The sequence below is a fragment of the Coregonus clupeaformis genome, chromosome 11, assembly GCF_020615455.1.
Source record: "Coregonus clupeaformis isolate EN_2021a chromosome 11, ASM2061545v1, whole genome shotgun sequence".
NCBI classification, from domain to species: Eukaryota; Metazoa; Chordata; class Actinopteri; order Salmoniformes; family Salmonidae; genus Coregonus; species Coregonus clupeaformis.
The window spans coordinates 41,660,866-41,805,044 of NC_059202.1; the positions used below are offsets into that span (position 1 = coordinate 41,660,866).

Here is a 144,179-nt window from a genome sequence, read left to right on the forward strand (position 1 = left end):
ACGTGTGGTGCCCTTATTTTGTTACTGAGGTGAGCAAGTGTAACGGACATCATGCTGCTTGCTTAGCGAGTACAGCTTCCTATTGATTCAGCTCACACCGAGGCTGGAACCCAGGACCTCTGCCTTGCATGTGTCCGCCCCCTACACAAGCAGCACCTACAATTCAAACACTGTTGGTGGATAGGGAGGTGTCAGAGGGAGCTCCTCACTCCCCTAAAAAACAACAGTAGCAGCAAAGTATGGTGTGTTATGAGAGAGTCATGTGAATGTACATAGAGGCCAGTGGAGGCTGCTGAGGGGAGAACGGTTCACAACAATGGCTGGAACGGAGTAAATGGAATGGCATCAAACACATGGAAACCATGTGTTTGTTGTATTTGATACCATTCCACCTATTCCGCTCCAGCCATTACCACGAGCCCATCCTCCCCAATTAAGGTGCCACCAAACTCCTGTGATAGAGGTACTGCAGATAGTCCGGATGACTGGGAACTTGCCCCCAGTGATTAACTGTTCCGTCCGCACCACGCATGAACAAGGGAATCTATATTCGGAGAGCCTGTTTCTGTCCTGCCCATGTCTTTGGTGCAGGGCATGGGATGTCCACGCCCTCTTCATCGCAAAACTCCCTGATCTTCTCAAAAACATACGTTTATCTAGTTGTGTCCAGTCCATGTGGTGCTTGTACAGGCAGACCATCTATGGAAGAAAGGACGTCAGCGTTGCGCTGCAGCTGAAACCTGGTCCCGACTGAGTCCGAACGCTCTTTAGCGACAACACCACCAGGCATCGAAGCTGTAAAACAGGAAAATAGACAATAAATAGAGAAGACATTAAAACAATTCAATTCACCTCCCAAGTTTAGATAATTAGAATAACCGAATACAATGCAATGGAAATGATACTCACCTGAAGTGCTGGTACTGCTTGATCTGTGGCAGCGGCCTGAAGTACGGAGTCAGGTGTTGTTGGCAGCCATAGCTTTCCACCAGCACCGTACCATCCTCCAGTCCAACCAGCTGTGGGATGTTGACCCCTGTCATAGTTCTGTCCTTCACAACACCAGCAATCTTTGACAAAGTGTTCACTCTGATCTTTCTGAAACGCTGCTTGATAAGGCCGAAGCACCAGTCGGGGGCAAACTTGGTGTGGCCAGTGATCAGGATGTGGTGGAGGTCCAAACTGTGGTGGCGCTTGTGCATGGTACAGTACTAGCAATACACACATCAATTTAAATACAAAATGCAAGCAGAAAGAAAGAAAAACACGGTCATATAAAACACATTAATCGGTAATAAGGTCCTCAATCAGTATGAACGAGGAAATGTTGCTTACCTGTTTAGAAAAATGTAAGCTGTAATGCAACCTGATGTCTTTGCTTGCTAGTCCAGAGACAACTGAAGGTCTTGACAGGTGGTCTTGCAGTCAGCAACCATCTTCTGGTAGACAGACCGCTCTCTCAGGTGAGTATCAAGCAGAAGATGCTGCTCATGCTTCTTCAGCATGTGCAACCAGAAGAAAAAAAACTCTAGACCACCTTTACTTCACACACAGAGACGCGTACAAAGCTCACCCTCACCCTTCATTTGGCAAATCTGACCATAATTATATCCTCCTGATTCCTGCTTACAAGCAAAAACTCAAGCAGGAAGCACCAGTGACTCGCTCAATACAGAAGTGGTCAGATGACACGGATGCTAAGCTACAGGACTGTTTTGCTAGCACAGACTGGAATATGTTCCAGGATTCTTCCGATGGCATTAAGGAGTATACCACATCAGTCACCGGCTTCATCAATAACTGCATCGACGACGTCATCCCCACAGTGACCGTACGTACATATCCTAACCAGAAGCCATGGATTAAAGGCAACATCCGCACTGAGCTAAAGGCTAGAGCTGCCACTTTCAAAGAGTGGAACATTAATCTGGACACTTATACGAAATCCCGCTATGCCCTCCGACGAACCATCAAACAGGCAAAGCGTCACTACAGGACTAAGATTGAATCGTACTGCACCGGCTCTGACACTTGTCAGATGTGGCAGCGCTTGCAAAATATTACGGATTACAAAGGGAAACCCAGGCGCGAACTGACCAGTGACGCGAGCCTACCAAACGAGCTAAATGTATTTTACGCTCGCTTCGAGGCAAACAATAGAGCACCAGCTGTTCCGGACGACTGTGTGATCACTCTCTCCGTAGCCGATGTGAGTGAGACCTTTAAACAGGTCAACTTTCAAAAGGCTGCAGGGCCAGACGGATTACGAGGATGCATGCTCAGAGCATGCACTGACCAACTGGCAAGAGTCTTCACTGACATTTTCAACCTCTCCCTGGCCAAGTCTGTAATACCTACATGTTTCAAGCAGACCACCATAGTCCCTGTGCCCAGGAATGCCAAGGTAACCTGCCTAAATGACAACCGCCCTGTAGCACTCACGTCTGTAGCCATGAAGTGCTTTGAAAGGCTGGTCATGGCTCACATCAAAACCACCATCCCAGAAACCCTAGACCCACTCCAATTCGCATACCGCCCCAACAGATCCACAGATTACGCAATCTCTATTGCACTCCACACTCCACACTGCCCTTTCCCACCTGGACTAAAGGAACAACTACGTGAGAATGCTGTTCATTGACTACAGCTCAGCGTTCAATGCCATAAGGCCCTCAAAGCTCATCACTAAGCTAAGGACCCTGAGACTAAACACCTCCCTCTGTAACTGGATCCTGAACTTCCCTACGGGCCACCACCAGGAGGTAAGGGTAGGCAACAGCACATCTGCCACGCTGATCCTCAACACAGGGGCCTCTCAGGGGTGCGTACTTAGTCCCCTTCTGTACTCCCTGTTCACCCACGACTGCATGGCCACGCACGACTCCAAAACCATCATTAAGTTTGCCGATGACACAACGATGGTAGGCATGATCACCGACAATGACGAGACAGCATATAGGGAGGAGGTCAGAGGCCTGGCAGTGTGGTGCTAGGACAACCTTTCCCTCATCAAGACAAAGGAGCTGATCGTGGACTACAGGAAAAGGAGGGCCGAGTATGCCACCATTCACATCGATGAGGCTGTAGTGGAGCAGGTCAAGATTTTCAAGTTCCTTGGTGTCCACATCACTAACAAACTATCATGATCCAAACACAGCAAGACAGTTGTGAAGAGGGCACGACAGTGCCTATTTCCCCTCAGGAGACTGAAAAGATTTGGTATGGGTCCTCCAGGTTCTACAGCTGCAACATCGAGAGCATCTTGACTGGTTGCATCACCGCTTGATATGGTAACTGTTCAGCATCTGACCGCAAGGCACTACAGAGGGTAGTGCGTAAGGCCCAATACATCACTGGGGCCAACCTTAATGCCATCCAGGACCTCTATACAAGGTGGTGTCAGAGGAAGGCCCTAAAAATGGTAAAAGACTCCAGCCATCGAAGTCATAGACTGTTCTCTCTGCTACCGCATGGCAAGCGGTACTGGAGCACCAAGTCCAGCTCCAAAAGGCTCCTTATCAGCTTCTACCCCCAAGCCATTAAACTGCTAAACAGTTAATCAAATGGCTACCCGGACTATTTGCATTGACCCCCTTTTTTTTTTACTGCTGCTACTCGCTGTTTTTATCTATGCATAGTCACTTTACCCCTACCTACAAGTACAGTGTATTTCGGAAAGTATTCAGACCCTATTACTTTTTCCACATTTTGTTATGTTACAGCCTTATTCTAAAATGGATTAAAAAAAAAAAAAATTAGCAAACTACACACACTACCCCATAATAATGAAGCAAAAATAGATTTTTATAAATGTTTGCAAATGTATTAATAATAAAGAACTGAAACATCACATTAGTATTCAGACCCTTTACTCAGTACTTTGTTGAAGCATCTTTGGCAGTGATTACAGCCTTGAGTCTTCTTTGGTATGATGCTACAAGCTTGGCACACCTGTATTTGGGGAGTTTCTCCCATTCTTCTCTGCAGATCCTCTCAAGCTCTGTCAGGTTGGATGGGGAGCATCGCTGCACAGCACCTTTCAGGTCTCTACAGAGATGTTCGATCGGGTTCAAGTCCGGGATCTGACTGGGACACATTCAGAGACTTGTTCCGAAGCCACTCCTGCGTTGTCTTGGCTGTGTGCTTAGGGTTGTTGTCCTGTTGGAAGGTGAATCTTCACCCAAGTCTGAGGTCCTGAGCACTCTGGAGCAGGTTTTCCTCAAGGATCTCTCTGAACTTTGAAAAACATCCCCACAGCATGATGCTGCCACCACCATGCTTCACCATAGGGATGGTGCCAGGTTTCCTCCAGACGTGACACTTGGTATTCAGGCCAAAGAGTTCAATCTTGGTTTCTCAGACCAGAGAATCTTGTTTCTCATAATCTGAGAGTCCTTTAAGTGCCTTTTGTCAAACTCCAAGCGGGCTGTCATGTGCCTTTTACTGAAGAGTGGCTTCCGTCTGGCCACTCTACCATAAAGGCCTGATTGGAGGAGTGCTGCAGAGATGGTTGTCCTTCTGGAAGGTGCTCCCATCTCCACAAAGGAACTCTGGAGCTCTGTCAAAGTGACCATCGGGATCTTGGTTACCCCCCTGACCACGGCTCTTGGTGGTTCCAAACTTGGGGACCTTCAATGCTGCAGAAATGTTTTGGTACTCTTCCCCAGATCTGTGCCTCAACACAATCCTGTCTTGGAGCTCTACGGACAATTCCTTCGACCTCATGGCTTGATTTTTGCTCTGACATGCGCTGTCAACTGTGGGACCTTATATAGACAGGTGTGTGCCTTTACAAATCATGTCCAATCAATTGAATTTACTACAGGTGGACTCCAATCAAGTTGTAGAAACAACTCAAGGATGACCAATGGAAACAGGATGCACCTGAGTTCAATTTTGAGTCTCATAGCAAAGGGTCTGAATACTTATGTAAATAATGTATTTCTGTTTTTTATTTGTAATACATTTGCAAAAATGTCTAAAAACCTGTTTTCACTTTGTCATTATGGGGTATTGTGTGTAGATTCATGAGGAAAATGTTTTATTTAATCCATTTTAGAATAAGGTTGTAACGTAACAAAATGTGGAAAAAGTCAAGGGGTCTGATTACTTTCCGAATGCACTGTACACATTACCTCAATTACCTCGACTAACCTGTACCCCCGCACATTGACTTAATACCAGTACCCCCTGCATATAGCCTTGTTATTGTTATTTTATTGTGTTACAAAAAAAAAAATGTGCATTGTTGGTTAAGGACTTGAAGTAGGCATTTCACGGGAAGGTCTACACCTGTTGTATTCGGCAAATGTGACAAACACATTTTGATTTGATTTGATTTTGATTGAACAGCTTCTGCCAGATTGGCAGATCTGAAGACCTGATAGTTGTTCCTCTGTCACTACCAGAGGAAGGGCCCCGTGTAGCTCAGTTGGTAGAGCATGGTGCTTGCAACGCCAGGGTTGCGGGTTCGTTTCCCACGGGGGGCCAGTATGAAAAAAAGTATGAAAATGTATGCACTCACTAACTATAAGAGCGTCTGCTAAATGACTAAAATGTAAAAAATGTATGTCCTGGGCTTAGAGTTTGAGATGTAGGGCAGCAATTTTCTCCACTGATTCCTCATGGAAGACAGCCCGACTGCAAGTACCTCTGGAAAATACACAAATAATGTAAGATCAATAAAATTAGTGTCAATCATGTTGGAGGTAAATTAAATAATCAAAACGTGTTGTTTATGCTTTACATACCAAGTGTTGTCATTGATTCCTTGTAGAGACGCCACACCGCTGATTTTGTCACATGAGATAGCAGCAGCTTTCCACCAAAGTGTTTGTGTCCTGGGTGGCGTCCTGGTAATAGTATTGCATTATCCTCTGCATAGTTGATGATGAAGTTCACAACGTGCTGCAAGTCCTCATGCTTCAGGTGTAACCTGTGCTTGCTTGGGCCGGCTCTCTTTTTGATGGGAGGCATTAGACCTTTCTGCTTGTATGACTGGTGGAGGAGAGTCAGGCTTGTTCTATTGATGCTGAAAGACAAATTCCAGATACAAATATTTTAGTATTATTAGATGAGGCTTACCCAGAAACACTATTCTAAATTGATGGGTCTCTATTGTCTAGACCTGTTCACATGTTCATGAAATACAATAGTTGGCCGTAATCACCCCCAGACACACCTGGCTAAGTGTAGTTGTTTGTTTAGACATGTAAGTTAGTTAGCTAGCTAGCTAAACAATGAACCATAATCTCAACCCATACAGTACTAGCAATACAAACCAATTGTCATAGCTAGCCACCATGCATGAAATGTTGTATGAATCTGCAGGTAGCTAAAGCTAACCAACTAGTTTCGATGTTAGCTAGCTAGCTAACATTAGGCTTTAACTAGCAATGCAAATAGTTTTCTGAGATACAAATTATATTACTACTCAGATCATACACGTAACGTTAGCTAGCAAGCCAGCCAGCTAACGTTAGCTAGCTAGCTAACAATATGCTTTAACTTGCAATGAAAACGACTTTCTGACAAAATTAGAAAGTTCCACTGATTTCAAAACTCGGTCAACTTCTTCCATGACAACAACACTGTTGATCGCCATTTCTTCCCCATCACTGTCATCAGAAGACTACAATGTCTGGTTCAATGAAAATGTTTTTACCTAAATCATGGATTCCCTCATCGTCTGATTCATTTTCAGAGTCAGAGAGAGTCTGCATGGCACGAGTGTCCTCCAGAAAGTAGTCCATAACAACTTTTATCCCACTGATCTTTGTTGATAGTGCCTGCTAAATTCAAAGCAACAATGTTGTTGAGAGCAGTTGCAACATTTTGCCACAAAAAAGCCACGGTAGCAAGGATTATATACACATACTGAGCAGCTCATGTTTATAGACAGAAGGAGGCTACATGGCAGACCAATCCGAACTCATCTCTCGGCATGTCCAGCACATTCATTATCTCAGCCAATCATGGCTAGCGGGAAGGTTCCTGTCTTTTTCCATGGCACATTAAAGTTGACGTGTTCCAAAAGGCATTTCTACCAAAAAACGCATTTTGATTTTTTTAAAATGTTGTATTCAAATGCCTCTCCTGTGAAGTAGTGATGTGCGACACGGGTCACATATTATATGGGTCACAGTCACCTCCTCCAATGGAGACCAGGTAGAAAATGGTAGGGGAGTTGACTATGACAGATAGATGTTTCTGTTGTATAAAAGGTTGGCTTGTAAGATAGGCTACCTTCTCTTGTAAAGGTCAAACCTGTTCTGACCTGCTTAGAATCTGTGTATTTATCAATGCCTTGGAGGTTGGTTGGTATGAGTGCTTTGTGCTGTGGTGCTGTGTATGGCTACCATGGAAGGGCAGTCAGTGGAGTTGCTCATAGTACTGAAAAAACTGCTGCTTGTGTGGGTAAGCCACTGGAACTGTCCATGGTGCTGAAATGACTGTTGCCTGTTTGAGGGCGTGAATGGAGCTGTCTCGGGTGCTGAAATGGCTACTGTCTGTATGGGGAAGTGAGTTGAACTTTGCATGGTGCTAAAATGGCTGCTGTTCAGACATACTACAGTAACAGTATGCCCGTGGTCCTCACTGTGCTACAGCTGGGTTCATGCCTTTGATAACATAAATGACAGTTTGCTGTGGTGGCCTCAAGCACTGTACTGAGGATCAAGAGGTTATGGGATACACTGAAAAGTATGGTCTATTTTGCCCTGACAATGGATTGGTGACACATGCTGTGACACATGATTGCTTATCAAGTGAAAATCTTTGCACTTGCATAATGCTAAACCCATGTCAATACTCCACTAACATGTCACTATTAAAAACACCACTGGTAAATTAATAATGGATGTTATGCCATTGTTACCTCTGTTGTTGTTATGTTGTGTTTAGAGCTCAGCATGGGCTCATTCTCCATCATGTTGCCCACTCATCATCACCACTTAATTCATGTAGCTCCTCATGAAAACACATTTGACTACCACTTTTAGTCTGCTTTGTTTCTGCCCTATGTGTCAGTTGACACAATGGGGGATGAGTGAGAGTTCATTCTGCTCAAAATGCTAAGAAAGAAAGAACACATTATATTGATGAAGACGGGGGAAAAAATCCTAGAACTGACTTTATATTTCACTTGACCCTTGCCTCCCAAAGGCTTCTCTCGTGCCAAAGTTGACTGTTTCTCTCTGTCTCCCTCAATGACTATATGTGAATGGACAAAGCCATCGATCTATGTGAAGACACAATAGTGCAACCAAATGAAGTCGGTTAAGATGGCGTCTCATGGAGACATAACATGCGCAATTTGAGTGACGTTGCAGGCTAGAACAGTGCTGCCCCCTCTCATTGAGTAACTCAAGTTGAAGGCTGCCACTGCTGGCTTCCATTAGCAACTAAATATAACTTTTTCTCTGTGAGTTTTTAAATAATCGGTTCAAGGGCATACATCTGGTATATTAGAAGCAATAATTGGTACCATGATTGTCTTCAAAACATTTTCTGATTGACCACGAAGATTGCAATTTTTCCATTCTCTATAATTGGGGATCCTGTTTTCTGATAACAATGCCTGCAGTACAACGGTCAGCCTTCAACTTTCATGGCTTCAATGAGAGGGGGCAGTCATTCTGCTCTGGTCTCCCTCATCTGGTCTCCCTCCTCTGGTCTCCCAGTTTTCATTTCCCATGTAGCTGCGAGAGCTGTTGACTTGATGGTGCAATTAACATTTTACTGCAGTGGGCTAAATCAGGATCACACAGAGTGTTTCTTGGTAGTCTTAAACAAATCTACTTTGAAACATGTGTAGCCTCCTGTAGCGCAGTTGGTAGAGCATGGTGCTTGTAATGCCAGGGTTGTGGGTTCGATTCCCACGGGGGGCCAGTATGAAAAATGTATGCACTCACTAACTTTAAGTCGCTCTGGATAAGAGCGTCTGCTAAATGACTTAAATGTAAAATGAAACAAAAGTATACAACTGTACCACGTCAGATATAGAGTTGAAATGTATTTAATTCTAAGCTTGAATCTGAATATTACACTTTCTATACATCACAGACATCTGAAGTATAACAAAACTGTTTGACATAGAAACACTGGATTTTCTGTGGTTTTTTAAAATAATGTTTATTAATTATGAAAAATATTAATAACATTCCACCCATGAGGCCACTAGGTCATTAGACTGCAGGAAAGGGCTTTGTCCAGTCAGTGTATTGCTCTGGAAAGCTGAGGCATGTTTCTCCACTGAGTGGTTGAACACTCCACTGCCTTACAGCACGCAAGCAAATAGCTTTAAAAAACGCCTTGTCCTCAGAGCCAGGGCCTCTTGCCCATGTGTGAAGTGATGTTGATGACATTAACATGTAGCTGCCCTTACTTCAAAAAAAAAATACATTAAAAAGTGAAAGAAATTCTAACAAATATATATATATTTTTTTGCATACGAAATGTTCACGAGTCAGACACAGGGGTTTCGGACAAGTGTAAAGTTTCACATTCAACATCTTCCCCATTTTTTTTTGGTACATGTTTATTTTTCCACCACATCCGGCTACATCTGGTCTCCCATCCAAGGACCGATCAGGAACAACCCTGCTTAGCTTCAGAGGCAAACCAGTGGAATGCAGGCTGGTATGATGCTGGAATGAATGTGCCAAAACATGCAACTGGAAAAATGGCAGCGAAAGCAAAGGTCAGGTTAACATAACCAAAGATAGGGATCCATTTACAATTCATTTGCTCACATTTAAAAATGATTTCCTTGCAATATTGTTTTTGCCATCAATACTTTGGGGTTCGTGTTTTGCTTTCAATATCATTATTTTTGTTTGCAACACTAAGAATTCTGTTTTCGACTTCAGAAGTTTTGCTTGATATTAATGGCACAAAAGTGACTTACTAACTAGAAGATTGCACAATATAATAACACTATTACTCGATTAAAGGTGTTTAAAGCGACAATCCTTAATTGAAACATTAACAATGTGTCCTCCCTGCCACAGTTTCGCTAAAAAGCTGAGGGATGGGGCTGAAGAAATGCAACCACGCTCAAATCCATAGACTACGCTATGGATGCATGGACTGACCATCCATTATATAAAAATTATAGTTTTAACAATGTTTTTAGGCTATACAGTGTTTGTTTGTTTACATTTACTTTGTTTACAATCATTGGAGTAAATGTGGAGTTTTCTTGCATGTGAAACTGATTTTGATTTTCACGTGATTGAACTTGCAATTCCACATGTGAAAGTGAGATTTCACATATAAAACTGCATATCCGATTCTCTCATGAAATTGTTTTAACATGTGAAACCGCACATTTCACATGTGAGTTGAAAACAAGTTATTCTCCATGTGAAAAGGTGGTGCACCACCCCAACATCAACATATGTGAAAATGGTGCGTTTCTATGTTTAGTAGTAAAAAAGATAGTGGAAGATAAGTGTTTCCAATGACATCCTCAAGCAATTAGTAGACTTTCAGTAGGCAATTAGTAGGCAATGCGTACTCATTACTGGTTAAAATCACACAACACACAGTGATGATTTAATTGGAAACACATCTTCCTCTATTTTTTTTGTACATAACATAGAAATGCACAATTTTCACATATGTTGATGGTGGTGCTGGAGATTATGAATATGAAGTTTAAAAATTTTTACATTTCCCTTTAACACCACCTTTTCACATATGAGGAGAATAACTTATTTTCAACTCACATGTGAAATGTGCGGTTTCACATGTTAAAACATTTTCACGAGAGAATCGGATATGCAGTTTTATATGTGAAATTTTAACTCTAAATGTAATACATGTCAAGATATGGTTTCACATGTGAAATTTAAGATCAACATGTGAAAGCAGCTATTTCACTTGAAAATGCGATTCTCACATGTGAAACTGCAAATTAGACTTTTTATTTTGTAATGGTGGGATGCCTCTGTGGCTAAAGTTGCATTGAGGGGTCCACAGATTACATGCGAGAGGCTGGGTTACGCACAGAGGGGTGGAACAGTATTTTAACACCATGAGACAAGTATATTACAGACATTGAAAATGGTAGCGTGCTCTCAACATGACTCTAAGTCACAAAGGGTGAGGCAATGTTGTAAGGTTGTTACAGTATTATCTGAAAAAGCAAAGGGACTTATTTGCATTATGTGGAATGGCAATGTATAAATTGATCAATGTACAAATAAATAGCATTTAATCCAATTGCAGAGACCAATGAGCAAGTATATTGACCTCCTCTAAGTATTATGGCATAAGCATTTCCAAAATCATGTAAATTCTGAGGAGTCAGATTGTGTGGATTATTTGAGCCATACAGTGCCACCAGGTTCTCAAAAGAGGTACTGCTTTCTTCCCCGGAAAAGGCAGCACTCTTTCTCTGTCTCTCTGTTTCTCAGTCACACACACACACACACACACACACAGTCTTCACACACAGACATGCATAAACGCACACAGCTAACCGTACTGGGCTGCATCTCATGGCTCTCGTGCAATTTTTTCAGAAACCTTAATGTTAGAGATGCAATTATCTCAATCTCATTTAAATCAGATACACTACATTCATGTTCATGGACTAGTCAACATTTTAAAATATCTTTAATCTTTAAGTCTGTGCCTTTCAAGAGGGGGGAAATTGTTTTAAGATGGTCATACCATGGATAATTTTGCTATTTCATTTGGATTTTTAGGGCCCCTGTAGGTATATACTGTATATAAAAAATATGTAAACAAATATTTGATTAAACATTGAATTTGGCCTTACTGCTATTAGCCAATAGAAAATCATTGAATAACATATCCATACATGGCAGAACAGATTATTCATAATCCTTGACCTCTTCCACATTTTCTTGTGTTACAGTCTGAATTCAAAATGGATTAAACAAACAAACAAAATACCACCCATCTACACACAATACCCCATAATTACTCCCTCATCTCTGTACCCCACACATACAATTATCTGTAAGGTCCCTCAGTTGAGCTGTCAGTTTCAAACATAGATTCAACCACAAAGACCAGGGAGGTTTTCCAATGCCTCGCAAAGAAAGGCACCTATTGGTAGATGGGTAAAAATTAAATAGCAGACATTGAATGTCGCTTTGAGCATGGTGAAGTTATTAATTACACTTTGGATGGTGTATCAATACACCCAGTCACTACAAAGATACAGGTGTCCTTCCTAACTCAGTTACAGGAGAGGAAGGAAACCACTCAGGGATTTCACCATGAGGCCAATGGTGACTTTAAAACAGTTACAGAGTTAAATGGCTGTTACAGGAGAAAACTGAGGATGGATCAACAATATTGTATTTACTCCACAATATTAACCTAATTGACAGAGTGAAAAGAAGGAAGCCTGTACAGAATAAAAATATTCCAAAACATGCATCCTGTTTGCAAAAGTTCCAAAAACATGTTTTCACTTTGTCATTATGGGGTACTGTGTGTAGAAGGGTGAGAAAAATAAATCAATTTAATCCATTTTGAATTCAGGCTGTAACAACAAAAAGTGTCAGAAGTCAAGGGATATTAATGAATATATAAGGCTCTATGGGATAAATAGAGATATACTGTATATTTGTCTTTATAATCCCAAATACAGCCTTTTAAATAATGAAAACTGCACTACAAGGTAGTGATTATTTTTGTTTAATCATCCAATCTATGATACACCCTGGTCACTAAAATAAGTGTGTGTGGGATGAATAAATCACGTGAAAATTAATATGCGTCAAATCTGATGATCATACACACATTATCTGTGTACACACATGCGTGAAAACACGCTAGATGTGCATACAGTGGTCCGAACAAGGTGCAACTCTAGAATCAGCTTTGTCCCTCCCTCTACTCTGAAGTGCTGCTACAGACGGCAAACGACATTCGTCTTGAGTCTGGCCTTGCAGATGGCATAAGGAGAGATAACGGTGTTCTTGTGAACAAATGCGTGGGAGTTGTTCTCTTCCCTAGCATCCTTATTTTCCTAGCGGACGATAGAAGTCGCATTGGGAGCCCCTTTCCGACAAAGGGATAGCTGCTTGGCGTAGAGAGGAACCGGTTCGTCGTAGTTAGATAGAGGAACAGGGCAGTTCCACCGGACTATCCATTTGTATTAAATCGCAGGGGCTATCGGAATCTGGGGGATTGTTTTGAATCCTGTCTTTTAAAAGCAATGGACTTGAAATAGTGGGTCTCAATTTGACTCTTTCTTGACTGGGAGTTGCTGTTAGGAGATATGCGTAAGGATGTTTGGAAGCAGCAGTAGTAGGTGAGTATCCCTTTAGGCTAGCCCGCGCCCAATATTGTTGCCATCGGTACCTACCAACCTGATCCATTTAGATAGGAATGGATTGTTCAACATTATTGATGTCTATGGAGGCCAATTAATGAGTGTTACGGACGGTTAAAGGGGAGAGCAGTGCGGGCTCCCGTTTACTTGAGACTGATGCGTTGGTATCAAAATATGTATTGGCCTATCCAAATCGTTACTCATCAGTATACGGTATGTATTTCAAACCATTTAGATGCATAATTGCTTTCGTATTTTTTTTTTTTTTTACACAATGCATTAAAATGTGTGGTCATTGTGAAATATTTCTTATGGACCTGATTATGAAGACTGAATGCAGCTGAATGTTGCAAGTTTCCATGCAAGGATAATACATTGGAATAGACAGTAGGCTATATAAACCAGGCATTTATGTGGGATATTTATGTCCTCTTCCTGTGAATTACCAAATCATTAGTATTTAATTATGTGATTATAATTCAAGTGTAATAACCTCTTCTAGTTTATCTGGTTTAGGCCTACATGTAGATGGGATTAAGCTAATTAAGACTATGACCTATAGACTATAGGAAAAGGGGTACCAGATAGGTACAGTGACTTCAGAAAGTATTCATACCCCTTGACTTATTCCACATTTTGTTGTGTTATATCCTGAATTCAACATTTATTAAATTTTTTATTTTTCACCCATCAATTACAGCTGTGAGTCTTTCTGTGTATGTCTCTAAGAGCTTTCCACACCTGGATTGTGCAACATTTGCCCATTATTATTTTCAGAATTCTTCAAGCTCTGTCAAATTGGTTGTTGATCATAGTTGATCAATGCTAGACAACCATTTTCAGGTCTTGCTATAGATTTTTAAGTAGATTTAAGTCAAAACTGTAACTCGGCCCCACAGGAACATTGACTGTCTTCTTGGTAAGCGACTAAAGTGTAGATTTAGCTTTGTGTTTTATGTCAGCTTTGTGTTGTTTATGTGTATCTTTGTGTTGTCCTGCTGAAAGGTGAATTCATCTCCCAGTGTCTGGTGGAAAGCAGACTGAACCAGGTTTTCCTCTAGGATTTTGCCTGTGATTAGCTCCATTCAGTTTCTTTTTTATCCTTAAAAACTCCCCAGTCCTTAACGATTACTCAGTAATATGTTGAATTGGATTTGCCCCAAACATAACACTTTGTATTCAGGACAAAAAGTGAATTGCTTTGTCAATTTGTTTGCAGTATTTAGTGCCTTGTTGCAAACAGGATGCACGTTTTGGAATGTTTGTATTCTGTTCAGGCTTCCTTCTTTTCACTCTGTCAATTAGGTTAGTATTGTGGAGTAACTACAATGTTGTTGATCGATCCTCAGTTTTCTCCTATCACAGCCATTTAACTCTGTAATTGTTTTAAAGTCACCATTGGCATTATGGTCAAATCCCTAAGCGGTTTCCTTCCTCTCCGGCAATTGAGTTACGAAGGACACCCTGTATCTTTGTAGTGACTGGGTGTATTGATACACCATCCAAAGTGTAATTAATAGCTTCACCATGCTCAAAGGGAGATTCAATGTCTGCTTTTTATTTTTACCCATCTACCAATAGGTGCCCTTCTTTGCGAGGCATTGGAAAACCTCCCTGGTCTTTGTGGTTGAATCTGTGTTTGAAATTCACTGCTCCACTGAGGGACCTTAAATATAATTGTGGGGTACAGAGATGAGCTAGTCATTCAAAAATCATGTTAAACACTATTATTGCACACAGAGTGAGCCCATGCAACTTATTATGTGACTTGTTAAGCAAATCTTTACTCCTGAACTTATTTAGGCTTGCCATATCAAAGGGGTTGAATACTTATTGATTCAAAATATTTCAGCTTTTAATATTTTATCATTTTGTAAACATTTGAAAAACCATAATTCCACTTTGACATTATGGGGTATTGTGTGTATGTCAGTAACAAACAATCTCAATTTAATCCATTTTAAATTTAGACTGTAACACAACAAAATGTGGAAAAAGTCAATGGTTGTGAATACTTTCTGGACAGGTATTTCTCTCTCACGCTCTCACTCTCTCTCTCTTTCTCTCTCTCCCCATTCTCTCTCTCTCTCTCTCTCTCTCTCTCTCTCTCTCTCTCTCTCTCTCTCTCTCTCTCTCTCTCTCTCTCTCTCTCTCTCTCTCTCTCCGTGCTGCCATGATATTTTGTGTGTGTGTGATCTTTCTGTGTGGCATGTGCGTGTTATTAGTGAGGAGGGCGAGGGATGAGTATATTCAATTTCATCAAAGGTTTCTCACCTTTTCCCATGAAAATTGAGGGATACAACTTAGTCACACTGTGATGCAGATGAGCTTTGTGGTCAATCAAGAGTCTTTGAAATGAGGCAGATGGCCCTCACTAGATGAGCAGCATAACAACCACAAATTGTTCTTATGTTGTTGATTTGGCTGAAATAATGTATTGTGCATCCAAAATCAGTCTAAATGCTGGTACCATAATGTTAGTTGTTTGTTATCCAAGCCCATATCTTGCATATCTAGGCCTACTCTGAGCATAATGCTTTATTGTTCCTTTGTTTTACACTCTTAGAAAAAAAGGTGCTATCTAGATCCTAAATGGGTTCTTCAGCTGTCCCCATAGGATAACCATTTGAAGAACCCTTTTTGGTTACAGGTGGAACCCTTTGGGTTCCATGTAGAACCCTTTCCACAGAGAGTTCTACATGGAACCCAAAAGGGTTCTGCTTGGAGCCAAAAAGGGTTCTACCTGGAACCAAAAAGGGTTCTCCTTTGGGGACAACCGATGAACCCTTTTGGAACCCTTTTTTCTAAGAGTGTAGCCAACTTGGATTTCAATGTCTGGTCCCCTTTCCTTTCTTCTTAGCTCAAATATAATCCTACTTATACCAGTTTCCTACTGTCATAACTCTATAGATCATATTAATATCATATCATAAGACTGTGCGATGTTGGTGCCCTTCTGACATTCATAAACTGCTTTATTTTAGTCTCTAAATAGCCCAAAGGAGGAGAGGAAGGGGGAGAGCAGTTTTACTGTAGATGGCATCTCGGATAGTGCAGTAGCATCCCTGCTATATGTGATCATGGATGCTTGAACTCAGGAGATGTTGGAGATTGCTTAACATCTGCAAAGGTGTGGCACTGTGTATTCTCATTGTTGGTTCCATAAGAGCTGTTTGTTGTCTGTCTATCTGGGCATTAAATCAAGGTGGCTGCTACTAACAGCAGCTGATAGTAGGCTGTGTTTTCCGCTTTGTCCAATTGCCCTGCCTTCATTATACAAATGAGAGACATTTTACATTTACATTTTAGTCAATTAGCAGACACTCTTATTCAGAGTGACTTATAATTAGTGCATTCATCTTAAGATAGCTTGGTGAGACAACAACATATCACAATCGCACAATATCAAGTACATTTTCCATCAACAAAGTATTTATCAGCAAAGTCGGGGGGGGATACTATTGAAAGAGGTAGGGTTTCAGACATTTTCAGAACATGGGCAGGGACTCTGCTGTCTTGCCAGGACAAAAAAGAGCTTTGCCTGCATGGGCTGAGTGGGAGCTGCCCTCCTGTAGGGGTTGGAGGGCTAAGTGATCAGAGGTGGTGGAACTGAGTGCTCGGGTTGGGATGTAGGGTTTGCGCATGGAGGGGTGGAGGGGCAGTTCCCTTTGCTGCTCCATCCCAAGTGGAAAAAAAACCATTGGGTAACACTTTACCTTCAGTGTACATAAATTAATATGTAACTAAATAGTAATACATGTATTTATAACATACTAGTTACATGCAATTACTATGTAAATACTATGTAATTATACTGTAATAAGGGTTTAGCGGTATAGGTTATTACACAAGTGGAACAAGGATATGTAATTACAAATCAGCTTGTCTGAGTTTATTCCACATGTAATTACTCATTACTCATGTAACTAACACATTCTGTGATTACACTTTTGCAGTCTCCTGTGTAGCACCATGTTAACAATGCATCCTAATATATAACCTTGTTACATGCAACTACATAAGTCACTACCACCAAAATGAGCTAGGCTAGGACTCCGTCAGCAGTTGTAGCAATGCACACCATATAATTAACTACAGCTTCAGTAATGTTATTTCCATATTATTTGGCTTAAAGGATATACTGAATTAAATGTAAGAGCAATGTATTTACAATGGATATGCATGTAATTATAATGTACCTACCCAGGAGCAAGCAACTTAATGTAAACTGAAACACATAATGGTATAACCTTTGTAAATACTATGTACCTGCCTTTGAAAAGGGACTTCGGGTTCAAAGGTGTAATGTAAGTGACATTTTAGTCATTTAGCAGAAGCTCTTATCCAGAACGACTTACAGTTAGTGAGTGCATAAATTTTTCATACTGGCCCCCCCGTGGGAAACGAACCCACAACCCTGGCGTTGCAAGCGCCATGCTCTACCAACTGAGCTACAGGGGACTACTATGTTATAATGATGTCTGACACACAATACAGTACTTGTAGTTGTGATTAGGGCTGTGGTGGTCACAAAATTTAGTCAGCTGGTGATTGTCAAGCAAATAACTGTCGGTCTCACAGTAATTGACCGTTAATTAAGAAACACATTTAGCATCTCCTGGCTTCCACACATAGCCTACAAGCCACTGATGCAGATCTTTGGAACATCTACATTTTAAAAAGTCTAATAAACCCATGTCATATACACCTTCACAATAAATTCATTATTTATTTTAGACAGGACTAAAGAAGCATGATATGAAGAAAATGTAGCCTGTTTAAGAAGAACAGAATAGCATACTCTGAGTTGTCCTTATGTTAGGTCCTTATGTGGCTATGCCAAATGGCTGTGGGCTACACTAGTTCATTTAGCAGACAAGATTTGCTTAGAATTCCGTGGCATTATTTAAAATGATTTTATAGTATGAAGAATACAATTGAACAAAGCTGAATAAAATATAAATATTTTCTCCAAGCGATTGGAGGGAGTGCGCACATGCGGCTATTCTGTGTTGAGTGGTAAACAAAGAAATAGGTACTCCTATGAGCTTAATTTAGAGTTATTCATTTAACTTTAGTTGTTCTACAAACATTGGGCTATATGTTTAGATTTGTAATACATTGTAAGGCTGCATGATGCAACTCTAATGATGATTTGAAAAAAGTCACTTGAAAGGCATGAGCTCTACTTTGCTTTTTGCGCAGGCTGTACACACTTCATTAGTCTCTCATTCACAATTTGACAAGCACATGATAATGCCTCGAATTTCACAGCGGCATCTCCTTTGTGGCCGTAATGCACCCTAAAATAATCCATGCCTTTTGCGGCCAGTGGCCGTTGTGCCCTTGGCCCGGAGTGCTGTGTTGTGCCTTTGGCCCGAGTGCTGCGTGCTCCGAAGCGCCTCTCACTCATATGTGACTCATTACAGGAGCGCCATTTGAATGTAAACTATTTAAAAAATCTAAATGCGTTTTTGGGCAGAAATGCATTCTGGAACATGTGAACTTTCATGTGCCTTAATAACAAACTTGTATGCCATCTGTAAATACGAGTAAAATGTTTAAATTACGAGCCTAGTTGGTTTACCCATGGAAAAAGACAGCAACCTTCCCGCTAGCCATGATTAGCTGAGATAATGAGTGGGCTGGACATGCCGAGAGATGAGTGTGTATTGTTCTTCCATGTCGCATGCGTCTGTCTATAATTTGAGCTGGTCAGTATGTGTAGGTAATCCTTTCTAACTGCTTTTTTTGTAAGATATCAAGTAGTAGAACTACATAAGTGTTGCTCTCCACTTTCTGGAGGCCAGAGTTCTTTAAATCAGTGGAATTAGAGTATGATAGCTAAGGAGATGGAGAATATTCTGGCGTTTGATTGCAAATATGCAGATGGACTCGAAAAGAGAACACACAGAAGGCTCCGGATTACATCTTCAAACTAAGAGCAACCATGGCATCCGTGACAGAGAGGGAGAAGCGTCCATCCATGTATACGGGTAAGAGAGTCTAGCTAGTTACATTTTCAGATATTACAAGTTTCTAATTTTATCAGAAAGTCGTTTTCATTTCAAGTTAAAGTGTACTGTTAGCTATTTAGCTAACGTTAGCTGGCTGGCTAGCTAGCTAATATTACATGTATGATCTGTGTAGTAATACTATTCGTATCTCAGATCCATTTGCATTGCTAGTTATAGCTTAATGTTAGCTAGCTAGCTAACATTGAACCTGGTTGGTTAGCTACTTGCAGATTCATGCAGGGTAGTAACATTATGAGTTGGGATTATGGTTCATTGTTTAGCTAGCTAGCTAGCTACTTCTCTAAACAAAAGACTCCACTATGTAAGTAACTATTTCAATAGAATGTTTATGATGTCACTGTGACAACTGTCGATAGACTTAGCTGGTAAATTATCTCTGGTGATATACTCGTCTGTGTGCCAAAGAGCAGAATAACTGACTAATTTATGAATGCTCAACACCCATTGCATATGGCCGGTGTCAGTAAACATAAAACAGCCTAACCAGCTCTGCTAGGGTGTTGTAAAATGGTCAGACTGAGCTGTTCTCTCATTTCTGTCTGGACGTACACTACCAGAGTGTGAAAAGCTGTCAAAAAGGCAAAGGGTGGCTATTTGAAGAATCTCAAATATAAAATATATTTTGATTTATTTAACACTTTTTTGGTTACTACATGATTCCATATGTGTTATTTCATAGTGTTGATGTCTTCACTATTATTCTAGAATGTAGAAAATAGTAAAAATAAAGAAAACCCCTTGAATGAGTAGGTGTGTCCAAACCTTTGACTGGTATTGTAGCTAGCAAGCTAGCCAACGTTAGCCAGTTAGCTTCGGTGCTTGATTGCTGTTGTTAGGTCAGAATGCTCAGATCAACCCTACTTTTCGGCCAGAGCGTCCAGTGTGCGCTCCGAGAGTGAAACGCTTTGAATTTACAAACGGCCAATCTGACAACGCTCTGAGTTTACGAATGCCCAGAGCACAGATTATATTGACGAACACACCCGTAGTATAAACCAGCCTTTAGTCTTGAAATCTTTGGTTGTTTAGTACACAGCCTCACATGTGAATCCTTAAAGAGATGGGTGGGGCTTAAGCTTAAAAGGGTGTGAACGATGCTGAATGGGGTGTAGACAAAGAAGAGCTCTCCAGTAGGTACCAAAACATTCAAGGGCCATTTTCTCCAAAGTGAGGTTACAAGTTTATCATCTTTCAAAGCAGAATTACTTTCCCATTGTTTCTCAACTGTAGTGTATGATATACAATTTTCTAGCTCAGAGTCCCTACTTTTATCCAATGTTAAAAAGACAATTACAAATTTTGCTACATAAGACCGAGTCGAGCCGGTCGGTCACATATGGCTCTCCATCACGTTATTGGGTCTTTGTCACAGGCTACAAGTGAAGACAGACACATCGGGGATGCAACTGCGTGAGTCCTTATCCAATTCCGAGGTGCATGTTGAAGATATTGGAAGAACTGTACACATTTACTTTTCGTCACCCAACAAGATGAGTAGGCCTAACGAACAGCAAAAGCGCTAGTCTATGTCAATCTAATAATAATAATAATATGCCATTTAGCAGACGCTTTTATCCAAAGCGACTTACAAGTCATGTGTGCATACATTTTTGTGTATGGGTGGTCCCGGGGATTGAACCCACTACCCTGGCGTTACAAGCGCCGTGCTCTACCAGCTGAGCTATAGAGGACCAATCTACTATCCCCCACAGTACAAAAGTCGAGCTTTTCTATTCTGTGAGAGAAATAAATATTCCAAACATAGTCTGGGACAGTTGTGGGATGCAATAGATCCAAATTAATACAACCACTAGCATCAAATAAACATTTTTTAGGCAATGTGGCTGACGCAACAGATCAGAACATATAGCTTAAAATGTTGATAAACTATTAGGCTATTTCTTCATATTATAAGCGCAGCAATGCGCAAATGGCAGTAGGCTATAAATGTGAATGTTCCATTAGCGGGAAAAAAACATTATCAAAAGCAGTGGTGTAAAGTACTTAAGTAAAAATACTTTAAAGTACTACTTAGGTAGTTTTCTTGGGTATCTGTACTTTACTTTACTATTTATATTTTTGAATACTTTTACTTCCTTAAGAAAATAATGTACTTTTTACTCCATACATTTTCTTTGACACCAAGTACTCGTTACATTTTGAAGGCTTAGAAGGACAGGAAAATAGTCAAATTCACGCACTTATCAACCGAACATCCCTGGTCATCCCTACTGCCTCTGATCTGGCGGACTCACTAAACTCACATGCTTCGTTTGTAAATTATGTCTGAGTGTTGGAGTGTGCCCCTTGTTTTCCGTAAAATTTTAAAAACAAGAAAATGGTGCCATCTGGTTTGCTTAATATAAGGAATTTGAAATGATTTATACTTTTACTTTTAATACTTATGTATATTTTAGCAATTACATTTACTTTTGATGCTTAAGTATATTTAAAACCAAATACTTTTAGACTTTTACTCAAGTAGAATTTTACTGGGTGACTTTTACTTTTACTTGAGTCATTTTCTAATACGGTATCTTTACTTTTACTCAAGTATGACAGTTGGGTACTTTTTCCACCACTGATCAAAAGTGACCGCTAATGTGATTATGCATGTAAAGCTTTTATTATAAAGGTGCATTTTTATGGTGAAGATTATTTTCCCCAAACTTGAAACTCACACGCTGCCTATGTATGCCAGTTAGGCTCTAAACCCCTTGTAAAGCAGATTAATGTGTTTAATTTTAAGAAGTTATTTGGTCACTTTAGTTGTGATACAAACCTTATCAAAACATATAGGCCTATGGGCAAGGCTACATGAGATGTGCGACTATGATTCGAAAAAGTCGCAAAGAAAAGGCAGTTTCTTATGCTGGGCATCATTCATGACTCGTGACCGCCGGTGTGTCAGTAATACGGTCACTGCAACAGCCCTAGTTGTGATCAATGGGAATCCATCTCAATCTAGGAAAAACGTTGTTACAGCACCTTTAAGTGTAATTACTATGCACTTTCAATATTATTATATATTTAGCAGGGTATATCACAATGTTAGTTAATACACTGAACTAAAATATAAACGCAACATGCAACAATTTCAAAGATTTTACTGAGTTACAGAACATTTAATTCTAATTACTATGTACTTTCAATATTATTAAACATTTTGCAGGGTATATCAAAATGTGTTATTACAATGTAATTTTAAAGAAAAATATCAAAGCTACAATGTTTCTACACAGGAACAAGCAACTTAATGTAAAGTGAAATGCATTTTGATTTACTCATGTAATTAATATGTAGTTACTATGTTACAACATGTTTTTGATTGTAGTAGGTGAAGTTTGGTAATACACTTTCTTGAGGGATGGTGCATAGCCTGTTGATCGGACAGTGATATGTTTGGAAGCAATGGAATCCAGAGTCTCCCGTTTCATGTTATATAAAACATATTTACGTGGAGTGATCCAAAAAACACTGATAACAACAAAACATGCTTTTAACCCTGTCGAAAGAATGAAACACATTATTTTACTGTAGTACCGTAGTTCCAAAGACATCGTATTGGTTGATATAAATGAAAAGTTGAGATTCTGTTGTTTTTGGCAAAATAGAGCTTGCAGGGGTTGTGTGCATGTAAAGGGCCAGTATTGACTACTATTAAAATTGACGCTGCAAAGTACCCGGCACCAGGTACTCCCGGCTCCTTCTGGCAAGTGTTTTACAAATGCAACCACACTTAAAATTAGTGATGGTTGGATGTTTATATATTTTTTAAATAAAAATCCCAAAATATTTGGAATTGAATGGCCTTCTTGAAGCACTGTGCAACAAACAACTCATATGTAAGTATTCTATTCACATTGAAAGGAAATGGAAAGGTCTCAGGTATAACTTGGATAGTTCATCACTGTAGGCTCTTTTTTGAAAGATAACATTGACCATACTTATGTGACAAACAATGTCTGAATTTACAGCTTGGAATGGTCTTGACCTAACATTTCCTCTAGGGGGTGCATGCTAAGATTGAAAATCTTACAGCTGATAAACTAATCGGATGTCTTTGAAGAGTCGAGAGTACGCTTCTTTCAGTTTGTTTTACCCAACCAGTACATCCACTCAATAAAATTGAGATTCTTCTTTAAACTTTTTTCGGTCCGATTGCCCCGCTCTTTCAATGTGTTGTTTGTGACATCCTGTGTGAGGATCCACAAAGTTGTTTGTGTGGTTGACTGTCTGGTGATTGTAACCCAGCCTATTCAAAGACCTGACATATAGTACGCTCTCCAGCAGTCACTCAGAATGGTGGAACCTCTTCACACATGCCGTCTGATGATAGCGATTAAGGTTGCCTTTGAACGGTTTTCCACCATTTTAAGAACTGTTGTGTTTGACCTCCAACATCCCAAACACCCAACCATGTCTTCTCCACGTAGGCCCCGTCCTTTCACGATTGTACTGAAAGATAGGAACAAGTACATATCGTTATTTTGTGACAGGGAGTTGGCCAGTGGTTAGTCACGCCTTGAAATGGCAGGGGATCAGTAAATCCATGGGAACTAGCATAATGTCACTTATGACACAAGCTAAGGTCTGATGGGTGAAGTTGTATAATGTTGAAAGACCCGAAACATGATCCTAGGAAACATCACTGATGATGTGTCCAAGAGCACTGAGAGATGTATTTATCAAATAATTCAGTATATGACATGGGCAAGTCTATTTTTTGTATCCATATCAGTATATCTACTGAGGAGTACTTTAAAAAGGCAACTGATTACCATAAGTGAAATATATCAACAAATTATCTCTCAGTTCCCATGCCCAGATAATGAATGTTACTACATCCAAATGGATAATGCTATACCTTTCTCTTGTGCGAGAACTTGGATTAATCTATCACCACCAATCTCCGTAGCGAACTTGACCCAATTTGGAAACTCTTCCTCCTCTTATCCTCCTCAGGGCTTTGTTGCACACCTTCAATAATTATAGGTAAGACAAATGTTAGTGATATGAGAAGACATGAGTGTCCCAGGGAAGCATCAACTTCTATGGGAGGGACACCGAAATCAAATCTCACTTAGGGTCCCAAATCTGTCTCATTCTAATGGAAGTTAAATAACTGAGTTTGTCTGTTGTTGCTATTTGCACTGTAATGCACTGTAAACATTAACATTTTTGATAAAACAGTCAGCCTATATTCAGTCAGCAAAACAGGCTTTTTTAAATTCAAACACATTGTGGAATCAAAGTAATCATTGACAGATTGATTATCAAAATAGTTGTTAGTTGCAGCTCTAAAAACAGTAATCAAACACATTTGTAACAGCTTTTACTTCATTTGCCTGAATAGTGTAGGTGCACAAGAATAATAAATGAGGGCAGCAGCAGTGGTGCAAGCCTCCCCAGTCGCGCCATGCTGCCCTTCCTGGCCTGCCACCACGACAAGTAACCTAAATACCCGTGGGAAACACTGGTCAATATGGGTGGCAAAGCAAGCTAAATGTTGAACATCTTGGTGTGCCCCTTTAAGCTGTCCAGTAAATAATGTATGAAATATCCCAAAAGCCTGATTATTAAAAACACCCTTTTACATACAGTTTGTGAATATATATGTAAACAAAACTGGTGGCTTTTTCAGAGTCAAAATTGCTCATAATTCTGTGTTGATCGACAACTGTAACAATCACAATGCACCTCTCACCTTTCTCAGGCTTTTTGTCATTCTTGTCAGGGTCCTTGAGCTCCTTGCAATGCCATCCTCTATCATATCAACTTGCCTCAAGTGTAGCCCCTGTGCAAATCTGCAATATTGCAACACGGAAATGAAACAAATCAGATCAATAGTATATGACAATAGAAACATACATCTTTTTTTCATAAATTAAACCCACGATAGACCCCAGACTCAACCCACTGAGACTCAGCTTTTGGTAACACAACCTTAACTTGCCCTTAAACCACATTCCCTTCAGCCTGGAGAGACCTGCTCGCCATACCTTGCTCCACTTCTGTACTTATGCTTAATTTTATTGGGGGCTGAAAGAGAATGGACTTTCTGTGGGGGACAGCTATTAACAAACAAAATGGTCAAAATGATGTATTTTCTGACCTTGGCAGCACTACCACTAGCCCAACTATTTAATTATCAATGAAGCATGCCATCCCAGTGTAAAAACAAAACAAAACAAGTATTTTTGGAAGCCCTTTTGGGTAATGCAGCCCCTGATTGTGAACCACTTTTTAAAAATGTAATTATCCAAAACTTTCTTTTTTAGTGTGTCAAATTCATGAACCTACTCATGAAGAAATTACCCAATCCGTAAGTGGAACCCGAGAATGGCAAACATTGAATCCTTCCAGATGGAGCAGAAGGGAGTCTGATGATGCCTCCTCTTGTTTCGACAAATCCTGCAAGGAAACATGCACATTTAACTCAGACACAGCTGTGTGTTTTAGAGACTGACACTAAGTGATAATTGAAATGGAACACAGGCTAAGTAATTCTATTACATTATATTCCATTCTACTATGATTATCAATTAACTTTTTCAGTAGCAGTAGAAATACATCCACATTGTTGGAAATAGGGAACAAAAGCTTTCCAGACAGAGATAAAACATCTTGAGCGGTAGGCTGCAGGCCAAAGGTAGACCACAAGGGTGTGGGTCTCCTAAGCTCTTCACTCGCTCTACACGGGCTCCCATTCCTGTGTGTCCAGAGTTGGAATGCAGCCTGGACACAGAGGAGCGCGAGTCCTTGTAAAGAAAGACTCTAAATCAGATTATAATAGCATTAGCTAGGAGCCTGGCTATAGCTTGGCCATGTATAGCCATTTTCCATGTTTAGCATGGCTATAGCTTCGCCATATGTAGCCGAATAGAAACCCACTCAAGTAGTCTGGGTCTAATTTAGATGTCCTTCATAAGCAAATGTAAAGTCACTAGCCTGTACAGCAGCCTAGTTAGATAGCTAGCTAGCAACCTCAGTTAAGAAGCTAACTAAGGTTAACGTTACTAGCTAGGCTAGTCTACTGTCAGTGTGGTGCTAGCTAAGGTTAGCTTAGCCAAACCATTTGCTGGTAGTTAGCTAGACAAGCGAGCTGCTTTAGCTTGCGAAGGAAATAATTGTTATCAGACCTGTTTGTGTGTATCACAGATCTGTGCATCAGCCAGGCTATAAACTATAAAAAGGGCAGGCCTGTCCACAGCCTAGTGGTTGGGAATCCCTGCTGTAACCAATCATCTGTTGGTTGACATTAGTCTGAATGTTCTATTTGTTTCTCCCTTTAGGACAAGGGGGTCAAACTCCCTCCCTAGGACAAATAAGTCCTGCCTCATCTGTTGATCAGTGTGTTTGCAGTGTTTAATGACATCTTTAAACAATTGTTCTGTAGAATATCCTAAAACGTTGTGATGAATGCCCTTTGTTTAAATTTTTGTGTCTGTATCAAGTCCCTCTGATCATACAACTGAAAATATGAAAATTGAGATGCTCAAGATGGAGGCTTTGGAAGAAGAGCGGGACTTCCTCCGCAAAACTGTTAACCAGTTGTATGGTAAGATCAAATCAATTTTTATTTGCCACATGCGCCGAATACAACAGGTGTCGCCATTACAGTGAAATGCGTACTTACAAGCCCTTAACCAACAATTCAGTTTTAGAAAAAAAAGAGCAAATCATTAAAGAGCAGCAGTAAAATAAAATAACAGTAGGGAGGTTATATACAGGAGGTACCGGTACAGAGTCAATGTGCGGGGGCACCGGTTAGTCGAGGTAATTGAGGTAATATGTATGTGAAAGTGACTATGCATAAATAATAAAGTAGCAGCAGCGTAAAAGACGGGGTTGGGGTGGGGTGGGGGGGCAATGCAAATAGTCCTGGGTAGCCATGATTAGCTGTTCAGGAGTCTTATGGCTTGGGGGTAGAAGCTGTTAAGAAGCCTTTAGGACCTAGACTTGGCGCTATGGTACCGTGTGGTAGCAGAGAAAACAGTCTATGGCTAGGGTGGCTGGAGTCTTTGATAATTTTGAGGGCCTTCCTCTGACACCATCTGGTATGGAGGTCCTGGATGGCAGGAAGCTTGGCCCCAGTGATGTACTGGGCCGTACGCACTAACCTCTGTAGTGCCTTGCGGTTGGAGGCCGAGCAGTTGCCATACCAGGCGGTGATGCAACCAGTCAGGATGCTCTCGATGGTGCAGCTGTAGATATTTTTGAGGATCTGAGGACCCATGCCAAATCTTTTCAGTCTCCTGAGGGGGAATAGGCTTTGTCGTGCCCTCTTCACGACTGGCTTGGTGTGTTTGGACCATGATAGTTTGTTGGTGATGTGGACACCAAGGAACTTGAAGCTCTCAACCTGTTCCACTACAGCTCCGTCAATGAGAATGGGGGCGTGCTCAGTCCTATTTTTTTCCCTGTAGTCCACATTCATCTCCTTTGTCTTGGTCACGTTGAGGGAGAGGTTGTTATCCTGGCACCACACGGCCAGGTCTCTGACTTCCTCCCTATAGGCTGTCTCATCACTGTCGGTGATCAGGACTGCCACTGTTGTGTCGTCGGCAAACTTAATGATGGTGTTGGAGTCATGCCTTGCCATGCAGTCATGGGTGAACAGGGAGTACAGGAGGGGATTGAGCACGCACCCTTACAACCTGGGGGTGGCCCGTCAGGAAGTCCAGGATCCAGTTGCAGAGGGAGGTGTTTAATCCCAGGATCCTTAGCTTAGTGATGAGATTTGAGGGCAGTATGGTGTTGAACGCTGAGCTGTAGTCAATTAATAGCATTCTCACGTAGGTGTTCCTCTTGTCCAGGTGGGAAAGGGCAGTGTGGAGTGCAATAGACATTGCATCATCTGTGGATCTGTTGGGGCGGTATGCAAATTGGAGTGGGTCTAGGGTTTCTGGGATAATGGTGTTGATGTGAGCCATGACCAGCATTTCAAAGCACTTCATGGCTACAGACGTGAGTGCTACAGGTCGGTAGTCATTTAGGCAGATTATCTTAGTGTTCTTGGGCACAGGGACTATGGTGGTCAGCTTGAAACATTTACATTTTACATTTACGTCATTTAGCAGACGCTCTTATCTAGAGCGACTTACAAATTGGTGCATTAACCTCATAGCCAGTGGGATAACCACTTTACAATATGTTTTTTTAAATGTTTTTTCATTTATTTATTTTTTTGGGGGAAGGGGGGTTAGAAGGATTACTTTATTCTATCCCAGGTATTCCTTAAAGAGGTGGGGTTTCAAGTGTCTCCGGAAGGTGGTGAGTGACTCCGCTGTCCTGGCATCGTGAGGGAGCTTGTTCCACCATTTGGGTGCCAGAGCAGCGAACAGTTTTGACTGGGCTGAGCGTGAACTGTGCTTCCACAGAGGTAGGGGGGCCAGCAGGCCAGAGGTGGATGAACGCAATGCCCTCGTTTGGGTGTAGGGACTGATCAGAGCCTGAAGGTACGGAGGTGCCGTTCCCCTCACAGCTCCGTAGGCAAGCACCATGGTCTTGTAGCAGATGCGAGCTTCAACTGGAAGCCAGTGGAGTGTGCGGAGGAGCGGGGTTACGTGAGAGAACTTGGGAAGGTTGAACACCAGACGGGTTGCGGCATTCTGGATGAGTTGTAGGGGTTTAATGGCACAGGCAGGGAGCCCAGCCAACAGCGAGTTGCAGTAATCCAGAAGGGAGATGACAAGTGCCTGGATTAGGACCTGTGCCGCTTCCTGTGTAAGGCAGGGTCGTACTCTCCGAATGTTGTAGAGCATGAACCTACAGGATCGGGTCAGCGCCTTGATGTTAGCGGAGAACGACAGGGTGTTGTCCAGGGTCACACCAAGGCTCTTCGCACTCTGGAAGGAGGACACAACGGAGTTGTCAACCGTGATGGCGAGATCACGGTTGAACAGTCCTTCCCCGGGAGGAAGAGCAGCTCTGTCTTGCCGAGGTTCAGCTTGAGGTGGTGATCCGTCATCCACACTGATATGTCTGCCAGACATGCAGTATTGCGATTCGCCACCTGGTTATCAGAAGGGGGAAATGAGAAGATTAGTTGTGTGTCGTCTGCGTAGCAATGATAGGAGAGGCCATGTGAGGATATGACAGAGCCAAGTGACTTGGTGTATAGCGAGAATAGGAGAGGGCCTAGAACTGAGCCCTGGGGGACACCAGTGGTGAGAGCACGTGGTGCGGAGACAGATTCTCGCCACGCCACTTGGTAGGAGCGACCTGTCAGGTAGGACGCAATCCAAGAGTGAGCCGCGCCGGAGATGCCAAACTCGGAGAGGGTGGAGAGGAGGATCTGATGGTTCACAGTATCAAAGGCAGCAGACAGGTCTAGAAGGACAACAGCAGAGGAGAGAGAGTTAGCTTTAGCAGTGCGGAGAGCCTCCGTGACAAAGAGAAGAGCAGTCTCAGTTGAATGACCAGTCTTGAAACCTGACTGGTTTGGATCAAGAAGGTCATTCTGAGAGAGATAGCAAGAGAGTTGGCTAAAGACGGCACGCTCAAGAGTTTTGGAGAGAAAAGAAAGAAGGGATACTGGTCTGTAGATGTTGACATCGGAGGGATCGAGTGTAAGTTTTTTGAGAAGGGGTGCAACTCTCGCTCTCTTGAAGACGGAAGGGACACAGCCAGCGGTCAAGGATGAGTTGATGAGCGAGGTGAGGTAAGGGAGAAGGTCTCCGGAAATGGTCTGGAGAAGAGAGGAGGGGATAGGGTCAAGCGGGCAGGTTGTTGGGCGGCCGGCCATCACAAATCGCAAGATTTCATCTGAAGAGAGATGGGAGAAAGAAGTCAAAGCATAGGGTAGGGCAGTGTGAGCAGGACCAGCAGTCATTTGACTTAACAAATGAGGATCGGATGTCGTCAACCTTCTATTCAAAATGGTTGACAAAGTCATCCACAGAGACGGAGGAGGGGGGGGGGGGGATTCAGCAGGGAGGAGAAGGTGGCAAAGAGCTTCCTAGGGTTAGAGGCAGATGCTTGGAATTTAGAGTGGTAGAAAGTGGCTTTAGCAGAATAAACAGAGGAAGAAAATGTAGAGAGGAGGGAGTGAAAAGATGCCAGGTCCGCAGGGAGTCTAGTTTTCCTCCATTTCCGCTCGGCTGCCCGGAGCCCTGTCCTTTGAGCTCGCAATGAGTCGTCAAGCCACGGAGCAGGAGGGGAGGACCGAGCCGGCCGGGAGGATAGGGGACATAGAGAGTCAAAGGATGCAGAAAGGGAGGAGAGGAGGGTTAAGGAGGCAGAATCAGGAGTTTGGAGGGAGAAGGATTGAGCAGAGGGAAGAGATGATAGGATAGAAGAGGAGAGAGTAGCGGGAGAGAGAGAGCGAAGGTTGCGACGGCACATTACCATCTGAGTAGGGGCAGAGTGAGTAGTGTTGGAGGAGGGCGAGAGAGAAAACGATACAAAGTAGTTGTCGGAGACTTGGAGGGGAGTTGCAGTGAGATTAGTAGAAGAACAGCATCTAGTAAAGATGAGGTCAAGTGTATTGCCTGCCTTGTGAGTAGGGGGGGACGGTGAGAGGGTGAGGTCAAAAGAGGAGAGGAGTGGAAAGGAGGCAGAGAGAAATGAGTCAAAGGTAGACGTAGTTAGGTTAAAGTCACCCAGAACTGTGAGGGGTGAGCCATCCTCAGGAAAGGAACTTATCAAGGCGTCAAGCTCATTGATGAACTCTCCAAGGGAACCTGGAGGGCGATAAATGATAAGGATGTTAAGCTTGAATGGGCTAGTGACTGTGACAGCATGGAATTCAAATGAGGAGATAGACAGATGGGTCAGGGGAAAAAGACAGAATGTCCACTTGGGAGAGATGAGGATTCCTGTGCCACCACCCCGCTGACCAGATGCTCTCGGGGTATGCGAGAACACATGGTCAGACGAGGAGAGAGCAGTAGGAGTAGCAGTGTTTTCAGTGGTAATCCATGTTTCCGTCAGCGCCAAGAAGTCAAGGGACTGGAGGGTCGCATAGGCTGAGATTAACTCTGCCTTGTTGGCCACAGAACGGCACTTCCAGAGCCTACCGGAGACCTGGAACTCCACGTGGGTCATGCGTGCAGGGACCACCAGGTTAGAGTGGACAGGCTACAGAAAATGGCTACAATAATGCAAAGGAGATCCGAATGACATCTGGAAAAGCGAGAGAGCGGGGCCTCTCTCACTTACGTTTCACTGAAACACCCAAATATAACTCTCCCAACTTCCACCTCAGAAACTATAATTGTTGTAAACTACAGCGGTTCAATGTTTTCTAGGAATAGACTAACTTAGTTTATTCAGCTAGCTAACTTGGTACAGTATTCTTCCGTGAAAACCGTCCAGGGCACTGAATCCTATGATGCCAGACTAGCATGCCAGCCTCCAACAACACGGTTTAGCACCAATACTCGGCCACAACAAACCACCAGTGTGTTAATACGCCAAGCAGATCATTCGTGTCCGTGTCTAACGTTGTGTAAAGTTCTGGGTTAGTGCCGACAGCTTGAGCGAGTCCGTCGTCAACTTATTCAGCCAGTTAGTTAGCTAGAATAGTTAGCATACTAGCTAGCCATTGCTTTCTGCCAACGGAAAAAAAAAACTCCTCCCACGGCACGAACACACAGAGAGAGCCAAGCTAACGTTAACTAGTCACCCATGTCCTGAATTTCCTTGAATGACTCTGGTTACCAGTATGTAAAAACAAAACACAAATGTAGGTTATAACTTACCCCTAGCAGCTACTGTTAGCTAGCCAAGTGCAAAGCTAGCCACTGAATCGTCTCAGCCAGTTCGCGTCTGTTCGCTAGGTCGTTCCAGCTATTGTTTAGTTAGCTATCCAGGTAGCAACAAGCTAGCTACATTTCGAGCACAGTAGCTACTAACTACCTAACGTTAACACTTCAGACAATGAATGGTAGGCAGCTAGCTGGCGTAATTACAGGTACTCTCAAGCATGAAACAACTATCCACAGTTGCTAATATTTACCAGTAGCTACCCGCTAGCTAGTCCAGGTAGTGGGTTAGCTAGCCTCGTGCTTCACCGGGCTCAGACGAATACAATACTTACCTACAATAATTACATACAATAACCTACGATAAATACAATAACCTACGATAACTACCTACAATACCTAACTACAATCTAAATACCCCCAAGCCATAAGACTGCTGAACAATTAATAAAATGGCCACCTGGACATGTTGGTACTCAGTCAGGGACATGTTGAAAATGTCAGTGAAGACACTTGCCAGTTGGTCAGTGTATGCTCGGAGTACACATCCTGGTAATCCGTCTGGCCCTGCAGCCTTGTGAATGTTGACCTGCTTAAAAGTCTTACTCACATCGGCTACAGAGAGCTTGATCACATAGTCATCCGGAACAGCTGATGCTCTCATGCAAGATGATGTCAGTTGTCTGTTTCCATGTCTGTCTGGGTTTTCGCCAACATAATTGCTGTCAAGCCAACCCAATTTGTCATTAAAGAAGAGAAGGTGGCTTATATCACAGACAGTTACTGATAATGACTGTAACCAATCATCTGTAGGACTGTAACCAATCATCCCTTTACTGTAGGACAAGGGGATCAGACTCTCTCCATAGGACCAAGTCCTGCCTCTTCTGTCGTTAAGTTTATTTGCATTGTTTAATGGCATCTTGAAAGTTTTGTTTTAAAGTAAGGGACAGAGAACTTTCACATACAATAACAGTGATAGTACTTAAGATGATGATAATGATGATAGCTACAAGTTCAACTCTAGAGCTGTGTCTCTAAACCTTACTAGCTGTTAAATCATTCCTCTGACCTTGTTTCCTCAGACAGGGTTGAAGAAGTCTTCCCAAGTGTCTTGGTTTTGTTCACGCCAAATTAAGCAAATATGACTCTGTGTATGCGTCATGAACACAGCTAGTCATGAATGTGTAATTTCACATCACATTAGGGGCAGGCCCAGGTACACATGCATTCATGCTGCCTGTGTAGACTACTGCCTGATTGGCTTGGCTGCATTCATGCAGAAAGGAAATTAGGTAATCTTATGGAGGTATTATACTAAGTGTGCTTGCTGAAAGCAAGAACACTAATGTTATTCTGCATACGTATTAATGTGCTTGCTCAAAGCAAGAACACTCTTGTTATTCTGCATACTTAATATTATTATTCCTCTTCCGCCAACTTTCTGTACTCCATATCTGCTTTAAAAACCATTTAAACAAGTATCACCACTTAAACTGTATTCAGTCCAGGGGTACATGCTATTTCCAGCTATGACTTTTCTTCTTGATACTACTTTTACTACAATTTCCTCAATATTCCAAACTGGCTGAGTCTGCTGAGTTCAATCTCTTGTAATTTAAAATTAAAACAGCTCCTGAGTACTTTAACCGTTTGACACGTACCAACAAACGGGTGTGATCATTCTATAGTGGTCCTTGCAGCGTACGATCAAACCTGTGTGATTAGAACGCTTATTTAGGATGTCCAGTTTCGATTGACACAACAGTCAGCGTTTGACCTGGCCAAACAGTTTTTTCACAGAAACATTTTGCACAAACACAGTCCTTACGAAGTTATGTCCTGAATGTGACCAGTATATTTTTGGATGCAATATTTAGACATTCACAGAATTAAGGACAGCATAACACAATCATCCAAACCAGAAAATGTAGGCTACATCAGTCCTAGCGCTGACTGAGGAAAGATTGAGGTAACACAAGCGCATATTTATCTAACTCTCAGCTGACATAAAACACAATATGAATTAGCTAATAGCAATTACCATTTACAATTCATCACATCACGGGTGTGCTCACCATTGATCGAAATAATTGTGCGGGCCACCATGTTGGTTTTTTCGCGTCAACCAAAGATAAGAAGAGGAGACAAGATGAGTTTGGTCTGTTTGGTCTGACAGACATTTACGTGCCACCCAGAATGCATTGGATAATGTCAACAAATAGCTTAGCATTAGCTCATCATAATCAGTACAACCTTCAAAAAAGTATTTTACACACATCATAGCATTTTATTTCAATCTATGCAATAATCTATGAAATAATCAGAATGTATTATCAGTCCCCAGTACTTGAAAACATGTGAATAAAACTGTAAATACATTATGCTCCATACATACATCCTGTATGTTGATAGGAACTCACACGTCTAAAGTTATTATTTGTACGGAAAACAACAATGAAGGCAATGCGAGCGCCAGTCAGAAAATGTGCCAGTTCGTGCAAGACTGTGCAAATGTCTGCATACTTGATCTGCGGAAACTCTGGGGAAGTGCTTGGGCTCTCCTCTAAGAGAGAAGTTAAAGCCTCAAACATAAATTGTCCGCAATAGTGAAATGGGCTACTTCTATGTGAATTAATGAGGAGGCGGAACACACCTCAATTCAAACTGTTGTTAGAAAATACTACTTCTTAGAAAATAATTTGAAATTGATAAGTTGAAACATAGCCTATAGTCATTCAGCAGGCAGCGCGTGTTAACTGTCCTGTTGCGTACAAATCACATTTTGGAACAGTGAGTGCATTCTAACATCACGTGCATAAAACAACTCACGCTGGGGCGACCTTTAGAGATATTTGGAACTCGCATTTGAAAAGGTAAAGGGCTGCTTAACTCCCACGTTGATACCATTTGTTTTCTTTCTTTCTTTATTTCTTTAGCTTTCTCTCTTTCTTTCTTCAACTACCCTAAATACCCCAACTGCCCCAACTACTCTAAAAACCCCAACTATCCCAACTACTAATGAATGCAATGGAAGATATGTTTTTCTAATTTGGAACGATTAACAGAATAGTTGTGGAATCAGATCGTTAAGTATAGGAATCAATGAAATCTTATCAATACCAAACCGTAGCGTGTGTGTGAGTGCCAGTGAGTGGGAAATGGAGGAATTCAATTAAAAGCTTTGATAGCCCTATTGTTTAATTACCTGAACACAAATCATGTGGGGAAAAATGACTTGTTTAACAGGTTTTTCTGGCAGGTCGTCAGCGGGCTGCATGCACCGCACAGTCAGGTTCAGCAATCAATATCTTCATGTGTAACTGGAAAAGGTTTGTTCTGTAATATATGATTAACTCTCACTCTTTATGTTTCAGGGGACAACATTGACAATATGTGTGTGTCGGACAACAGCTCAGATTTTTCAAGCTCAGACAACTCGTCATCCACTGTCAGTGAAAAAGAAAAAAAGAAGAAAAAGAAAAAGAAGGAAAAAAAGAAGGGACAAAAAAAAGGAAACAGATAAATGCAGAGGGACATGACACTGCACAAATTTAGATAATGCATTCATTGAAATCAAAAAACAGTATACACTTTTTAAGTGTTTAAAGGCAAGCTGACACAATCAAGCTGTCATTTGGCATGTATATTAATGGAACGCTAATTTAAAAAAGTTTCAATTTAAAGTTCTCTCTCAATACTACCATAGAGTAGAAATTCAACCATATTTGCCCACACCCACGGAAAATCCCAAGGTCACGTCGGAAAGGCCCGAAGAGTGTACAGGGAACACAAGCGGCCAGCTCCCTGTCTCTCCCAGCAAAATTACTACGTTTTACCTCATACGTCTTTGAATAGCTGTCAGCTATTTAAACAAAATCATATTATAGTCTGTATACATGTCAATACATACTGTTTATGTCAACACATATTCCTGTTAATTTACTAAAATCAGTTTGAAGTGCAGCTAGCTCACTCCTGCACATCTAGCATGAGTTAGCCTTGTTGCTTGGGTTACCCTCCTGTCATAAAATAGTGCATTATGGGTAGAGTTATGAAACAAGGTCCAGATGCAGTAGAAAAATTTACAATCAAAATTGTACCTTTAAAACCCTTAAATAAATGTTTTCTTTTGGGAAATTTCAACTGCTTAAGGGGTTCTGTAAGTGACCTACGTTGTTACTTTTGTGGATATTCTAGCGTGGAACCTTGTCTTTAAGGGCACATTTTAGGCATTATACAAATAGGCACTTTAAGGCTAAAACGCAGCAACCGGATGGTTGGCTGACTGCTCCTCACCCCGCATAGGATAGGATAGTATTAGTTACTAGATAGTAATACTTTTATTAAAAACATTGTAGTTTTATTGGAATAGCAACTATGTAATTACATGTTAATATTGTTTAGAGCCATAGGTTATTATACAAGTGGAACAAGGTATGGGGAGTTAGGACTCAGGGAGGCGTCCTGTAATAACATGAGTCAAACTGTAACTACATTGCAATTACTATTTACCTACATTGTTGATACTAAGAGTGTTATCATGTTATCTAATTAAACATCCTCAATCATTCTGTATATGCTGACGTTGATTTGTTTTTCTAGCTTAAGCTATATTTGAGTTATGGCAGAAAGAAAGATATAAATAGGTATGTTTAGATTAAATGCTATTGTGTTCAGATGTCAGCAAGCACATTAATAAATTGCTTTATGTTTTAATGTTAACAGCCAAAACCCCGGACGACATAGCAAAAAGGTACAAGAAGGTCCTGGCGACCTACAAAAAGAAGGGAAACATGTTTGCCGTTTTCCACAGCGGGGTGTGGATCGCAACACTGTGGCGATGAGTGTCCCTCTGGCAGAGATCATTCTAGTGGCGCCGGAGTTCGTTCGTTCACAGCCAGCATTTGACAGCTCTAAAGAGACGCTCAACCAAGAAGGATCACCAAAAATGGAACAGCAGAGGTGAGCGACGCTATAAAAGAGAAGAGGCGTAATGAACTGCTCCCTATCAGTTATAAGTTCAAATAAACACTGATTATGCACACTAATTCACACACACACACACACACACACACACACACACACACACACACACACACACACACACACACACTAGGTAGAGATAATGTAAGAGTAAATTCCCTCTGTAAAAAAAAATAAAAAGATTTTAAGAAATGTGTTAAGGAACTGCTCCATATCCCCTATAAACCTGATTTTGCACACATTTATGTTTAACTGTTAAGGATACAGCATATTCTGGCTGTAAATTCTAAACAAAAATATACAAAATATTGTTGTAATCTGTTTTCTGAAATTAGGTGAACTGCACAAGAAACCGGGCAAGTCACACTTTTGATTTTGCATGTGTAATAAAGTACACATTAACTTTTACAAGAGCCCTCCTGTCCTCCTTATTTGACCAACCTCTGCTTCTCCATCATCACCATGGGCAGGCTGCTTTCTCTTCTTAGTAAAATACTTTTACAAACTCATCTGAAATGTAGATTATGAAGATTATGTGTAAATAGAGTTTGTTTTGTCATTTACGCAGAACGCAAGCTAGCTTTGCTTTACTCTTTAAAGCTAATAAACTCGCTAATTGAGATACAGTGGGGAAAAAAAGTATTTAGTCAGCCACCAATTGTGCAAGTTCTCCCACTTAAAAAGATGAGAGAGGCCTGTAATTTTTATCATAGGTACACTTCAACTATGACATACAAAATGAGAAAGAAAAATCCAGAAAATCACATTGTAGGATTTTTAATGAATTTATTTGCAAATTATTGTGGAAAATAAGTATTTGGTCACCTACAAACAAGCAAGATTTCTGGCTCTCACAGACCTGTAACTTCTTCTTTAAGAGGCTCCTCTGTCCTCCACTCGTTACCTGTATTAATGGCACCTGTTTGAACTTGTTATCAGTATAAAAGACACCTGTCCACAACCTCAAACAGTCACACTCCAAACTCCACTATGGCCAAGACCAAAGAGCTGTCAAAGGACACCAGAAACAAAATTGTAGACCTGCACCAGGCTGGGAAGACTGAATCTGCAATAGGTAAGCAGCTTGGTTTGAAGAAATCGACTGTGGGAGCAATTATTAGGAAATGGAAGACATACAAGACCACTGATAATCTCCCTCGATCTGGGGCTCCACGCAAGATCTCACCCCGTGGGGTCAAAATGATCACAAGAACGGTGAGCAAAATCCAGACCCACACGGGGGGACCTAGTGAATGACCTGCAGAGAGCTGGGACCAAAGTAACAAAGCCTACCATCAGTAACACACTACGCCGCCAGGGACTCAAATCCTGCAGTGCCAGACGTGTCCCCCTGCTTAAGCCAGTACATGTCCAGGCCAGTCTGAAGTTTGCTAGAGTGCATTTGGATGATCCAGAAGAGGATTGGGAGAATGTCATATGGTCAGATGAAACCAAAACAGAACTTTTTTGGTAAAAACTCAACTCGTTGTGTTTGGAGGACAAAGAATGCTGAGTTGCATCCAAAGAACACCATACGTACTGTGAAGCATGGGGGTGGAAACATCATGCTTTGGGGCTGTTTTTCTGCAAATGGACCAGGACGACTGATCCGTGTAAAGGAAAGAATGAATGGGGCCATGTATCGTGAGATTTTGAGTGAAAACCTCCTTCCATCAGCAAGGGCATTGAAGATGAAACGTGGCTGGGTCTTTCAGCATGACAATGATCCCAAACTCACCGCCCGGGCAACGAAGGAGTGGCTTCGTAAGAAGCATTTCAAGGTCCTGGAGTGACCTAGCCAGTCTCCAGATCTCAACCCCATAGAAAATATTTGGAGGGAGTTGAAAGTCCGTGTTGCCCAGCAACAGCCCCAAAACATCACTGCTCTAGAGGAGATCTGAATGGAGGAATGGGCCAAAATACCAGCAACAGTGTGTGAAAACCTTGTGAAGACTTACAGAAAACGTTTGACCTGTGTCATTGCCAACAAAGGGTGTATAACAAAGTATTGAGAAACTTTTGTTATTGACCAAATACTTATTTTCCACCATAATTTGCAAATAAATTCATAAAAAATCCTACAATGTGATTTTCTGGATTTTTTTTTCTCATTTTGTCTGTCATAGTTGACGTGTACCTATGATGAAAATTACAGGCCTCTCTCATCTTTTTAAGTGGGAGAACTTGGACAACTGGTGGCTGACTAAATACTTTTTTCCCCCACTGTAATTGTGACAGCAAAAGATGAGAACGGTGTTTGTGTTTGCTTGTTTCAAGTTTATAATTTAAATAAGTGCTAGCAAGCTCTACCTAACTGTTTGGCTACTCTTGCTGTCCTTCATTTGAGCGGATCAGCTCTCTCACTCCCCACCCATCCACTGTATCTCTTCTGCACCATGCTAACTGTGAAAGATGAGATACTGCGCTTGCACGCTACACTCGTGAGTGGTTGACAATTGCTCCAGATGTGCAGTGGAGAGAGCTGTCTGTACACTTTCCACAAAAGATAATCACAGAATGAAATAACATTTTAAAATCCGATAGGTGGCACACCAATGGTGGTTTGCCGCTCCTGAATGCATATAGTGGAAACACTGCAAAAAACATCTACATGTCAACCCCTAACTGAAGGATTCCCAAGTACTGTACTGGTTTTCTGCCATCGTTGTAACATAGTAACTACATAGTAATTACTTGAGTAATTCACGTTTCAATTTACATTAAGTTGCTTGTTCCTGTGTAGAAACATTATAGTTACAATATTTATCTTTGTAACGACACTGTAATAACTGAAATTGTGATATAACCTGCCAAATATTTAATAATATTAGAAGTACATAGTAATTAAACTTAAAGGTGCTGTATCAACATTGTTCCCAGATTGAGATGGATTCCCATTGATCAAAACTACAAGTACTGTATTGGGTGCCTGCCATCGTTATAACATAGTAACGACATAGTAATTACATGAGTAATTCATGATGCGTTTCACTTTACATTAAGTTGCTTGTTCCTGTGTAGAAACATTGAAGTTACGATACCTTTCTTTATAACAACATTATAGTAACTGACATTTTGATATATCCTGTGAAATACGTAATTGCTTTGAAATTACATTGTAATTACACTTACAGGTGCTATAACAAGATTTGTTCTACCTTGAAGTGTATTTTCCCAATGATTTTAATGAAAAGGTTTACCCTACTGTGTTTTACTTTACTTGAAGCAGCTTGCTTATGTGCACCTATATTAACATTATACATTATATTATTTTGAACAACATTTCAGTTACATTACACCTTTGAAGCCAGGGAAATAAACCCAAAATCCCTTTTCAAAGGCAGGTACATAGTATTTACAAAGGTTATACTATTATGTGTTTCACTTTACATTAATTTGCTTGCTCCTGGGTAGGTACATTACAGTTGCATGCATATCCATTGTAAATACATTGCTCTTACATTTAATTCAGTACATCCTCTAAGCCAAATAATATGGAAATAAGATAACTGAAGCTGTAGTTAATGATAGGATGTGCATTGTAACAACAGCTGACGGTGTCCAAGTGTGGCTTATTTTGGTGGTAGTGTTTTATGTAGTTGCATGTAACAAGTTTACATATTAGAATGCATTGTTAACATGATGCTACACAGGAGACTGCAAAAGTGTAATTACAGAACTTGTTAGTTACGTTTGAAGCAAGACATATTGTAATTACATATGCATAAATCATAACTAATTACACATGCGGAATAACCTCCGACAAGCAGATTTGTAATTACGTTTCCTTGTTCCACTTGTGTAATAATCCACAGTGCATTCGGAAAGTATTCAGAACCCTGGACTTTTTCCACATGTTGTTACGTTACAGCCTTATTCTACAATGGATTAAATTGTTTTCCCCCCCTCATTAATCTACACACATACCCCATAATGAAAAAGCAAAATCAGGTTTTTTGAAATTTTAGCAAAGTTATCATAAATAAAAAGCTGAAATACCATATTTACATAAGTATTCAGACCCTTCACTCAGTACTTTGTTGAAGCACCTTTGGCAGCGATTACAGCCTCGTGTCTACTTGGGTATCATGCTACAAGCTTGGCACACCTATATTTGGGGAGTTTCTCCCATTCTTCTCTGTAGATCTTCTCAAGCTCTGTCAGGTTGGATGGGGAGTGCCACTGCACAGCTATTTTCAGATCTATCCAGAGATGTTTGATCGGGTTCAAGTCCGGGCTCTGGCTGGGCCACTCAAGGACATTCAGAGACTTGTCCCAAAGCCACTCCTGTGTTGTCTTGGCTGTGTGCTTAGGGTCGTTGTCCTGTTGGAAGGTGAACCTTCGCCCCAGTCTGAGGTCCTGAGCGCTCTGGAGCAGGTTTTCATCTAGGATCTCTCTGTACTTTGCTCCATAAATCTTTCCCTTGATCCTGACTAGTCTCCCAGTCCCTACCGCTGAAAAACATCCCGACAGCATGATGCTGCCGCCACCATGCTTCACCATAGGGATGGTGCTAGGTTTCTTTGAGACGTGACGCTTGGCATTCAGGCCAATGAGTTCAGTCTTGGTTTCATCAGACCAGAGAATCTTGTTTCTCATGGTCTGAGAGTCTTTAGATGCCTTTTGTCAAACTCCAAGTGGGCTGTTATGTGCCTTTTTGTGATGAGGTGATTTTAATGAGTCAGGCGCAGGAGGGTAAATCACAGAATAACAGGATTTATTCCGGAATACAGAGTTACGCAATAAGGCATCAAAACAGTCCACTGCGCAAAACAGGCACACTGAAACCAAGAAGGCACACAGGGAAAATAACCCGGTGATACAAAATACAAGGAGCTCCACCGAGCTTCACTAATCTCACAATATACAATCACACACAAAGACAAGGGGGCAGAGGGAACACTTATACAGGTACTGATGAGGGGATATGAACCAGGTGTGTGTAATAAACAAGACAAAACAAATGGAATGATGAGATGAGGAGCGGCAGTGGCTGGAAGGCCAGTGACGACGAATGCCGAAGCCTGCCCGAACAAGGAGAAGAGGCAGCCTCGGAGGAAGTCATGACACTTTTAATGAGGAGTGGCTTCCGTCTGGCCACTTTACCATAAAGCCCTGATTGGTGGAGTGCTGCGGAGATGGTTGTCCTTCTGGAAGATTCTCCCATCTCCACAGAGGAACTCTGGAGCTCCTTCAGAGTGACCTTCGGGTTCTTGGTCACCTCCCTGACCAAGGCCCTTCTCCCCCGATTGCTCAGTTTGGTCGGGTGGCCAGCTCTAGGAAGAGTCTTGGTGGTTCCAAACTTCTTCCATTTAATAATGATGGAGGCCACTGCGTTCTTGGGGACCTTCAATGCTGCAGACATTTTTTGGTGTCCTTCCCCAGATCTGTGCCTCGACACAATCCTGTCTCGGAGCTCTACGGACAATTCCTTCGAGCTTATGTCTTGGTTTTTGCTCTGACATGCACTGTCAACTGTGGGACCTTATATAGACAGGTGTGTGCCTTTCCAAATCATGTCCAATCAATTTAATTTACCACAGGTTGACTCCAATCAAATTGTAGAAACATCTCAAGGATGATCAATGGTAACAGGATGTACCTGAGCTCAATTTCGAGTATCATAGCAAAGGTTCTGAATACTTATGTAAATAAGGTATTTCTGTTTTTATTTTTAATACATTTACCAAATTATCGGGTATTGTGTGTAGATTGAGGAGGACAAATATTCAGACACAAATATTTACTTAATCCATTTTAGAATAAGGCTGTAAAGTAGAAAAATGAGAAAAAAGTAAAAGTGTCTGAATACTTTCCAAATGCACTGAATACCGCTAAACCCGTATTACAGTGTAATTACATAGTATTTACATGTAACTACTATGTTATAAATATATGTATTACTATTTGGTTACATAATAGGGCGGCTGGTAGCTTAGTGGGTAAGAGCGTTGTGCCAGTAACCGAAAGGTCGCTGGTTCCAATCCCCGAGCCGCCTAGGTGAAAAATCAGTCGATGTGCCCTTGAGCAAGGCACTTAACCCTAATTGCTCCTGTAATTCGCTCTGGATAAGAGCGTCTGCTAAATGACAAAAAAAATGTTTTTAAAAACAAAAACAAAATTGTGTACACTTAAGGTAAAGTGATACCGATTCAAATAATATGCTTCAAATTCAAGATGTCTTTTTCTGGTATATCATCCGTAAGGGTTGGTGTGAGGAGTCGCTTTGGATAAAAGCGTCTGCTAAATGACATATTATTATTATTATTATAAGGTGTGAGCCAGGTGCAGTGCAGGATAGACAGTAGACAGAGATGGTGAAACAAGGATCTTTACTTGTGGTCCCGAAGCCAGGATACAAAATAATGGACTAAACACGATAAAAGAAAGGTGGAGCAAATAAGTCTCCAAAAACAGGCTGACAGCCAAAATACGAAATAGTAACTATGACTGAAATAGTAATGAAACAGGGAGAACACTTCTCGAGTACTTGTACATACTTCTCCGATCAGACACTGATTAGTACTTCTGAGCATAGAGAAACTAACAGAGAAAACGGAGCAAGGGAACCCAGGGAGGTGAGGGCATAAATACACAGGTGAACAGATAGACACAGGTGACAGCAATAGGATGATGGTTAGTCCAGACTGTGAGTGAGGAGGTGTCTAAGGTTGTCGGAGGATGACACCTAGTGGGTCACTTCGGAACTGCAACCCCCTCCTGTAACAATGTGAGTTCCAAATATCTCTAATGGTCGACCCGGCGTTAGTTTTTTTAATGCGCGTGATATCAGAATGCACTCACTGTTCCAAAATGTCATTGTTACGCAACAGGACAGTTAACCCGCACTGCCCTCAAGCCAAGGCACGCTGCCTGCTAATTATCTATAGGCAGCCCCACATTTTTAGCTAAGAAATATACATATATATACACAGTTGAATTCGGAAGTTTACATACACTTAGGTTGGAGTCATTAAAACTCGTTTTTCAACCACTCCACACATTTCTGGTTAACAATCTATAGATTTGGCAAGTCGCAGAAAAAGATGTCATGGCTTTAGAAGCTTCTGATAGGCTAATTGACATAATTTGAGTCAATTGGATGTGTACCTGTGGATGTATTTCAAGGCCTACCTTCAAATTCAGTGCCTCTTTGCTTGACATCATGGGAAAATCAAAAGAAATCAGACCTCAGAAAAATATTGTAGACCTCCACAAGACTGGTTCATCCTTGGGAGCAATTTCCAAACGCCTGAAGGTACCACGTTCATCTGTACAAACAATAATATGCAAGTATAATAACCATGGGACCTCGCAGCTGTCATACCGCTCAGGAAGGAGACGCGTTCTGTCTCCTAGAGATGAACATACTTTGGTGCGAAAAGTGCAAATCAATCCCAGAACAACAGCAAAGAACCTTGTGAAGATGCTGGAGGTAACCGGTACAAAAGTATCTATATCCACAGTAAAATGAGTCCTATAACGACATAACCTGAAAGGCCACTCAGCAAGGAAGATGCCACTGCTCCAAAACCGCCATAAAAAAGCCAGACTACGGTTTGCAACTGCACTTGGGGACAAAGATCACACTTTTTGGAGAAATGTCCTCTGGTCTGATGAAACAAAAATAGAACTGTTTGGCCATGATGACCATCGTTATGTTTGGAGGAAAAAGGGGGTTACTTGCAAGACGAAGAACACCATCCCAACCGTGAAGCACGGGGGTGGCAGCATCATGCTGTGGGGGTGCTTTGCTGCAGGAGGGACTGATGCACTTCACAAAATAGATGGCATCATGAGGAAGGAAAATTATGTGGAGATATTGAAGCAACATCTCAAGACATCAGTCAGGAAGTGAAAGCTTGGTCGCAAATGGGTCTTCCAAATGGACAATGACCCCAAGCATACTTCCAAAGTTGTGGAAAAATGGCTTAAGGACAACAAAGTCAAGTTATTGGAGTGGCCATCACAAAGCCCTGACCTCAATCCTATAGAACATTTGTAAGCAGAACTGAAAAAGCGTGTGCGAGCAAGGATGCCTACAAACCTGACTCAGTTACACCAGCTCTGTCAGGAGGAATGGGCCAAAATTCACCCAACTTATTGTGGGAAGCTTGTGGAAGGCTACCTGAAACGTTTGACCCAAGTTAAACAATTTAAAGGCAATGCTACCAAATACTAATTGAGTGTATGTAAACTTCTTACCCGCTGGGAATGTGATGAAAAAAAGAAAATCTTAAATAAATCATTCTCTCTACTATTATTCTGACATTTCACATTCTTAAAATAAAGTGGTGATCCTAACTGACCTAAAACAGGGAATTTTTACTAGGATTAAATGTCAGTAATTGTGTAAAACTGAGTTTAAATGTATTCAACTGTATATATATATATATATATATATATACACTGTATATACACACTACAGTTCAAAAGTTTGAGGTCACTTAGAAATGTCCTTGTTTTCGATAGAAAGGCTAATTTTCCTTGTCCATTAAAATAACATAAAATTATTCAGAAATACAGTGAAGAAATTGTTAATGTTGTAAATGGCTATTGTAGCTGGAAACTTTTTTTAATGGAATATCTACATAGGTGTACAGAGGCCCATTATCTGCAACCATCAGTCCTGTGTTCTAATGGCATGTTGTGTTTGCTAATCCAAGTTTATCATTTTAAAAGGCTAATTGATCATTAGAAAATAATTTTGCAAATATGTTAGCACAGCTGAAAACTGTGCTGATTACAGAAGCAATAAAACTGGCCTTCTTGAGACTCGTTGAGTATCTGGAGCATCAGCAATTGTGGGTTCGATTACATGCTCAAAATGGCCAGAAACAAATAACTTTCTTCTGAAACTCGTCAGTCTATTCTTGTTCTGAGAAATGAAGGCCATTCCATGCGATAAATTGCCAAGAAACTGAAGATCTCGTACAACACTGTGTACTACTCCCTTCACAGAACAGCGCAAACTGGCTCTAACCAGCATAGAAAGAGGAGTGGGAGGCCCCGGTGCACAAGAGGACAAATACATTAGAGTGTCTAGTTTGAGAAACAGACACCTCACAGGTCCTCAACTGGCAGCTTCATCTTTCTTTGCAACTCTGCCCAGGTCAGCATCCCGGAGTCGCCTCTTCACTGTTGACGTTGAGACTGGTGTTTTGCGGGTACCTGTGAGGCGTCTGTTTTCTAATGATCAATTAGCCTTTTAAAATGATAAACTTGGATTAGCAAACACAAAGTGCCAGGCCTCTGTACGCATATGTAGATATTCCATATAAAATCAGCCGTTTCCAAATACAATAGCCATTTACAACATTAACAATGTCTACACTGTATTTCTGATCAATTTGATGTTGTTTTAATGGACAAATAAATTGATTTTCTTTCGAAAACAAGGACATTTCTAAGTAACCCCAAACTTTTGAACGGTAGTGTACTCTGAGCGTACAAAATATTAGGAACATCTGCTCTTTCCATGACATAGACTGACCAGGTGAAAGCTATGATCCCTTATTGATGTCACCTGTTAAATTCACTTCAATCAGTGTAGATGAAGGGGAGGAGGAGACAGGTTAAAGAAGGATTTTTAAGCCATAAGACATTTCTAAGTGACCCCAAACTTTTGAACAGTAGCGTATATTTATTTTGGGGGGTTTGCCTGTTTTGCATGTTATTTTGCCATTACTACGTGTCACATATAAGTTTGCAAACAATGTAAAAAATTATAATAATCATTAATAAAGCTGCATAAAAATGTGGTCTCTTTTTTGCATTTTTGATAAAGCCAGCTCCAAAATGCAGGCGTTTCAGCCTAGCTTAATGGTTTCTGTGGTGGTGGGGCAGCCAGTGGAAAATACAGAGCGTACGTGTTGGTAATGTTCTCTAGGTGCGCCGTGATTAGCTCAGTGTTCTGTCACTCGTGGGGACAGTCACCAACAAGTCTAAGGGTAGAGCTCGAAAATTCTAGCCCCTTGGGTGCTGCCATAGAGTTACATTAGAAGTGCCCATCCAAGAAGGCTCAAGCTCATTGGCCACAGATAAAATGATGTCAAATCACATTATATCTACAGTAGTTTTGATTGGACTGATCATGTCAACATCAAACTTTCAAAATCTTACCTAGCAGTCATCATCATGAATCAAGTCAACAATCTACTGGCAAATCCTTTTTAATCCTTGTCATATGAAGAGAAATAATTAGAGAAATTAAAAATAAAACGTATCGGTGCTCATCGGCCATTGGACATAAACATTAAACAACAAGTTGGAAATCGCAAATTCAACAATGAGTGGTTTGGAAGGAATCAGTGGCTAACTGCATGCATTGCAAAGCATTCACTAGCCTGCTATTCAGTGGAGTGGCTGTGTGGTGTCAGGGCGTGCTGTAGGTGCAATGGTGGAATCAAACGCAGGACTCAGAACGATATTCCAATCTCTTGTATTACTGCCCATACATAGGCAAAAAGGACAACTTGGCCCGAAGGCGAAAATAACGCACAACGGCGAAAAGAAACAGCGCACTAACAGGTGCGACAAAATGTAACCGCGCACAAACAGGTGCGACCAAATGTAACCGCGCACAAACAGGTGCGATAATACTCCAGCGTAGTGGAGAGAAACTCAACCGAGCAATACACACAACTGACGGAAAATAATTACACACAACACTAGACAAACACAACGAGAAACTTATAGGACACTAATTACGCCAAAACAGAAACAGGTGTGGAAACAAACAGACAAAAGCAAACGAACATGAAACATACAGCGGTGGCAGCTAGAATTCGGAGACGACGAACGCCGAAACCTGCCCGAACAAGGGAGAGAGGCAGCCTCGGCCGAAACCGTGACAGTACCCCCCCCTTGACGCGCGGCTCCAGACGTGCGCCGACTCCGGCCTCGGGGACGACCAGGAGGACGCGGAGCAGGGCGCGTCGGATGCCCCCGATGGAATTCCGTCAGGAGCGACGGGTCCAAAACGTCTCTCCTCGGCACCCAGCACCGCTCCTCCGGACCGTACCCCTCCCACTCCACTAGATACTGGAAACCCCCATCCGACGTCTCGAATCCAAGATGGATCTCACGGAGTACGCCGGTGCCCCCTCGATGTCCAACGGGGGCGGAGGAGTCTCCAAGATCTCATCTTCTTGGAGTGGGCCCGCTACCACCGGCCTGAGAAGGGACACATGGAACGAGGGGTTAATACACTTATACTCCACAGGTAGCTGTAATCTATAACATACCTCGTTCAACCTTCTCAGGACTTTAAATGGCCTCTACAAACCGCCGACCCAGTTTCCGACAGGGCAGGCGGAGGGGCAGGTTTCTGGTAGAGAGCCAGACTCGATCACCAGGTGCGTACACCGGTGCCTCACTGCGGTGGAGATCAGCGCTCGCCTTCTGACGTCGGAGGGCCCGCTGCAGGTGGACGTGTGCAGCGTTCCAAGTCTCCTCCGAGCGCCGCGCCCACTCATCCACCACAGGAGCCTCGATCTGGCTCTGCTGCCAGGGTGCCAGAACCGGCTGGTAACCTAACACACATTGAAATGGAGTTAGGTTAGTGGAGGAATGGCGTAGGGAATTCTGGGCCATCTCGGCCCAGGGAACGTACCTTGACCACTCCTCCGGCCGGTCCTGGCAGTATGTTCTGAGAAACCTACCCACATCCTGGTTTACGCGTTCCACCTGCCCATTACTCTCTGGGTGGTAACCCGAGGTGAGGCTCACCGAGACCCCCAACCGCTCCATAAATGCTCTCCAGACTCTGGAGGTGAATTGGGGACCCCGATCAGCCACAATGTCCTCGGGTACCCCGTAGTGCCGGAACACATGGGTAAACAGTGCCTCGGCAGTTTGTAGGGCAGTAGGAAGACCCGGCATGGGGAGCAAACGACAGGCCTTAGAGAACCGGTCCACAACGACCAGGATGGTAGTATTCCCTTGGGAGAGGGGAAGGTCTGTTATAAAGTCCACTGAGAGGTGAGACCATGGTCGTTGTGGAACGGGCAGGGGTAGCAACTTACCCCTAGGTAGATGTCTAGGCGCCTTACACTGGGCGCACACCGAGCAGGAGGAAACATAAACCCTCACATCCCTTGCCAACGTGGGCCACCAGTACTTGGCACTAAGACAGTGCACTGTCCGGCCGATACCGGATGTCCAGAGGAGGGTGACGTGTGAGCCCAATAGATCAATCGATCCCGAACCTCGAGCGGAACGTACTTCCGACCCTCCGGGCACTGTGGTGGACTAGGGTCGGTGCGTAACGCCCGCTCGAGTTCAGCATCGACCTCCCACACTACCGGTGCCACCAGACACGACTCAGGCAGTATGGGAGTGGGCTCCACGGACCTCTCCTCCGTGTCATACCGCCGAGACAGCGCATCTGCCTTGCCATTCTGTGACCCAGGGATGTACGTGATCTTAAAAGTAAACCTGGTCAAGAACATACTCCATCTTGCCTGGCGAGGGTTCAGCCTCCTCGCCGCCCGGATGTACTCCAGGTTACGGTGGTCCGTCAAAATGAGGAAAGGGTGTTGAGCCCCCTCAAGCCAGTGCCTCCACACCTTTAGAGCCTGTACCACGGCTAACAGCTCCCTGTCCCCTACGTCATAGTTCCGCTCCGCCGGACTGAGCTTCTTAGAATAAAAAGCACAGGGGCGGAGTTTAGGTGGCGCGCCAGACCGTTGGGAAAGCACGGCTCCTAAACCGGCCTCCGACGCGTCCACCTCTACCTGGAACGGCAAAGAGGGATCCGGATGCGCCAGCACCGGGGCCGAGGTAAACATGTCCTTCAGCCTCCCAAACGCCCTGTCCGCCTCGGCCGACCACTGCAGACGCACCGGACCCCCCCCTTCAACAGAGACGTGATGGGAGCTGCCACCTGTCCAAAACCCCGGATAAACCTCCTGTAGTAATTTGCAAACCCCAAAAACTGCTGCACCTCCTTCACAGTGGTTGGTGTTTGCCAATTACGCACGGCCGACACCCGGTCTACCTCCATCTTCACCCCTGACGCAGACAACTGATAACCCAAAAAGGAGACCGACTCCTGGAAAAACAGACACTTCTCTGCCTTCACATACAGGTCGTGCTCCACCAGCCTCCGCAACACTCTGCGCACCAGGGCCACATGCTCGACACGGGTAGGTGAGTACACTAGAATGTCATCAATGTACACCACCACCCCCTGCCCCTGCATGTCCCTGAAGATCTCATCCACAAATGATTGGAAAACTGACGGAGCGTTCATCAACCCGTATGGCATGACCAGATACTCGTAATGGCCCGAGGTGGTACTAAAGGCTGTTTTCCATTCATCACCCTCCCTGATGCGCACCAAGTTGTACGCGCTCCTGAGATCTAATTTCGTGAAGAAACGCGCCCCATGCAACGACTCAGTCATGGTCGCAATCAGCGAGAGTGGATAACTATACTTCACCGTAATCTGATTGAGACCACGGTAATCGATGCACGGGCGCAAACCACCATCCTTTTTCTTCACGAAAAAGAAACTCGAGGACGCGGGGGAAGTGGAAGGCCGTATGTATCCTTGTCTCAGCGATTCGTCTATGTAAATCTCCATAGCTTTCTTCTCCTCCTGAGACAGAGGATACACATGGCTCCGTGGGAGCGCAGCTCCTGCCTGGAGGTCTATCGCACAATCCCCCCTGCCTATGGGGTGGCAACCGCGTCGCCCTCGCCTTACTAAACGCAATAGCCAAATCCCCATACTCAGGTGGAACGTGCAATGCGGGCACCTGGTTTGGACTCTCCACCGAGGTAGCCCCCTACGGAAACGCCCAAACATCTACCCACACACTGAGCAGACCACTCCATCAGAGCCCTCTCCTGCCACGAAATAGCTGGGTTATGGGTACTCAACCAGGGCATGCCCAGCACCACCGGATACGCAGGAGAGTCAATCAGGAACAGCTGAATCATCTCCTGATGATCCCCCTGCGCACACATCCTAAGTGGCGCCGTGACCTCCCTGATTAAGCCCGTACCCAACGGACGACTATCTAGGGCGTGAACGGGAAAAGGAACATCAACAGGAATGAGGGGAATCCCTAACGCTAAACAAAACTTTTTATCAATAAAATTCCCAGCCGCGCCTGAATCTACCAGCGCCTTATGCTGGGAATGAGGTGCTACCTGTGAAAAACGTACAGGCATACAAAAATGGGCAACAGTGAGCTCCCCCCTTGGTTTGTGCTGTGGTGGAGACCTCTGTGGGCTATACTCGGCCTTGTCTCAGGATTGTAAGTTGGTGGTTGGGGATATCCCTCTAGTGGTGCGGGGGCTGTGCTTTGGCGGAGTGGGTGGGGTTATATCCTTCCTGTTTGGCCCTGTCCGGGGTTTCTTCGGATGGGGCCACAGTGTCTCCGGACCGCTCCTGTCTCAGCCTCCAGTATTTATGCTGCAGTAGTTTATGTGTCGGGGGCTGGGGGTTAGTTGGTTATACCTGGAGTACTTCTCCTGTCTTATCCAGTGTCCTGTGTGAATTTAAGTATGCTCTCTCTAATTCTCTCGTTCTCTCTTTCTCTCTGAGAACCTGAGCCCTAGGACCATACGTCAGGACTACCGGGCATGATGACACCTTGCTGTCCCCAGTCCGCCTGGCCTTGCTGCTATTCCAGTTTCAACTGTTCTGCCTGCGGCTACGAAACCCCTACCTGTCCCAGACCTGCTGTTTTCAACTCTTTAATGATCGGCTATGAAAAGCCAACTGAGAGACCTGAGCCCTAGGACCATACGTCGGGACTACCGGCCGTGGTGACTCCTTGCTGTCCCCAGTCCGCCTGGCCTTGCTGCTATTCCAGTTTCAACTGTTCTGCCTGCGGTTATGGAACCCCTACCTGTCCCAGACCTGCTGTTTTCAACTCTTAATGATCGGCTATGAAAAGCCAACTGAGATTTATTCCTGATTATTATTTGACCATGCTTGTCACTTATGAACATTTTTGAACATCTTGGCATGGTTCTGTTATAATCTCCACCCGGCACAGCCAGAAGAGGACTGGCCACCCCTCATAGCCTGGTTCCTCTCTAGGTTTCTTCCTAGGCTTTCGCCTTTCTAGGGAGTTTTTCCTAGCCACCGTGCTTCTACACCTGCATTACTAGCTGTTTGGGGTTTTAGGCTGGGTTTCTGTACAGCACTTCGAGATATTAGCTGATGTAAGAAGGGCTATATAAAATAAAATTGATTGATTGATTGGGTGAGTGGGGCGCCTACTCACCTGGAGGGAATCCCCAGTGCGGGACCTGTCGTCATCTCCCCTAAGAGGCCATCCCCAGCACCTAGCCGCGGTGTGTCCTCCCCGACCACAGTTGGTGCAGTGGATGGACCCCCTAGCCTGCCGACTCCTCCTCTCTCTTGCGCCAGCGCCCCCGAGCTCCATAGGACACGGCTCGGAGGCGCTGGAGGGTGAAATGGGCGGACCCTCCGCAGGACGTCCGCGGGTAGCCAGTAGGTTATCCAGCCTGATGGACATGTCAACCAGCTGGTCGAAAGAGAGGCTGGTGTCCCTACAAGCCAGCTCCCGACGGACGTCCTCTCGTAGGCTACATCTGTATAGATCGATGAGGGCCCGATCATTCCACCCTGCATCTGCCGCTAGAGTACGGAATTCGAGCGCGAATTCCTGGGCACTTCTCCTCCCCTGCCGGAGGAAGACCAGACGCTCCCCCGCCGCTTTCCCCTCCGGGGGATGGTCAAACACCGCCCTGAAGCGGCGGGAGAACTCGTTGTAAGTAATCGTCGTGGCGTCGATCTTCCTCCACTCCGCGTTGGCCCACTCCAACGCTTTTCCGGCCAGGCAGGAGATCAGGGCGGACACGCTCTCATGCCCTGAAGGTGCCGGGTGCACTGTGGCCAGGTATAGCTCCACCTGGAGTAGGAATCCCTGACACCCAGCCGCGGTTCCGTCGTAGGCCCTCGGGAGAGATAGTCGGACTCCTCGAGGTTCCGGCGCTGGAATGGGCGGGCTGGCCGATGGTGCTGGCAGGGCGGGAGGCGGTGGAGGCGGACCCCAGCCTCGGAGGGTGGAAATCACCTCCTGCAGGGCGGTCCCCATCTGCAGGAGCTGATCTTGTTGGTCCCGAACCTGGGCCTCCAGTCTCGTCTGGGCTGCTTCGGCTCCTGCTGATTCCATAGATGGTGTGTAATTCTGTCAGGGCGTGCTGTAGGTGCAATGGTGGAATCAAACGCAGGACTCAGAACGATATTCCAATCTCTTGTATTACTGCCCATACATAGGCAAAAAGGACAACTTGGCCCGAAGGCGAAAATAACGCACAACGGCGAAAAGAAACAGCGCACTAACAGGTGCGACAAAATGTAACCGCGCACAAACAGGTGCGACCAAATGTAACCGCGCACAAACAGGTGCGATAATACTCCAGCGTAGTGGAGAGAAGCTCAACCGAGCAATACACACAACTGACGGAAAATAATTACACACAACACTAGACAAACACAACGAGAAACTTATAGGACACTAATTACGCCAAAACAGAAACAGGTGTGGAAACAAACAGACAAAAGCAAACGAACATGAAACATACAGCGGTGGCAGCTAGAATTCCGGAGACGACGAACGCCGAAACCTGCCCGAACAAGGGAGAGAGGCAGCCTCGGCCGAAACCGTGACATGTGGTCCCAAATCTGGGAATAAGGGTCTCATTTCCAAGCTTAAAATGATAAACATTCAACATTGGCCATGCTGTCAATGAAGCATGATTTGTGGAGCGCTCAAAACAACTGTTAACTCTGAACTGCGAAAACTTGACCACAGTGCGTTCAAGACAACTTGGGAACTTGGGGAAAAAACGAGCTCCGACTGGGAAAATACTTTTTGAATGGTCATCCAACTCGGAATTGTAAATCCGGAACTCGGGCCTCTTTCTAGAGCTACGACCTGAAGATCAATGACGCCATCGTGATTCAATCTTGTTTTTTTCAGAGTTCCCAGTTGTCATGAAAGCACCATAAACCCAAAGAATGCCAGACTTTGATGACAAAATTTGCCCACGAAGGACCGCCGCGCCACCTTCATGTTCAAGTGAGCACAGAACAACAAGGTGAGTCCAAAAATGAATTGTATGCTGCTGCATAAATAATGTAATATGCCAGGGAAATATGTATACTGTAGCTAAGAAAGTAATACTAAGTGTATGTTGTGTAGTAAGCTGTTAGTAGCCCATGTGCCTTACCCTAATAATTTGGTCAATTTTCCACCCTTAATTTCGCCAACTTTTCTGACTTGGTGGTGCTCATGTAGCCTATAACCTGTTTTAGAGAAATGTAATCATTGAATATTGTAAGAGCTTTCATTGTCTGCTTATATGCCTCTTTTATTTATCCTACGGTTCTGACTTGGTGTAAAGGGAGAACACTGTAAGAATGGCCCATGTTATGAATTCTGTCGCTGTACATTTCAAAAGTGCTAAACAAATAGTTATATTGACCATGTCCGTCCTAGCTCACTCATTAATGTCTTAATCGAAATTACGGATTGCCTCTTATCCGCTTGTTGTCCCCTTATGCCATAGTCTGTACATCTCAACTGTCATTAGAAACCAAATTTGTTTAAGCAAGTCAGCCATATCAACAATTTTTTTTTAAAGGCAGTAAATGAGGCTGAATGAACTGTTTCGCTGCCAGACAAGGCTCCGCTGATAGCCAGGTGTAGCAGTGGTAAGATGTTGGGACAGCTTTATGTAGGCCCAAACAGTTTGTGGGCACTGTTCGTCACCGTTATAGTGCAATTAATGTATTGTTTAGTGTTGTGTTGTTGGCTTTACTGGCATGCATCCCACCTTGCTGGCATGTATCACCACTGTCTATAAGCCAAGGTTGAACTTGAAGTGTGTTCCGCCTCATTAACTCACAGAAGAAGTAGCCCATTTCACTGTTAGGGACAATTAATGTTTGAGCTTTACTGAGCCGGAAAACATATATCTTCAAAGAGAGCCCAAGAACTTCCCCAGTGTTTCCCCAGATCAAGTATGAAGACATTGAACATCTCTAGTCAGAACAGTTGACATGGGTGAACCAGGCGCGCTGTGGCATTCTGGATAAGTTGCAGGGGTTTGATGGCACAATTGGGGAGCCCAGCCAACAAAGAGTTGCAGTAGACTAGACGGGAGGTGACAAGTGCCTGGATTAGGACCTGCGCCGCTTCCTGTGTGATGAAAGGTCGTACTCTACAGATGTTGTAAAGCATGAACCTGCAGGAGCTAGCCACTGCTTTGATGTTTGCAGAGAACGACAGGGTGTTGTCCAGGGTCACGCCAAGATTCTATGCACACCGGGGAGTTGTCAACCGTGATGGAGATGTCTTGGATCGGGCAGGCCTTCCCAGGAGTAAGAGTAGCTCAGTTTTGTCAAGGTTGAGTTTGAGATGGTGGGCCGACATTCAAGCTCAGATGTCTGCCAGGCACACAGAAATGCATGTCTCCACCTGGGTGTCAGAAGGCGGGAAGGAGAAAAGTAGTTGAGTGACATCCACATAGCAATGATAGGAGATACCATGTGAGGATATGACAGAGTCGAGTGACTTGGTGTAAAGAGAAACGAGGAGAGGGCCTAGAACCGAGCCTTGGGGCCACCAGTAGTGAGAACATGTGGTGCAGACACATATCCTCTCCAAGCCACCTGGTAGGAGCAATCTGCTAGATAGAATGCAATCCAAGAGTGTGCAGACCCTGAGACACCCAGATGTTACTATGGTATACTGAAGTATAATTACAAGTATTCCATAAGTGTCAAAGGCTTTTATTGACAATTACATTAAGTTAATGCAAAGAGTCAATATTTGCAGTGTTGACCCTTCTTTTTCAAGACCTCTGCAATCCGCCCTGGCATGCTGTCAATTAACTTCTGGGCCACATCCTGACTGATGGCAGCCCATTGTTGCATAATCAATGCTTGGAGTTTGTCAGAATTTGTGGGTTTTTGTTTGTCCACCCGCCTCTTGAGGATCGACCACAAGTTCTCAATGGGATTAAGGTCTGGGGAGTTCCCCGAGCCACTTAGTTATCACTTTTGCCTTATGACAAGGTGCTCCATCATGCTGGAAAAGGCATTGGTCGTCACCAAACTGTTCTTGGATGGTTGGGAGGAGTTGCTCTCGGAGGATGTGTTGGTACCATTCTTTATTCATGACTGTGTTCTTAGGAAAAATTGTGAGTGAGCCCACTCCCTTGGCTGAGAAGCAACCCCACACATGAATGGTCTCAGGATGCTTTACTGTTGGCATGACACAGGACTGATGGTAGCGCTCATCTTGTCTTCTCCGGACAAGGTGTTTTCCGGATGCCCCACACAATCGGAAAGAGGATTCATCAGAGAAAATGACTTTACCCCAGTCCTCAGCAGTCCAATCCCTGTACATTTTGCAGAATATCAGTCTGTCCCTGATATGTTTCCTGGAGAGAAGTTACTTCTTTGCTACCATTCTTGACACTAGGCCATCCTCCAAAAGTCTTCGCCTCACTGTGCGTGCAGATACACTCACACCTGCCTGCTGCCATTCCTGAGCAAGCTCTGCACTGGTGGTGCCCCGATCCCGCAGCTGAATCAACTTTAGGAGACGGTCCTGGCGCTTGCTGGACAATCTTGGGCGCCCTGACGCCTTCTTCACAACAATTGTACTTCTCTCCTTAAAGTTCTTGATGATCCGATAAATGGTTGATTTAGGTGCAATCTTACTAGCAGCAATATCCTTGCCTGTGAAGCCCTTTTTGTGCAAAACAATGATGACGGCACGTGTTTCCTTGCAGGTAACCATGGTTAACAGAGGAAGAACAATGATTTCAAGCACCACCCTCCTTTTAAAGCTTCCAGTCTGTTATTCTAACTCAATCAGCATGACAGAGTGATCTCCAGCCTTGTCCTCGTCAACACTCTCACCTGTGTTAACGACAGAATCACTGATATGATGGCAGCTGGTACTTTTGTGGCAGGGCTGAAATGCAGTGGAAATGTTTTATTGGGATTAAGTTCATTTTCATGGCAAAGAGGGACTTTGCAATTAATTGCAATTCATCTGATCACTCTTCATTACATTCTGGAGTACAGTGGGGAAAAAAGTATTTAGTCAGCCACCAATTGTGCAAGTTCTCCCACTTAAAAAGACGAGAGAGGCCTGTAATTTTCATCATAGGTACACGTCAACTATGACAGACAAAATTAGAAAAAAAAATCCAGAAAATCACATTGTAGGATTTTTTATGTATTTATTTGCAAATTATGGTGGAAAATAAGTGTTTGGTCAATAACAAAAGTTTCTCAATACTTTGTTATATACCCTTTGTTGGCAATGACACAGGTCAAACGTTTTCTGTAAGTCTTCACAAGGTTTTCACACACTGTTGCTGGTATTTTGGCCCATTCCTCCATGCAGATCTCCTCTAGAGCAGTGATGTTTTGGGGCTGTCGCTGGGCAACACGGACTTTCAACTCCCTCCAAAGATTTTCTATGGGGTTGAGATCTGGAGACTGGCTAGGCCACTCCAGGACCTTGAAATGCTTCTTACGAAGCCACTCCTTTGTTGCCCGGGCGGTGTGTTTGGGATCATTGTCATGCTGAAAGACCCAGCCACGTTTCATCTTCAATGCCCTTGCTGATGGAAGGAGGTTTTCACTCAAAATCTCACGATACATGGCCCCATTCATTCTTTCCTTTACACGGATCAGTCTTCCTGGTCCCTTTGCAGAAAAACAGCCCCAAAGCATGATGTTTCCACTCCCATGCTTCACAGTAGGTATGGTGTTCTTTGGATGCAACTCAGCATTCTTTGTCCTCCAAACACGACGAGTTGGGTTTTTACCAAAAAGTTATATTTTGGTTTCATCTGACCATATGACATTCTCCCAATCCTCTTCTGGATCATCCAAATGCACTCTAGCAAACTTCAGACGGGCCTGGACATGTACTGGCTTAAGCAGGGGGACACGTCTGGCACTGCAGGATTTGAGTCCCTGGCGGCGTAGTGTGTTACTGATGGTAGGCTTTGTTACTTTGGTCCCAGCTCTCTGCAGGTCATTCACTAGGTACCCCCGTGTGGTTCTGGGATTTTTGCTCACCGTTCTTGTGATCATTTTGACCCCACGGGGTGAGATCTTGCGTGGAGCCCCAGATCGAGGGAGATTATTAGTGGTCTTGTATATCTTTCATTTCCTAATAATTGCTCCCACAGTTGATTTCTTCAAACCAAGCTGCTTACCTATTGCATATTCAGTCTTCCCAGCCTGATGCAGGTCTACAATTTTGTTTCTGGTGTCCTTTGACAGCTCTTTGGTCTTGGCCATAGTGGAGTTTGGAGTGTGACTGTTTGAGGTTGTGGACAGGTGTCTTTTATACTGATAACAAGTTCAAACAGGTGCCATTAATACAGGTAACGAGTGGAGGACAGAGGAACCTCTTAAAGAAGAAGTTACAGGTCTGTGAGAGCCAGAAATCTTGCTTGTTTGTAGGTGACCAAATACTTATTTTCCACCATAATTAGCAAATAAATTCATAAAAAATCCTACAATTTGATTTTCTGGATTTTTCTTCTCTCAATTTGTCTGTCATAGTTGACGTGTACCTATGATGAAAATTACAGGCCTCTCTCATCTTTTTAAGTGGGAGAACTTGCACAATTGGTGGCTGACTAAATACTTTTTTCCCCCACTGTATATCTGTATATGGGTCCTCAGTCAGAGATCCGTAAAATATGTTTGGGGGCTTTATGGGGGATTTTTGGGCCAAGATCCACTAAACATAGGCATACACTACCTATCTCAGTTGTTGTAGTTGGTCAAATGGAGTGCATGTTGCCCTATTCAGATTTGAAGACCATGTTGTGGATCTAAAATCTCTGGCTTAATGAGTTTGTGCTTTGCAGCTTTTCAAAAGGTTACGCCAGTATGGTACATTACCTCTTTCTGGCCAAATAAGTTATATTGTCACAGAGGATGGCAAAAATAGAACAGCTTAACCACTAATCTTTAAATAAAATGTGTCACTTCAGCGGTAGGAGCCCTGTTCACTTATTTTCTCTATTTGATCTGCCTAGGTGCCTTAAAATGAAATGACAGTGTCAAGAGAGGAGAAAAAGGGGTTTAATGCTGTAGTTAAAGTTTAAAAAAGGGGGTCTTCTTTCCCTGTTCTTCCAATTTCATCTTGCATAGAGGACAGTTATGACAATAAATACTTTATGGATGATGATGAAGGTATTACAATACAATTTTGGTAGGTTGCAATGAGAGGCTTTGTGGACCACATTATCTATTTTCTATTCATGGATTCCCCAATTTACACTTCATATTTCCCAGACTTACTTTCCATTTTATTACACCAGAGGCACATTATGTTGGGTGAATTAAAAAAATAAACCAAACCGTGGACCTCTGTTTTAACAATATAGTAACACCACTTACAGTGGGGAGAACAAGTATTTGATACACTGCCGATTTTGCAGGTTTCCCTACTTACAAAGCATGTAGAGGTCTGTAATTTTTATCATAGGTACACTTCTACTGTGAGAGATGGAATCTAAAACAAAAATCCAGAAAATCACATTGTATGATTTTTAAGTAATTAATTTGCATTGTATTGCATGACATAGGTATTTGATCACCTACCAACCAGTAAGATTTCCGGCTCTCACAGACCTGTTAGTTTTTCTTTAAGAAGCCCTCCTGTTCTCCACTCATTACCTGTATTAACTGCACCTGTTTGAACTTGTTACCTGTATAAAAGACACCTGTCCACACACTCAATCAAACAGACTCCAACCTCTCCACAGTGGCCAAGACCAGAGAGCTGTGTTAGGACATCGGGGATAAAATTGTAGACCTGCACAAGGCTAGGATGGGCTACAGGACAATAGGCAAGCAGCTTGGTGAGAAGGGAACAACTGTTGGCGCAATTATTAGAAAATGGAAGAAGTTCAAGGTGACGGTCAATCACCCTCGGTCTGGGGCTCCATGCAAGATCTCACCTCGTGGGGCATCAATGATCATGAGGAAGGTGAGGGATCAGCCCAGAACTACACGGCAGGACCTGGTCAATGACCTGAAGAGAGCTGGGACCACAGTCTCAAAGAAAACCATTAGTAACACACTACGCCGTCATGGATTAAAATCCTGCAGCGCACGCAAGGTCCCCCTGCTCAAGCCAGCGCATGTCCAGGCCCGTCTGAAGTTTGCCAATGACCATCTGGATGATCCAGACGAGGAATGGGAGAAGGTCATGTGGTCTGATGAGACAAAAATATAGCTTTTTGGTCTAAACTCGCCGTGTTTGGAGGAAGAAGAAGGATGAGTACAACCCCAAGAACACCATCCCAACCGTGAAGCATGGAGGTGGAAACATCATTCTTTGGGGATGCTTTTCTGCAAAGGGGACAGGACGACTGCACCGTATTGAGGGGAGGATGGATGGGGCCATGTATCGCAAGATTTTGGCCAACAACCTCCTTCCCTCAGTAAGAGCATTGAAGATGGGTCATGGCTGGGTCTTCCAGCATGACAACGACCCCGAAACACACAGCCAGGGCAACTAAGGAGTGGCTCTGTAAGAAGCATCTCAAAGTCCTGGAGTGGCCTAGCCAGTCTCCAGACCTGAACCCAATAGAAAATCTTTGGAGGGAGTTGAAAGTCCGTATTGCCCAGCGACAGCCCGAAACCTGAAGGATCTGGAGAAGGTCTGTATGGAGGAGTGGGCCAAAATCCCTGCTGCAGTGTGTGCAAACCTGGTCAAGACCTACAGGAAACTTATGATCTCTGTAATTGCAAACAAAGGTTTCTGTACCAAATATTGTTCTGCTTTTGTGATGTATCAAATACTTATGTCATGCAATAAAATGCAAATGAATTACTAAAAAATCATACAATGTGATTTTCTGCATTTTTGATTCCGTCTCTCACCGTTGAAGTGTACCTATGATAAAAATTACAGACCTCTACATGATTTGTAAGTAGGAAAACCTGTAAAATCGGCAGTGAATAAAATACTTGTTCTCCCCACTGTATACGTCAGTGTGATAATGGATCACATCTACAGTTCACCGCTCAATCCCATGTAGTACTTTGCTATGTGATGAATTGGAAAGGAAACACCCAGTTTAATCATCTGTGTTGAACCCTAAAAGTTTGTCAGAAAGAACAAAAGGAGAGAAGCTAGTCTGTAAGAAATACATGATAATTGAAATGGACCATTTACTCATTGGATCCTTGAAAAATGCCAGTGGGCAGTTGAGACGCAGTTGAGACACATTCCAGACATGTCAAGGGAACATGAAGTTTACACACTGGCCTGTAGGGAGTACTCACCCTTTAAGGAGGAAGCATTATGAGCAGCTGTGACAAGTAACAGCCAATTAATGTTGTATGTGGCATTATTGTGGAAATGGAGGAACCAAGTTCAGAAGTGCCTTTTCGTAGTTACTGCCTGAACATATTGTGAAGCCTGAGGTACCAGAAACATCTTAAAATGTCAATAGCCACCAGAAAGGCATGCCTAACGTTCACTTTGACAGTGATATTTCCAGAAGCTGTTCCTTGCCTCATGTACTTTACCATTTGGATTAACGCAAGCAACTTCTTTATGAGCTCAACTTTTTTCTCCCTGCTGCATAAATAGGGAAATGTAGAGAGCATTCTTCCACATTTGATTATAAAATACATGATATATACGACAAATCGGTAACACTTTACATTACGTTGCCCCTATCACTATGTAACTAACACAGTAATAAATGTGTTAACAACATAGTAGTTACATAGGTTTTACTATGCACAGTCAAATTATTTGCTGCTGATAAATAGGCATAACTTAAACTCATCATTACACTATTGTCTTTCTAAATTAAATCTCTTCCCCCTCCTTATCATTCAGTTAGGCCTAATTTCAATTCAATTGTGAAGTAAGGTGCACAATTATCGACCATTCGTACATTTGTCAATCATTCAGTGAGGAGAGAGACGCGTTAGGGACTGGCTGGGTACCAACGTCTTACAGCACATTGTCTTGGCGGGTTAAGTTGGAAATAGGTGTGAAAAATACTTTTCTGTTTGTGATTTCAAACTTCTGACAAATGAGTAGTGTAAAATACAAACATTTAGGAAAAGTCAGGGAAGGAGCATTACATAGCTTTTTTGGGGGGGCTGATTTCATTTATTTACAAAATAAAACGTCAGTGGCCGTTGGCCTTTGTCGGTTCTAGTGTTAAAGGTCTTACTCACATTGGCTCTGGAGAGCATGACCACACAGTTGACCAGAACAGCTGGTGCTCTCATGCATACAAAATTACTAGCCCTGTGCCACCACCGCAACGACCAGATGCTCTCGGACTGTAAGAGATGACGCAGTCAGATGAACAGAGAGCAGCTGGAGTAACAGTGTTCTCTGGGGAGATCCATGTCTCCGCCAAAAGTCTAGAGACTGAAGGGCAGCATAGGCTGAGATGAACTCTGTGTTCTTGACCGCAGATCGGCAGTGGGACAAACAGAAAGCAATGCAGATGTAGAAGCATGGTGGCTAGGAAAAACCCCTTAGAAAGGCAGGAACCTAGGAAGAAACCTAGACAGGAACCAGACTCTGAGGAGTGGCCAGGCCTCTTCTGGCTGTGCCAGGTGGAGATTATAATTGTACATGGCCATTAAGATCATGCTTCAAGATGTTCAAACATTCATAGATGATCAGCAGGGTCAAATAATAATCACAGTGGTTGTAGAGTGTGCAACAGGTCAGCAGCTCAGGTGTAAATGTCAGTTGGCTTTTCATAGCCGAGCATTCAGTGGTCGAGTCAGCAGGTGCAGTAGAGCGGGAGAGAGGGAGGGAGTGAGAGAGAGAGGGAGCGAGAGAGGGTCGAAAACAGTAGATGCAGGATATATTCATTCGATGGTAGTGGCACCTTGTAGTTACATGTAACAAGGTCATATTTTGGTTCAAGTTAACATGGTAATCAAAAGGTGACTTTCAAATGTGTAATTACAAAAAATTAGTTACATAGTGGAACAAGAATGTGTAATAATATCAGTAGTTACACATGTGGAACAACCTTCAGCAAGTGAATGTTTAATTACACATTCCTTGTTCCAATTGTGTATTAACTGATTCCGCAACAACCCTATTACCATGTAATTACATAGTAAAACCATGTAACTACAATGTTGTTAACACAATTATTGCTATGTTAGTTACATGATAATAGGTACAACTTAATGTAATGTATGGGGTTTTCAACATTTGCCTCTGCTGTATGCATTTCCAGGAGAACAATCTCTGCCTGTGCACATCCGACATCCTCCACATCCTGCTCCATGTCAAATACATCATTGATGTTAAGTTTATAATCTCAGTCGGCGGTAGGAATAACAGCCTCTCATACAGCACTCCACAGGAGGATGCTCCATCGTAAAAGAGCTGTGGTGGTAGAGCTGTGGTGGTGGTCAAGGGTCAAGGGTTCGGGAGGTGTGATTGTGCTTACTAAGGTCCTCTGTGGTTGTCCGTGGGGGGAAATCAGTATTCAGTGCACAGGGGCTAATCAATGCCTCGGCTGGCGCCCAGCATTGCAGGGAACAAATTCAACTACGACATCCATCATTGGGAGGATGTGATGATTGACATGCGCATCACTCGCCAAACGGGTGGGAGCTGTAAATTACATTAGGAGGGGCAGTTAACGGCCCACCGTGGGGTCTCCGTAGGGTATCCTGCCTCGCTGTCAGCCATTGCAGCTAGCAACGCCTGGGTAGAAGGCTAGAGGTAGAAGCAGCTGAGGTAAGCAGCGCCCGGCGAATGCAGTTCCCTAATTGGATTTGTTTATTTATCTGTGGTAGCCATATTGACATATGCCACTGCAGTAAATGTTACGGAGCTGGGTTCAATATTCATTATGTGTCGACATTTAAATTGGGATACACATACCGTAGCTAAACCACATGCTGTGGAAATGGATATTCAATGTTTGGGGTTTGGGTGGCCCATTTCTGTTTGAAGTAAATTGGACTTTGATGCCTGTGTAAAACAAATGCATAGGCTACTATAAGTGAGCTTTCAATGGTTACTACTAGAACAACACTCCAGTGTGACATGCATTTTTCGATAAGTAGGGGATAAGGGCTAGAGTTGTGTGCTGGCTGACAGAAATAATGGCTGTGAAAATACCCTGTTGAGATACACTTTGTGCAACATTTTAATATGAGTGCTCTTCTCCACACTCTCATCTGCCTCCGGTTTGCTCACCCCTTCGACTGATGAGAAAGACAGAGTGTTGGCAAGACATAAAAAAAAAAGACATTTAGCAGACACTCTTATCCAGAGCAACTTAGAGATGTTTCACCTCAACTGATCAGGGATTCGAATCAGCAACCTTTTGGTTATTGGCCTTACGCTCTTAACTGCTAAGCTACCTGCCACCCATGGAACACTGCACTTTACAATTCTGACTTTAATGACAAACTCAGAGCAGAATTTTCACATTTGTTATTTTTTTCAATTCAAGCACTAAGCATAGTTCACAGTATTGTCAAAGCGAGGAGATTTTTTGAAGGCAACATTGATGAAGGCCTTTTGGTAACCAGCTTTGTATTAATGACAAAGCTTTTGCCGGATATAGAAAATATCTACTGGCTCTTAATGCATACTCTTAAAGCCAATAAATGTTTAACCAGATCTAACATTTATCTAACGTTTTAATGGGTGCCCCTGTTTTCAAAGTGAACACATTTTCAGTAATAATACTAATGAATTACATTCGTAGAGTGCTTTTCAGTTACAGATGTAAATCACAAAGTACTTTACACTGAAAGCAACCATTAAAAGAAAAAACTTTTCATAAAAGGGCTAAAAAACATTAGGCGAGAAATGTAAAGAAAGCTATAGGCCTAGTACTATACAAGGTACACAAAATAATAAAGGAGGATCAAACAAAATAACTGGAAACTAACGTATAGGATCAACAGACACCACAAATTAGATCACATTAAGCAAAAAGCCAGTTTGAAGAAGTTTTTCCTTGAGCTCAGACTTAAAGGCAGTGGTGGTCTGGGGCATGCAGAGGTGGGGGGGAACTCGCTCCAGAGTTGGGGGCCGAGACAGCAGAATGCTCAGTCAACCATCGTTTTTAGGCTTTGAACATTTGTCTGGAGTGAACGTGAAGACTTTCGAAGAATTTCGGGCTGAGGAGTTCACTGAGGTATTGGAGACCACAGGCATTGATGGTTTTGAAGACTAACAGGAGGATTATGAAGTTGATTCTGAATTGGATGGGTAGCCAGTGGAGAGCGGCTAGAATGGGGGTGATGTGGGCAGACCTCTGCGTGAACCAGTTGAGGACGGTACTGTCGAGACCTATGTGTTCCTTCAATCGACCCAGGAGGATGTTATGGTCAATCGTGTCACAGGCGGCACTGAGGTCAAGTAGAACGAGACTGTTCGGGAGTCCACTGTCAGCTGACATGAGGTCGTTTACCACTCTGACGAGGGCCGTTTCTGTACTGTGGTTAGGCATGAAGCCTGATTGGAGAGTCTCAAAGAGGCCATTCGAGGTCAAATGTGACTGTAGTTGTTTAGCCACAACTTTTTCCGTAACTTTGGAAAAGAAGGGAAGGTAGGAGATTGGTCGATCGTTGGCCGAGGTTGGGTTTTTTCCAGGAGGGGATAACTGCTGATTTGAACTAGGAGGGCACAACGCCTGTTTGGAGGGACTTATTGATCAGTTTGGTTATAAAAGGGCTGAGAGTGGAGGAACATGATTTCAGTAGGGTGGTGGAGATGGGGTCAAGGGCACAGCTTGTGGCTTTAATTTTTTAGATAGTTGACATGTCAGCAGGTGAGGTCAGAGTGAAGCAGCTCATGGAAGGTCGATATGATAGCAGTCAAAAATAGTCAATTACTTTCAGCTCGTGCTTATGTGCGTCTTCACGCAATGGCATCAGTTGGATTTCATTTAGCTGTTGTCCCTTGTCCTAACAGTTGACACAATTTTTGTAATTTTCACTTGCTTGACACACTTTAAAATACCTTTGTTTGGTTGTAGTGTGTAATAGTTTCCGGGTTTTTTTCTAGCCACTCTTCCGTATAGCCCAGCTCTGTGGAGTGTACGGCTTAAAGTGGCCCTATGGACAGATACTCCAATCTCTGCTGTGGAGCTTTGCAGCTCCTTCGGGGTTAACTTTGGTCTCTTTGTTGCCTCTCTGATTAATGCCCTCCTCGCCTGGTCCGTGAGTTTTGGTGGGCGGCCCTCTCTTGGCAGGTTTGTTGTGGTGCCATATTCTTTCCATTTTTTAATAATGGATTTAATGGTGCTCCGTGGGATGTTCAAAGTTTCTGATATTTTTTTATAACCCAACCCTTATCTTTACTTCTCCACAACTTTGTCCCTGACCTGTTTGGAGAGCTCCTTGGTCTTCATGGTGCTGCTTGCTTGGTGGTGCCCCTTGCTTAGTGGTGTTTCAGACTCTGCGGCCTTTCAGAACAGGTGTATATATACTGAGATCATGTGACAGATCATGTGACACTTAGATTGCACACATGTGGACTTTATTTAACTAATTATGTGACTTCTGAAGGTAATTGGTTGCACCAGATCTTATTTAGGGACTTCATAGCAAATGGGGTGATAACATATGCACGCACCCCTTTTCCGTTATATTTTTTAGAATTTTTTGAAACAAGTAATTTTTTTTTTTTCACCACCAATTTGGACTATTTTGTGTATGTCCATTACATGAAATCCAAATAAAAATCCATTTAAATTACAGGTTGTAATGCAACAAAATAGGAAAAACGCCAAGGGGGATGAATACTTTTGCAAGGCACTGTACCTAGAGACTATTAGACATCGCGCACCAGAAGTTATTTACAATTAGACACACACCCCCGCCCCTCGTCTTACCAGACGTAGCTGCTCTGTCCTGCCGATACACGGAGAAGCCTGCCAGCTCTATATTATCCGGGTTGTCGTTCAACCACGTCTCTGTGAAACATAAGATATTACCGTTTTTAATGTCCCGTTGGTAGGACAGTCTTAATCGTAGATAGTCCAGTTTTTTTCCCAATGATTGCACATTGGCCAATAATACGGAGGGAAGTGGTGGTTTACCTACTCGTCGGTAAATTCTTACAAGGCACCTCACACTCTTCCCCCTTTTCCTGAAGGGGATTTGGGCCTTGTCTTGACAAAGCAGTATATAATTCACGTCAGACTCATTATATAAAAAATATTTGTCCAGTTCGAGGTGAGTAATCGCTGTTGTGATGTCCAGAAGCTCTTTTCGGTCATAAGAGACGGTAGCAGCAATATTATGTTCAAAATGAGTCACAAACAATGCGAAAAAAATAACTAAATAGCACAGTTGGTTATGAGCCCGTAAAATGGCAGCCATCCCCTCCGGCGCCATTATACAGCCTCTCAGATAATTATAATATATGTTTCAAGCCCATTGTCTCTTCCATTCACTGGATTAATGTGGTTGCTTTTAATCGGTCCGTCAACAGGCACAGCCAGTGCATTCTTGGTCTGCAATAATGTGCCCTTTTCCAATGGAACATGGAACAACGGAATATTTGTCTTTTAGTACTCTAAAAAATATGAATTGGAATACCCCAATGGCCAATGTTCTTAGCCGTTCATGAGAATGTGGCTTTGTGGACTGAGCAAGTCAAGAAAAGCATTTGGGTGTGTTCCCATTGTACATCTCTAAGAAATGTCTGTTTATGTCAATGTCTTGAACAAGAGAAACAATCTGTGCTTTCTTACCAGGCTTCAGTCAGAAAGAGCGGGAAGGTCAAAGGAAGGGATTGAGAGAGAAAAGGAAGGAAGGAGATACAGAGAGAGATTCAAAACAGAGTGATAAAGCTATCAATGTCTAGTGGGAATGTTTAATCGGTGAAAACTCACAGAATAGAGAGGTGTGCCCCTATGAGACTAAACACCAGTGCATCATCTTATTGAGAATGTTGGGTTTCATGTTATTCAATGGGACTGATAAGAAGCCAAGAGGGAGACAGCTCAATAAGATGATGCCATAGTCAGTAAAGCAGCTTGGCAAAGTGGAAATACGTTTTGAGGTCTAGTCTAGAGGGGTTTCTGCCATTTTTAATGAAGAAAATCCAGAAAACGACAGTGTTTCCTTGGAAAATAAGAGCCCTTGCAGAACTATTGAATGTTAAAGCATTCAATGATTGGGCGAGATATTCAAGATTTCATTTTTGGATAGGTTGGTGTAATGCAAGTCGATAGAGAGGAGATGGACCGATGGTTGGTTTCATGATTGTTTTCATTTGTTTTTCCAATTAGTGGAAACACATCAGAATTGTGCTTCCTATGTAAACACAGCCATATTTAACTGTAGTACAACTCCATTTATCCATTACAATTTTACCTAAAATGACATGTAATGAAATCGGTAAATTGGGGAAGCCGGTCTTATTCCTAAAAAGGAGCCTAGGAAAGGAATGAATATCCCCCACGAATACAATTTTCCCCAGCATGAGCGTTTGGTAGATTTCATTTCAAATACATAATTCCACTTTTCATTTCATGGAGCCGTCTCCTGATATGTTGTTAATGAGGAGCAAAGCAGTGATAAGGAACGCAGAGTCGGTGCCATTCACCTTGGCTGCTCTGCCAGCTTCAAGTGTTGGTTCTGGGGACAGATGGAAGTTTCGGGCCTTGGAGCAAGCCTGGGCATGCCTTCAGGAACCTGCCTTGTCAAGGAACCTGCTGTTTAATTATTTTGCCTAAATGTATATATGTTTACATGAGGCATATTAAATTGAAACGAATTGAAATAAGAAACTATTTGAAAAAATATTTTATTTAACCTTTATTTAACCAGGTAAGCCAGTTGAGAACAAGTTCTCATTTACAACTGCGACCTGGTCAAGATAAAGCAAAGCAGTGCGATAAAAACAACAACACAGAGTTACATATGGGTTAAACAAAACATAAAGTCAAAAATACAACAGAAAATGTATATACAGTGTGTGCGAATGTAGTAAGTTATGGAGGTAAGGCAATAAATAGGCCATAGTGCAAAATAGTTACAATTTCGTATTAACACTGGAATGATAGATGTGCAAAAGATGATGTGCAAATAGAGATACTGGGGTGCAAATTAGCAAATTATATAACAATATGGGGATGAGGTAGTTGGGTGGGCTAATTTCAGAATGGCTGTGTACAGGTGCAGTGATCGGTAAGCTGCTCTGACAACTGATGCTTAAAGTTAGTGAGGGAGATAAGAGTCTCCAGCTTCAGAGATTTTTGCAGTTCGTTCCAGTCATTGGCAGCAGAGAACTGGAAGGAATGGCGGCCAAAGGAGGTGTTGGTTTTGGGGATGACCAGTGAGATATACCTGCTGGAGCGCAGACTACGGGTGGGTGTTGCTATGGTGACCAGTGAGCTAAGATAAGACAGGGATTTGCCTAGCAGTGATTTATAGATGACCTGGAGCCAGTGGGTTTGGCGACGAATATGTAGTGAGGGCCAGCCAACAACAGAGTACAGGTCACAATGGTGGGTAGTATATAGGGCTTTGGTGACAAAACAGATGGCACTGTGATAGACTACATCCAATTTGCTGAGTAGAGTGTTGGAGGCTATTTTGTAAATGACGTCGCCGAAGTCAAGGATCGGTAGGATAGTCAGTTTTACGAGGGCATGTTTGGCAGCATGAGTGAAGGAGGCTTTGTTGTGAAATAGGAAGCCGATTCTAGATCTAACTTTTGATTGGAGATGCTTAATGTAAGTCTGGAAGGAGAGTTTACAGTCTAACCAGACACCTAGGTATTTGTAGTTGTCCACATACTCTAGGTTAGACCCGCAGAGAGTAGTGATTCTACTTGGGTGAGCGGGTGCAAGCAGCGTTCGGTTGAAGAGCATGCAATTAGTTTTACTAGTGTTTAAGAGCAGTAGGAGGCTATGGAAGGAGTGTTGTATGGCGTTGAAGCTCGTTTGGAGGTTTGTTAACACAGTGTCCAATGAAGGGCCAGATGTATACAAAATGGTGTCGTCCGCATAGAGGTGGATCCGAGCGTCACCAGCAGCAAGAGCGACATCATTGATATACACAGAGAATAGAGTCGGCCTGAGAATTGAACCCTGTGGCACCCCCATAGAGATGGCCAGAGGTCCAGACAACAGGCCCTCCGATTTGATACATTGAACTCTATCTGAGAAGTAGTTGGTGAACCAGAGACTATTAGAGAAACCAAGGCTATTTAGTTTGCCAATAAGAATGCGGTGGTTGACAGAGTCGAAAGCCTTGGCCAGGTCGATGAAGACGGCTGCGCAGTACTGTCTTTTATCGAGCGCGTTTATAATATCGTTTAGGACCTTGAGCGTGGCTGAGGTGCACCCATGACCAGTTCAGAAACCGGATTGCATAGGGGAGAAGGTACGGTGGGATTCGAAATGGTCGGTGATCTGTTTGTTAACTTGGCTTTCAAATACTTTCGAAAGGCAGGGCATGATGGATATAGGTCTGTAACAGTTTGGATCTAGAGTGTCACCCCCTTTGAAGAGGGGGATGACCGCGGAAGCTTTCCATTCTCTGGGGATCTCAGACGTTACGAAAGAGAGGTTGAACAGGCTAGTAATAGGGGTTGCGACAATTTCGGCGGCTAACTTGAGAAAGAAAGGGTCCAGATTGTCTAGCCCAGCTGATTTGTAGGGGTCCAGATTTTTCAGCTCTTTCAGAACATCACTGTCTGAATTTGTGTGAAGGAGAAGCGGGGGGGGCATGGGCAAGTTGCAGCGGAGGGTGCAGAGCTGGTGGCCGGGGTAGTGGTAGCCAGGTGGAAAGCATGGCCAGCCGTGGCAAAATGTTTGTTGAAATTCTCGATTATTGTAGATTTATCGGTGGTGACAGTGTTTCCTAGCCTCAGTGCAGTGGGCAGCTGGGAGGAGGTGCTCTTATTTTCCATGGACTTTACAGTGTCCCGAAACCTTTTGGAGTTAGTGCTACAGGATCCACATTTCTGTTTGAAAAAGCTAGCCTTTGCTTTCCTAACTGATTATGTATATTGGTTCCTGACTTCCCTGAAAAGTTGCATATCGCGGGGGGCTGTTCGATGCTAATGCAGTACGCCACAGGATGTTTTTGTGCTGGTCAAGGGCAGTCAAATCTGAGGAGAACCAGGGGCTATATCTGTTCTTAGTTCTGAATTTTTTTGAATGGGGCATGCTTATTTAAGATTGAGAGGAAAGCACTTTTGAAGAACAACCAGGCATCCTCTACTGACGGAATGAGGTCAATAGCCATCCAGGATACCCGGGCCAGGTCAATTAGAAAGGCCTGCTCGCTAAAGTGTTTTAGGGAGCGTTTGACAAAGATGAGGGGTGGTCGTTTGACCGCGGACCCATTACGGACGCAGGCAATGAGGCAGTGATCGCTGAGATCCTGGTTGAAGACAGCAGAGGTGTATTTAGAGGGTAAATTTGTCAGGATGATATCTATGAGGGTGCCCATGTTTACAGATTTAGGGTTGTACCTGGTAGGTTCGTTGATAATTTGTGTGAGATTGAGGGCATCTAGTTTAGATTGTAGGTTGGCTGGGGTGTTAAGCATATCCCAGTTTAGGTCACCAATCAGTACGAACTCTGAGGATAGATAGGGGGGCAATCAGTTCACATATGGTGTCCAGGGCACAGCTCGGGCTGAGGGGGGTCTGTAGCAAGTGGCAACAGTGAGAGACTTATTTCTGGAAAGGAGGATTTTTGGACGTAGTTTGTAACCCCACCCCTTTTGGCAGTTCTATCGAGACGGAAAATGTTGTAGTTGGGGATGGACATTTCTGAATTTTTGGTGGCCTTCCTAAGCCAGGATTCAGACACTGCTAGAACATCAGGGTTGGCGGAGTGTGCTAACGCAGTGAATAACTCAAATTTAGGGAGGAGGCTTCAGATGTTAACGTGCAAGAAACCAAGGCTTTTACGGTTACAAAAGTCAACAAATGATAATGCCTGGGGAGTAGGAGTGATACTGGGGGCTACAGGGCCTGGGTTAACCTCTACATCACCAGAGGAACAGAGGAGGAGTAGAATAAGGATATGGCTAAAGGCTTTAAGTACTGGTCTTCTAGTGCGTTGGATACAGAGAAAAAAAGGGGCAGATTTCCGGGCATTGTAGAATAGATTCAGGGCATTATGTACAGTCAAGGATATGGAAGGATATGAGTACAGTGGAGGTAAACCTAAGCGTTGGGTAACGATGAAAGAGATAGCATCACTAGAGGCACCGATTGAGTCGGTCTCCGCGTGTATGGGGGGTGGGACAAAGGAGCTATCTAAGGCAGGTTGAGGTGGGCTAGGGGATCTACAGTGAAATAGTACAATAAGAAATAACTGAAACAGCAATAAGCAAGGCATATTGACATGGGAGAGAGGCATAAAGCAATCACAGGTGTTATTCGAGAGAGCTAAGACAACAGCTGGTAATGGCGACAAAGTTTGGGCTGAGGCTAAATATAAACATGATGCGGTACCGTATAAAGGAACAGTCCAGCAGGCATCAGCTGTATAGCTGAGTTATCATAAGGTCCGGTGAACAGTAATAGGAGAGTTCGGAGTTAGTTCGGGGGCTGCTACAGCACTGGCGAGGCCACGGCTTGCGTGTGCTAGCGGGCCGGGGCTAGCAGATGGATCTTTGTGGTTGACGTCGTAACGGGAAGCCTGTTGAAACCACATCAGACGATTTCGTCGGCAGACCAGTCGTGTTGGATCGGCGGGGCTCCGTGTCAACACTAGGAGGTCCGTCCGGTTGACAGAGAGGTAGATAGCCGGGAGATGGGCCTGGCTCGAGGCTAGCTCAAGGCTAACTGGTGCTTGCTACGGGCAATGGTAATTAGCCGATGACCACAGCCATTCGATAGCAGCTAGCTAGTTACGATGATCCGACGCTAGGGTGCAGTGATTCCGGTAGAAAATCTGATATGCTCTGGGTCGATAGCACGCTGTGCAGACTGGCCGACAAATTGTCCAGGCTAGAGCTAGTGCTGGCTGGTGGGTAGTGCAGACCACAGACAATGGTGAAGAAGCTAATGGTGGCTAATAGCAAGTAGCTAGCTAGCTGGCTACCACAGCCATTCGGTTGCAGCTAGACTAGTTTCAGCTTAAGATTCTTGATAAAAGTTATAAAGAAATAATAGAATCCTTTCCACGTTGGGTGAGGCGGGTTGCAGGAAAGTATATTTAGTTAAAGAATGAAAAGGAAAATTGAGAAATATATACAAAAGAGACAAAAAACTAAAAAACTGTCTACTTACACAAGGACACTACAGAAAACACGTCCGCACTGCTACGCCATCTTGGATTCAATGTAGAATGAAACAAGATGAATGAATGTATTTTAAATCCTTTTTCCAATACATACCATACCTACCTATAGTATGTTACTTCTACAGTATGTTGCTAGAACAAACAGACCACTGCAAGATAACACTATTTCACAGCCCATGAGTCTGCTACTTACCTGCATGGTATTTACATGGATGGTATTAACCCTTTAGACCCCAATAGAATTATAGAATGCTGCTGTAAATTACTGCACGTTTTCAAGGTAAAGCTCATTTTCTCACACATTTCAAAACAGTCAAAGCTCAAAAACAAAGAACAAATGACAGGGAGTGGAGAGTGAAGAGCACAACTTCTTCTTTAATAATGACACCACATTCATGTCAATAGGAATAACACTGATCCTCTCCCTCCTCCTCTCCCTCTTCACTCTCCACTCCCTCCTCTCCACTCTCCTCTCCCTCCACAGCTCTATCCCTCCTATCGCCACAAACTCCTGCCTTCTGCTGCTGAGACATGAGTCTCCACATCACTTCCCTCGCTTTCACTGACCTAGAGGAACAGACTAACAGAGACAGAGAGAGAGAGGAGCAACAAACAGGATACAATTGTGGTCAGGATCATAATCACTCTGTCCCTCACTCACACAGTCTCTTCCTTCCTCTCCTTTTCTCAACCATACACATACTCTTCATAAATCACCTCTTAGGGGTTTCCATAATAAATTGTGTGATAGTTACATGCCTCCCATTCCACCCACACACACAGTATCATCATGATTCTATACAGCACTTTCAATCAATAAAAATTATTTTATGAAGTCCTTAGGCCAGATTGTTTCTCAGTTCATGGTGTGCATATGACAGACTGATGGATAATCAGACAGGATAGGGTACACAAAAATACATTCATAGATGGGTCAGATTATAACCTTAAGAGGCTATTTAGGGTACACACACTTCAAGACCAATGTTCAGATGACCTTTCATAGATGATAAGTCAAAGCATGTGGCACAACGGTTTGCAGACTCAATACATCATCTATTGCTTATTTATTTAGGATGTTGAAAGTAAAAGACTACGAAGATGACACTGCAATTTAGACAAACAGGTTTCGAATCATTATTCATCTATTTCGATGGGCATAGTTAGCTGGTTGTTTTTGTATGGAGGGAGTGAAACGATCAAGTGACAATGTTGCCTCCAACTCTCATTTTCTTGCCTGGTAGACTAACTACAGAGTTCGTCAATGTTAACTGATTAGTTACGAAGTTGGGACAGTTTCCAAATGAATTGCATCGGTAGAAACAGCACAAAACAAGAAACTTGTTAGCTGGCTAATATCACTGCAACTCAATATCAATACCCCAACAGAACAATTAAGTTGTCAAATAATAGGAAAACGAGGCAACATATGCCCTATGAATATCTGTAACTAGCAAACATGACAAACCATGACCTAAGCCAAATTTCTAAGCAGCAAATTGGTAAGCAGTGGGCTGTAAAAAAAGAGTTTCCCCAAGATGTTGCCAATTGTCATCGGTGGAAAATGTCTGTTCTACAGGGATACATGTAGGGATATCAGTAATGGAAGGCTGGTGGCCCTGTAGGCCAGAGTTCCCCCCGGTGAACGTTTCGGTTTTTGCCCTAGCACTATACATCGGATTCAAATAATCAAAGCTTGATGAGTTGTGGAGTGCTAGGGCAAAAACCTAAGAGATACTTAAGAGCTGACAGCCACCATGTTATTTGAGGCAGATTTCGGCGAGGCTGAGCTCTGGCCGGCAGTTGAAGACATGAACAGAGGCAGTTGGTTTACTGATCTAGGAGAGGGTCTTAGCTAGTAAGACCAGAGGCCGAACCGCTGCAGGAGTAGTTGGCACAAATGGCTGAGCTGGCTGGGATGTGGGAGTTAATTGCTAGTAGGGATAAAAGGTGAGAAGCTGCAGGGGAGACAGTCATGGGTCCAGTTGGACCGGAGGTGAAGTGAGGTCATTACTGGCAGAGGGAGCGGGTGAGCCATCGCCTTAGTGTCGAATGGGTGTATTAAGGCAAACGTAGTAACCAGGTCATTGGAGCACAGTGCGGGGATGCATCAGGGACTGTTGGCGTTGGGGCAGACCGAATGCAGGCAGGGTGTAATCGACAACTGAAGTGGTCTCAGGGCCAGTGAGACCTGAGGGGAGAGAGGAGCCAGAGGCTGTTAAGACAGAGCAGGCAAGGTAGCTGGGAGGCCAAAGTGGGCAACTTCAAAACTAGTGGTGGAAAAAGAACCCAATTCTAATACTTGAGTAAAAGTAAAGATACCTTAATAGAAAATGACTCAAGTAAAAGTGAAAGTCACCCAGTAAAATCCTACTTGAGTGAGTCTAAAAGTATTTGGTTTTAAATATATTTAAGTATCAAAAGTAAATGTAATTGCTAAAATATATTTAAGTATCAAAAGTAAAAGTATAAAGCATTTCAAATTCTATATTTTAAGCAAACCAGACGGCACCATTTTCTTTTTTTTTTCTTTTTATTTATGGATAGCCAGGGGCACGGTCCAACACTCAGACATAATTTACAAACAAAGCATGTGTTTAGAGGGTCCGCCAGATCAGACATAGTATTTGTAATTGTATTTATTAGGTATCCCCATTAGCTGCTGCCAATGCAGCAGCTACTATTTCTTGGGTCCAAACACATTAAGGCACTTACATTACATATAAAACAAAAGATAAAACAGTACATCATAAAACATTATTACACCACTACATATCTACAATAAAAAATGTATAATACCACCATACAACAATATTACAATGTGTGTGTAGACTAAGTGTGCTAGCGCTTGTGTGCGTATGAGTGTGTCTGTACCTTTGTGTGTCTCTTCACAGTCCCCGCTGTTCCATAAGGTGTATTTTTACATGTTTAAAAAAAAATCTGATTTTACTGCTTGCATCAGTTGCCTGATGTGGAATAGAGTTCCATGTAGTCATGGCTCTATGTTGTACTGTGCACCTTCCATAGTCTGTTCTGGACTTGGGGGTTGTGAAGAGACCTCTGGTGGCATATCTTGTGGGGTATGCATGGATGTCCGAGCTGTGTGTTAGTAGTTTAAACAGACAGCTCAGTAAATTCAGCTTGTCAACACTTCTTACAAACACAAGTAGTGATGAAGTCAATCTCTCTTCCACTTTGAGCCATCAGAGATTTACATGCATATCATTAATGTTAGCTCCCATTGTACTTTTCAGGGCCAGCCGTGCTGCCCTGTTCTGAGCCAATTATAATTTTCCTAAGTCCCTCTTTGGGGCATCTGACCACACTACTGTACAGTAGTACAGGTGCGACAAAACTAGGGCCTGTAGGACCTGGCATGTTGATAGAGTTGTTAAGAAGGCAGAGCAGCGCTATATTATGGACAGACTTCTCCCCATCTTAGCTACTGTTGTATCAATATGTTTTGACCATAACAATTTACAATCCAGGGTTACTCCAAACAGTTTAGTCACCTCAACTTGCTCAAATTCCACATTATTCATTACAAGATTTAGTTGAGGTTTAGGGTTTAGTGAATGATTTGTCCCAAATACAATGCTTTTAGTTTTGGAAATATTTAGGACTAACTTATTCCTTGCCACCCATTCTGAAACTAACAGCAGCTCTTTGTTAAGTGTTGCAGTCATTTAAGTCGCTGTAGTAGCTGACGTGTATAGTGTTGAGTCATCCGCATACATAGACACACTGGCTTTACTCAAAGCCAGTGGCATGTCATTAGTAAAGATTGAAGAAAGTAAGGAGCCTAAACAGCTGCCCTGGGGAATTCCTGATTCTTAAGGTAACAGGCTGATTGGTCGGCTATTTGAGCCAGTAAAGTGGGCTTTCCTATTCTTGGGTAGCGGAATGACTTTTTCTTCCCTCCAGGCCTGAGGGCACACAACTTCTAGTAGGCTTATATTGAAGATATGGCAATTAGGAGTGGCAATATCGTCCGTTATTATCCTTAGTAATTTTCCATCCTGGTTGTCAGACCCTGGTGGCTTGTCATTGTTGATAGACAATTTTTTCACCTCTTCCACACTCACTTTACAGAATTCAAAAGTACAATGCTTGTCTTTCATAATTTGGTCAGATATTATTGGATGTGTAGTGTCAGCATTTGTTGCTGGCATGTTATGCCTAAGTTTGCTAATCTTGCCCATGAACAAATCAATAAAGTAGTTGGCAATATCAGTGGGTTTTATGATGAATGAGCCATCTGATTCAATGAATGATGGAGCCGAGTTTGCCTTTCCCCCCCAAAATGTCATTTAAGGTGCTCCAAAGCTTTGTACTGTAATTCTTTATATCATTTTTTTGTTTTAGTGTAGTTTATTTTTATTTTATTTAGTCACATGATTTCTCAATTTGTAGTACATTTGTCAATCGGTTGGGCTGCCAGACTTATTTGCCATACCTTTTGCCTGATCCCCCTCCACCATACAATTTTTCAATTCCTCATAATTCCAAGGGGATTTAACAGTTTTTACACACATTTTCTTAATGGGTGCATGCTTATTAGTAACTAGAATAAGCAATTTCATAAAAAGATGTCAAGTGCAGCATGTGGTTGGTCCTCATTACACACCAGCAAATATATTTTACATCATCAACATAAGAATCACTACACAACCTATTGGATGACCGCTTATACACTATATTAGGCCCAGCCTTTGGAACTCTGGTTTGCATAGATATGACTACTATATTGTGATCACTAAAACCTATGGATTTGGCTACTGCTTTAAAGCAAATTTCGTTCAGAATTAGTAAAGATTTGATCAATACATGTTGATTTCATTCCTGTGCCGTTTGAAACTACCCTGGTAGCTTGACTGACAACCTGAACCAGGTTGCAGGCACTGGTTACAGTTTAAAGCTTTTTCTTGAGAGGGCAGCTTCATGAAAGCCAGTCAATATTTAAATCACCCAGAAAATAAACTTCTGTTGATATCACATACAGTGGGGAGAACAAGTATTTGATACACTGCCGATTTTGCAGGTTTTCCTACTTACAAAGCATGTAGAGGTCTGTAATTTTTTATCATAGGTACACTTCAACTTTGAGAGACGGAATCTAAAACAAAAATCCAGAAAATCACATTGTATGATTTTTAAGTAATTAATTTGCATTTTATTGCATGACATAAGTTTTTGATCACCTACCAACCAGTAAGAATTGCGGCTCTCACAGACCTGTTAGTTTTTCTTTGAGAAGCCCTCCTGTTCTCCACTCATTACCTGTATCAACTGCACCTGTTTGAACTCGTTATCTGTATAAAAGACACCTGTCCACACACTCAATCAAACAGACTCCAACCTCTCCACAATGGCCAAGACCAGAGAGCTGTGTAAGGACATCAGGGATACAATTGTAGACCTGCACAAGGCTGGGATGGGCTACAGGACAATAGGCAAGCAGCTTGGTGAGAAGGCAACAACTGTTGGCGCAATTATTAGAAAATTGAAGAAGTTCAAGATGACGGTTAATCACCCTCGGTCTGGGGCTCCATGCAAGATCTGACCTCGTGGGGCATCATTGATCATGAGGAAGGTGAGGGATCAGCCCAGAACTACACGGCAGGACCTGGTCAATGACCTGAAGAGAGCTGGGACCCCAGTCTAAAAGAAAACCATTAGTAACACACTACGCCGTCATGGATTAAAATCCTGCAACGCACGCAAGGTCCACCTGCTCAAGCCAGCGCATGTCCAGGCCCGTCTGAAGTTTGCCAATGACCATCTGGATGATCCAGACGAGGAATGGGAGAAGGTCATGTGGTCTGATGAGACAAAAATAGAGCTTTTTGGTCTAGACTCCACTCGCTGTGTTTGGAGGAAGAAGAAGGATGAGTACAACCCCAAGTACACCATCCCAACCATGAAGCATGGAGGTGGAAACATCATTCTTTGGGGATGCTTTTCTGCAAAGGGGACAGGACGACTGCACCGTAATGAGGGGAGGATGGATGGGGCCATGTATCGCGAGATCTTGGCCAACAACCTCCTTCCCTCAGTAAGAGCATTGAAGATGGGTCGTGGCTGGGTCTTCCAGCATGACAACGACCCGACACACACAGCCAGGGCAACTAAGGAGTGGCTCCGTAAGAAGCATCTCAAGGTCCTGGAGTGGCCTAGCCAGTCTCCAGACCTGAACCCAATAGAAAATCTTTGTAGGGAGCTGAAAGTCCGTATTGCCCAGCGACAGCCCCGAAACCTGAAGGATCTGGAGAAGGTCTGTATGGAGGAGTGGGCCAAAATCCCTGCTGCAGTGTGTGCAAACCTCGTCAAGACCTACAGGAAACATATGATCTCTGTAATTGCAAACAAAGGTTTCTGTACCAAATTTTAAGTTCTGCTTTTCTGATGTATCAAATACTTATGTCATGCAATAAAATGCAAATTAATTACTTAAAAATCATACAATGTGATTTTCTGGATTTTTGTTTTAGATTCTGTCTCTCACAGTTGAAGTGTACCTATGATAAAAATTACAGACCTCTACATGCTTTGTAAGTAGGAAAACCTGCAAAATCGGCAGTGTATCAAATACTTGTTCTCCCCACTGTACATTATCCAGATACTGCCTGTTAGCACTTGGTGGTCTATAGAAGCTTCCCACAAAGGGATGACTAGGGATCTCTTGATATTGTGAAATAGACAATTTTTCTGTCCTGCTAAGCATTCAAAATGTTAACAAGTACTTTTGGGTGTCAGGGAAAATGTATGGAGTAAAATGTACATACATTTTATTTAGGAATGTAGTTAAGTAAAAGTAGTCAAAAATATAATAAGTAAAGTAAAGTACAGATACCCCAAAAGACGACTTAAGTGGTACTTTACACCACTGTTGAAAACCAGTTGCACCGCCGGCAGAGACAGAGGGGGGTACAGACAGCATTAGGCTGAGAAATAGTCAGTCGCTGGCAGAGGGTAGGTGAGCCAATGCCGGAGAAGCAGGGACAGGTCCAGTGGGGCCGGACAGAAAAGTAGTAGCAAGGCAAGGGAGCCAGAGCAGCTGTTGGCTGCCGGGAGTGCACTGCCGGCGTAGAGTAGACAGGGCAGTGAGAGCGGAGAAGGTGAGGGACGTGTGCCCGTGCCAAGTATTATAGAGGGGGGAGAGTGAAAGCCGGCCTGCTGTGCCGTCAGGGAGCGCTGTAGCTGGAGGGACTTACGCGGTGTTGGATGACAAGTCATAATCTGAGGCTGGGAGAGAAACCAGGTCCAGCGCTGGTTTGGGGGCCTGGGTCGAAGTCTGTGGTGTTGGAATGAATACATTGGAGGCAGCAGGGGATGTTGTCATGGTAGCCCTCGGTGGATGTGGTTCCGGCAGGAGGGGCAGCCATAGTCATCCAACTGGAAAGAGGGAAATGTAGTTTAGTGGGGGCACGAGAAAAATAAGGAAACAATCATGGCTGGAGAGAACCATGCCATTTCTAGAGAAGTCCAGTCTGCAGGATGAGATGTGGCCAATATATGGTGAATTTGCAACAAACTGATACTATGTTTTAAATACCATCATGTGGACTGTGGCACATGTGACCCTTGACAAGCTTTAACTAATGGCATAATGAAGAGTGCCAATAAGTTTTTATCAATTGCTCTTAACTTGAATGGAAATGAATATTGAATGTATTAAATGAAATGCTGTTCCGGCGATGGTTAAATAGCATTGACTCTAAAGCGATGGTTGGTGGCACGGCCTCATGGGTCCACCGAGGAGTGGGGCATGCGGCTTGCATGTGGCTGGGCGATGCACTGGTGCGTTTGGTGAAGCAGGACTGTGGATAGTCAGGAAATGTGCTCTGGAGAGCATGCTGGGAATAGACCGTGGAGCTGGCCAGCTTGGCAGAGAGGAAACATTGTGAAAGCAGGCAGCTTGCTGGTCCGTGATATGAGAGAAAGGAGGGATATAAAAAGACCCTGAAGACAGCAATTGAAAACAAAATTAAACTAAAGCATGGAACGCCAAGAGCCAACTGATTTCAACAGAGAGCAGAAGAGATGAACAGAATAGATTAGGGAACGAGACATGACGGGAGCGCGCTGCAACAAAAGACTACAATTAACTTGCTGAACAGAAAGCGCACGCACTGCAGAACAGAGGACTTCTAGTTTGGTCAGGTTTAAGTAGGGGGGCAATGACGAGTGAAGACAGGTGGGGAGGCTGATTAGCAATGAGTTGCAGCTGATGCTTCTTGAAGAGCTGCATTCAAGGCAACTAGTTATTGTTGCAAACAGGTGTGGAGGGAGGTTTGGCAATTAGTAGCAGCTGGTGCTTGTTGAGTTGCTAGGGAGCTGTGCTCAAGGCAACTAGTTAAAGTGGTTGCATTTAAGTCTGGTCCTCGCTCCTGAATTTTTGTTAATTCTTAACACCATTAAAATGATGCCCGGTCAAAGAAAATAAAAGATTGATGATTGTTTGAATGGGAAGTGTTCATTGATCATCCGTTTAGTAATGAGGTTTACTTGTTCGGGATAATAGGCTGTGAGTGAATTATATTGTGCAGATAATGGCTGCCACAACCTTGCCTGGGATAAAAGTAATGCCTCAGTGTTTCTTTGCACCATGCAGAAGGCCTGTGACTATGGTTGTAAGTCTGAAAGTGGCATTGTGGGCCTCTCCTTTTTGGGGTCTGACAGACAATAACAATAGTGCACTCCTATGTGAACCTTTTGCTATGGTTATATTAGAATGCATTCTTTAAGACTCAAGACGTGTGACTGCATATTCAAAAGAGCATTGGTTGACTCTGAAAAAGAGCAATTCTGGAGAATGGCAAAAGATTGTATAACGTTAATGTCAAATGATCCATGCTCATGGACATTCCATACATACTGAGAGAAGTAAGGTATCTTTAAACATAAGGGCTGCTGACTTGAGTCATCGACTTGCATCCTTGTCCCACCCTTAAAGCAGATGTGTGTCCTATATGGAGTAAGGTCTTTGTTTGATTGTATTGGTTGTAAGGTCAATTATTGCACATACTACAATGCTTACATTTCTTGCTATCTATAATGAAGAACCAACCTCTTCTGAGTAAGTCGCATATCATGGGTTTGTAAATTGGGTTTGCATACGGTGCATGATGCAATTGCTTATTGGACACTTTTACTTAATGGACAATTAGTTGTATGCAACCTATACAGTGTTTATTTTTCTGAAGTGTGACCAAAATCTATTCTATACCATAGTAGCAACATAACTATACTGAACAAAAATACAAAACGCAACACGCAACCATTTCAATGATTTCGCTGAGTTACAGTTCATATGTGACCGACCGGCTCGATTCGGTCTTATGAAGCAAAATTTGAAATGGTATTTTTTATATTGGATAAAAGTAGAGACTCAGAGCTAGAACATTTTATATCATACACTACAGTTGAGGAACAACGGGAAAGTAATTCTGCTTTGAAAGTTGATAAACTTGTAACCTCACTTTTGAGAAAGTTGCCCTTGAATGTTTTGGTACCTACTGGAGAGCTCTTCTTTGTCTACACCCATTCAGCATAGTTCACACCCTTTTAAGCTTTAGCCCCACCCATCTCTTTAAGGATTCACTTGTGAGGCTATGTACTAAACAATCAAAGATTTCAAGACTAAAGGCTGGTTTACACTACGGGTGTGTTCGTGAATTTAATATGGAGTGCCACTGTTGTCTTAGAGCGTTGTCAGATTGTCCGTTCGTAAATTCAGAGTGTTACGGTAACAGAGTGTTCAGAGTGCACACCGGATGCTCTGGCCGAGGAGTAGGGTTAATCTGAGCGTTCTGACCTAACAACAGCAGTCAAGCACCGAAGCTAACTGGCTAACGTTGGCTAGCTACTTCCAGACACAAATGAGATAATAGATCACTCTGACCATTTTACTCGCCATAGCAGAGCTGGTTAGGCTGTTTTTATGTTATTCAGAGCGTTGGTGACTGCAATTTAATTACGCTTTTTTGCCAATGTTTACTGACACTGGCCATATTCAACGGGTGTTGAGTGTTTGTAAATTCATCAGTTATTCTGCGCACTGGCACACTCAGACGAGACTGCTCTGAAATCGGAGTAGATAGCCAGAGCGAATTTACCAGCTACGTCTATCAACAGTTGTCGCAGTGACATCATAAACATTCTATTGAAATAGTTACTTGCATAGTGAAGTATTTTGTTTAGACATGTAGCTAGCAAGCTAAACAATGAACCATAATCCCAACTCATTACGTTACTAACCTGCATGAATCTGCAGGTAGCTAACCAACCAGGTTCAATGTTAGCTAGCTAGGCTATAACTAGCAATGCAAATGGCTCTGAGATACGAATAATATTACAACAAAGATCATACACATAATGTTATCTAGCTAGCTAGCCAGCCAGCTAACGTTTGCTAGCTAGCTAACAGTACTCTTTAACTTGAAATGAAAAACGACTTTCTGACAAAATTAGAAACGTGTAATATCTGAAAATGTAGCTAGCTAGACTCTCTTACCTGTATACATGGATGGACGCTTCTCCCTCTCTGTCACGGATGCCATGGTTGCCCTTAGTTTGAAGATGTAATCCGGAGACAGGTTTTTTATACAACAGCCTTCTGTGTGTTCTCTTTTCGACTCCATCTGCATATTTGCAATCAAACGCCAGAATTGTCTCCTTCTCCTTGGCTATCATACTCTAATTCCACTGATTTCAAAACTCAGTCCTCCAGACAGTGGAGAGCAATACTTATGCAGTTCTACTACATCTTTCAAAAAAGCCACATTAGAAAGGATTACCTACACATACTGACCATCTCATGTTATAGACAGAAGCGTGCTACATGGCAGACCAATCCGAACTCATCTCTCAGCATGTCCAGCCCACTCATTATCTCAGCCAATTATGGCTAGCGGGAAGGTTGCGGCCTTTTTCCTTGGCTAAACCAACTAGGCTCATAATTTAACAATTTGTATTCATATTTACAGATGGCATACAATTTTGTTATTAAAGCACATGAAAGTTCATGTTCCAGCTCCTGTGAAGTAGTGACGCGCGATATACGAGTAGTTTCCTGAAACGAGTCACATAAGGAAATCTGTCAATTAAAATATATTCATTAGGCTCTAATCTATTGATTTCATGACTGGGGAGGGGCGCAGCCATGGGTGGGCCTGGGTGAGCATAGGCCCACCCACTGGGTAGCCAGGCCCAGCCAATCAGAAGGAGTATTTCCCCACAAAAGGGCTTTATTACAGACAAAAATACTCCTCAGCAGCCCCCTCCCCCCCTCTGATGATCCCGCAGGTGAAGAAGCCAGATGTGGAGGTCCTGGGCTGGTGTGGTTACACGTGGTCTGCGGTTGTAAGGCCGGTTGCACGTACTGCCAAATTCTCTAAAACGACATTGGAGGCGGAGGCGGCTTATGGTAGAGAAATGAACATTCAATTCTCTGGCAACAGCTCTGGTGGACATTCCTGCAGTCAGCATGCCAATTGCACGCTCCCTCAAAACTTGAAACATCTGTGGCATTGTGTTGTGTGACAAAACTGCACATTTTAGAGTGGCCTTTTATTGTCCCTAGCACAAGGTGCACCTGTCTAATGATCATGCTATTTAATCAGCTTATTGATATGCCACACCTGTCAGGTGGATGGATTATCTTGAAAAACGATGAAATGCTCACTAACTAATTTGAGAGAAATTAATATTTTTGTGCAGATGGAACATTTCTGGGAACTTTTATTTCAGCTCATGAAACATGCGACCAGCACTTTATATTTTTGTTCAGTGTGGTTGTCATTTTGCTTGGTTGGTATTGTTATGAGCCCAATACCTAGACTTTGTTGTATGTGTTGCCACTGAGACAAAAAAGTCATGATATGCCTGCTTACTGCAAATGTGAAGGGAATGACTAATTACTTGGCCAAGCCTCTGTGGCCCCCACACTTTGAAACAGAATTCTGGAGAGCACCTCAGGGGCATTGTTACCATTACATTTACATTTTAGTCATTTAGCAGACGCTCTTATCCAGAGCAACTTACAGTTAGTGAGTGCATACATTTTCATACTGGCCCCCCGTGGGAAACGAAACCACAACCCTGGCGTTGCAAGCGCCATGCTCTACCAACTGAGCTACCACTCTGAATCCTCCCTGCTGAATAAGCAGCGGCAGCGGTGTGTGCATGCTCGGCCTACCGAAGGATCAAACACTCAGACAAGGTCACCGTCCATGTGAAATATGAGGCGAGGTAACCATTGAATCCATTTTTTAAAATGTATCCTTGGCTGTGCAGTTTTCATTTTCGTCGGTTTAGCAGCAAGTGGCACTAAGGAGCTCTGGAGGTCACCTGCTCCTTGGGAAACAGAAGAAGTGACTGAGTGTGGGGATGTTTGCGACTAGTAGTTTCAGAGAAAAAGGTTTGAGAGGGAGATTTTTCCGCCCTAAAACAAGTTGGTTCTCAGTGGGGAATGTGGCCTTATCGTACAAACACTGAACTGAGCTGAATGGTATTTCCGAGGTTGTGTTTTTCTATGCGAAAACCAGACCTCCCTCCTGGAACATTCTATGAGACTAAAGTAACTGGAAAAGCCAGTCCCCACAGCTCAGCAGGACTTCAATATTTCATCCGTAATCAAATCATTCTGGTCATCGCTCTTCCTCCCTGCCTCCTGACTTTGAAACTTCAATGTAGGGCAGATGCCACGTTTAATTGACTTGCGTTCACCTCCTTTTTTTGGTCAATTAATGTTTCGATTGGAAGACTGGAGTGTTTTTTTGGGTGATAGCCCTTAATGCTTCGACATACTCTGCTGCTACGCCTTTGAAAACAATGCACCATAACAATCCGTGGTTAATTCTGATTCTTTCAAAGAGTTTGGGAAGGAGGATAATGAGCTACTTCAGACATAATGAGGGAATCATGAGAGTAGAGATCCCACCTCCTCAGTATGAATGAACTCCCCACTCTCTGAGAAACAATTTGTCAATTAGGACCTGAGGGCTTGGGAGTAATGGAATATAGCTTTCTGCTATAGTCTAGAACAGCCATCATTGGTAGATCTTAACTGTGCACTGGCAGTGTCACCCATTGGAGTGCTATTGTTGCTCTACTGGGAAGACATCAGACAAAGCCCTTTGAGGCCAAGGGTGAAGTTAGACTAGTTTGTGGATTACTCAGTGATTGAAAAGCTCTGAATCCTTACCAATGTGTCAGAAATGTAGTCAGTGTGATGTGCTGTGTATACTAAGGCATTTCAGGTCAGCATGCAAATTCAGGTGCTTAGTGAGATGCAGCAGGACAAACACTGAGCCATAGTGTTCTTTACACATTACTATCCTACTAAGCAATTGGGATAGACGTGTTTTTCTCAGAGCTCCAAAAGCTTCCAGCAAAGAGGTGAAACAGTTTGCCTGTCTTCTATGAAACAGATGTTCACGCAATTCAAAATACTTCCGGGCTACGCATAAAAACAGAGTTTTCAGCGTTATTGGGCCTCAGTAAAATCTAATCAAATTGTATTTGTCACATACACGTGTTTAGCAGATGTTATAGCGGGTGTAGCGAAATGCTTGTGCTTCTAGCTCCAACAGTGCAGTAATATCTAACAAGTAATATCTAACAATTTCACAACATATACCTAATACACACAAAACTAGTAAGGAATGGAATTTTAGAAAATATACACATATGGACAAGCAATGACAGAACGGCATGGACTAAGATACAGTAGAATGTTATAGAATAGAATGCAGTATATACACATATGAGATGAGTAGTGCAAGATATGTAAACATTATTAAAGTGACTAGTGTTCCATTTCTTAAAGTGGCCAGTGATTTCAATAGGCAGCAGCAACCTCTAATGTGCTAGTGATGTGGAGGTGTTGGGGCTCCGACCTTGCTGGAGTTGAGGTTCAGGTGGGATGTGTGTGTCGACAGGCTGAGTGTGTCGGTGGGGAACAGCTGGCCGCCATTGGAATTCTGAACCTTGTTGCACTGACAGGCTTCTTTCCGCAGGATTAAAGATTTGCAACCTATCTGTTTGGTGTCAACTCAAATCTAAGCCTTGCCATATCACAGGCGGTCAGAGCTGCCCCACCACTTGGCTGAGCGTCACAATGACAAGGGGGTCACCTTTGCCTTGAGATTTAGTCGGAGAAGTGAGTAGACTTAGGAGCCGGCCAAATGCCAGATAGATTGTCTTAGCTATGTACATTCATACAACAAAGTTAACTACACGAATGCACAATTTCGATAAGAGCTACCAAAAACTAACAACCACTCAGTTTCTCAGGTCTTGTTCATTCTTTCCCATTCTGTCTTCAGGCTGAATATCCATTGCAACATTACTGTTTACATGAAAAATGGGTTCCTTTGCTAAACCAGCATTGGACTACTTACAAGAAACAAAGAGAAGCAATTGAAATAGTGGGAAAAAAAGGGCATTCCCTTCAAATTAATTTGTCAATCCTTCTACATACATTGCAGACACATATTTAGCAGATGTTATCGCAGGTGCAGCGAAATGCATATGTTTCTAGCTCGCATCGGTGCAGTATACCTAATACACACAAATCCCTAAATTTTTCATAATTACATTAAGAAATATCAGAACGAGCAACGTCAGAGTCTGGAATATAAATATACTGTATATACACAGTGGACAAAACATTAGGAACACCTTCCTAATATTGAATTGTACCCCCTTTTGCCCTCAGAACAGCCTCAATCCGTCAGGGCAAGGACTCTACAAGGTGTCAAAAGCATTCCACAGGGTCCATGTTGACTCAAATGCTTCCCACAGTTGTGTCAAATTGGCTGGATATCCTTTGGGTGATGGACCATTCTTGATACACACGAGAAACTGAGCATGAAAAACCAGCAGCGTTGCAGTTCTTGACACACTCAAACCGGTGCGCCCGGCACCAACTACCATACCCCTTTCAATGGCACTTAAATGTTTTGTCTTGACCAGAGCAAGGGTTCCTATGGTTTTGTAAACCCAGTGTATATGTACAGTATATAATGGTGTATAGACAGTATGAACAGTATATGAATAGGAAAGGTGTGTACAGCAGGAGTTACAGTGAGGGAAAAAAGTATTTGATCCCCTGCTGATTTTGTAAGTTTGCCCACTGACAAAGAAATGATCAGTCTATAATTTTAATGGTAGGTTTATTTGAACAGTGAGAGACAGAATAGCAACAAAAGAATCCATAATGCGGTCAAAATCTAGATTAAATCATTTCATTATAGCGCCTGATCTTCCGAGACTCATTTGAAAGACTAAAAGCTCCATTGTATCAGCAAAAAACATTATCTGCTTAATTTTGTTCAAATAAAATGAGAGCACTTTCACTACAGTGTTTCTATCATTTTCAAGACATTTTGTAATACGGACATGCAGGCAGCTGATTCTCTATGGCTAGTATATACAGTGAGGGAAAAATTTATTTGATCCCCTGCTGATTTTGTATGTTTGCCCACTGACAAAGAAATGATCAGTCTATAATTTTAATGGTAGGTTTATTTGAACAGTGAGAGAGAGAATAACAACAAATATATCCAGAAAAACGCATGTCAAAAAAGTTATCAATTGATTTGCATTTTAATGAGGGAAATAAGTATTTGACCCCTTCTCAATCAGAAAGATTTCTGGCTCCCAGGTGTCTTTTATACAGGTATCGAGCTGAGATTAGGAGCACACTCTTAAAGGGAGTGCTCCTAATCTCAGCTTGTTACCTGTATATAAGACACCTGTCCACAGAAGCAATCAATCAATCAGATTCCAAACTCTCCACCATGGCCATGACCAAAGAGCTTTCCAAGGATGTCAGGGACAAGATTGTAGACCTACACAAGGCTGGAATGGGCTACAAGACCATCGCCAAGCAGCTTGGTGAGAAGGTGACAACAGTTGGTGCAATTATTCGCAAATGGAAGAAACACAAAATAACTGTCAATCTCCCTTGGCCTGGGGCTCCATGCAAGATCTCACCTCGTGGAGTTGCAATGATCATGAGAACGGTGAGGAATCAGCCCAGAACTACACGGGAGGATCTTGTCAATGATCTCAAGGCAGCTGGGACCATAGTCACCAAGAAAACAATTGGTAACACACTGTGCCGTGAAGGACTGAAATCATGCAGCGCCCGCAAGGTCCCCCTGCTCAAGAAAGCACATATACAGGGCCGTCTGAAGTTTGCCAATGAACATCTGAATGATTCAGAGGAGAACTGGGTGAAAGTGTTGTAGTCAGATGAGACCAAAATGGAGCTCTTTGGCATCAACTCAACTCGCCGTGTTTGGAGGAGGAGGAATGCTGCCTTTGACCGCAAGAACACCATCCCCACCATCAAACATGGAGGTGGAAACATTATGCTTTGGGGGTGTTTTTCTGCACTGACCTATACACAATACCCCATCGTGTCAAAGTGAAATTATGTTTTTGGAAATTTCTACAAATTAATAAAAAATTAGAAGCTCAAATGTCTTGAGTCAATCAGAATTCAACCCCTTTGTTATGGCAAGCCTAAATAAGTTCAGGAGTAAAAATGTACTTAACAAGTGACATAATAAGTTGCATGGACTCACTCTGTGTGCAATAATAGTGTTTAACATGATTATTTTAATGACTACCTAATCTCTGTACCCCACACATACAGATAATTGTAAGGTCCCTCAGTCGAGCAGTGAATTTCAAACACAGATGCAACAACAAAGACCAGGGAGGTTCTCCAAAGACCAAGGAGGGTTTCCAATTTGACCATGAGGCCAATGGTGACTTTAAAACAGTTACAGAGTTTAATGGCTGTGATAGGAGATAACTGAGGATGGATCAACAACATTGTAGTTACTCCACAATACTAACCTAATTGACAGAGTGAAAAGAAGGAAGCCTTTACAGAATAAAAATATTCAAAAACATAAATCCTGTTTGCAACAAGGCAAAGCAATTAATTTGAAAAGCAATTAACTTTTTGTCCTGAATACAATGTGTTACGTTTTGGGCAAATCCAATACAACACGACTGAGTACCACTCTCCATATTTTCAATCATGGTGGTGACTGCATCGTGTTATGGGTATGCTTGTAATTGTTAAGGACTGGGAAGTGTTTCAGGAGAGGAAAACCTGGTTCAGTCTGCTTTCCACCAAACAATGGGAGATTAATTCAACTTTCAGCAGGACAATAACTTAAAACACAAGGCCAAATCTACAATGGAGTTGCTTATAAAGAAAACAGTGAATGTTTAAGTGGCCGAGTTACAGTTTACTTAAATCTGATTGAAAATCTATGGCAAGACCTGAAAATGACTGTGTACACTGAACAAAAATATAAAACACAACATGCAACAATGTCAAAGATTTGACTCAGTTTCAGTTCATAAAATTGTTTTATTATCCAGAGCGACTTACAGTTAGTGAGTGCATACATTATATATATATATGCATATATATATATATTTTTTTTCATACTGCCCCCCCGTGGGAAACGAACCCACAACCCTGGCGTTGCAAACACCATGCCGGCCATTCCCTTCCCTACCCTGGGACAATTCTGCGCCGCCACATGGGTCTCCCGATCGCGGCCGGCTACAACAGAGCCTGGATTCGAACCAGGATATCTAATGGCACAGCTAGCACTGCAATGCAGTGCCTTAGACCACTGCACCACTCGGGTGGCCTAATGAAATGAATTCATTAGGCACTAATTTAAGGATGTCACATAATTGGGAATACAGATATGCATATGTTGGTCACAGATACCAAAACAAATAAATGTAATGGTGTGGATCAGAAAACCAGTCAGTATCTGGTGTGACCCCCGTTTGCCTCATGCAGTGTGACACATCTCCTTCGCATATATAGTTGACCAGGCTGTTGATTGTGGCCTGTGGAGTATTGTCTCACTCCTCTTCAATGGCTGTGCGAAGTTGCTGGATACTGGCGGGAACTGGAACACGATGTCGTAAACATCGATCCAGAGCATCCCAAACAAGCTCAATGGGTGACATGTCTGGTGAGTATGCAGGCCATGGAAGAACTGGGACATTTTCAACTTCCAGGAATTGTGTACATAACTTTGCACCCTGCGGCCGTACATCATCTCATCACGGTATGTCTTTGCATTCGATGAAATGATGAAATGCAAATTGTGTACTATAACCCCTCTGCCACCATGGGAGCAATCGGTTCACAATGTTGACATCAGTACAACGCTCGCCCACACAACGCCATAAAGGCTGTCTGCCATTGTCACGCTCTGGCTCCGGGACTTTGTATGTTGAGCCAGGGTGTGTTCGTTTCGTTGTGTTCTGTTTGGTTTGGGTGTTCTAGGTTGTCTGTTTCTATGTTTGCCTGTGTGACTCCCAATCAGAGGCAACGAGTGTCAGCTGTCGGCTGGTTGTCTCTGATTGGGAGCCATATTTAAAATGTATGTTTTCCCTTGGGTGTTGTGGGTTTTTGTTCCTTTACGGTCATTGTTACTGTGGACTTCACGAGTCGTCTATTGTTTTGGTTTTCGTGCTTTATTTAATAAAGTCAATCATGTTCGCTCAACACGCTGCGTATTGGTCTACTTCGCTACCAGACGTTCGTGACAGAAAAACCCACCATAAAAGGACCAAGCAGCGTGTCCAGGAAAAGGCAGCCTGGTCATGGGAGGAGATATTGGACGGGAAAGGATCCTGGACCTGGGAGGAAATCCTGGCCGGGATGGATCGCCGGCCATGGAGTGAGACGGTGGAGAGGCAACGGAGAGAGGAGCAGCGGCGTCAGCAGGGTCAACGTCGGACAGGCGAGAGGCAACCCCAACATTTTTTTAGGGGGGGGCACACGGCAGGGACGACGAGGGAGCAGGAGGTAGTGTTGCAGAGGATGGAGCATTTGGAGGCGATAAGGGAAAGGGTGAGAGAGGAGGCACGGCGAGAGGAACTCGGTAGGCAGCTGAGGGAGCGGGGGGTTATGACGAAACCCAGTCCCGCTCCTCACACCAAGCAAGTGGTGTGCGTCACCAGTCCGGTCCGGCCCGTTCCTGTTTCCCGCACTAAGTGTAAGGTGCACGCCGCCAGCCCAGCCCGGCATGTTCCTGCCCCTCACACCAAGCAAGTGGTGTGCGTCACCAGCCAGGTCCGGCCCGTTCCTGCTTCCCGCACTAAGTGTAAGGTGCACGCCGTCAGCCCAGCCCGGCCTGTTCCTGCTCCACGCACCAAGCCTACGGTGTGCGTCACCAGCCCAGCCCGGCCTGTTCCTGCTCCACGCACCAAACCTACGGTGTGCGTCGCCAGCCCAGCCCGGCCTGTTCCTGTTCCACGCACCAGGCCTACGGTGTGCGTCATCAGCCCAGCCCGGCCGGTCCCTGCTCCACGCACCAGGCCTACGGTGTGCGTCGCCAGCCCAGCCCGGCCTGTCCCTGCTCCACGCACCAAGCCTACGGTGTGCGTCGCCAGCCCAGTCCGGCCAGTTGCTGCTCCATGCACCAAGCCTACGGTGTGCGTCGACAGCCCAGCCCGGCCTGTCCCTGCTCCACGCACCAAGCCTACGGGGTGTGTCGCCAGCCCAGTCCGGCCTGTCCCTGCTCCACGCACCAAGCCTACGGTGTGCGTCGCCAGCCCGGTCCGGCCTGTTCCTGCCACTCGCACCAAACCTACGGTGCGCGTCGCCAGCCCGACCCGGCCTGTTCCTGTTCCACGCACCAAGCCTACGGTGTGCGTCATCAGCCCAGCCCGGCCGGTCCCTGCTCCACGCACCAGGCCTACGGTGTGCGTCGCCAGCCCAGCCCGGCCTGTCCCTGCTCCACGCACCAAGCCCACGGTGTGCGTCGCCAGCCCGGTCCGGCCTGTTCCTGCCACTCGCACCAAACCTACGGTGCGCGTCGCCAGCCCGACCCGGCCTGTTCCTGCCACTCGCACCAAGCCTGGGGTGCGAGTCGTCAGCCTGGTCCAGCTCGTTCCTGCTACTCGCACCAAGCCAAGGGTGCGAGTCGTCAGCCTGTTCCAGCCCATTCCTGCTACTCGCACCAAGCCAAGGATGCGAGTCGTCAGCCTGGTGAGGTCCGTTCCGGCTCCACGCACCAAGCCAAGGGTGCGTATCGTCAGCCAGGTCCGGTCCGTTCCTGCCTCACGCGCCAAGCCAGGGGTGCGCGTCGTCAGTCCGGTGCCTGATCAGGTCAGCTACTCCACTACGGAGTTTGAGCAATCCGCTCCGTCTATGTCCTTTCCAGATCCAGCCAGCGGGGTCAGACCGGACCGGGGGCGCTACGGGGGGATTGTGGAAGGGTGGTGGTCAAGCCCGGAGCCGGAGCCGCCTCCGAGGAGTAATGCCCACCCAGCCCTCCCCTGTTTGGGGTTTTGAGGCGCGGTCGCAGTCCGCGCCTTTAGGGGGGGGTACTGTCACGCTCTGGCTCCGGGACTTTGTATGTTGAGCCAGGGTGTGTTCGTTTCGTTGTGTTCTGTTTGGTTTGGGTGTTCTAGGTTGTCTGTTTCTATGTTTGCCTGTGTGACTCCCAATCAGAGGCAACGAGTGTCAGCTGTCGGCTGGTTGTCTCTGATTGGGAGCCATATTTAAACTGTATGTTTTCCCTTGGGTGTTGTGGGTTTTTGTTCCTTTACGGTCATTGTTACTGTGGACTTCACGAGTCGTCTATTGTTTTGGTTTTCGTGCTTTATTTAATAAAGTCAATCATGTTCGCTCAACACGCTGCGTATTGGTCTACTTCGCTACCAGACGTTCGTGACAGCCATCTGCCCGGTACAGTTGAAACTGGGATTCATCCATGAAGAACACACTTCTCCAGCATGCCAGTGGCCATCGAAGGTGAGCTTTTGCCCACTGAAGTTGGTTACGACGCCGAACTGTAGTCAGGTCAAGACCCTGGTTTGGACGACGAGCATGCAGATGAGCTTCCCAAGTTGGCCGGTTGGACGTAATGCCAAATTGTGCAAAATGACGTTGGAGGCATCGTATGGTAGATGAATTAACATACAATTCTCTGGCAACAGCTCTGGTGGACATTCCTGCAGTCAGCATGCCAATTGCACTCTCCATCAAAACTTGATATATCTGTGGCAAAACTGCACATTTTAGAGTGGTCGTTTGTCACCAGCACAAGGTGCACCTGTGTAATGATCATGCTGTTTAATCAGCTTCTTGATATGCCACCCCTGTCCGGTGGATGGATTATCCTGGCAATGAAGAAATGCTCACTAACAGGGATGTAAACAAATTTGTGCACAACATTTGAGAGAAATAATCTTTTTGTGCGTGTTTAACATTTCTGGGATCTTTTTATTTCAGCTCATGAAACATGGGACCAGTACTTTACATGCTACGTTTATATTTTAGTTCAAAATACAGTGGCTTGCGAAAGTATTCACCCCCCTTGGCATTTTTCCTATTTAGTTGCCTTACAACCTGGAATTAAATTGATTTTTTGTGGGTTTGTATCATTAGATTTACACAATATGCCTACCACTTTGAAGATGCAACATATTTTTTATTGTGAAACAAACAAAAAAGAAGACAAAACAGAACTTGAGCATGCATAACTATTCACCCACCCAAAGTCAATACTTTGTAGAGGCAACTTTTGCAGCAATTACAGCTGCAAGTCTCTTGGGGTATGTCTATAAGCTTGGCACATCTAGCCACTGGGATTTTTGCCCATTCTTCAAGGCAAAACTGCTCCAGCTCCTTCAAGTTGGATGGGTTCTGCTGGTGTACAGCAATATTTAAGTCATACCACAGATTCTCAATTGGATTGAGGCCTGGGCTTTGACTAGGACATTCAAAGACATTTAAATGTTTCCCCTTAAACCACTCGAGTGTTGCTTTAGCAGTATACTTAGGGTCATTGTCCTGCTGGAAAGTGAACCTCCATCCCAGTCTCAAATCTCTGGAAGACTGAAACAGGTTTTCCTCAAAAATTTCCCTCTATTTAGCGCCATCCATCATTTCCAAGTCCCTGCCGATGAAAAACATCCCCACAGCATGATGCTGCCACCACTATGCTTCACTGTGGGGATGGTGTTCTCGGGGTGATGAGAGGTGTTGGGTTTGCACCAGACATAGTGTTTTCCTTGAAGGCCAAAAAGCTCAATTTTAGTCTCATCTGACCAGAGTACCTTCTTCCATATGTTTGGGGAGTCTCCCACATGGCTTTTGGCGAACACCAAACGTGTTTGCTTATTTTTTACTTTTAGTAATGGGCTTTTTTCTGGACACTCTTCCGTAAAGCCCAGCTCTGTGGATTGTATGGCTTGAAGTGGTCCTATAGACAGATACTCCAATCTCTGCTGTGGAGCTTTGCAGCTCCTTCAGGGTTATCTTTGGGCTCTTTTTTGCCTCTCTGATTAATGCCCTCCTTGCCTGGTCTGTAAGTTTTGGTGGGCGGCCCTCTCTTGGCAGGTTTGTTGTGGTGCCATGTTCTTTCAATTTTTTTATAATAGATTTAATGGTGCTCCATGGGATGTTCAAAGTGTCAGATATGTTTTTATAACCCAACCCTGATCTGTACTTCTCCACAACTTTGCCACTGACCTGTTTGGAGAGCTCCTTGGTCTTCATGGTGCCGCTTGCTTGGTGGTGCCCCTTGCTTAGTGGCGTTGCACACTCTGGGGCCATTCAGAACATATACATATAAATACACACACACACACACACACACACACACACACACACACACACACACACACTGAGATCATCTGACAGATCATGTGACACTTAGATTGCACACAGGTGGACTTTATTTAACTATTTATGTGACTTCTGAAGGTAATTGGTTGCACCAGATCTTATTTAGGGGCTTCATAGCAAAGGGGGTGAATATATACAGTGAGGGAAAAAAGTAGTTGAAACCCTTGTTGGCAATCACAGAGGTCAGACGTTTCTTGTAGTTGGCCACCAGGTTTGTAAAATCTCAGGAGGGATTCATTAAGGTTTTGAGCCTGACATTTGGCAATGCCAACCTTCAGCTTCCTCCACAGATTTTCTATGGGATTAAGGTCTGGAGACTGGCTAGGCCACTCCAGGACCTTAATGTGCTTCTTCTTGAGCCACTCCTTTGTTGCCTTGGCCGTGTGTTTTGGGTCATTGTCATGCTGGAATACCCATCCACGACCCATTTTCAATGCCCTGGCTGAGGGAAGGAGGCTCTCACACAAGATTTGACGGTACATGGCCCGTCCATCGTCCCTTTGATGCGGTGAAGTTGTCCTGTCCCCTTAGCAGAAAAACACCCCCAAAGCATAATGTTTCCACCTCCATGTTTGACGGTGGGGATGGTGTTCTTGGGGTCATAGGCAGCATTCCTCCTCCTCCAAACATGGCGAGTTGAGTTGATGCCAACGAGCTCGATTTTGGTCTCATCTGACCACAACACTTTCACCCAGTTCTCCTCTGAATCATTCAGATGTTCATTGGCAAACTTCAGACGGGCCTGTATATGTGCTTTCTTGAGCAGGGGGACCTTGCGGGCGCTGCAGGATTTCACTCTTTCACGGCGTAGTGTGTAACCAATTGTTTTCTTGGTGACTATGGTCCCAGCTGCATTGAGATCATTGACAAGGTCCTCCCGTGGAGTACTGGGATGATTCCTCACCGTTCTCATGATCATTGCAACCACGAGGTGAGATCTTGCATGGAGCCCCAGGCCGAGGGAGATTGACAGTTCTTTTGTGTTTCTTCCATTTGCGAATAATCTTACCAACTGTTGTCAGCTTCTCACCAAGCTGCTTGGCGATGGTCTTGTAGCCCATTCCAGCCTTGTGTAGGTCTACAATCTTGTCCCTGACATCCTTGGAGAGCTCTTTGGTCTTGACCATGGTGGAGAGTTTGGAATCGGATTGATTGATTGCTTCTGTGGACAGGTGTCTTTTATACAGGTAACAAACTGAGATTAGGAGCACTCCCTTTAAGAGTGTGCTCCTAATCTCAGCTCCTTACCTGTATAAAAGACACCTGGGAGCCAGAAATCTTTCTGATTGAGAGGGGGTTAATTACTTATTTCCCTCATTAAAATGCAAATCAATTTATAACATTTTTGACATGCGTTTTTCTGGATTTATTTGTTGTTATTCTGTCTCTCACTGTTCAAATAAACCTACCATTAAAATTATAGACTGATCATTTCTTTGTCAGTGGGCAAACTTACAAAATCAGCAGGGGATCAAATAAATGTTTCCCTCACTGTATATACTAGCCATAGAGAATCAGCTGCCTGCATGTACGTATTACAAAACGTCTTGAAAACGATAGAAACACTGTAGTGAAAGTGCTCTCATTTTATTTGAACAAAATTAAGCAGATAATGTTTTTTGCTGATATAATGGAGCTTTTAGTCTTTCAAATGAGCCTCGGAAGATCAGGGGCTATAATGCAATGATTTAATCTAGATTTTGACCGCAGTGTTGTGGTAAAGGACTACCCGTGATCATTACCATGCTAATACCCTACTATGGTCTAGAAAGTTGCAGTTATGGAGCTTTAACAGCAGGGAATTACAGTTGATCGCTTCATTGATTAGGTTTTGGTGTCAATGATAATGGTGTGTTGGACATAATAGCATCTCTGAGCACGATATCCAATGTGTAATAGGCACACACTGCAAAGGCAAAAAAGATGGAGCGGAAAATAGGGATTGGCAGCTGCGCTTCTTCTTTTCCCCTGTCAGGTGTTCCACCAGCTACTCAAGCCTCCATCCTGTATATGGCCCCCTCCTCAGACAGCATTAACTTGATCAATTTAGGTTTCACTAGGTATAGACCTTCAACATAGCAGTTTTAAAGATTTTATTAAAAGAGAAAGGGGAGTTGAGGTGAAGGAGGGAGCAAGACGCTCGAGGTAGGTAGAGGTGTGGTTGTCCGTAGGACGATGAAGAGCGGGCACTCTTGGTGGAGGGGCGGGGTTGTCCATAGGATGATGAAATGCAGGCGTTCTTAGTGGAGGAGTGTGGTTGTCCGTAGGAAAGGTGTGGTTATCTGAAGTGCTGGTGGAGCAGGCTGTGGCGTAGTGATTCGTGGAGGAGTGGTCAAGGAAAAGTGATGGGATCGGGACTCTGGGTGCAAAAAGTAACTGCCTAACTCATTATTAAAGAAATTGGCTACTCAAACATCTCCAACAGTCAGTAGAACTCAAATCTTAAAAAGTAGTACTAACTCATTTGTTTTAGAGTACTGTTAACAAATATTAGGTAATTGTGTAAATAACGTCATTTATTTGTGTCCTGCTAAATCTAAAGTTGAGTTTCTGGAAGTTATGATTATTGAATATTTTAAAGTCAATCTAACATTTATTAACCCTTTGACGCGTACAATCACATATTTGTGATCATTGTTGAGTGGTCCCTGCAGCGTACCATCGCAAATATGTGATCGGAACAGTAGCAACAGAAGGTATGATACAACAAACACGTCTAAACAGTATTGTTGTCTGAAAAGCATCTAAACAATGTTTTGTACTGATGGGAAATAAAGGTCTTCACAACTTAATTCCTAAATTTCACCTTTTTTTGTTAAAGATAAATGCGAACTTTATCATCCAAACATCACACGGAACACATCCACAGCCAAACTCATTCCATAAACCAGTCTAAATAACAGGTTGCGCTGACAAAAAACAAAACATAAGTTAGTGACCTAACAGCTAGACTTGTTAACAATGTACCACATCTCTGTTGAGCACAAGGGAGAAATGTAAAATTGTTTAGAAAAGAGATACATGTCTGCTAAGCTAACAGCAGCTAAATTATTTATGATGGCAGCCATGTGTGTTTATGTTTGACAAGCGAAAACTCTAATCCCAGAATGCCATTCACTATAAGATGCAAATAAACAAAGCCCATTGCCTGAAATTTATTTACTTCGTTTGGCCACTTTTCAGCATATTACAACTCTTCGATGTACTTGTTACAGTGTATACAAGAACCGGAACACATGACAAGTTGTTTTCCATTTTGACAAACACAAAGCAAATAAAATGTTATCACCTCACAGTTCATCACCCCAAATACAAGCCTACTGCCTATCCTAACCGTAACCGTTTTTTTGTGGTGGGGGTTCATTCCATTTGTGGGGGGGTTAAGTCCATGGGGGGGTAGAAATGGGGGAAGGTATCGTGGGGGAATATAATGCAGGAAATATTACTATGATGGGGGATTTATCAATAAAATGGGGGGTGGGGAAACAGGAGAAGTTTATACGCTAAATACAAATAAAACCCCTGGAAAGGGGTGTCTGAGCTGGCAACACTGAGGTACCATAGCTACAATCTGATGACGTGTTCAAAACAATTGGGAACTCGGAAATCTCCAACTTCCGATTTCAGTGCGTTCAAGACAACTGGGAACTCTGAAAAAAAAATTGCTCCGACTGGGAAAATATTTTTGAACGGTCATCCAACTCGGAATTCCAACTCGGGAACTAGATCATTGACGTAATTTTTCCGAGTTCCCAGTTGTCTTGAAAGCACCATAAGTCAGTCGAGTGAACTATCCCATCACCTTGTTTTTCTATAACATATTTGGTCTGACAGACGCTTACGCACACACCTCAATTCAAACTGTTGTTAGAAAATCAAGCTAAAATCGAAATCATTTAAAATTGACAAGTTGAAACATAGCCTATAGATAATTAGCAGGCAGCGTGCCTTGGTTTGAGGGCAGGGCGGGTTAACTGTCCTGTTGCATAACAATCACATTTTGGAACAGTGAGTGCATTCTGACATCACACTCATAAAAAAAAAAAAATATATAAACACACTGGGGCGACCGTTAGAGATATTTGGAACTCGTGTGAAAAGGTTAAATAAGTTGTTCTTACTTGATTATTTTATGTTTTACATTTTTACTTAAAATGATTAAGTAGTAGTCAGACAGTTTGGTATTCGAGTAAAAAACACGATTCATCTGTGTTGTATTAAGTATTAAGCAGTTTGATGTGCTAGGAGGTGTAATTGATAGTGATGAACGGATATCAAAACCGTTGGGCAAATTGATGTTCAACAATGTCTGCTAAGGTGGGTTAAAATGACAAATCCTCAAATACATAAATCAATGTTGAACATTGAAGGTCCAATGCAGCAGTTGTTATCGCAATATCAAATCATTTCTGGGTAACAATTAAGTACCTTAATGTGGTCCTCTGTAGCTCAATTGGTAGAGCATGGCGCTTGTAACGCCAGGGTAGTGGGTTGGATCCCCGGGACCACCCATACGTCAAAATTTATGCACACGACTGTAAGTCGCTTTGGATAAAAGCGTCTGCTAAATGGCATATTAAACAAAAAATGCTTCTTAGCAAAGAGCAATTTCTCAAGCAATAATTTTGCTAGGACTGCTGGGAGTGGTCTGAGTGGGGAGGGGAAAACTGAAAACTAGCTGTTATTGGCAGAGAGGTTTGGAACTCTCTTATTGTTCTATCAACTAATTTACTGTCACCAGGCAGGCCAAAACTCCATCCCACCAAAACAGGCTGAAATTTCAGGTGGGCTTTTCAAACAGCTCTTACACTAAAAGTGCATTATCATCATTTTCACAATATTATTCCAACCTCATAGTGTGGAAATATATATATATAAAAAATCACGTTTTTGACTGCACTGGGCCTTTAAGACATAACCACTGAAAATTACTAATCAGAAGTACTTACTACTTACACTTGAAGGTGAAGGTTAAGCATTTAATTAAAAGGGACCCTACATTTTTATGTTCACTACAACAAATATTAATAATAATATTAACTTCAATAGTTGTAGTTCAGAAACCATATGGGTGGTAATGTCACTTTATGACTTGAAGCATTGGACACTGAAATGCTTTGAGTTGGGTTACTCATAACTAATTACTTTTACAGTGTCTTTGGGTCCTGTTCGAGGCAGCTGATCCTGTTATAAGGATAGCGAGTAGTAGAACATATAGGAGGAGATGGGGAAGTGGTGGGAACGAAGGAAGCAAAGTGTAGTCTTTCATCCCAAATCCAAATAGTATGGTGGCCAATACAAATGTCAAATTAGTATGATTCAATCTGATACTATGTGTGGCCTGCCCTCACGCGGGCTGTTGTAAACATGACCCTGGACAATACATTTAAATTAATTAATTGAATAATGGAATGTATCAAACGGCAGAGCTTTTATCCAAAATGACTTAACATGAATGAAGGGAAAACGGTATGAATGGCAGGGACTCGGATGCTGTTTTCAGAAAGTGGTGCGATGGTTGGCGGCAGGGTTTCACCGGTCCAGCGATGAGCAAGGCAGGCAGCTAGCATGAGGCCAGGAGCTGCTCTGGAGCCTTCGATGAAGCAGGGCCGTGGATATGTCGGTCGGTAGACATGATGGTGTGCGCTCTTGAGAATGGGCTGCGGAAGCGCCTGGGTGAAGTATATCGGAGCTTGCCAGCTTGGCGGAGAGGAAATGTCGTTAAAGCAGGTAGCTTGCTGGTCCGTGAAACGAGAGGAATGAGGGAGATAAACAACCTGAAGGCAGCGAACCGAAATAAAACTCTTAAGCATGAAATGTCAAGTGCCAACTGATTTCAACAGCGAGGTTGAGAAACAAATAAAGTAGGGGTTTGTGAACGAGACATAATGGGAGCAGCTACATAAATATAGCTCCATTAAGTAATACAAAGGGGATATTTTTTTGTCATTTTGCAGATGCTCTTATCTAGAGCGACTTACAGTTAGTGAGTGCATACATTTTCATACTGGCCCCCCGTGGGAAACGAACCCACAATCCTGGCGTTGCAAGCGCCATGCTCTACCAACTGAACTACAGGGGACATGATGCAGTTAGGTCAAAGACATAATGCCTACTCTGCGACATAATAGGCAGTTCTTGAACTCTGAGTCATGCCCCTGATTCTCTATACCGCAGAGATGGTCCCTATATCAACTTTTCTTTAAACAAATCAAAATATATTTATATTTTAGATTCTACAAAGTAGCCACCCTTTGCCTTGATGACAGCTTTGCACACTCTTGGCATTGTCTCAACCAGCTTTACCTGGAATGGTTTTCCAACAGTTTTGTAGGAGTTCCCACATGAGCACTTGTTGGCTGCTTTTCCTTCACTCTGCAGTCCAACTCATCCCAAAACATCTCAGTTGGGTTGGGACGGGTGATTGTGGAGGCCAGGTCATCTAATGCAGCACTCCATCACTCTCCTTCTTGGTCATATAGCCCTTACACAGACTGGAGGTCAAGACGTTTCTCACTGGTTTGAGATGGTATTTCAGTTGATTACAGATGTTATCGACACTTTTCCATCTGACCTTTGACCCACCGAGAAGAATCAAATTACATTTTGAGTCAGAAAAAAAACATAAACACCTTTGACTAATCTAGTGACTGTCTTGTATGGGGCTTTCCAGAAAGAGTTATCAGCAGTGGCTACAAAGGTAGCTCTATGTCCCCATTGAATTAACTGTCTGTCTACCATAACAATATAGATTATTTTCCCCGCTTGTACCTGTCACATTCTCTCATGTGTAATGTGGGATTTTTAAATCAGTGAAGCGCAAAAGTGTACATTATCTACCGTCACAAACATTCTGTCATGCAGTCAGAGAACGTTGCAGCTTGTTACTTATTGACTTGAGAGACACAAAAGGAGAGGTTAAAATGCTTAGCACCGAGGGAAATATCTGTGAGTCCCAAAATGTTTTGCCTGTCAGCAATCACGTTTTTAAGATATATAACTTACAAAAATACATAAACACAGCCGGTATGATGCATTTTACATCATATGCTGTTTTTGGGTGGAATTTTCCTTTAAGATTACAGTTCAGATTACAAACTTTAGTATTAGGACATTTGAGGGTTCTCCTCCACATCCTGAAAGAGAGGGTGTACAAACCTTACAATATGCCACCTATAAGATTGTGTTACAGGTCCTCTGCATACTTGCAATTTGAAAATATTTTTTAAGAATTATTCAGTGCATTCAGAAAGTATTCAGACCTCTTCCCCTTTTCCACATTTTGTTACGTTACAGCCTTATTCAAAAATGTATTAAATTAATGTTTTTCCTCATCAATCTACACACAATACCCAATAATGACAAAGAGAATTTTAGCAAATGTATACAAAATTAAAAACATAAATACCTTATTTACATAAGTATCCAGACCCTTTGCTATGAGACTAAAAATTTAGCTCAGGTGCATCCTGTTTCAATTGATCATCCTTGAGATAGTTCTACAACTTGATTGGAGTCCACCTGTGGTAAATTCAATTGATTGGACATGATATGGAAAGGCACACACTTGTCTATATAAGGTCCCACAGTTTAGTGCATGTCAGAGCAAAAACCAAGCCATGAGGTCGAAGGAATTGTTCGCAGAGCTCCGAGACAGGATTATGTCGAGGCACAGATCTAGGGAAGGATACCAAAACATTTCTGCAGCATTGAAGGTTCCCAAGAACACAGTGGCTTCCATCATTCTTAAATGGAAGAAGTGTGGAACCACCAAGACTCAACCTAATGCTGGCCGCCCGGCAAACTGAGCAATCGGGGGAGATGGGCCTTGGTCAGGGAGGTGACCAAGAACCCGATGGTCAATCTGACAGAGCTCCAGAGTTCCTCTGTGGAGATGGGAGAACCTTCCAGAAGGACAAGTCTGAATGTCCTTGAGTGGCCCAGCCAGAGCCCGGACTTGAACCCGATCGAACATCTCTGGTAGACCTGAAAATAGCTGTGCAGCGACGCTCCCCATCCAACCTGACAGAGCTTGAGAGGATCTGCAGAGAAGAATGGGAGAAACTCCCCAAATACAGGTGTGCCAAGCTTGTAGCATTATACCCCAAAAGACTTGAGGCTGTAATCACTGCAAAATGTGCTTCAACAAAGTACTGAGTAAAGGTTCTGAATACTTATGTAAATGTGATATTTCATTTTTTTTTTTTTTTATACATTTGGTGAAATTTCTTAAAACCAGTTTTTGCTTTGTAATTATGGGGTATTGTGTGTAGAGTGATGAGAGAAAACAACTATTTAATCAATTTTAGAATAAGGCTGAAACGTAACAAAATGTGGTAAAGGGAAAGGGGTCTGAATACTTGTCCGAATTCACTGTACTTTATATTGTTAAGCCACAAGGCATGAAATATGTTCCCTTTTCCATTTAATTCACCTTGTTCAATAAATAAGTGAGTGAATGCTATGCCACTATGCCTCCTGGCATAAAAAAATTACATTCTGTATTGTTAAAATCAATTCTTAATTACATTGTTAATGGAGGTGGAAAACACTGCCGGATAGGATGGAAATGTAATATTGTTTGTTTAAGACCTTTTTCAAGCCACCGCCCTTGCTCTGCGTGGTGTATATTTTTATCATAACATTTTGCTCCAGCTGAATGCTAGCCATAGCACATAAATCACACTTGCAACCATTTCTCTTTGATCGTTCCCTGCTGCTGCTGACCCACCCCCCACTCTGTTTTAACTCATATATTTTATGCTAAAGGTACACACCACAGATGTGATCAGCATACGTGTCTCTGACACAGCGTGAATTGGATTGTCTTCTGAAAAATGTGGTTAATTCGAGCTGCACCTGGCCCCTTTTGAAATGCCATAATTTATTATTAGAGAGCTCGCATTGACCGATTGATTTTGAGCGAGGTGCTATTGACTGCGGAACTGCAGGATACTGCTGGAGCTGTGTGCCAGCCACACATACCCTCACACACACACACACACACGCACGTGCTCAAGCACAAGTGTGTGCACATGCACAAGCGCACGCACACACACAAGTGCACACACACACAAGCACACACATGCCAGGAAATGTATTCGAATTCTTTGTGCTACTTCTACTGTCTATCGGATCTCAGCATCTCCTCTTATGGATCATAAATAAGTGTAATATGGTGCTAATGTAACCGTTTCCTGCAGCGAACACTGTTCCATCAGTTCATAGGAGCCTCCTGCATCTGAAATGCCTTTGAAGCTTTGCATAGAGTAGTGAGCATTGCAGAATTAAAATATGTCACTTTTAACCATTATGCAAGCACATACCTTATTCTTACAGTAGTAACCCCCCACCCCCATTCCTCTCTCCTTTGTGCCATGAAATACTGCAGTAGATCTTGTACACTCGATTCTATTTGTCACAACGGTGGCATCACTTTTATTGCTTTTCATTGTTGGGGTAGTTTCAAAATGCCTGGCAGAGAATAACAGCCACTATGTTCAAAAAGAGAACAGTATAATATGTTTTCATAAAAGGAAAATCCTTTTCCCACACATCAAAGAATTTGCATATGCAGCAATGCTGCAGAATGTGGTGTCAAAATACAGTACATTACAACAGTGATCTCAGTAGACAGTTCAGCAGCATTAAACCTACACTATGATCCCACTGTCCAACAATGTCAATAACTAGTACTTCTACAAATTATAAGTTTGAGTGACCAGTAATTGTAATGATGAGGAAATGAAAGAGTGTTATTTAGACTATATCTAATCAGTGTATTTTATTCTAACAAGTCCTTTCTCTGTATCTCGTGTCTCCATAGGTAACCGATAGGATGGGGGCTAGGGAAGCGAGTGGAAACAGCTACCTGGTTGCGTGCTGGCAGCCCATTCTGATTCTGATCCTGGCCACTGTACTGTCTGGTTCCAGCACAAGCTGCCCATCCCGCTGCGAGTGCAACACCCAGGAGCGCTCAGTCATGTGCCAACGCAAGAAGCTTATGTCTGTCCCCGAGGGCATCCCCACAGAAACGCGGCTGCTTGACCTCAGCAAGAACCGCATCAAGACCATCAACACGGATGAGTTTACCGCATACCCCAACCTGGAGGAGCTGGAACTCAACGAGAACACCATATCGGCTGTCGAGCCCGGCGCCTTCAACAACCTGTACGGCCTGCAGACATTGGGACTGCGCAGCAACAAGCTCAAACTCATCCAGCTGGGCGTGTTCCTGGGCCTCAGCAACCTCACCCAGCTGGACATCAGTGAGAACAAGATAGTCATCCTGCTGGACTACATGTTCCAGGACCTGTACAACCTGCGCTCACTGGAGGTGGGTGACAACGACCTCGTGTTCATCTCCCACCGGGCCTTCCATGGCCTCAGCAGCCTGGAGCAGCTGACGTTGGAGAAGTGCAACCTGACCTCGGTGCCCACTGAGGCCTTCACTCACCTCCACAGTCTGATCTTTCTCAGGCTGCGCCACCTCAACATCATTATTATTAAGGACTTCTCCTTTAAAAGGCTCTACCGGCTTAAAGTGCTAGAGATCGCTTACTGGCCCTACCTGGACACCATGACTTCCAATTGCCTCTATGGACTGAACCTCACCTCGCTGACCATCACCAATGGCAACCTGACCTCCATCCCCTACGTGGCTCTCCGGCACTTGGTCTACCTACGGTTTCTGAATCTGTCCTATAACCCCATCCACACCATTGAGGGGAATAAGCTCCATGACCTTCTGAGGCTCCAGGAGTTTCACATGGTCGGGGGCAGGCTGGCTATGATCGAGCCCTACTCCTTCCGAGGCTTAAACTATCTGAAGATCCTCAATGTATCTGGAAATGCTTTGAGCACCTTGGAGGAGTCTGCGTTCCACTCGGTAGGCAACCTGGAGACTCTGGCGCTTTACGACAACCCCTTGGCCTGTGACTGTCGGCTGCTGTGGGTGTTCCGGAGACGCTGGAGGCTCAACTTCAACCGGCAGCAACCCATCTGCGCTTCACCTGAGTTCGTACAGGGAAAAGAGTTCAAAGATTTCCCGGACGTCCTGCAGCCCAACTACTTCACGTGTCGCAAGTCCAGGATCCGGGACCGCAAGGCGCAGCAGAAACTTGTGGACGAGGGAACTACAGTTAATTTTGGTTGCCAGGCAGACGGTGATCCTGCCCCAGTCATCATGTGGCTCTCCCCGCAGAAGCAGTTCATCATGACCAAAACCATCGGGCGGCTCACAGTATTCCCCGATGGCACCCTCGAGGTGCGGTATGCTCAGGTCCAGGATAACGGCACGTATGTGTGCATAGCCAGCAACGCTGGTGGCAACGACACATCTCTCGCCCACCTGCATGTCCACAGCTACTCTCCAGACTGGCCCCACCAACCCAACAAGACCTTTGCCTTCATCTCCAACCAGCCCAATGAGAATGATGACAATGGGACGCAAACCAACGTCCCCTTCCCCTTCGACATAAAGACCTTAATCATCGCCACCACCATGGGCTTCATATCTTTCCTTGGTGTTGTCCTGTTTTGTCTGGTGCTACTCTTTCTGTGGAGCAGAGGTAAAGGGGCCACAAAGCACAACATAGAGATAGAGTACGTGCCACGCAAGTCAGACGCTGGAGTGAGCAACAGTGCTGCAGAGACCCCTCGCAAGTTTAACATGAAAATGATTTAACGGGACCCAGGGAGCAAACAGACTGAACTTGAAATTATACAAAAAAATATATACAGTATACAATATATATATATATATATATATATATATATATATATATATATATATATATATATATATATATATACAGTGCCTTCGGAAAGTATTTAGACCCCTTGACCTTTTCCATATTGTCTTACGTTACAGCCTTATTCTAAAATGGATTAAATAAATAACAATCCTCAGCAATCTACACACAATACCCCATTATGACAAAGCAAAAACAGGTTTTTAGAAATTTTTGCAAATGTATATATATTTTTTAAATAAAATATCTTATTTACATAAGTATTCAGACCCTTTGCTATGAGACTTGAAATTGAGCTCAGGTGCATCCTATGTACAGTTGACAGTGCAGGTCAGAGCAAAAACCAAGCCATGAAGTCAAAGGAATTGTCCATAGAGCTCTGAGACAGGTTTGTATTGAGGCACAGATCTGGGGAAGGGTACCACATTTATTTTGCAGCATTGAAGGTCCTCAAGATCACAGTGGCCTCCATCATTGTTAGTTTTAATAAATTTGCAAAAGATTCTAAAATCCTGTTTTTCCTTTGTCATTATGGGGTATTGTGTGTGGATTGATGATGAAGAAAACAACAATTTAATCAATTTTAGAATAAGACTGTAACCTAGCAACATTTGGAAAAAGTCAAGGGGTCTGAATACTTTCCGAATGCACTGTATATCCTCTCTTACAAACCTGTAGATCCTGGGATGTTATCATAGAGTAATCTGTTTTTTGTGACTGGAGTGTTGGAAATGGAGAGAGAAGTTCCTTGCTTTCATAATTTGTTGAGTATATGAGGGGGATGATAGCACAGCAGACGCTCCACAGCATTGGCAATTTCTGCAAGGCCGTCAGGGACTGTTTGTTCAAAAGCAAATTGTGTTGTGAGCGATTCATATTCCTGTCGATTTATATTTGGGAAAAAATATTTAAAAAAAGATATGAACCCTTCTATATGTTTGTAATAACAGCCAGAATGCAAAAAGCAGACCATCCTTTTGCCTTTGCTGTCCTTTAGCTTGTATTTTTAGTTCACATATATTTTTTACAGAAATTGAAATATTTGTTCACAAAAATGTTAATGAGCACATTTGAACAATCCCTTATGTAACTTTGTCCCTTATGTACACATAGGTTGGAGTCATTAAAACTAGTTTTTCAAACACTCCACAAATGTCTTGTTAACAAACTATAGTTTTGGCAAGTCGGTTAGGACATCTACGTTGTGCATGACAAAACAAATTTTTCCAACAATTGTTTACAGACACATTATTTCACTTATAATTCATTGTATCACATTTCAAGTGGGTCAGATGTTTACATACACTAAGTTGACTGTGCCTTTAAATAGTTTGGAAAAATTCCAGAAAATGATGTCATGGCTTTAGAAGCTTCTGATAGGCTAATTGACATCATTAGAGTCAATTGGAGGTGTACCTGTGGATGTAATTCAAGGCCTACCTTCAAACTCAGTGCCCCTGTGCTTGACATCATGGGAAAATCAAAAGAAGCCAAGCCCTCAGAAAAAAATAATTGTAGACCTCCACAAGTCTGGTTCATCCTTGGGAGCAATTTCCAAACGCCTGAAGGTACCACGTTCATCTGTACAAACAATAGTACGCATGTATAAACACCATGGGACCACGCAGCCATCATACCGCTCAGGAAGGAGATGCATTCTGTCTCCTAGAGATGAACAAACTTTGGTGCGAAAAGTGCAAATCAATCCCAGAAAAACAGCAAAGGACCTTGCGAAGATGCTGGAGGAAACAGGTACAAAAGTATCTATATCCACAGTAAAGAGAGTCCTATATCGACATATCCTGAAAGGCCGCTCAGCAAGGAAGAAGCCACTGCTCCAAAACAACCATAAAAAAGCCAGACTACGGTTTGCAACTGCACATGAGGACAAAGATCGTACCTTTTGGAGAAATGTCCTCTGGTCTGATGAAACAAAAATAGAACTGTTTGCCATAATGACAATCGTTATGTTTGGAGGAAAAAGGGGGTAGCTTGCAAGCAGAAGAACACCATCCCAACCGTGAAGCACGAGGGTGGCAGCATCATGCTGTGGGGGTGCCTTGCTGCAGGAGGGACTGGTGCACTTCACAAAATAGATGGCATCATGAGGAAGGAAAAATATGTGGATATATTGAAGCAACATCTCAAGACATCAGTCAGGAAGTAAAAGCTTGGTCGCAAATGGGTCTTCCAAATGGACAATGACCCCAAGCGTACTTCCAAAGTTGTTGCAAAATGGCTTAAGGACAACAAAGTCAAGGTATTGAAGTGGCCATCACAAAGCCCTGACCTCAATCCTATAGAAAATGTGTGGGCAGAACTGAAAAAGCGTGTGCGAGCAAGGAGGCCTACAAACCTGACTCTGTTACACCAGCTCTGTCAGGAGGAATGGGCCAAAATTCACCCATCTTATTGTGGGAAGCTTGTGGAAGGCTACCTGAAACATTTGACCCAAGTTAAACAATTTAATGGCAATGCTACCAAATACTAATTGAGTGTATGTGAACTTCTGACCCACTGGGAATGTGATGAAAGAAATCAAAGCTGAAATAAATAATTCTCTTTACTATTATTCTGACATTTCACATTCTTAAAATAAAGTGGTGATACTAACTGACCTAATACAGGGAATTGTTATTATGATTAAATGTCAGGAATTGTGAAAAACTGAGTTTAAATGTATTTGGCTAAGGTGTATGTAAACTTCGGACTTCAACTGTATATGTACTACATTTTGTATCTCATCCATATTATTCACTACACTTTACATTAAGTTGCTTTTATATCTGTGGAGTGCAATGTAATTACTCTAGGATTTTTAATTTGTTTTAAATTTTTAATTAATTACATTTACTCTAGTGTTACTCTACTAAAACCATGTTGTTACATAATACTTTAGTAATTGCATTGTAATGGTATAATAATTGTGTTACTGTTTCTTAGTCCTCTTGTGTCATAACAAAGAATGCTCAACTCCATTACTATGCATTTTCAAAGCAATGACTACTTTTTATAATGCTATGGAACAACATTTTACTGATGTTGTTACTAGAGTAATTAATGCATTACTACAAGAGCAACTTAATCTAAAGTGTTACCAAGGGGGATAAAAAATACACATAATTTTGTTGGCATAGTTTGATTGTGTGTAAGGGTAGCTGAAAGTCATTTGCTCCATAGCAGCCTTTGTTTGTAACATGATACTTCTCAAAACCCCTCTCAATTAATTTCATTCATTAATCCAGATTAGATCTCATTATCTCTATTTGCTTGTGGTAGACACTGTGGTTAGCAATGTTTATTGGCCATTAGACATTGTATTATTGTATCATATTATTATGTCAAATATAATGATCATACTGTATAATTGTATCATATTATATCATAATATTGGCCCTTAAGATCTATTCCTTTTTGTTTCTCTCAGGGAGCTAAATCAACCTAATTGAAAATGTGGCATTATATAAACATACGCAAAATATTAACAATGACATAAATAATAGTGTTATAATTACAACATTCTATAATTGAACTGGACAATGTTATGGAAAAAGTATTGATTGTTGAAACTGTTTACAGTGAAATTCTCATCTGTTTCTGAAGTAACTAAATATTTAATAGCAGGAAGTGGTGTACTAGTTGAAAGATTTGCGCATATAATTTAAATAACCATAACCATACATTACACACACACGCTAGAAACGTTTGTATGCTACTGTGGATTATACTCCCTATATGACAACAACTGATGGTATATCCATTGCATATTCTTGCATGAAAATCTTGCTATCTGTTTGTCTGTTGCCTTTTGAATTATGTTACAGTGGACTCCAAAGAGTCTTACATAATGGGCTTACGTTCTGGTTAACATGTTTGTGGAGGATAAAAGTTAGGATACTCTACTTTATGGCTAATGTGATCAACAACCTGTAAAACACGTATGTTAATCCCATGTTAGTGAGCTTTGGCTGTCAGAATTATGGTTTTGTTTGAATTTACAGTTATTTACTCGACCCTCCCCAACCCCACCCATGCAAAAATTCCCTTCCAGGTTTAATTGTGTGAAGGGTGTGAAGATAAAACAACAACAACAACAGAATATGTTCCTGCTGATCCTCCCGCATATACAATATACGTAATGCCCTTGCCTTTTCAACTACACACTGTGGACATCTGGGCTTTGCGGATATGTGAAGGACAAAGGCTAAGTTATTTATGATGGATGACATTCCAGACAGGAATGTCATCCACTTGTTCTCAGCCAAATGGATTACTCCAAAGCTGCCTCAGACCACTTCATGGGTGAAACCATCTGTGTTGCTACACCTTCTGCATATTCAGTCCATACTTCCAACCAACCAATGGTTGGAAGTATGGACTGAATATGCAGATGGTGTAGCAACACAGATGGTTTCACCCATGAAGTGGTCTGCGGCAGCTTTGGAGTAATCCATTTGGCTGAGAACAAGTGGATAATATGGCTAATGCTTCTCTCTCCGGCTGATTACAAATTAATTAAAAATGAAAAGCTGAAATGTCTTGAGTCAATAAGAATTCAACCCTTTTGTTATGGCAAGCCTAAATAAGTTCAGGAATAGACATGTGCTTAACAAGTCACATAATAGGTTGCATGGACTCACTCTGTGTGCAATAATAGTGTTAACATGATTTTTAAATGACTACCTCATCTCTGTACCTCACACATACAATTATCTCTAAGGTCCCTCAGTCGAGCACTGAATTTCAAGCACAGATTCAACCACAAAGACCCGGCAAAGAAGGGCACCTATTGGTCGATGGGTAAAAAGCAGACATTGAATATACCTTTGAGCATGGTGCAGTTATTAATTACACTTTGGATAGTGTATCAATACACCCAATCACTACAAAAATACAGGCACCCTTCCTAACTTAGTTGCCGGAGAGGTAGGAAACCAATCAGGGTTTTCACCATGAGGCCAATGGTGATTTTAAGACCGTTAGAGAGTTTAATTGCTGTGATAGGAGATACAGTAACTGAGAATGGATCAACAACATTTTGTTACTCCACAATACTAACATAAATGACAGAGTGAAAAGAAGGAAGCCTGTACAGAATATACATAACATGCATCCTGTTTGCAATAAGGCACTAAACTAAAACTGCAAAAAATTTTACAAAGAAATGAACTTTTTGTCCTGAATACAAAGCGTTATGTTTAAGGCAAATCAAATCAAATCAAATTTTATTGGCCACATGCGCCGAATACAACAGGTGTAGACATTACAGTGAAATGCTTACTTACAGCCCTTAACCAACAATGCATTTTTTTAAAGTAAAATAAAACAACAACAAAAAAGTGTTGAGAAAAAAAGAGCAGAAGTAAAATAAAATAACAGTAGGGAGGCTATATATACAGTGGGGTACCGGTGCAGAGTCAATGTGCCGGGGCACCGGCTAGTTGAGGTAGTTGAGGTAATATGTACATGTGGGTAGAGTTAAAGTGACTATGCATAAATAATTAACAGAGTAGCAGCAGTGTAAAAAGATGGGGTGGGGGTGGGGGTGGAGGGGCAGTGCAAATAGTTCAGGTAGCCATGATTAGCTGTTCAGGAGTCTTATGGCTTGGGGGTAGAAGCTGTTGAGAAGTCTTTTGGACCTAGACTTGGCACTCCGGTACCGCTTGCCGTGCGGTAGCAGAGAGAACAGTCTATGAGTAGGGTGGCTGGAGTCTTTGACAATTTTGAGGGCCTTCCTCTGACACCGCCTGGTATAGAGGTCCTGGATGGCAGGAGGCTTGGCCCCAGTGATGTACTGGGCCGTACGCACTACCCTCTGTAGTGCCTTGCGGTCGGAGGCCGAGCAGTTGCCATACCAGGCGGTGATGCAACCAATCAGGATGCTCTCGATGGTGCAGCTGTAGATATTTTTGAGGATATGAGGATCCATGCCAAATCTTTTCAGTCTCCTGAGGGGGAATAGGCTTTGTTGTGCCCTCTTCACGACTCTCTTGGTGTGTTTGGACCATGATAGTTAGTTGGTGATGTGGACACCAAGGAACTTGAAGCTCTCAACCTGTTCCACTACAGCCCCATTGATGAGAATGGGGGCGTGCTCAGTCCTCATTTTTTTCCTTTAGTCCACAATCATCTCTATGTCTTGGTCACATTGAGGGAGAGGTTGTTATCCTGGCACCATACGGCCAGGTCTCTGACCTCCTTCCTATAGGCTGTCTCATCGTTGTCGTTGATCAGACCTACCACTGTTGTGTCGTCGGCAAACTTAAATCCGGCACAAGACATCACTGAGTACCAATCTTCATATTTTCAAGAATGGAGGTGGCTGCATCGTGTTATGGGTATGCTTGTCATCGGCAAGGAATAGGACGTTTTTTGGATAAAAAGAAACGGAATAGAGCTAAGCACAGGCAAACTCCAAGAGGAAAATTAGGTTCAGTCTGCTTTCCAACAGGCACTAGGAGACAAATTCACCTTTCAGCAGGACAATAACTTAAAACCCAAGGACAACTGAAATTGCTTACCAAGATGACACTGAATGTTCCTGAGTGGCCTGTTTACAGTTTTGACTTAAATCGGCTTGAAAATCTATGGCATGACTTGAAAATGGCTGTCTAGCAATGATCAACAACCAACTTGACAGAGCTTCAATATTTTTTTTCAAGAATAAAGGGCAAATATTGTACAATACAGGTGTGCAAAGCTGTTAGAGACTTACCCAGAAAGACTCACAACTGTAATCGCTGCCAAAGGTGATTCTAACATGTATTGACTCAGGGGGTTGACTACTTATCGAAGATATATTAGTGTTTTATTATCCATAAAATAAAGTAAACATGTTTCTTCCACTTTGACATTATAGAGTATTTTGTGTAGATCACTGACAAAAAACAACAATTCAATCCATTTTAATCCCACGTTGTAACACAACAAAATGTGGAAAAGGCAAGGGTTATGAATACTTTCTGAAGCCACTTTATTTTCTTTCTCTTTTGTTATTGTTACCCAGGACTACTTTGAACATGTAGTCTAAGACAACTTTGTATGAAAATACATTTTAAAAAATCCATTAAAAACGTACATTCAAATTGTTCTGTGCAATAAAGGTCATATGCAGATTTCATTTAATTAACAAAATTGTAATGATGTTAATTTGTTGAAAATATGGTATGTTGTATTAAACAGATAATAGTCCTACCTTGACTTAAACATGTAATATTAAAACTAAACACGACATAACTTAAAACATTAACTACCACAACAACAAAAAAATAAGAAAAGGAAATTAAAGATCTGGCAGATGTAAATTACCAAAGGGGGTTATTATTGGTTTGCTTTAACTCTACTCCTCATTAAAGTCAATTAGCTATACTGTAGCAAGGATGTTCAGATGCTTTAAAGCTAGCTAATTTCCTGTTTACAGGTAAGCATAATCCTTGCTATGCTTCCTGCCCCCTTTAATGTGAATCATCCTCCATCACTAATAGGATCAAGGACCATGGAATATTAAGACAATTAGACATTAAAGCCACAATCCTGCATTTGTTTTTCAGCCAAATGGCTGCCCCAGACTTTGTTTGCTATGAGGTCTATGAGGGATAGGGCTGGAGAAGTGTAAATGATGGAAACTTGTACTAAGCTCATGAAGAGTATTATTAGGTTATGTTCTTCAAGAATCAATGCATTAATTGAAATTACTATTCAATGGCAGTAAATATTACAGATTGCAGAGGTGGGACAAAGTCATTGTTATGCAAGTCACAAGTAAGTCTCAAGTCTTTGCCCTCGAGTCCCGAGTCAAGTCGAGTCAAAGATGAGGCAAGTCCCAAGTCGAGTCAAAAGTCAAAGCCATCAAGTCTCAAGTCGAGTCCAAAGTCCTACCATTTTAGTTTCGAGTCATTTCAAGTCCTCTTACCACAGAAATAAAATGTATACAAATCATGTATGTCTGTAAGATTTGTATTTATTTAAACCTTTTTATACAATAACATTAATCAAATACAGCAAAAAACATAACATTTAATTTTCACAAAAAAATGCTTGTATTTGAACAGCATATTGCACTAGAACAATGCGAGAGAGAGAGAGAGAGAGAGAGAGAGAGAGAGAGAGAGAGAGAGAGAGAGAGAGAGAGAGAGAGAGAGAGAGAGAGAGAGAGAGAGAGAGAGAGAGAGAGAGAGAGAGAGAGAGAGAGAGAAAATGGTTTACGGGGAAGGACAAACACCAAAGCTCTGGAAGTAAAAACAGTGTGGGAACCTGCACTGCAAATGAACAGATCTTACTCCATGTGAAACTCCTACCACAGGAGAGAGAGAGCTGTGTGGACAGGTGATGAGCAGAGAGTGAGTGTGTGTGCGCGCATGCGTGCTGTGGACAGGTGGAGGGAGGCCCCTATACTGCATTGCATTTGCAAAAGATCAAATTGGCCAAAAGTCTGTCAGTCATTTGTGCACGATGGGGACGCAGAATGATGCCACCATGGCTGAAAACTCGCTCCACTGGAGCACTAGAAGCAGGCACTGCCAAGACTCGGATGGCTACTTGAAAGAGTGAAGGAAGAGTCTTACTGTTCAGTGCCCAGAACAAAAGGGCATTCTGTCCTTCTGCCATGTCAATGTAGTGACTTAGCTGTACTGCTGGTGGGGTCCCAACATCCCTTTTCTGCCTCTTATGGTATGCAGCAAACAGCCCTTCTCCTTCCATGTCCTCTAGTTCTTCTTCAGCAGGCACCGGCACAGGCTGCTCTGTCTCTGCAGCATCTTGCAGGATCAATTCTAAAAATAAAAATAAAAACGTGTCACAACAGCAGAAACAAAAGAGCCCTTATTTCTGATGTTGATGATACTGTTCAAGACTGAATTTTTTTATTATTGTTAAAGTCAGATTAATATCACATTAGATCCTATATCAGATTAAGATCAAATTATTGTACGTTGCATTTAAGTTGCATTGCAAGTCAATAATATTAACCTTTAACTCGTTGTGCCACCTCTGCCTTGATGTCACGGTTGACCAGCACATGGGGGCTCAATCCACAGCAGACAAAAGGCTGGATCCAAGGCAGCTGCTTTCAGGTAGACTGTGTCTGAAAAAGGGGGCAGTGATCCCTTCTTGAGACTGGGCCATTTTTACATTAATGAAGATCCCAAGAAATCTTTTTTTCAGGGATGCCTGCAGACCTCTGACCAGGCCACTCAGGAAACGAACTTGAGGCTTCAGCTTCTCAAGATGGTGATTGAGGGACAAGATGGATGGAACAACTGCACTGATTGTAATGACTTTCTCCCCCTGTGTCAAATCAGTTGCTTCTCCGAACGGTTTTAAGATGTCCACCAACTCCTTCAGCAGATTCCACTCTCGTGGTGTGAATGACAGTTCTTTATGCCCGGCCTTCTCAAGAACTGCGCAGAGCTTTTGCTGATCACAATGAAGTACTGCTTTTACCTGCCGCAGTGTGGAATTCCACCTCGTGCTCACTGCAGCAGGGATGCCTCTGTGCTCCCCAAATTCACCATCGAAGTTGTCTTTAAACGTTGTGCTTGTGTGGAGCAGGGAGCTAAGTTTTGATAACTTGGAGAGAGAAGGACATGCCGCTTTTGTTTCTTTCAAACCGTCTCCCACAACTAGCTGCAATGTGTGTGCAAAACACTGCAGGCGCTGTTTCTTTGCCATAGCAGCATCGACGGTTTGCTGGTCTTCTTGGGTTAAGTCATGCCATAGCTCAGGATCATCAAGATTATCTCCAGCATCTTCATCTTCCTCCTGTTCGCTGGGGAAGCAGACTGTAAATGCCTTGCGCATGTTAGCAGCATTGTCACTAATTATATAGTCCAATTTAGCTTTGATGTTGTATTCATCACATATTGCCTCAAATTGGTCACAGATTCGCTCTGCTGTGTGAGAGCCTTTGAAGCGGTTGCAGGCCAAGAGATTAGTCTTTAGCTGTACCCTCTCTGCATCTCGCTCCATCCAGTGCACAGTGACACCAAGGAATCCCCTCATCTTTCGATCAGACCAAATGTCCACAGTGACTGAAACATGGTCAGTGTTGCTCAATTGAGTTTTTAACTTTGACCGTCTCTCCTCAGCAAGGCTCTCTGTTTTTGTGGTCAGCGTTCAGCGACATACTGGGGTATACTTGCTGTCCAGCACAGCCAGAAAGTGACGAAAGCTCTTATTTTCCACAATAGACAGAGGGAAATTGCAATCAATAATCAAGTCAGACAGTATCGCATTGGAGATGGCCTTCTGCTGTGGGTGGGTCAGGCTGTAACGCCCTACACGAGTGTCAAGGAATTGTGAGATTGAAGGCTGTTGTGGTTCATCTACGATGATTTTGTTCATCTGGTATTCTTCATACCTGTAACAGAGAAGAATATGAAACAGATGTCAGAAAATCCTTTACAGCCACACATGTTGTATTTGAAACTACTCTTTACTCATATCAATGTTGTTGTGTTAATATTCATTGCCTATTGTACACTACGGTTTACGATAATACATTTCAGTTTCAGTGTATGCAATATTAAGAATATTTTCACTGCTTCAAAATTCATAAGAAAGCCCTTTCCCTCAAGAAACTGAAGTCATATGCTTTATAGCAGTGGTTTTCAAAGTGGGGACGGGGACCCTTGGGTGCCGCGAGGGGGTTCTAGGGGGCCATGGCAAGTTGGCATGAAAAGTATAGAAAAACAAAATAATTGAATAAATTAAATAACTAAAGTAAACCAAATTAAACCAAAAATAAGCTAAACAATATTCCCATTAGTTAAGAACTGCACTATAATAATCTATTGCATCTCTGAACATTACTACTATAATCGTTATTATTTTATTATATACTGTATATATCCCAGTGGTGCGCTGCCTCACAGACCTACTGTAGACTACGGTAGCACTCTGTCCATGCGCTGTCTGCTGTTTGGGCATGATATGAAAAGGGAAGGCTAATGGTGGATCTACTGTGACTGTGTTATCATTTTCCTCTTTACAATGTATACGTCTTACTATGTTTCCTGTTGTACTTGGATGGGTTTAGGGATGCACCAACTACATCCGAGTTGTGAAAGGGGGTGCATTCATTGTTTAATTGTGATATTTTGTCTTCAGCGACAGTTCTGCTTAGTTGTGATTAACCAAAATTACATAAACGACCTCAATGAGGCAGCACACCAGCAACTCTGAAACTGAATTCTAAAACGCTTAACGTGAAAAACGCTTAACGTTGCTTAATGCTTAATATACTAAGACAGTAATATTATAAGACCAAACTCTGCAAATATCATATTAATAAAGCATACTATGTACAAAACATCAGATGAGCCCAGAATATGAACGCAAACACGTTTATAACACGTTGCGTTTTTCTCCCCATAGAAAACCATTATAGAAAAGGCTTAACGTGTCTTATGTACTAAGACAGTGTTATTAAAAGACCAAACTAAGTAAATATCATATCAATAAAGTATACTATGTACAAAACATCAGATGAGCCCAGAATACATAGTAGCCTACATAAGACATGTTAAGCCTTTTCTTATAATGGTTTTCTATGGGGAGGAAAACACTTAACGTGTTGTTAAACGTGTTTGCGTTCATATTCTGGCCTCATCTGATGTTTTGTACATTTAGTATACTTTATTAATATGATATTTATAGTTTGGTCTTTTAATATTACTGTCTCAGTATATTAAGACACGTTAAGCCTTTTCTTATAATAGTTTTCTATGGGAGGAAAACGCAACGTGTTATTAAACGTGTTTGCGTTCATATTCTGGGCTCATTTGATGTTTTGTACATAGTATACTTTATTAATATGATATTTACAGAGTTTGGTCTTTTAATAACACTGTCTTAGTACATTAAAGAACGTTAAGCGTTTTTCACGAAAGCGTTTTAGAATGTCCATATAATAGCAGTTCAAAAATCCATATTTTTGTAAGCATGAACCAGCAAGGGAGACGTGCGTTTGTCTCGTTGATACAGTAAATATGCAGCAGCTAGCTAGTAAGTTACGGTACATCCGATAAGGTGCGTAGCATTCGTTCAAAACTTACCTTTCTTTGTGCAACTTCAGGTGTCAAACAAAGTTGGACGTTGTGGCAGCTCCGTCTGTAATCTTCGATCCGCATGTTTTGCAGATTGCAACTCGTTTTTTGTAGACTACCTCGTAATTTTTATAGCCAAACCAAACTATCTTCGGTATCATTTTGACAACTGGCGCGTTGTTGCTTGATGTGCTTCATTGGTTGTCTTGCAATGTGCCTGCTTAGATGCTGTCGAATCAAAACAACGTGGGACTACAGTGATTGGATAACGTGCAGGCAGCGCGCGCTCTCTGTATGCATACAGGTGGATGGTGCAAAAATTTTTCACAGATGCAGATAAACGGAGAGCGGCGCGGCCGTGTGAAAAATTTTTTCCCCAGTTTTCATGGGAACTAGCAAGTCTTCTCGAGTCATAAGGCGCAAGTCCAAGTGAAGTCACGAGTCATTGATGTTAAAGTCCAAGTCGAGTTGCAAGTCTTTGTACATTTTGTCGAGTCGAGTCTGAAGTCATCAAATTCATGACTCGAGTCTGACTCGAGTCCAAGTCACATGACTCGAGTCCACACCTCTGACAGATTGTACCTTTAATGTTACAAATGGCTATGCTATTGCTACCCTTCTACACTTGTCTTGATCAAGCTTTTCTCGATAAAAGCACACAATCCGTCTGAACCAAGGGATAACTCTGAAGATAGGAAAAATGTGGTGGATCAATTATATTTGATATATTGATAATTTCCTACAATTGTCTCTTAATGAACTAGACCAACTGCTTTTTTGCTAATCTGAATGCATAGAAGTGATTTGCCAAAGAAAGGACAAATGTTTCTATGGTCCCCTGTAGCTCAGTTGGTAGAGCATGGCGTTTGCAACGCCAGGGTTGTGGGTTCGATTCCCACGGGGGGCCAGTTTGAAAAATGTATGCACTCACTAACTGTAAGTCGCTCTGGATAAGAGCGTCTACTAAAATGTAAGATAGAGAACAATTCAGTTTGTTTTGACATACTGCTCAATTGCATGACATAGAATCTGAATTCCATATTTTATAGTGAAAAGTTAGCAAATTGGGTTACACTTCCCTTGAAGGTGACGTGAAATGACCAGGGATATGACTCAGCCTCATTGCATAAAAAACACTGCTACTCTGCATTAAGTTCATACTCCAGTACCATTTTCTTTATTCTATATCTCTTCTGTCTTTGTGAGGACTCCATTGGGACATTGATGGCTTTTCCCTCAAGCAGTATCAAAGCATACTCATTTATCTTCTGACTTGGAAATAAGACAGGCAGAAGCGAAGGCGAACAAAGCTATTCTTGAATTCCCACAGCTCATTCAAAGTAATGGAGAATACATTGTTTTCATTCCTCTCACAATGGATCGGCGCTTGATTTCTAGGTCAGGAACAGGCATTAGGATCCTGACATCTGAGGGGTATACTACAAAGCCGGATTAATGAGTTAGCCAGCTAACTTTGATTAGCAACAACAAATATCTATAGATTTTCTGGTTCATTAAAAAAAGCTACATTTAGATAAATGATATGTGTTTTCGTTTGTTGAATCAATTACACCATTCCCATTTCAAGCAAAAAAAATAAAATAAAATTGTATCAGAATATTTAGGTAAGTTAGCTGTGAGGTCCTGCCCTAGTCAAGTACTCGGTGATACAGTTTACAGTAAAAACGGAGCAGAACATTTGAATTTACCTCTGGTTACAGTAATCCGAAATTTGAAATGTTCAGATAGATAAAAGTATCTGTGTCATTTCAGATTCATATGGAGATGTAGAATCTTGTCAAACTCATGGCAGATTTGCCATGGCTCCACATATCATTACTATATCAAAGGTCCCATGTGGCTATTTATAAAACATGTTGTTTAGGTCCTGTAAGCTGATTGGTTGATAGCAGGAAGTTATAACACCACAATACCCGCATTCTCCGGGTAATGCCTGTTAACAGTTCCACTAGATTATCATTGCGCATCCACTGACCCACAGCCCAGTCAGTGAATTTATAAACATAATCTCCCCTGGAAAAAAACATCTAGACAATATTTCCCCATGCTACTAGGCTAGCATTTGTTTTGCAACAGTTGGGGTTTGTCTAAACCTTGCTCTCTGCCTCTCCGACCTGTGGAACAATGTTGCCATTTTTTGTGATCTCCACCGTGCCATGCATATGAACGTAACAAGACTGACAGCTTCTCTGAGCCAGGCAAATTCATTTATCAGGATAATTATAATGGATATATCCAAAGAAATGGCAACAACAGTAGAACAAAGGTAAAACAATTGAAAGTGCACATAGTTGTCACGATCGTCTAAAGGTGAAATGGGCCAAGGCGCAGCGTGATAAGCGTACATGATTTATTAGATGTACAACACACGAACAAAAACAACAAACGATACGTGAAGTCCACAGGTTCACAAACACAAACCTACACGGAACAAGATACCACACCACACAAATGCCAAACGACTACCTAAGTATGGTTCCCAATCAGAGACAACAAGCAACAGCTGATTCACGTTGCCTCTGATTGAGAACCACCCCGGCCAACATAGAAACACATAACATAGACTCTACACACCCTGGCTCAACATAACAGAGTCCCCAGAGCCAGGGCGTGACAGTACCCCCCCCCCCAAAGGCGCAGACTGCGACCGCGCCAAACATAAACCGAACAGGGGAGGGCCGGGTGGGCATTCCTCCTCGGAGGCGGATCCGGCTCCGGGCTTGACCACCACCCTCTAACAACCCCCCCGTAGCGCCCCTGGTCTGGTCTGGCCCCGCTGGCTGGAGCTGGACTGGACATCGGTGGAGCGGATTGCTTAGGCTCCGGTGTGGAGCAGCTGACCGGTACCTGACCAGGCACCGGTGAAATGGGCACGGACTGTGCCGGACTGACGACGCGCACCAAAGGCTTGGTGCGGGAAGCAGGAATGGGCCGGACCGGGCTGACGACGCGCACCCCTGGCTTGGTGCGGGGAGCAGGAACGGGCCGGACCGGGCTGACGATGCGCACCACAGGCTTGGTGCGGGTAGCGGGAATGGGCCGGACCGGGCTGACGACGCGCACCCCTGGCTTGGTGCGAGGAGCAGGAATGGGCCGGGCCGGGCTGGCGACGCGCACCATAGGCTTGGTGCGGGGAGTAGGAAGAGGCCGGGCCAGGCTGGCGACGCGCACCATTGGCTTGGTGCGGGGAGCAGGAACAGGCCGGGCCGGGCTGGCGACGCGCATCATAGGCTTGGTGCGGGGAGCAGGGACGGGCCGGACCGGGCTGACGACGCGCACCATAGACATGGTGCGGGAAGCAGGAACGGGCCGGACCGGGCTGGCGACGCGCACCATTGGCTTGGTGCGGGGGACAGGAACAGGCCGGACCGCACTGGGAACACACACCACTGGCCTTATACGGGGATCAGGAACGGGCCGGACCAGACTGGCAAAACACTTCAGTACCTCTCGCCGTGCCTCTACACTTTCCCTCCCTCTAATCACCAATGGCTCCCGTAACCCGGTGGCCTTCTCTCCTCGTCCACCAACTCGCCCTTTATCTGCCTCCAGCAGCCCTGTCGCCCCTGCCATGTGCCCCCCCCCTAAAAATGTATTGGGGGTGCCTCTCCCCCGTGGATATGGCCTCCATGGCTCTCGCCAGACTCTCCATCCTCTGCTCCCAAGTCCAACCTCTCTCCTCTTCACGCTGCTTGACCCAGTCGAGGTGGTATCTTCTGTCACGATCGTCTAAAGGTGAAACGGGCCAAGGCGCAGCGTGATAAGCGTACATGATTTATTAGATGTACAACACACGAACAAAAACAACAAACGATACGTGAAGTCCACAGGTTCACAAACACAAACCTACACGGAACAAGATACCACACCACACAAATGCCAAACGACTACCTAAGTATTGTTCCCAATCAGAGACAACAAGCAACAGCTGATTCACGTTGCCTCTGATTGAGAACCACCCCGGCCAACATAGAAACACATAACATAGACTCTACACACCCTGGCTCAACATAACAGAGTCCCCAGAGCCAGGGCGTGACAATAGTTTGCTGTCATTTCAGCTGCTTGATGTGATTGTGTTTGCATTAGTTGGTTAGCTAGCAAAGGAGAGACTTTGAGCAATGAGATTCCAACATATATTCACCCACTCAAAAGACAGCCAAAAGTTATGCTAAACAAAAATATCAATGCAACATGCAACAATTTTATATAAGGAAATTAGTCAATTTAAATTAATTAATTAGGCCCTAATCTATGGATTTCACATGATTGGGCAGCGGCGCAGCCTGGGAGGTTATAGGCCCACCCACTTGGGAGCCAGGCCCAGCCAATCAGAATTAGTTTTTCCTGACAACGGGGCTTTATTACAGACAGAAATACTCATCAGTTTCATCATCTGTCCCAGTGGCTGATCTCAGACGATCCAAAGGTGAAGAAGCCGGATGTGGACGTCCTGGGCTGGCGTGGTTACACGTGGTCTGCGGTTGTGAGGCCGGTTGGACGTACCGCCAAATTCTCTAAAATGACATTTGAGGCGGTTTATGGTAGAGAAATGAGCATTACATTCTCTGGCAACCGCTCTGGTGGGCATTCCTGCAGTCAGCATGACAATTGCACGCTCCCTGAAAACTTGAGACATCTGTGGCATTGTGTTGTGTGACAAAACTGCACATTTTAGAGTGACCTTTCATTGTCCCCAGCAAAATGTGCACCTGTGTAGTGATCATGCTGTTTAAATCAGCTTCTTCTATTTGGCCCCGGTGGGGAAAACAAGCCTATATTATAGTTCCCCACATCAAAAGTTTTGGAGGTGATTTTGGCATGTACCATTGAGGACAGGTGGGTGAAGTAGCCTGTGAAATTAGAACTTAACATCATATGGTTCTGGGGTGGGAATTGTATCTAACACAGATTCCCACCAGAGGAGAAAATATTGTGCATATACAAAATATTCCTAAATCAATTAAGGAATCCAGAAATTCAGACTGGAAAATTAACACAATTAGTGAGTGACGATCAAAATATTATCAAAGGATACACTATAAAAGCAGCACAATATAACCCAACATTTGGAATTAAAGCAGTTGTAGGAGTCACTGTTTATGTGTGAGAAAAAAATTGTCTCAAATTTGACTATGATAGGAATGAGAGACATTGTGTAGATGTGGTGAAACCTATAGTTCATCAAACTATCGAGAGCTAGTTTTTGTAAAAAAAATTGGTGGAGGCAATGACAGAGAGCTTTGTGGTGATATGACTCTTCCTGCCTCCCAATCAGTGAAGTAATTGTGTAAGCAAGCAGAAGAGGAGATTAAAAGTTTCTGGCAGGAAAGGATATCTCAGAGGACATGTTGAAAGAGGTGCTTGTGGGATGTTACGCTCCAGAGTCTAAAACAGGCATACAAAAATGCCCTTTGCTATTATGTAAATGGTTGCATTTGAAATAACATTCCTTAATTCAAAAACACACCCACATCACCCACGAGTTAAAAGACACAACAACGAAACTGGAAATGACGCAGAAAGTGGTAAGGAGTAGTTTAATCGATACAGTATGTTTTTATTTGAACATTGGTATCTGGCTTATGTGTTTTATAATTTGGGCGCATTACATATGAACAGTGGTGATTTTAGCATGGAATTCTTGGTGGGGCAAACTAAGAAAAAAAAAAGTGGGATGCATGCCAGCAAAGCCACAACACAATACTAAACAATACATTAATTGCACTATAACGGTGACAAATGGTGCCCACAAACTGTTAGGGCCTACATAAAGCTGTCCCAACAGCAGAGTCCCAACAGCAGTCCCAACACCTTACCACTGCTACACCTGGCTATCAGCGGAGCCTTGTCTGGCAGCGAAACAGTTCATTCATTCTCTTTACAAAAACATAGCTGATATGGCTGACTTGCTTAAACAAATGTGGTTTCTACTGACAGTTGAGATGTACAAACTATGGCATAAGGGGATGACGAGCGGATAAGAGGCAATCCATAATTTCGATTAATACATTAATGAGCGAGCTTGGACGGACGTAGTCAATATAACTATTTGTTCAGCTTTTGAAATGTACAGAGACATAATTCAGAGCATGGGCCGTTCTTACAGTATTCTCCCTGTACACCAAGTCAGAATTGTAGGATACATAAAGGGGGTATATAAGCAGACAATGAAAGCTCTTACAATATTCGATGATGACATTTCTCTAAAACAGGTTACAGGCTACATGTGCACTACCAAGTCACAACAGTAGACCAAATTATGAGGGGAAAAGGGACCAAATTATTAGGGTGAGGCACATGGGCTACTAACAGCTTACTACACAACATACACTTAGTATTACTTTCTTAGCTACAGTATACATATCTCCCTGGCATATTACATAATTTATGCAGCAGCATACAATACATTTTAGGACTCAACATTATTATTTCAATAATTATTTTGGAAGCTAAACAGGTGGTGCTCAAAACAGGTGGGGCTAATAGACATTAATGAGTGTGAAGCAAATGATGAATATCCAGCAGAGATTGATAATAAATATATAGTAAAAATGTTAGGGTAAAACTATAAAGTTGACCGACCGCCTTGATTCGGTCTTGTCAAGTGTCAATGTGCAGCGGTAGGACGGAGTCAGGCGCAGGAAACACAGAACTGAGTAAACGACATACTTTACTCGAAAAATAAACAACACTAATTTCCACGCAGGGAAAACACACCAGCTCACATAAGTCTTAGACACAAAACAAAGAACAAACACGCACAAAACCATGTGGGAACCAGAGGGTTAAATAGGGAAATAATATAATGTAATGGGAACCAGGTGTGTACAATCAAGACAAAACAAATGGAAAAAGAAACGTAGATCAGTGGCAGCTAGAAAGCCGGTGACGACGACCGCGAACGCCGCCCGAACAAGGAGAGGCACCAACTTCGGCGGAAGTCGTGACAGTACCCCCCCTTGACGCGCGGCTCCAGCAGCGCGCCGACAACAGCCTCGGGGACGACCTGGAGGACGAGGCATAGGACAATCTGGGTGGAGACGGTGAAATTCCTGCAGTAAGGAAGGGTTCAGGATGTCCTCCACCAGCACCCAGCATCTCTCCTCCGGACCTTACCCCTCCCACTCCATGAGGTACTGAAGGCCCCTCCACCGACGCCTTGAGTCCATGTCCAGAGGGGGCGGAGGAACCTCCCGCACCTCAGACTGCTGGAGCGGACCTGCCACCACCGGCCTGAGGAGAGACACATGGAACGAGGGGTTAACACGGTAATCAGGGGGGAGCTGTAACCTATAGCATACCTCGTTCAGTCTCCTCAGGACTTTAAATGACCACACAAACCGCGGACCCAGCTTCCGGTAGGGCAGGCGAAGGGGCAGGTTTCGGGTCAAGAGCCAGACCCGGTCCCCCGGTGCATACACCGGGGCCTCACTGCGGTGGTGGTCGGCGCTCGCATTCTGTCGCCTAATGGCCCGTTGCAGGCGCACATGGGCAGCATCCCATGTCTCCTCTGAGCGCCGAAACCATTCATCCACCGCAGGTGCCTCGATCTGGCTCTGATGCCACGGTGCCAGGACCGGCTGATAACATAGTACACACTGAAACGGAGACATGTTAGTGGAGGAGTGGCGGAGGGAGTTTGGGCCATCCCTGCCCAGGGGATGAAAGCCGCCCACTCCCCCGGCCGATCCTGGTAAAAGGACCGCAGAAACCTACCCACATCCTGGTTAACTCTCTCCACCTGCCCATTACCCTCAGGGTGAAAACCTGAGGTCAGGCTGACCGAGACCCCCAGACGTTCCATGAACGCCCTCCAGACACTCCATGTGAACTGGGGACCCCGATCAGACACTATATCCTCAGGCACCCCGTAGTGCTGGAAGAAGTGGGTAAACAGGGCCTCCGCAGTCTGTAGAGCCGTAGGGAGACCGGGCAAAGGAAGGAGACGGCAGGACTTAGAAAACCGATCCACAACAACCAAGATCGTGGTGTTACCTCTTGACGGAGGAAGATCCGTCACAAAGTCCACCGATAGGTGTGACCATGGCCGTTGTGGAACGGATAGGGGTTGTAATTTCCTACTGGGCAGGTGTCTAGGTGCCTTGCACTGGGCGCACACCGAGCAGGAGGAAACATAAACCCTCACATCCTTAGCTAAAGTGGGCCACCAGTACTTCCCACTAAGACAGTGCACTGTCCGACCGATGCCAGGATGACCAGAGGAGGGTGACGTGTGAGCCCAACAGATAAATCGATCGCGGACATCAGACGGAACGTACAGATACCCAAATGGACACTGGGTGGGAGTGGGCTCCGTACGTAACGGCCGCTCGATGTCCGCGTCAACCTCCCATACAACCGTTGCCACCAGGCAAGAAGCCGGAAGTATGGGAGTGGGATCTGTGGATCGCTCCTCTGTGTCATACATCCGGGACAGTGCGTCTGCCTTAGCGTTCTGGGAACCTGGTCTGTAGGATAGGGTGAAAACAAAACGGGTGAAAAACAGTCTCCTCGCCGCCCGGATGTACTCCAGATTGCGGTGGTCAGTCCAAATGAGGAAAGGGTGTTTAGCCCCCTCAAGCCAATGCCTCCACGCCTTCAGAGCCTTGACAACAGCTAACATCTCCCGGTCCCCCACATCATAGTTTCGCTCCACCGGGCTGAGCTTCTTCTAAAAGAAAGCACAGGGGTGGAGCTTTGGTGGCGTACCTGAGCGCTGAGACAGCACAGCTCCTATCCCAGCCTCGGACGCATCCACCTCTACTATGAATGCCAAGGAGGGATCAGGATGAGGCAGCACGGGAGCCGAGGTAAACAGATCCTTCAGGTGACCAAAAGCCCTGTCCGCCCCAGCTGACCACTGCAGTCGCACTGGTCCCCCCTTCAGCAAGGAGGTAATGGGAGCCGCTACCTGACCAAAGGCCCAGAAAAACCTCCGGTAGTAGTTGGCAAAGCCTAAGTACTGCTGCACCTCCTTTACTGTGGTTGGAGTCTGCCAATTACGCACTGCTGAAATGCGGTCATTCACCATCTCCACCCCTGACGCGGACAGGCGGTACCCTAGGAAGGAGAAGGATTGTTGGAAGAACAGACATTTCTCAGCCTAGACGTACAGGTCATGCTCCAACAGTCGACCAAGCACCTTGTGCACCAGGTACACATGCTCAGCACGTATAGCAGAGTATACTAGAATGTCATCTATATACACCACCCATGCAGGTCCCTGAAAATCTCGTCTACGAAGGATTGGAAGACTGATGGAGCATTCATCAACCCGTACGGCATGAGGAGGTACTCATAGTGCCCAGAGGTGGTACTAAAGGCCGTCTTCCACTCATCCCCCTCCCGGATACGCACCAGGTTGTAAGCGCTCCTGAGATCCAATTTGGTGAAGAAGCACGCCCCGTGCAATGACTCTGTCACACTGGCTATGAGAGGCAGTGGGTAACTGTACTTCACAGTGATCTGATTTAGACCTCGATAGTCAATGCACGGGCGTAAACCTCCATCCTTCTTCACAAAAAAAGAAACTCGGGGAGGCAGGTGAAGTGGAAGGCCGAATGTATCCCTGTCCCAGAGATTCGGAGACATATGTTTCCATAGCCGCCGTCTCCTCCTGACACAGAGGATACACGTGACTCCTGGGAAGTGCTGCGCTTACCTGGAGATTTATTTGACAATCCCCCTGTCGATAGGGTGGTAGTTGAGTCGCCAAATCGGCATATTCGGGGGGAATGTGCATAGTGGAGACCTGGTTTGGACTCTCCACCGTAGTTGCACCTATGGAAATACCTACACACCTCACTGAGCACAGACATGACCATCCCTTGAGAGCCCTCTGTTGCCACGAAATAGTGGGGTCATGAGAGGCCAACCAGGGAAGCCCCAACATCACAGGAAACGCAGGAGAATCGATCAGGAAGAGACTAATTCTCTCCTCATGACCCTCCTGCATTTTCATACATAGTGGAGCTGTGACCTCCCTAATCAGGCCCGAACCTAAAGGACGACTATCTAAGGCATGTACAGGGAAGGGCACATCAACAGGAACAATAGGGATCCCTAATCTATGTGCAAATGAATGGTCAATAAAGTACCCAGCTGCAAATAGTCCGGGTAGCCATGATTATCTGTTCAGGAGTCTTATGGATTGGGGGTAGAAGCTTTTAAGAAGCCTTTTGGACCTAGACTTGGCGCTCCGGTACTGCTTGCCGTGCGGTAGCAGAGAGAACAGTCTATGACTAGGGTTGCTGGAGTCTTCGACAATTTTTAGGGCCTTCCTCTGACACACGCCTGGTATAGAGGTCCTGAATGGCAGGAGGCTTGGCCCCAGTGATGTACTGGACCGTACGCACTACCCTCTGTAGTGCCTTGAGGTCGGAGGCCGAGCAGTTGCCATACCAGGCGGTGATGCAACCAGTCAGGATGCTATCGATGGTGCAGCTGTAGAACTTTTTGAGGATCTGAGGACCCATGCCAAATATTTTCAGTCTCCTGAGGGGGAATAGGCTTTGTTGTGCCCTCTTCATGACTGGCTTGTTGTGTTTGGACCATGATAGTTTGTTGATGATGTGGACCCCAAGGAACTTGAAGCTCTCAACCTGTTCCACTACAGCCCCGTCGATGAGATTGGGGGCGTGCTCAGTCCTCTTTTTTTCCCCTGTAGTCCACAATCATCTCCTTTGTCTTGATCACGTTGAGGGAGAGGTTGTTATCCTGGCACCACACGGCCAGGTCTCTGACCTCCTCCCTATAGGCTGTCTCATCGTTATCGGTGATCAGGCATACCACTGTTGTTTCGTCTGCAAACGTAATGATGGTGTTGGAGCCGTGCCTGGCCATGCAGTCATGGGTGAACAGGGAGTACAGGAGGGGACTGAGCACGCACCCCTGAGGGGCCCCCGTGTTGAGGATCAGCGTGGCAGATGTGTTGTTACCTACCCTTACCACCTGGGGGCGGCACGTCAGGAAGTCCAGGATCCAGTTGCAGAGGGAAGTGTTTTTAGTCCCAGGGTCCTTAGCTTAGTGATGAGCTTTGAAGGCACTATGGTGTTGAACGCTGAGCTGTATTCAATGAATAGCATTCTGACGTAGGTGTTCCTCTTGTCCAGGTGGGAAATGGCAGTGAGGATTGCAATAGAGATTGCATCATCTGTGGATCTGTTGGGGTGGTATGCAAATTGGAGTGGGTCTAGGGTTTCTGGGATAATGGTGGTGATGTGAGCCATGACCAGCCTTTCAAAGCACTTCATGGCTACAGACGTGAGTGCAACGGGTCAGTAGTCATTTAGCCAGGTTATCTTAGTGTTCTTGGGCATAGGGACTATGGTGGTCTGCTTGAAACATGTTGGTATTACAGACTCAGCCAGGGACATGTTGAAAATGTCAGTGAAGACACTTGCCAGTTGGTCAGCGCATGCTCGGAGTACACGTCCGGGTTATTGGTCTGGCCCTGCAGCATTGTGAATGTTGACCTGCTTAAAAGTCTTACTCACATCGGCTACGGAGAGCGTGCTCACATAGTCATCCGGAACAGCTGATGCTCTCATGCATGCTTCAGTGTTGTTTGCCTCGAAGTGAGCATATAGGTGATAAAGCTCGTCTGGTAGGCTTGTGTCACTGGGCAGCTCGCGGCTGTGTTTCCCTTTCTAGTCTGTAATAGATTTCAAGCCCTGCCACATCCGACGAGCGTCAGAGCTGGTGTTGTACAATTCAATCTTAGTCCTGTATTAACTCTTTGCCTGTTTGATGGTTCATCGGAGGGCATAGCGGGATTCCTTATAAGCGTCCGGATTAGATTCCCGCTCCTTGAAAGCGGCAGCTCTACCCTTTCGCTCAGTGCGGATGTTGCCTGTAATCCATGGCTTCTGGTTGGGGTACGTACGGTCACTGTGGGGACGTCATCGATGCACTTATTGATGAAGCCAGTAACTGATATGGTGTACTCCTCAATGCTATCTGAAGAATCCCGGAACATATTACAGTCTGTGCTAGCAAAACAGTCCTGTAGCTTAGCATCTGCGTCATCTGACCACTTCCTTATTAACCGAGTCACTGGTGCTTCCTGCTTTAGCTTTTGCTTATAAGCAGGAATCAGGAGGACAGAGTTATGGTCAGATTTGCCAAATGGAGGACGAGGGAGAGCTTTGTACGCGTCTCTGTGTGTGGCGTAAAGGTGGTCTAGAGTTTTTTCCTCTGGTTGCACATTTAACATGCTGGTAGAAATGAGGTAGAACGGATTTAAGTTTCCCTGCATTAATGTCCCGTCCACTAGGAGCGCTGCCTCTGGATGAGCATTTTCCTGTTTACTTATGGCCTTATACAGCTCATTGAGTGCAATCTTAGTGCCTGCATCGGTTTGTGGTGGTAAATAGACAGCTACGAAAAATATAGATGAAATCTCTTGGTAAATAGTGTGGTCTACAGCTTATCATGAGATACTCTATCTCATGCGAGCAAAACCTTGAGACTTCCTTAGTATTAGATTTTATGCACCAGCTGTTGTTTACAAATATACACAGACCGCCACCCCTTGTCTTACCGGAGTCAGCCGTTCTATCCTGCCAATGTAGTTAAATGTCTGCTAAATTATGTAAACGTAAATGTAGCGTATTTCCCGCCAGCTGTATGTTATCCATGTCGTCGTTCAGCCACTACTCGGTGAAACATAAGATATTACAGTTTTTAATGTCCCGTTGGTAGGATAACCTTAATCTTAGGTTGTCCAATTTATTTTCAAATGATTGAACATTGGCTAATAGGATTGATGGAAGAGGCAGTTTACTCGCTCGCCGTCGGATCCTTACAAGGCACCCAAACCTACGTCCACGATATCTCTTTCTCATGTGAATGACGGGGATTTGGGCCTTGTCGGGTGTCTGTAGAATATCCTTCACGTCCGACTCGTTGAAGAAAAAATCTTTGTCCAATACGAGGTGAGTAATCGCTGTCCTGATATCCAGAAGCTCCTTTTGGTCATAAGAGACAGTGCCAGAAACATTATGTACAGAATAAATTACAAATAACGTGAAAAAACACACATAATAGTACAATTAGTTAAAGGGCTGTAAAACGGCAGCCATCTTCTCCGGCGCCATAGACACAGAGCTACAAAATGGTATATCATACACTGCATTTAAGGGAACAATGGGAAAGTAATTCTGCTTTGAAAGTTGATAAGCTTGTAATCTCACTTTTGAGAAAATGGCCTTTGAATGTTTTGGTACCTACTGAAGAGCTCTTCTTTGTCTACACCCATTCAGTATTGTTCACTCCCTCTTAAGCTTTAGCCCCACCCATCTCATTTTTCTCTCTGCGCATTCAGAGCACACACTTGATGCTCTGGCCGATGAGTAGGGTTGATTTGAGCGTTCTGACCTCACAACGGCAGTCAAGCACCCAAGCTAACTGGCTAACATTGGCTAGCTTGCTAGATACTTCCAGACACAAAATTGGGATTATGGTTAATTGTTTTCATCTGGATAACAGCCTAACCAGCTCTGATAGGGCGAGTAAAATGGTCAGTGGGGTGTTCTCTAATAAATGCAGAGCTTGTTAGGCTGTTTTCATGTTATCCAGATCGTTGGTGACTATACTGTGCTGCTGGCAATCATTTAATTACGCTTTTTTGCCGACGTTTACTGACACCGGCCATATTCAACGGGTGTTGTGCGTTCGTAAATTAATCAGTTATTCTGCGCTCTGGCATATTCAGACTGAATTTACAAACACACCTGAAATGGTTATTTGCATAGTGGAGTCCTTTGTTAAGACATGTAGCTAGCTAGCTAGCTAGCTAGGTAAACAATGAACCATAATCCCAACTCATGACGTTACTACCCTGCATGAATCTGCAGGTAGCTAACCAACCAGGTTCAATGTTAGCTCGCTGACATTAGGCTCTAACTAGCCAAGCAAATGGCTCTGAGATACGAATAATAAGATCATACACGTAACATTAGCTAGCGAGCCAGCCAGCTAACATTAGCTAGCTAGTTCAACAATGAACCATATCCCAACTCATGACTTTACTACCCTGCATGAATCTGCAGGTAGCTAACAAACCAGGTTCAATTTGAGCTAACAAATGGCTCTGAGATACGAATAGTAAGATCATACATGTAACGTTAGCTAGTGAGCCAGCCAGCTTACGTTAGCTAGCTATCTAACAGTACACTTTAACTTGAAATGAAACCACTTTCTGTCAAAATTAGAAAAGTTTAATATCTGTAAATGTAACTAGCTAGACTATCTTACCCGTACACATCATGCATAATGGATGCGTGTCCCTGTCACGTATGCCATGGTTGCCCTTAGTTTGAAGATGTAATCCGGAGACAGGTGTTTTCTCCATCTCTTTAGCTATCATACTTTAATTCCACTGATTTCAAAACACGATCCTCCAAAAAGTGGAGAGCAACACTTATACAGCTCCACTACACAATATATTTTTTTAAAGCAGCGTTAGACAGGATTACCTACACATACTGACCAGCTCAAATAGTGCTACAGTGGGGAGAACAAGTATTTGATACACTGACGATTTTGCAGGTTTTCCTACTTACAAAGCATGTAGAGGTCTGTAATTTTTATCATAGGTACACTTCAACTGTGAGAGACTGAATCTAAAACAAAAATCCAGAAAATCACATTGTATGATTTTTAAGTAATTAATTTGCATTTTATTGCATGACATAAGTATTTGATACATCAGAAAAGCAGAACTTAATATTTGGTACAGAAACCTTTGTTTGCAATTACAGAGATCATACATTTCCTGTAGGTCTTGACCAGGTTTGCACACACTGCAGCAGGGATTTTGGCCCACTCCTCCATACAGACCTTCTCCAGATCCTTCAGGTTTTGGGGCTGTCGCTGGGCAATACGGACTTTCAGCTCCCTCCAAAGATTTTCTATTGGGTTCAGGTCTGGAGACTGGCTAGGCCACTCCAGGACATTGAGATGCTTCTTACGGAGCCACTCCTTAGTTGCCCTGCAAAACCTGCAAAATCGGCAGTGTATCAAATACTTGTTCTCCCCACTGTATATAAACAAAATATCTGACATTGTATTCCAATTTGAACTTTGTTGAGCTTTTAAATGCTTGAAAGCACAGTAATAACATATTTAAGTGACAACTAATCCAAATATCAGACATTGTTTTTCCATTGGAATTTGGTTGTGCTTTTCGTTAGTTGAAAGCATAGTGATAACATATTGGGAATCTTTGACTGGGAGAACATTCAGTGAGGGAAAAAAGTATTTGATCCCCTGCTGATTTTGTACGTTTGCCAACTGACAAAGATATGATCAGTCTATAATTTTAATGGTAGGTTTATTTGAACAGTGAGAGACAGAATAACAACAAAACAATCAAGAAAGACGCATGTCAAATATTTTCTACATTGATTTGCATTTTAATGAGGGAAATAAGTATTTGACCCCCTCTCAATCAGAAAGATTTCTGGCTCCCAGGTGTCTTTTATACAGGTAACGAGCTGAGATTAGGAGCACACTCTTAAAGGGAGTGCTCCAAATCTCAGTTTGTTACCTGTATATAAGACACCTGTCCACAGAAGCAATCAATCAATCAGATTCCAAACTCTCCACCATGGCCTAGACCAAAGAGCTCTCCAAGGATGTCAGGGGCAAGATTGTAGACCTACACAAGGCTGGAATGGGCTACAAGACCATCGCCTAGCAGCTTGGTGAGAAGGTGACAACAGTTGGTGCGATTATTCGCAAATGGAAGAAACACAAAAGAACTGTCAAACTCCCTCAGCCTGGGGCTCCATGCAAGATCTCCCCTCGTGGAGTTGCAATGATCATGAGAACGGTGAGGAATCAGCCCAGAACTACACAGGAGGATCTTGTCAATGATCTCAAGGCAGCTGGGACCATAGTCACCAAGAAAACAATTGGTAACACACTACGCCGTGAAGGACTGTAATCCTGCAGCACCCGCAAGGTCCCCCTGCTCAAGAAAGCACATATACAGGCCCGTCTGAAGTTTGCCAATGAACATCTGAATGATTCAGAGGAGAACTGGGTGAAAGTGTTGTGGTCAGATGAGACCAAAATGGAGCTCTTTGGCATCAACTCAACTCGCCGTGTTTGAAGGAGGAGGAATGCTGTCTATGACCCCAAGAACACCATCCCCACCGTCAAACATGGAGGTGGAAACATTATGCTTTGGGGGTGTTTTTCTGCTAAGGGGACAGGAAAACTTCACCGCATCAAAGGGACGATGGACGGGGCCATGTACCATCAAATCTTGGGTGAGAACCTCCTTCCTTCAGCCCGGGCATTGAAAATGGGTCGTGGATGGGTATTCCAGCATGACAATGACCCAAAACACACGGCCAAGGCAACAAAGGAGTAGCTCAAGAAGAAGCACATTAAGGTCCTGGAGTGGCCTAGCCAGTCTCCAGACCTTAATCCCATAGAAAATATGTGGAGGGAGCTGAAGGTTCGAGTTGCCAAACGTCAGCCTCGAAACCTAAATGACTTGGAGAAGATCTGCAAAGAGGAGTGGGACAAAATCCCTCCTGATATGTGTGCAAACCTGGTGGCCAACTACAAGAAACGTCTGACCTCTGTGATTGCCAACAAGGGATTTGCCACCAAGTACTAAGTCATGTTTTGCAGAGGGGTCAAATACTTATTCCCCTCATTAAAATGCAAATCAATTTATAACATTTTTGACATGCGTTTTTCTGGATTGTTTTGTTGTTATTCTGTCTCTCACTGTTCAAATAAACCTACCATTAAAATTATAGACTGATCATTTCTTTGTCAGTGGGCAAACGTACAAAATCAGCAGGGGATCAAATACTTTTTTCCCTCACTGTAGGTTGGAATCTCATTGATCAACGTATCTCCCAAATATTACCCAATTCTCCACATCGAAATGACATGGTGTGCCCAGTGGAAAACACAGATAACTGAACATCCCCTCCTCTCGCTTTTCACTTTTGACTGCCTGCTTTTGTCTGCTTTTGTTTTCTCTCTTGGCCTCGTCCAAGATTATCGAGCGTAGCTCTAGGGTCTGGTCCAAAAAGTCCATCTGCCGAGGCCCATTTTTGCTGGGACATATGCCACATTCTCTGTCTCTCTCTGGGCACTGCAATCTACCCTGTTCATTTATTTAAAACCCTCAATGAAAGAGTCCCAAATTGGAAAATGAACAGCCGAAATGATGCCTCTGTCTGTCATCAAAACCTCCTTATTGGCCACTTGCTGAAATGGAGGCCTTGCTCATGGGCATATTACTATCCCCTATTTCCATTTTAGCAACAGGTTGTTGCCAAGCAGATGATTTACTGCTGGGATTGGGACAGTTATTATCAATGTAAATACGAGGCTGCTTTTTGGGTAAAGTTCAAGGTATCTTATTGTTAAGACAGTCTGGTTTTGATGATGATCAAGATGACAGTGTATAACTAAATATGTATTTTATGTTTAGAACTTACACTCACTGTAGTTAAGTACGAAACTATGTGCAGTGCAGCTCACCATTAGTCTTAACTATGGAGTTCAATCTTCTCCAGGCTTTTTAGAGGTCCTGTAAGCTTGCCCAGGCTAAAACAATATGACTAAGAGGCCAACTGCTGAGTAGAGCAGATAAATCACAGTTCTTGAAAGTAATTACCATGCACACTGTTAGCTGTTATCTCCTCATTGGATGCAACACACAGCCTAGCTACATCAATAGCATTTTTGTGAATCAACATTTTTCAAACATTTCTATGAATCAGCAGCATTGAAAAAATGTTAATAAGTATGTTCCACCATTTAAAACGTGTTAAATCCTGCTTTCCCAATCACCTCAGTTAATCTATATTTGCCACTTTTGTCAAAGAGGAAAAGCAATAGATGAAATGAAAATAGTGAGTTAATTACTAGCTTACTACCTAAAATATTCATGAACATGTAAGCCACTTATGACCAATTAGACACACCACAATCATCATATGTGGGTGTTCTTAGCTCATTAACACCTAAGAAAACAGAAACTGTCAGTAATTTTCTGAAGAATAAATAATTGCATAGCACTTCTAAAAATCAAGTCATGCCTCCAAATTTGGATGTTGAAATGGAAGCAGCAAGGCAAGTCTTAACATCACAAAAGGGACTGCGATCAGAGGCGCTGTTCTTTAAGCCCAAATCCCTTGCTGTTAAACTAGCTGAATGCTGCAGAGAATACTTCATCTGCAAAACCCCAGAAATGAACAATACAATAGCGTGACGCCACCCTTATACAGATATTACTCTCTAAACTGTTTTAGCTTTTTCAACAATTGCTCTGTAGGAACTCGGAGCAAATAATCATCTCTCATTCAATGCAGCATAATTGCCCAGCATTGCAAGGCTTTCAATTATTTAAAAAAAAAAGTTGAAAAGAGAGACTGTGGTGAGAAAATCTTAGTTATTTTCAAATTACTCTGCACGGAGGGGCTCTTGAAATGCCTCAGTTGTCTTGCACAGTAATATAAAAATAGACCATTGAAATTTGTCTCATGGACTCATTGGCAGTGTGAATGGGTGATGACTATTTCAGATAGAATCATTACTAAGTCACTAGTACAGCAGGTCCCCACACGTAGAACTGCATTTTGTTTCACAATTACATGGAAAATTTGAGAAGTCTCTTTTTTTATTATTGTGATTAATTTTTTGAAATTAGCTAATGAATTCCCACTAAGTGAATAAGCATTAATTACCATAACATCCCCCACTGTCATCGCCTGGCAAGATTTTTCTTCCCCCTTAACAATATTCGGTAATGGAACAAGTAATATGTTTGTATGGTCGTCGCTTATGTACAACTGCTGCTGCTCCCTTGAAAAAGAGATGTATATCTCAATGGAACTCACCTTGTTAAATAAAGGATATACAGTATAAATAAAATAACATTCACTGGTGATTGGTCCTTAATACAGGATACATGATAAGGAGGGAGATAGGTAAATGTAAGAGGCTTCTGTAATGTTCTTAACCACTTCACAAAAATGCATTTGAATGGTGGTCAATATTGACTCTACTTCTGATGCATCTTATATGGGAGGCAACTCTTTGTCATAAATGCAATGCTTTTTTTCTGTGTCGAAAGACAGCTAGTTTTATTGACAATGGTGCTGGCTCCGCCAAGTCCTCATGCATTGGGCAAGTGAAATGTATTGTTATGCTTTTATTGTTGATCTCTGGAAATGTGCGACCAAAACCTGGGCCGGTAGATACAATGCAATGTCTACCGACTCCCTATGATTTAAAAAACAGAGCAGGTTTTGGCCTCTTGCATGTTAATGTCAGAAGTCTATTTCCAAAAATAGACATTATTAAAACATGGGCCAACACGACAAATGGACATAATGGTTTTATCAGAAACCTGGCTAAAGAAATCTGTGTCAAATAACTCGATTTCTATTGATGGGTACACGGTTTTTAGAACAGATCGGATGAGTAAAGGAGGAGGGGTTGCAATTTATGTGAAATCCAAGTTGAACACCTCTGAAATTCTCTCGATTACCAAAGCCAAACATATTGAATCGCTTGCGATTAAAGTGAACGTACATAAGGACTCCCACATCACTGAAGTCGGCTGCTATAGACCGCCCTCGGCTTCGGGAGACGCACTTAAATCTCTTTTTGATGTCCTGCACAAGCTAAATGACTCTGAATTCATTGTTTTATGAGATTTGAACTGGGACATGCTTACATCTGTATTGGACTCTTTTAAAGAACTGTGTGACTCTCCGAATCTTGTGCAATTAATTAATGCGCCTACAAGAACGAATCCCAAAGCACCTAACAAACGAACGCTATTCGACATTCTTCTATCGAGTACCCCTCACAAATACAAATCAACTGGGATATTCTGTAATGATGTCAGTGATCACTGTGCAATTGTTAGTGTTAGAAATACAAAAATTGCAAAAGCCAAACCCCGTTATGTTTTTAAAAGACATTTTAGACAGTTTGATGAGCAAGCGTTCTTACATGATCTGTACCATAATATTGACAGAGTAAGTCTGATTCCCGATGTTGACACTGCTTGAGACTATTTTTATATGAAATTTGTGTCCATTTGTGATATGCATGCCCCTGTGAAGAAATTTAGAATCAGTGGAAGGGACAATCCCTGTTTTTCAAATAACTTGGCAGAATTAATTAGGAAGAGAAATGTATATTGGGCTCAAGCTAGACATACAAATGATCCTGTTGACTGGGCCTCCTTCAGAGCCCTAAGAAACAAATGTACAGGAATGATCAGGAAGTCCAAATCAGATTTCTATCTAAATGCAGTCACAGAGAACCTAAACAACCCTACCAAGTTCTGGAAGCTAATCAAATCAGTGTCAGGTTCAAATGTGAGCTCTGGCCTTCCTGACCATTTAATTATGGATTCTAATGAAGTCAAGGATAAAGCTGATATTGTAGGGTTTTTTAACAAGCACTTCATATTTGCTGGTTCAGTTTTTGATAATGGTGGGGCCTAGGCCTGTAATGTAAGCTCTGTTACAGTAAACAATGAAATAGGCCCTCATGTGAACCATTTAAACTTTGAGCCTGTTTCTTATGCTGAGGTCTATAAAGCACTAAAGGCAATAGACACTAAAACGTCTGCAGGTCCAGACAACCTGGATCCCTACCTTTAAAAGATAGCAGCTGGTGTTATTAATGAACCTGTGGCTCACATTTTCAACTTGAGTCTCTTGACCAATTCCATACCCAGCATTTGGAAATCAGCTTAAGTCCTCCCACTGCTTAAGTGTGGAGATCCCTCAGATGCTAATAACTATTGTTCTATCTCCAAACTCCCTATCTTGGCCAAAGTCTATGAATCCCTAGTGAACTCACAGTTAAAAAACGTCTTAATTGAAAATAACATACTAAGCGAGGTTCAGTCTGGCTTTAGATCGGGGCACAGCACCACAACTGCAGCTATGGCAGTGGCAAATTACATCATAAATGCACTTGATAAAAAGCAACATTGTGCTGCTCTGTTTGTTGATTTATCAAAGGCATTTGATTCAGTTGACCATGAATAGTTGCTAGCTAGACTCAGTAACATTGGTCTCAGTGAAGGGGCAGTAAATTGGTTTAGGAACTATCTTTCTGACAGAACACAATGTGTATATGCTGACAATCACAAGTCGAGCTTTCTTGAGATTAATAGAGGTGTGCCACAGGGTTCCATTTTAGCTCCTCTGTTGTTCTCAATTTTTATTAATAATTTGGGAAATGGGGTGCAACCAGCAAAGTTGTATCTATATGCAGATGATAGTCATATATTAATGTGCTCCTTCTCTGGTTCAGGCTGTTGAAGAGCTCCAGACTGCTTTTCAGTCACTGTAGGCCTCCCTTTATGGTCTCAAACTGGTCTTGAATGTACAAAAAAACAAAAATCATGACCTTTACCAGAGCTCGCACTCAGCCAGAGAAGGTTAGCATTGTCAAATCTGGTGGCTTATCCATTGAATAAGTGTCATCCTACAAATACCTAGGTATATGGTTGGATGACAAGTTGTCCTTTCAGGTTCATATGGATAATCTTGTGAGGAAGCTTAAATTGAAATTTGATTTGTATTTTTGTAATAAGGCTTGCTTCCTGCTTATGGCTAGAAAGAAGCTTGTTCAGGCCACTTTTCTCTCTCTAATTGATTATGGTGACTTGTAAATGCATGCAGCCTCCTCTGTCTTACAGAGACTGGACTCTGTTTATCATGCATCCTTGGGCTTTATAACAAATGCCAAGTCACTCACCCACCATTGTACATTGTACCAAATGGTGGGTTGGACTTCACTTTATATGTGCAGAAAGCTACATTTGTAATTATTATTATTTATTTTTTTTACCTTTATTTCACCAGGTAAGCCAGTTGAGAACAAGTTCTCATTTACAACTGCGACCTGGCCAAGATAAAGCAAAGCAGTGCGATAAAAACAACAACAACACAGAGTTACATATGGAATAAACAAAACGTACAGTCAATAACACAATAGAATATCTATATACTGTGTGTGCAAATGTAGTAAGTTATGGAGGTAAGGCAATAAATAGGCCATAGTGCAAAATAATTACAATTTAATATTAACACTGGAGTGATAGATGTGCAGAAGATGATGTGCAGATACTGGGGAGCAAATTAGCAAAATAAATAACAATGTAAATAACAATATGGGGATGAGGTAGTTGGGTGGGCTAATTACAGATGGGCTGTGTACAGGTGCAGTGATCGGTAAGCTGCTCTGACAACTGATGCTTAAAGTTAGTGAGGGAGATAAGTGTCTCCAGCTTCAGAGATTTTTGCAGTTTGTTCCAGTCATTTGCATTATGTATAGACAAGTATATGGAAGGATATGAGTACAGTGGAGGTACACCTAAGCAAAGAAAGAGATAGCATCACTGGAGGTATCGATTGAGCCGGTCTCCACGTGAATGGGGGGTGGGACAAAGGAGCTCTCTGAGGCTGGTTGAGCTGAACTTGGGGCTCTACAGTGAAAAATGTTCCAGGCTAGAGCTGGCTGGTAGGTAGTGCAGGCCACGGACAGTGGTGAATACCGCTAATGGTGGCTAATAGCAAGTAGCTAGTTAGCTGGCTAGCTGGCTAGTTTCAGCCGTAGGTTCTTGATAAAAATAAATAAACAATAGAATCCGTTCCACATTGGGTGAGGTGGGTTGCAGGAAAGTATATTTAGTTAAAGGATGGAAAGTGAGATAGAAAAATATATACGAATAAAAGACAAAAAACAAAAAAACTGTTTATTTACACGAGGACACAACACAATACACGACCGCACTACTACGCCATCTTGGACCTTGTATGTGTTCATCTACAAAGCATTTTTGGGTAAACTCCCTCTTTACCTCTGTAGTCTGGTCTCCTTCACCACCAGCAGTTACCATACCCGGTATGCTAGGTGGTTGCTACTTAAACTCCCCAGGACATTTACAGTATTAGGCAAGACTGCCTTCTCTTCTTGTGCACCAGAGGCATGGAATAGTTTACAATCTGCACTTCATCTAGATATGTTAGTACCACTGAATTAATTTAACACTTTGATGGGAAACTCTGTTACAGAGGAGTGTAAATGCTTTTTTAGGCTGGATCATGTTGTTGAATTGTATTGTATTGTTGTATATTTTAATTCCCGTAATTGTCACTCCCTGACTTATGGGACTGGCTTGAGTCAGGGTGTGGAGATGTCCACATTCTACGTGTTGTATTTCTATGTTTGGCCGGGTGTGATTCCCAATCAGAGACAGCTGTCGCTCGTTGTCTCTGATTGGGGATCATACTTAGGCAGCCTGTTTGTATCATTAGTTGTGGGATCTTGTTCCGTGTTAGAGGCTTGTAGTGTGTTTAGCCTGAGGACTTCACGGTTCGTTTGGTTTGTTGTTTTGTTCATATGTTTATCGGTGAAATAAACATGTATGCCTTTCACGCTGCGCCTTGGTCTGACCCGTCCTTAAACGAACGTGACAGTAGTGTATTGATTGTTGCTACCTTCTTGGCCAGGTCTCCCTTGAAAAAGAGACTCTGGGTCTCAATGGGCTTTTCCTGGTTAAATAAAGGTTAAATAAATAAATAAACAATCTCTAGCGTTATGACCATCATGAATCCATCTAAAGGGGATTTGTATCCTGTTGATAGCCATTCACTCCTAAGCAAAACTAATTTAGACTAATTGAAGTATAAATCTCTCTCTTTTGCATGGCTATGCCAACAAATAGCCAGGTTCAGCTCCACATCTGAGTTTTTCTATTACATACAACCTTATTGTACTGTAGATGACTAAGTGAAAATGTGAGGATACACCTATCAACTTTAGATGATATTGTGCATGCTACAAAGCCTCAATACAGGTCACTCACTGCTACCTTGACTTCTATACTAGATTGTTCTTTAGTTCCACTGAATAGAATCATTGTTTTCTCAGCTTTGCTTTCATCTTGGTTTTCCATTTAGTTCAGTGAAAGGGGCTGATCTAGCAATACATGAATGTCCCCTTTCTTCATTTGAGGTTAATGGTATTTCACCGAGGCTGCATCTTGCAGGGGCAGGAAGAACATGAATTGTAAAATATAGCACGGTGTATCTCTCCTCAGAGAGCACATTTACATTGAAGTCCTTGTTGTATAGAAGTTATTCAGCAGCTAGACGTGGTAAAGAGCTCAATGGAACGCAGGACGCTGTGATGACGTCATTGGCACATATTAAAACAGGCCCATAATGTGGTTACTATAGTCCGATTTTGATATATTTGGCTGCTTTTGCTGCATAACATTTAGAAGTTGTCCCTTTTCAGGGAGAAG

At 43.2% G+C, this 144,179-nt stretch overlaps 1 protein-coding gene across 1 annotated transcript; it reads left to right on the forward strand.

Moving 5' to 3' along the window:
* The first annotated feature begins 12,901 nt into the window (after positions 1 to 12,901).
* Positions 12,902 to 107,753, forward strand: LOC121555289 (leucine-rich repeat and immunoglobulin-like domain-containing nogo receptor-interacting protein 1). The gene is made up of 2 exons (XM_041869102.1): positions 12,902 to 13,297; positions 105,866 to 107,753. Exon 2 carries the CDS (start codon positions 105,878 to 105,880, stop codon positions 107,723 to 107,725), a length of 1,848 nt encoding a protein of 615 aa, XP_041725036.1. The 5' UTR covers positions 12,902 to 13,297; positions 105,866 to 105,877; the 3' UTR covers positions 107,726 to 107,753.
* The last annotated feature ends 36,426 nt before the right edge of the window (positions 107,754 to 144,179 follow it).

Bases quoted from the DNA above. Each gene is read 5' to 3' on its own strand.
- LOC121555289 (XM_041869102.1), top strand. From the start codon at position 105,878: ATGGGGGCTAGGGAAGCGAGTGGAAACAGCTACCTGGTTGCGTGCTGG.